Consider the following 144,179-nt stretch of genomic DNA (forward strand, 5'->3'; position numbering starts at 1 on the left):
TTGGGGGGTACACTTAATAATAAAACAATGCAACAGCATTGCCATTCCCACACCATCTACAAGAGACACCCCTAACCTCACCGTACTCCTAAAGAATGATCTGGATAAGAGCTGAAGTTCAAAGGTGAAGACTCTAAGGACCACATAGCTAGCCACACAGAAATTGAGTCCAGATGTGTACAGTTCCTTACCCTAGACCTTAGCCTTGTCCAGTCCAGAAATATCCATTCCACTCTATCACAAACAATCTGAGGTTAACTTGTATCTGTGTAAAGTTTAGACATAGAGCTTTAATCTGGAAGCTCAAATAAAATGTCAAATTGCTCCAGGATAGAGGACTTGCTGAAAACGAGGCCATGAGTTCTCTCCCTAGCTCAGAGTGGGAGGCAAAGGCTGGAGAAATGCACATAAGATAAAAAGACAATATAGAATCTCAGGTTAGCTAGCCAGCAGCAGCCTCCTCTCTCGCTGAACTCAAACTGCAGTTTGAAGATGGAGACTTCCAATTTCATGTGTTTGCCAGATTCCCTCGTCCATAACTTGTGAACACTAGAGTCAAGGGAAGAGCCCTCGGGCTTTTCTGAGACCTCTGGCACCCAGCACTCACACCTGATTGCTGATCTGCCCCATGTTTTTATAGGGAGCTTGCTAAGTGTGTAGTTTAGTTAAGGTAACTGGAGTGAAAAGACTAGACTTGGTGTTTGTAAGCTAGCAAAAACAAAGAGATGACCATAGCAGTATGGTGTTGTGGCTTTTAGACTAGTAACTCTCCATAATTAACGTGTATCATCAAACCCCTGTGTACAGTTGCAGAACTGCCCTGCCTGTCCTGTTAGGTCACCCCAGAGGAGATCTGGATACACTCAGACAGCAGCTCTGGAGACGTTTGTGATGGAGGCATGCGAGTCTCATTTCCAAACTTCAACACTGAATCTATTTTGCTTTTCCAGGGAGCAAAGAGTAATAACTTCAACAACTGATCTCGTGCTTTGGGTGCTTACAACATGAAGTGCTTGGTCCCTTTTCTTGCTGCTTTGCACGTTTTATGGAATCCTCCCAGCACCTTGCCGTACTACACCTAGATTACGGGATAGACGTGTACGAAGGAGCAGTCCTTCCTTGAACCTACAGAGGAAGAGCAGAGACATATGCCTGTTGCACCTTCACCAGCAACCTAGGGTTTACTGTGTCCTTGGCAGTGGGCTGGCCTGCCTCAGCGTACAGTCAGGATGCTAAGGACAACAGAGAATGCTGAAGCACCATGGGGAGGTGTTTGGAGAACAAGACACTGCGAGGAAGGCTTTCAACTTTAGGAGTTGCTCTTCTGAGATTTGTGCTTGGCTTTTTGTTTTTTTGTTTGTTTTGTTTTGTTTTGTTTTGTTTTGTTTTGTTTTGTTTTCTGGTGATCCAAACTTAAGGCCTTGAGACACTGGCCCTGAGCTACATCCCCACCCAAGTCCCTGAGGTAGAACATTTGAATTTAGAGCTACCTCATGGAGTATTTTTATATCTACCTGCTGCCTTACAAGGTACTTGGATCTCTCCCACCCCTCTCCCTTCCTTAAAGCAGACTACTAAAACTGGTCTCTGTCTTTCCCCCAGAGACACAAACCTCTTCTGCTTCCTCAGCAGAACACCCCACCCTAGGTTGTTAGCTTGTACCAATTCCCCTAAGGCCCCAAGGGGTTTAAGGTTGTCTTCCAGAGCCCACAACTACATTGGGATTAGAGGCAGTATATAATATTTTATTCTGTGAGCAGGAAGAACAGTTAGGTTGGGGGGGGGGGGTGCCGGGCAAGGAGGAATAGGCTCCTCCCCCACGGCCCCCATACCCTGCTTTTTATCATGGCTTGGAAAATGATTGTCTTCTATAAACTCACCATGCAGGAGCACACAAACTAGTTAATGGCTGCTGGCTGCCCGTTTTTGTCCTCTTCTGTCTCTCCCAGACTGCCAGGGCAGAGTAATTCTTTATCTGCGTCAAGTGCTCTGAGGACAGCCAGCTGGTTACTGACAAACTCTCTCTCTCTCTCTCTCTCTCTCTCTCTCTCTCTCTCTCTCTCTCTCTCTCTCGACTGCTACAGTGATCTTATCTGCACTTTTTCCCCCAATAGGCAATTTTTCTTTTTAGGGAGATGCCAGCTTTCAAGATGCTAGTTTGTGCTTTTAAACTATAATTGGGCAGAGAGATAGGCAGACAAACCCAAGGCTCAGATCAATGGCTGGGAGAGAATCCCTCCCCTACATCGTCTAAACAACAGGTGGTTCGGGGCACATTGTTAACTCTTTTGCACACACACACACACACACACACACACACACACACACACGATCCCCACCTCTGCCCACACAAAATCGTAGGCGGAGCTTTCATATGGAACGGCACCTGCTGCTCAAAGCCCAGAAGCCCATCTTGCAGGGTCCAGTAACGAGGGACTCCTGCCAGCTGGTCAATGGGATTGAGGTTGCCCAGGGTCTTAAGGCTTTGTAAACTACGGGCATCGGATTTTTTTCGTTCTTCCCTGTTCCCCTCATATATACCACCGCCCCCTCTCCACCCGCTTCCTGGACCTTTCATTCTCTGGGGAGGGGTTATCTCCAACCTGACCCTCTGGGAGTTCCCAGGAGGGCTATTTTTAGCAGCAGCCGCTCTGCTTCAACTTAGCCCAGGGAGGAGCTGCGGTGTAAGAGCGGATGGCGGGCTCACAGAAACCACCCGCTTTTTGGCATTGTTAGGGTTGCACACAGGAGGCAGAGGACCGATCTTCCCTGCTGTGCCAACCAGGTAGGCAGCTCTGAGCAGCGGAATCATCCAGCCGCGGAGAGGCTTGATTTCCCGGTGGGGAACCCGGGGCCCGCCCAGCGCGGGCCCGCCTGCCCTGGACGCCTGGTGGTCTCGGCAGAGGAGGAAGTTCCCGGGCATCGCTGCCTGCGTCACAGCGGGGCTGGCACCGCGGCGGCGGCTCGGCAGCCGACGGCGACCCCGGGGCTGGGCGCTGGGCGGCGCTGGCTGCCGCGGGCCAGGCGGCGCGCGGGGCGGCGCTGGAGGCGGCTCCGCTTGCAGGCGGGGAGGCACCGGGGAGGAGGAACAGGGCTGCGGAGCTGGGGCGTTAGCTGCGTCCCGGCTCAGAGCCCGCGAAGAAGACGAGGACCGAGGCGCCGCCGCGGCCGTGGCCGCAGCACTCTGAGCGCGACAAGCCATGAGCAGCGACGCCGCGGTCGCTTGCCGCCGCTGAGCCCAACCCGGACACAGCTCGCCGCGCCCTGGCATCCTTTTCTGCGGATACCCTCGCCCCCAGAGGTAAGTGCCGGGGACCCGCGGAGGGATGGAGAGGGACGGCCAGCACCCTGCCACTAGCCTCGGTTCTCTGGGCGCGCCCCAGCCTGGACCCGTCCACCCTCCCTCGTTCGTGACCCTGCTTCCCCAGGGCTCTGGGACAGGCACATTGTGGTCGCCTACTCAGCGTGCGGTTCGGGGATCCCGCTAACCCCAACCCCACCCAACCCACGCGGGCCCTGGCGTCCGCGCCAGGGACCCCCAGCCGGGAGCCCAGTACAGCCTGGCCGCTAGGTTCTGGGGACTGGGGGAGGGGCGTACTAGGAGAAAACGCGGTTGCTGCAGGGATGGCCATTCTCCTTCCCTACCTTCAAAACCCCCGGAGATGCTGGGGCCTGTTTTTTCTGCTCTTCTCCCCAACCCCCTCTCCTCCCTGGAAGATGCCTGAAGTTACACTTTTTGAGGAAGGAGGGGGAAATCGAAGGTCTACACAGAGATCCAGTGAGCACTAGTCCGCTCACCTGCAAGTCCAGAGGGGCCGGAGGGGGCTGCTCTGCATCCTAAGACCCTGGAGGCCAGGTGTCTAGGCCAGCAACTGCGGCCAGGATTTCTGCCTTCATCCCAAACTGACCCTAGCAGGCTAGCAGGCTCTCTCTCTCTCTCTCTCTCTCTCTCTCTCTCTCTCTCTCTCTCTCTCTCTTCTCCAGCGTAGAGGTGTTTGGGATGGAGTTAGCCCCTTGGGAGCCTCAGGGTGTGCTCTATAGACGCCAAAGCCTTTCTTTTTTTCCAGCAGCTAATGTTTCCCTCCCCCAACACTTGGCTGTGTACATCAGATTTCAGTTATTTTAAAATCCTTCAAGTTACCTTTCTTTGCAACGGCTCAGCCCACATCTAGTCCCCATGCTTAATGCGGATGTTTTATTAGAGGTTGAGGGCAGAGCTTTACTGAGTTTCCAACTCCTTAAGTATTTTTAAACTCGCAACAAATTAGTTAGGAAACATTTTTGGGCTCCCATCCTCCTTAAAGTGAAAAATAAGACTAATTGATCTTTGTGGGAGTGTCCAGGTTTGGCTCATAGAGCCTTATTACCCTTTAGAGGTGCTGTTTCACATCTACAGACTGCAGTAGCATATGAAGTGTGGCCTTAGCTAACGGTCACATTTCTGCCGAGTATGCAGTGCTTTGCTGAAGCTTGGACAAGGATGTAGAGTGGACTGACATTAAGATGCCACTTGGGCGACAGGGGAATACGAGTAATTTTAAACCACTTGGTTCACGCAGTTCTGCAACACTCCCAGCACCAAAGCTCTATACACGCTTCTCTTCATTTCCTGATAATTTGTAGAAAGCCACCAACCCTCGTTGTAATCTGAACTTGATAGACTTTTACTCAGATTTTGCACTCCCAATAGATATGTGGACCAAGCTATCAGATTAGATCTACACATCTCTAGTCTATAATACTTGAATTTCTTATGACTTAGACCAACTGAGAGATGGGGAGGGCAGTTTTTGCAAGTACAAACATTTCCCTCTTTTATATTCTAGACTGCTAGCAGCTAGGGGCCACCACCTCATTATGTGTAAAAGGTGGTAAGCATAATTAACCATTTCTCATAAGCAAAATGGCCTGAACTAGTGCTAGCAACACTCATCTATTGTTTCTCAGATTTTCAGGCACTTTGATGAAATATTGTGAGTTTTTGTTTTTGTTTTACTGGTCTTGTGTAACCCAGGCTGGCCTCAGACCTTGAACCTCTGATCTTCACAGTGCTGGGATTACTGGAGCACCACCACCCAGTTTATTCTGTGCTGGGGATTGAACCTGAGGCTTTGTTCATGCTAGACAGCCTATCAATTGAGTAACATCCTCAAGGAGTGTTTTTTATTTTAAAGAGGAAACTTTTTTAGCAAAGAAAAAGTTGTAAGAATTCTAACAGAAATGAACAACTTGAACTCTTATGTAAAGTTTATTTTTTAAAGAACAATTCAGAGTCAGAAATATTTTAATTTCCAAATACCCAGTTTTTATCAAATTATTATGTTTAATTGATCGATTGATTGATTGATTGATTGATTGATTGATTGAGACAGGGAACTGGCTGTCTTGGAACTTGCTCTGTAAGACCAGGCTAGCCTCAAACTCAGAGGTCTGTCTGCTTCTGCCTCCAAAGTGCTGAGATTAAAGGAGTGCACCACCACTGATTGCCAGTGACTTTTAAATCTTCTGTAGTACTTTAATCCATAGTCATTGGCACCATGGTAATAAAGCCCAAGTTTAAAGAGAAATGAAATAAAAGTTATACTTATTTAGCAAGACTTGTCTTAATGATTTGAAAACATTTCTGTTACGTTAACTGTCTGGCCTGGTGTCTCTCCCATCCTAAGAGGGATGGTTCCATACCCATTTTATAGAATGGGGCTCAGAGTTTATGACTTGGCAATGCCATGCAGATGGAATATCCTGAGTGGATGCAGTCGGGCACCATACTGCTTGCCCTTGTTTGTTTAGGCACAGTCTTGCTTTGCCACCCAGTCTTAACCTCACAGTCCTGACAATCTTCCTGCCTCAGCCTCTTGAGTGATAGAAGTACACATGTGAGTTCACCACATCTGGTTCTCTTTAGTTCTCAATGTTACCCCTTGTCCCATTATCCAAAGGCTCCCCCCACCACCTAAAACTAACCATAACACCTGCACAAGAAAACAGAAATTAAGAGCATAAAGTAACCTCTCCAGAGTTTGCCACGCCCTGGTTGATCTGCAACAGAGTTTGAATTTTGAGTAAGGACAGTCTGTTTCCAAAGCTGGTGTTCTTTTGACTGATTGCAACTAAATGAATAATTTGAAACGACCCAGAGGACCACTGTGTCCTCTCCCATCAGCTGCTCTTGGCAACTGTATCTCATGGACTATACATTCCCAGGATTTTCTCCCTCATCCCAGAAATGTTGGCTGTGTCTCTCATCTTGGTTCATCTGTGAACATATATTACACTAATGAGGTTGACGTTACTATGCAGGTGTCGTGGAGGTGTCTTTGACTCCATTTCTTTTCAATATAAATGGTAACCAGGCATGGTGAGACACACCTGAAATACCAGCACTCAGCAGGCAGAGGCAGGAGGATTGTTACCAGTGTAAGGTGAGCTTTGTCTGGGCATTGTGTGTTCCAAGGTGGTCTGGGCTACACAGTGAAGGCCTTTCACAAAAATAAACAAGTAAATAAGATATAAAAATATATCATAGAAGAATATATGGATTGGAGAGATGGTTCAGCGGCTAAGAACACTGACTACTCTTCCAGAGATCCTGAGTTTAAATCTCAGCAACCATATGGTGGTTCACAACAATCTGTAATGAGATCTGATGTCCACTTCTGGTGTGTCTGAAGACAGCTACAGTATACTTATAGTAAATAAATAAATAAATAAATAAATATTTTTAAGTATATATATACATTGTTTTAAATTGGCACAGCATACAGAGTGTAGCTTCAGGTTAGAGTAGTTGCTCTCAAGTTCTGGCTGCACTGAAAGATAGGTATTCAAAGGATGCCACATGATTGAGCCACATTGAGTCTGGTTTCCTTGTGTAACGGAGTTTTAGAGCCTAGCTCACTGCATGAATTAGATGAAGCTAGGCATGTAGAGACAGCTCCCTACTCCTCGCGGATGAGCAGTAAGGATTCCATTATCATAGCCTGTCTGGAGCTGCCTGAGATCTCTGCCTTCAGCTCTGGTGTCTTTTACTGGAGGGGCTGAGGACAGTGTTGCCATAGGCTCCGTCCTCCCCCATCTACCCTTGGGTTAAATTTTTTTTTTTTTTTTAGCATGTTTAACCTTTGAATCACATCCTTTCCTGAAGTCTTGAGTTAGAAACAAGCACTCACCTTTTTTAGTGTGTTTCTTTGTTCTGCACCACACATTTTAAAGAACTTACTGGAGCTGTTTCAGTGGCTTGGAATGTGTGTGCTTTGGCAGACAGACTTTCCTGTGTCTGCCACTCCAGGTCTCTCAGCCTTGCTTATCTCTCAAGGCCTGTGACAATGCCGGTATCTCCCCAGCACACACCCCACCCTCAACCGTAGGCAGAGCTAGGAGCTAAATGCCCCCTCCTCACTGGCCCCAAACCTCCCTCAAACCCTTCTGTCAGTCCAAATGTACTTCAGACAAGCACATTAATGCTTTATTTTTTTTTTTCATGTTTAGTGTTTTCATGTTCATAATATGTTTCCGGGTAATATACGATGGAAGGCAGTAAGTCGTTTGAGGTGGTAGACGTTTTTTCTATTTTGTTTTTCTTTGCTTAGTTAGGACAGCACCTTGATGGTTCTTATGCCCTAAATGAAAGGCAAGTCATGTATTTATAAGCGGTTGGTCCTACCGCAGCTAAGAAAAACACCACAGTACTCGCTTACCATATAGTTAATGTCACCTTTGTCTTAAGAGTTATCTCAAGCCCCTCACTTGTTTGTGTGTGTGTGTGTGTATGTGCATATGTGTATGTGTGTGTGTATGTATCTGTGTGAATGTGTGTATGTGCATGTGTCTGTATGTATGTGTGTGTATATGTGTGTGTATGTGTGTGTGGCATATATCTGTATATATGTGTGTGTGTGTTTATGTGTATGTGTGTGCATGTATGTGCATGTGTCTGTATTTGTGTGTATGTATATGTGCATGTGTCTGTATGTATTTGTGTGTATGTGTGTGTGTGTATATATATATGTATGCATGTGTTTGTATGTATGTGTGTTTATGTGTGAAAGGCTGCACACCCACATGTGTGCATCCCTGTGGAGCCCCATGCACACCCACATGTCTGTGTGTTCCTGTGGAGGCCCTTGGTTCATATTGGAAGCCTTCCTTGAACACTCTGCATTTTATTCACTGATGTGGAGTCTCTTACTTGAACCAGGATCTCTCAGTACAGCTGGCTAATGTGCTTCTGGGATGCCCTTTCTCTGCTTCTGAGCTCTGGAATGGCAGGCAGGCTGCAGAATCCACCTGACATCCACATAAGGTCTGAGGATCAGGGCAAACTCACCTACTGAGTGCCTTCCTTTACTCATTTAACTAGTCTCACACTTCCTTTACTCATTTAACTAGTCTTACATCTATGGAAGGTCACAGCTCTTAAATAAAGCCTGACCTTTCCATGCCAGGTAAGAAAAGTGCACTTCATTAATAAACTGCTCCCGGGGCAACATAATAAACATCATTGGATTATAAACCAGTAGAGCACCTTAGTATCAGATAGCTCAGGGGGCTGTTAGCATCAGATAGCCAAGAGGGCTGTCTTCAGTTAGGAATGCCTTTACCACAGAATAAAGTATGCCAACCTCAGGAGATGTTTGAAGTTGTGAGCAAGGAAGAGTTCAGACCTTCGGACATGCTGTGTGCCGGAGGCTGCCTGCCCACTGGTCATTCCTGGACTGTAAACATGGGGAAAGGAGGGTTAGGATCAAGTGGAAGAAGATGCGGAAAAACAGCTAACTCGGAAGTACCCCTCCTCGCCCCAGGGCCCCGTGGCTGGTGAGGAATGCAAGAGAAGTTCTTTATATAGTTTGTTGGGACTCTGTGGTGAGAACCCAAGGTCAAGAAGTGGAGAATGACTAAGCCCTGCTAGTTACCAGCCGTGGAAACTCGCTGGACCATTTCCTTAGAAGAGCTGCTTCTCACCACAAGCTTTTCGAGGAAATCGAGGAACATCCTCTGATGTTGGCGTATCGTTTGGGGGTGGGATGTACCTGCAAACCAGAACACCGGATTAAATTCATGGCCTTTTACAAGCTATGTACATCACGCGCTCCTACCGAGCCACACCCCCCACTAGTCAGCACTTGGATTAAAAAGATATGCATATGATTCTATAGCCTGTGATGTGTCTTACCAGAGAGCCATTGGTAGAAAAAGAATGTAGTGCGGCCTCAGAAAAGTTTAGCAAAACTCAGAAATCAGCTGTGAGAAAGATTGGAGAGTTTCTCTGGGGAGCCATGGCTGGCCTTGAATGCAGCCACCATGCTCACCTTTCTTATATTTTGTAGTTTAAGGAAGTCATTGAAAATGTTTCATATGCTGGAATTGTTTAAGTTAGAGCAATCCACGATTGCTATGTGTTTTTTTAAAGAATTTTTCCAAGGACCTAAGAAAAGAAAGCTCTCCCCAAACTGAGAAACCAATAAGGTAGAACATGTGGAGCGTCAACCTGGCTAGGCAGAAACTGCCTTAGACCATCGAACGTGAGAAAGCTTAATACTCCAGGTCCATTATGTTTCTGTGGATTGTGGCCCTTGGTCAAGTTGTTTGTCTTCCCACCCTACCCACTTCTTTCTATCCAAACAGTTGTTGCTGGGGCAAGATGACCCCTATCCTAGTTCTTTGTTATATTCAGAAGTCATAGAAAAGACATTTGAAACTAGAAGGCATACAGAATAGACAATATATGAGTATGTTTTTATAAATGTATATGATGTCTTAATTTAAAATCCTCTACAGTTATATTTTTATTTTGTAGTTATGAGAAGCATACTTAGCTAGGCATAGCTCCTTTATGAAGAATGACACATGCAGGCACCTCTGTTGCCACGCCCATTCCAGATTCATGTTAGCATCATTAACTGTCCCCTGTCCATTGTTCCACACATGCTTTTAAGCCCAACATTTAGGAGGCAGTGGCAGTTGGATCTCTGTGAGTTAGGTTTTGAGATAAGGTGTCTTACTGGGATCTGGTTCTCTGATACAGCGAGGTTGGCTCACCAGCCAGCCCCAGAAATCTGCCTGTCTCTGCCTCTCCGATGCTAAGAATACAAGCGTGTGACACAATGACTGGTTAAAAAAAAAAAAAAAAAAGCAAACAAACAAAAACCTTGGGTGCCAGTTATCTGAATAATAATTCAGATCCTGCTAGTGACTAATGGCTTTTTCTCCAGCCCATTGTCTTAAACTGGAATTCATTTGTAAAGAATTAAGATGATTACCTAAACTTGACACTGGCAAGATTAAATCCCCTAAATTCATCTCCCAAACCCTCCTCTACTGGACACCCTTTTGCTTTCTGATGGGAAGTCCCCCTTAGTTCTCACACAGTCAACACGATTCTTCCCCTTGCTACGGATGTTCTGATACCAGCCATTTCTTCTTGGGACCTGTCAGTTGTTTATCGAGTATAAGTTAAAGTTTGTCTGTATCAAAGAATCTACACTTCTTCATAATTACAGCACACTGTTCCTTATTTTAAAAGATTTTTGCGTGCAGATATTTGGGGAGGGTGGGACTTCCAGGGTTGCTCTTGGCTTCCTGGTTTCTTGTCCCCCAGGGAACAGACGCCTGGACTTCTGTTGCGTTCTCTGGAGCAGTGAGGACGCCGTGTTTTCCAGGCAGTTTCCCGAATCTGGTGGTTGGCATGCTCTGGCACACACCGTCTCCACAAACAACACCCCCCTCTCCCCCAGCTTTTCCACTGTAACCTCAAACATCCAAAAACATGTTTGGTGACAAGAAAACATCCAGGACGGCCAGAGCCTTGTCTGTTCTTTCTGGTCACTCAGAGTCTCTGGGACACGGCTGCTGAGGACTGTTGATGGCGTATCTGTTCATGGTGATATTTCTTACCTCCTAGCTGGGAGCTTATGCACCTCCTTCTGAGGTTTTTGTTTTGTTTTCAGACAGGTGTGTAGCCCTAGCTGACCTGGATCTTGCTGGTCTTGAACTCACAGAGTTCTGCTGGGATTAAAGGCATGCACCACCACACCCACTAACACCCTTCTAGTTCAGTTCTGGTCATGAAATTTAGTGTCATTAAGGAATCAGTCTTTCCTAATAGAGGCAAATATATGGATGGAAATATCTCTGAATGGAATAGAAAATTAGGAAGAAATCGTTGAACCTAACTGTAAACTAGCAGCGAGCATATGAACATGAGGCGAAGACATCAAAGGAATCCCAAGGTGAAAGCCGCTTCCTCAAACATCTGGAATCTTGTGAGCCCAAGAGTAGTGTGTGTGTGTATTTTCACGTGTACCGTGTGTGCATTTTCACGTGTTCACTAGCATGCTGATGTGTTTCTTTATGACATTTCCTACATGCATATAATACATTTAGATAGTGTTCACGCATCGCCCGCCCTCTTCTGTCCCCCCTCCCCCTCCCTTCTCCCTCTTTCCCTCCTCCTGTCCCTCTCTCTTCCCAACTACTCCATTCTTGTCTTCTTTTTCCCCCAAGTCTCTCATGCACTTGGTCAAAAATATCAATAAGAATTACTAGTAGTCATTTCAAAATATCTTAGAGGTTTATGAAAGTCAGAAACACGTTGAAATATCCGCATGCCTCGGTAAACGGGAAAGATACAGCTTGGCACCCAACTTCCGGAACAACGGGCTGGAGATTACTTAGTCAGTCATTTCTGTTTTGGAGCCTTGAAGAATGACTTCACTGGGAAAACATTGTAAAGATAAATGACTCTGCCTCCCTGAACGTTAGCAAGGCCAGTACAGTACAGTGTGCCTATCAGTTAGGAAACACTATCCAGATCACACTCGGCTTTCTGGCCAATGCCTAGCTACACAGATCATTCCTCCAACAGCCGGGGCTGGAGGAAGTGGCCGCAGTAGCAGTGGGTGTGCTTTGGACATGCTAGCGATTTCAGCATTTTATGAAGTCTCTGGACGGCATGCTAGAAAGCATCATCTGCCACTTGTGTGAGACCATGACGACAGAGCCTGGTGCTAACTCGAGGATCGGAAACGAGCTGGGTGGAGTAAGCTAAATAACACGGAGGTGAAAGAAAATAGTCAAAAGCAAGCAATGAGGTGATTAACTGGAGGAAAGCGCACGGTGGTATCATGAAGAGAATAAGCCGTGTAAGTCTACATGGTGTTTACATGGATGTGTGTGTTGTTAGTGCAGTGATCGACACATGCCTGAGAACAAATAAATGAAAGATACAATGCAAGGCAGAGAAAGGCAGTGCGCCAACAACATAAAAGCCAATGGTGCTGACCAGCTAGCAGACCTCTGGAAATGCTTGCTAGAAGAATAATTTAAGAAGCACACCCAGCCCCAACTCTCATGTATAAGGAGGTTAGGAGAGATCCATCTAAAAGTGTACTCTAGGGACACTTGATAGGAGAGGTGGATGGAAGACTTGGTTTTAAAATGTGGATTCAAGGTTATTACTAAACTTTTGGTTTGAGTCAGGGTCTCACTGTGTAGCCCTGATTTGCCTGGTCTATTATGTAGATCAGGATAGCCTCAAACTTCTGAAGATCCATTTACCTCTGTCCTGAGAGTGTTGGGAGTAAAGGCATTCTGTGTTGCTGACTAGACCGTTGACTGACAGCATTATATGGGTGGTCAGGAGACGGATTTGCAAGAACAATTCTGCTCTCCATGGAGAGCATTTGCATTTTTCTTATGCGTTTTTCAGGAGTCTTAATTTCTTCTCAGAGATTGTGAATAATACCTTGCAAATAGATGCTGTCCCAGATCAAGTTTGAAACTTTCTTGATCGGTTTTGTTACATCTTGAGTTGAATTTTTAAGTTGGAATATGAAATCATGGTTGCATTGCGGTGTGTATGTGTGTGTGTGTGTGTATGTATGTATTCAAGGACAAAGTATAATGGAGCTTATTGCTCCAGAAACTCTTTGCACATTGTATTGCTCAAAGATATTTCATCTATCTTATCCCATTTCTGTGTTAAGATGTTTGAACTTCTTACCCGCTCACTCACTTTTTAGATTTCTTCATTTATATTGAATCTTTAGAATTAGGGTGGCCAGCACTGATAATATACTTTTTTAAAATATCAGGAAATGGTTTCAAAGAATAATCTAAATGAACACTGTTTTGCTATTACTGTTTGATACGGTGTGTCTACCGACTCTGTGTTTTGTATGTCTTGTCATTGAGCATTCTTTCTTTTCAAAACATACAACAAGAAGTGCTTATTGAGCACTGGTTTCTTAAGGGGCCCCTAACATCAATATTCTTTCTTTTAAAAATGTAGTTTGAGCCTTTGAAAACAAAACAAACCTTTTTTTTGGGATCACCATGACTTCCTGGAACTCCCTTTGTAGACCTAGCTGGTCTTGAACACACAGCAATCCACCTGCCTTTGCCTCCCAGTGCTGGACTTAATGACATCTATCACGGAAACAATCAGAAATTATATTCTTTCCTAAAATTTTGAGATTCTGGGACTGGGAAAGATGAGTCAGTTGATAAATGCCTGCTGTTCGGGCATAAGAACCCAAATTCAGACCCACAATTCCCATGAAAAGGCCAGGCTGAGCAGTGCGCTTCCGTGACCCCTGTACTTGGAGATGCAGAGCAAAGCAGAGATCCCAGGAGCTTGCCCTGGTGCTCCTTGGCCAGCCAGCCTATCCAAGGTGATGCGCTCTCAGCTCAGTGAGAGACCCTGTCTCAGATAATAATGTGGAGAGAGACTGAAGAAGGCAGTGTTGATCTTTGGCCTCCAAACACATGTGCACCCACATAAACACATGGACATGCCCAACCAAACACAGGCACACACAGTTGGTATTCTGAAGATCGTGCAGTAGTGTTAGGGAGTTTATTGTAGGTCATGTCCCACTTATAAAAGTATAGCCCTAGAGCTTTTGTGGTGCTAAAGAGGGATTGTCATGCTAATGAAATTACCTTCCAAATGTGACATTTCATCACAGCATGTCACAAAGTAGCCTTGCTCAGTTACTATTAGGAAGCAGAGATGTGTAACAAACATTTGATATTGATATATTGCCAGGAGCAGCAAGGTGCGTCTCAGTGTACACAGTAATGAACTCCTACCTTTGTGAGTGACATAAACTTACATCTTATTTTCCGGGGAGACATCGATAGATCCGTAGTAGTGGACTTATCTACAAATAAGCTTTTATTTTATGACTTAGGATAAAGTTCGTGCAAGTGATCCATTACAAAAACTAGTTGTGCTTTTGTGAGTTTACTTTCAAACTGCTCAGCTATTCGGAGGATTCTTGCTGTGCTCCACTCAGCGTTCACGGGGGCGATGCTCACAGTTCTTCTTGTTGTTGTTTCTCACAGGATGTTGTCTTCCGTGGTGTTAGAATGCTGGAAGTTGTATGTGTTCCAGAATTCCAGAGTGTGCTTATGTTGAGTAGCTGTCTGAGGAATGTAGCCCTTCAACCCCTAAAGCTGGGCTTCTGACTTTTTTGGCATTATCTGGCAATGTACCAGTGAAGTAGAGATTGGGAGTATGATGTAAGCATCTGGCATAGCCAGCTATCATAGATGCTTATGGGAACTACTTCTGGCTTTTGTTTGATTTTGTTGTTTTGCTTATTAAAGGTACTCCACACTGAAATAACATGCTAAATTACGATTAGAAATCATTCTTTGAATGGGAGGGTGTGCTTTAGCAAATATCTTTCAGAAAATAAATTAGACAAGGAGGATCTGAGTGAAAAATGGGAAGGAAGAAGGGGTGGAGGGCTCCCTAAGAGAGGGAACTGCCCCGGCTTAGGTCAACGGAGGGCTATCCCCTGGAACCTCTGGGCACTTCCTGCCTTTGGAAGCTGCTAAGTCCTAAACCATATGCAGCAGTCCCAAGGTGGACTTGGAAAAGCAGAGGATCAAGTGGGAGACTTCCAGGGGCTGCACAGTGAAGGGAAAGACCCCACCCAGATCTGTGTACGAACTCCCTGCAAGTATTTGCCTGATCTCAGAAGTACTAAGGGACTTTGGTGGCTGAGCAGGTACCTGGCCCGAGTCCACACTTGAGCCACTGCCTCTGTGCGGTAGTACATCGAGTTCAAAGTTTGAATATGACCGCACCACTGAGCCGCTGCAACTAAAAGAACAGTAGTGATTGTCAGGATGTCCAGTGTCAGAATCAGTTATTGGGCGTGAAAATGCACAGGGAAATGTAAGGCATTGTAAGACAAGGAGTAAGCAGAAATTAACTTGAGATGAGCCAAATGTTGGAATTAGACAATAACAGGTTACAACTGCTGTTGCTAGCAGCCTGGAAGGGGTGGTGTAAAAGCTCCACACATGGGCACTCAGCAAAGAAATGGAAACTGTAAATAAACAACAAAATGTAAGTCTAGAATGAAATGCCCCACCGTGAACTTCAGAACTCACTGGAGAGAACACGTGGACACACACACAAACACACACACACAAACACACACATACATACACACACACCCACACACACCCTCATACACATACACACACACACAAAAACACACACACATACACACAAACACCCCCACACCCAACATACACATCCACATATACACCCACATACACAAACACATGCACACATCCTCATACTCACACATACACACAAAACATACACATACACACATACACACACACACAAACACCTACACACACCCACACATACATACCCACATATACACCCACATACACAAACACATACACACACAAACACACACATACACACACACACACATACTCACCCACATACACACACATCATACACACACCCACACACATACACACACCCTCATACACATACACACACACCCACAAAAACACACACCCACATGCACACAGACAGACACCCTCATACACACATTTTGTAAAGAGAAGCGAGGAAAAGGTCTGAAGAAACTGACACACAATGACACGTGTATCAATACTACAGCTCTCTTCCTCTGAGCAGCCTGGAGTAACTTATAAAAGCGGTTTGCTACTCTTAACCCAGAAAACTACACAAAATCATGCCAATCAAGAGGTCCAAGTTTTGTTTGTTTGGTTGGTTTGTTTTGTTTTTGAGACAGATTTTCTCTGTGTAACAGCTATGGCTGTCCTGGAACTCACTCTGTAAACCAGGCTGGCCTTGAACTCACAGAGATCCAACTGCCTCAGCCTTCCTCATGCTGGGATTAAAGGCATGCACCACCACTGTCTGGCAAGAGATCCAGATCTTTGTGTTTACTTTAATAGCCTTTGTGAAACTGCCCGGGCTGTCAAGGCATGCACATCCCCAGAGCCCAGAATCTGACACATGTTGCGTGAAAGGCGCAGCGTGCATCATTCTGGCGTGATGGTGGTGCAGTGGGAAGGGCGGGCAGAGGGTCTGTGGTGCTGAAATGCCGCTGCTGACTTGTCACTGATCACATCGCTGTGAGGAAAGCACCCAAGGTATGCCAGGGCAGGTTTTGAGCTTCTGGTCAGATGAGCCATCCATTCCTGAGCTCCCGGTGCACCAAGAAGATCCCCACAGCACATAGAGTCTACCACACAGAAGAAGGGCGCCCCAAAAAACTTACAGCATGGGAATAAATTCAGCACAAAATGAAAATAAAGTAATGAAAACAGAAAAGCAGTGTTCAAGAAGAATAGGAAAAAAGGAAAAACTGTCAGATGATGGCTATCAGACGCCCATACTAGATAAAAATAGAACATAAACGTACTGATCCCAAAGGCACATCACGCTGCAAGTGGGTCATGCACAGCAAAACCATCCCAAGATTGTCACCATGGTCTGGTGACTAGAGAGTAAATACAAAGAGAAACCGATAAAGGTGTGCAGAGAAAATGAAATACATCCAGCTGATGATGACAACAGTCAGAAGAAAGAGTATGTTTTCCCTCAGAAAAAGAAAAGTAGGCACTGGCAACAAGGCCCAGAGCTGAAGGTGCTTGATATGCAAGCCCAGTGACCTGAATGTCATACCTAGAACCCTCCACACTCCTGCCACTGCGGTTCACGAGAGCCCATACTCACAGGCACAACATGTAATTTTTTAAAGGATTGGCTTAGTGTGTGTGCATGTGCATGTGCACATGCGCATGCACATGTGTATGTTTTACCTACCTATGTGTCTGTGCACTGTGTACATGCAGTGATCATGAACATCAGAAGAGAGCATGGGATCCCCCGGCACTGGCATCATGGTTGTTAGCCATGTTGTGGATACAGGACCAGAACCTGGGTCCCTCAGAGGAACAGCCAGAGCCGTTAACTGCTGGGCCACCTCTCCAGTCCCAATAAAACATTTCAAACAAACAAACAAACAAACAAACAGGACAGGGAAACCTTGCTTGTTTGTTTGTTTGATCACAATAGAATTTAACCAAAAATTTAAGACTAGGATATTTAAAGGGGGCTGGGGAAATGGGCCAGGAGTTAACAGCACTTGAGGCTCTCCCAGAGAGCTCAAGTTTATTACCCAGTACCCACATCAGGGGCTGACAGCAATCATAACTCTAGCCCCTTCTGGCCTCTTTGAGTAGCAGCTACACACACACAAGCACACACACCACATACTACATACACACAGACAGACAGACACCACACATACACACAGACAGACAGACACACAGACACGCACACACAAATATTTAGAATTTTGGTTGCTGAGCCATCTCTCCAGTATGAACACTTAAATATTTGTAGAGACGTTTAGAAAAAGGCCAGTGTTTATGAGTCACATGAGTAACTTCTGTGTACCTTTAGAGTCAAAAACACATTCAAGAAAATGTTAAAATATCTCCAGCTGAACGCTTAAAACACATCAAAATTAATAGGAAAAGATGATTAAACATAGCTAAGATGAGGCATGGGTAGGCCAGTAGGTAAACGGTAAGAGAGAGGTAGATGGGTGGGTAAGGAAGCTTCACAGAGCTTGATGTGTTTATATTAGGAAAAATATACAGGGCTGGGGATGTATCTTAGTGGCAGAGGTCTTGCCTGTGATACACGAAGCTCTGGGTGTATTCTATCACTGCTAAAAAGCAACAACCAAAACCAAAATAAAATCAACAGCAGAAAACAACACAAAGAACTTCATGTCAGTCATCTCGTTTATATATTTATATATGAGAAAGTAAATTAAACCCCAGAACATAGAAGGAAATAACAAAAATGGTAACAAAGTCAGGGACTCGAAAAACAGATTGTAAATTAAGTTTAAAATTGAAAAATAAATGTATTTAATACTTTACTAAAAATGCTTTTAAGTTAAGTAGGTCAAATGTTTGCTCTTTGAATTAGTGCTGAGATACAAGTGGTCATGTTGATAGAACTGAACAAAAATAATTCTGATCAGTTCTTCCTTATCAGGAAAATTAAGTGAACTTCAAGGTTTTGTTAATGAAATTTGTTCTTTGGCAGGTTCATACATGGCCTAGTCCTTTCCCAGATTCATGACCACTTGTTCTGTTTTTGTGGCTTTTAGCTTAATCAGGGCCATCTGTGTGGCCATTGGGTTGGTTGGAGGCAGTCATGCCTTCTCTGTCCTTGGATCTAGCATATAGTTCAGCCTGACTGTTGATGGCCCCATTCTCATGCAGCTACAGTGGGTGAGCAGCTCTCTGCTGAGTTTCTGATTACAAATGGCTGTGTCTGGCCCAAAAGATGACACTGACAGCTGTCTTCTGGCTCTTGCAGTCTTCCTATGTCCTATTCCTTGGTGTCCCCTGTTTGAAGGGATGGTATGCACAACTTGTCTATCTCTGAGCATCCGTTCTCTCTGTTCTCTGCATTCGCCACTGTTTGGTGGGAAGAGTCCTCCCTGAAAATAAAAATGTGTCTTCGTTAGGGTTTCCATTGCTGTGAAGAGACACCGTAACTAGGGCAACTCTTATAAAGGACAACATTAAATGGAGCTGGCTTACAGGTTCAGAGGTTCAGTCCATTATCATGGTGGGAAGCACGGCAGCATCCAGGCAGGGATGGTGCTGGAGGAGCTGAGAAGTCTACATCTTGATCCAACTGCAGCCAGAAGAAACTGACTCTTCTGCACTGGGTGGAGCTTAAGAGGCCACCCCCATAGTGGTGCCCTTCCTCCAATAAGGCCACACCTCCTAATAGGGCCACTTCCCATGGCCCAAGCATATTCAAACCATCACAGTCCACTCCCTGACCCCCACGGGCTTGTTCAAACACATGAGCCTATAGAGGGACATACCCAAACATAGCATAATGAAAAATACATTTAGTCCAATTTCAAAGTCCCCACAGCCTATAACAATCTCAACAACGTTACAAGTCCAGACTTTGAAGTCTCTTCTGAGATTCATCCAATCACTTAACTGTAATTCCCCTATAAGATCAAAAAGCAGATCTCATACTTCCAATAACACAGGATATACATCACCATTCCAATGTGTCTCAGTGAGGAAATACTGGACCAAAGCAAGGCCAAAAATATCATCTAAGAAAACTCCAAACTCTGCATCTGCACGTCTAATGTCAAAGCGACCTTCAGATACCTAGCTCCTTTCATCTTTGTTGACTGTGGCACACTCCTTTCTCCTGGGCTGATTCCACGCCCTGTTAGTAGCTTTCCTCAGCAGGTATCCAACAGCACTGATATCTAGAACATTTTGGGGTCTCTAAGGCAACTTCAATGTTACAGCTTCTTGGTCCATACATGGGACCACACATGATCTTCTGGGCTCCTCCAAAGGGCATAGGTCAATTCTCCAGCTCTGCCCTCTGTAGCATTCTAGGCTCTGGTTGACTCCACTCCATTGCTGCTTCTGTTCTTGGTGATCATCCCATTGTACTGGCATCTCTAACACACCGGGGGTTTTCACAGCAACTAGGCTTCACCAATAGCCTTACATAGGCTCTCTTTATGGGACCAAGCCTTAAGTTCTTCTATGACCCTTCAGTCCTGGGCCATCAACTGCAACTAAGGCTGCACCTTCAGTGGAGATGCTGAGAGTTCTACATCTTGATCTGACTTCATCCAAGAGAAACTGACACTGGGCGGAGCTTCAAAGCCCACCTCCATAGTGATGCACTTACTCCAACAAGGCCACACCTACTCCAACAGGACCACACCTCCTGCCACTTCCCACCAGCCAAACCTATTCAAACCACCACAATGTACATTAGCATGTGTTTTGATGCTGTGTCAGAAGAGTTGGACTCTAGTATTCAGTTATCCCATGACTTCAGATCACACCAGCCACGGGGTTTTGGCCAGGTTTTTATAGTAGCAGATATGGATTCTTCCCTGTAGAGCAGGCTTCAGATCCAACCATGGCAGTAGTGTTATTACAAAAGTAGGCACATATTACTTGGAAGGTTGGTCTTGTAATTCAGAGTTCAAAACTGGATAAGCCACTTACTCTCCCGCAGAGCACCTTCTGGCACTATGAAAAGCCCAGCATGTAGCAAGTGCCAGCCTAAGAGCAAAAAAGCTTTCATATTTCAGTCACTGCTGCTTGCAAAGTTTTGCTAAAAATCTCTACATTTTAGGTGCAAGTTCTGACTAAAAATGGAGAAGGTAAAGGGATGGGGACTTGGAAGCCACCCTCATTGTACCTCGAGACACCCCAGTTGCATAGCAAGACCCTGTCTCACAAACCTGAGGCCAGAGGGTATAGAGCACTGGTCTCACATACACCCAGGGTTCCATCTCCAGCAACGTAGACGGAGAGGAGGGGTCTGAAAGATACCTGCAGATGTCTCGTTCCTCATCCTTAGCAAACGTGCACCCAACCACCAGTTCCTCCATCCAGTTTGCCTCTTACTGTAAATGGCACTGCTTTCCCTCAGTGTTGAGAAAGGGGAAGTTTTCAAATCCCATGCTCCAAATGTATAAAGTGCTTGTTGGCCACTGTCTGGGAAAGGTGATGTCAGGTTTCAGTTTCTCTCTGGAAGGAGGAGACAGCCAGTGAAAGGTGAAACCTCTCCTGAGCTGCTGTGCGTTTGGACCCTGAGGCTTCTGTTGTGAAATTCATCGGTCAGGGTCTGCTGGGAGGTACTGTTTCATTTCACGGTCAGCTGCACAAATTTTCTTTTACCCTTTGTCTTCTGGCCTGGTGAAATCACCTATCCCAAGTTTCCCAGTCTCTGCGAATGTCAATGTAGCTGATGTGTACAAAGTCGACGCTCTCCTTAAACATCAACTAGTACGGCCATGGAGCCTTCCCTTCTTGTGTTCCAGGCCAATGGGAAGATGTCGACCTAGTGAGTACCTCAGGAGTCCATTGTCAAAGTAGGCAGGACCCTGAATACAGCCTCTGGCTGACAGGCAGATGTCCCAGTGACCTCTGAGCAAGTTCCCAGCTGCAGCTTTAACTGTTCGACAGATGCAAATCCACACGGAAATGCACCGGGGCAAAACCCCAGCAGGCAAAACACCAAACTTTTCTGAATGTCATCAAAGGATAATTTTTCAAAAAATTGAATCATGACTTTTCTATAGAGTCAAACACACCAAAAATTTGCTAAGCTCATGAGTGTGAGGGAGCTAGCAGAATGGCCACGCTGTTTCTGGGAGTCTCAGGAGCTACTTTTTAAAGGAATGCTTAGGGTGGAGAGATGCCTCAGCTGTGACGAGCAATGGCTGCTCTTGAGAGGACCAGAGTTTGATTCCCAGCACCTACATGGTGGCTCCCAACCCTGTAACAGTTGCTCCAGGCGATCTGTCACTCTCAAGTCTCCCCTTTGAGGGTAGCTTACACATGTGACACACGTAAAATATAAACAAATCTTTTCTTTAAAAAATGTTACAATAACATTGCCCAGTTACATCTACAACTAAGGAAGGTGCAACTAGGGAAACAAATGCCATTATGTGTTTTCTTCTGGACACAAGTACAACTCTGGAGTTTAGCCAGAACTAATCTGAAAATCAAAATACTCCCTTAATCTCTGAGTGGGCCAGTTAAATCGCCCTTTGGTAGCTCAGACAAAGGACCTGTACTGTTAATTCTGGATCTCGGTGTTTTAGACAGTGCTTCCTCACCCGTCCGAAGCTTTATTTAGTTGTCTCTGTGATATAATAGACACGTAGGTAGTACTGGTCAAAATAAAAGACTGGTAATGGGTGTTCTCAAACCTAAAACGTGGGAGAGACATGTAAGGCTTGTCACCTCATTTCTAGACTTATATTACTCATGTAGCACAACCCTATTTGAATCTCACCCTGAGGAGAAGCCCCCCCAGCTCAGCCCAGTTCCCAAGCCTGCTCCCTGTTTAGATGGTAAGTCCTCTTAAGTCCCATATAGACAGGAGTCTTTCCAAATGGCCTTTACCCTTCCACAGTGCATGGCTCAAACTGTAGTGTCTCAGCCTCGGAGTCAATAACTGCAGCTGTGTTCCCCTTGGGGTGAGCCTGCCTGGGGCCCCTCAGAATCCAGAATAGGCCATGACAAAGCAGGGCTCATGTGGCCTGGATCCTCAGCCTGCTTATCCACTTCTGACATTGATCTTACATGTTTACATGTTTAAAAGGCAGTGTATAAAAACAGAGCATATAACCCGTCAAACCTGGCCACTGTACCAACCATCTCTGCCTTTATACGAAAAAGTTTCCATTCTCTGAAATTAAGAAAGTAAATGGACAACTTATTTTTTCAAAAATGTTGTAACTAATTTGCTATAAAGAGAAAGCTTTTTAGAATTCAAAGATTGGCTTGTTCATCTATACATACATACATACATACATACATCCACCCAAACACCTACCCACCCACTTAACCACCCTGCCATCCATCCATCCATCCATCCATCCATCTATCCATCTAATCATCTATCTATCTATCTATCTATCTATCTATCTATCTATCTATCTATCTATCTATCCATCCATCCATCCATCCATCCATCCATCTATCCATCTAATCATCTATCTATCTATCTATCTATCTATCTATCTATCTATCTATCTATCCATCCATCCATCCATCCATCCATCACTTTGGAGAACTGAACCACTGACTGAGCTATATCTCAACCCCAAAGACTTATTTTGGGCAAAAATATTTTATAGCAAAGACCATGGCAAAAGATCATTAGATTTGACATTGAAATAAAAGGAAAGATCACTAACTCGGTTGTCAGGGGACAGGTCTGGGTGGTAATTGCTTGCCCAGAATATGTCTTTTGTCTCTGATGCTCTCTAAGCATTTTTCCCAGGAAATATTTATTTCTTCTGGAAGGAGGTTGTAAGTAGCACCATGCACATAGGTTTGGGCAATGTAGTAGTATATTTATTTATTTATTATTATTATATGAGTCTTAAAGCAGAGCTTTATTCTGTAGCTCGATCACATTGACCTTGAACTTGCGTTGATCTTTGTATTAAACTTCTCCATTGCTGCGGTAAAAGTGACCAAAACCAATTTGGGAAGGAAAGGACTTAATGACAACTTAAAAGCATGGAGGGAAGCCAGGGCAGGCATTTAAGGCAGGAACCTGGAGTCAGAAACTGAAGCAGAGCCTGCAAGGTGTGCTGTATGCTGGCTTGCTTCCCTGGCTTGGTCAGCTACCCTTCTTATAGAACCCAGGACCATCTTCCCATGGCTGGCACCACCTATAGTGGTTGGGGCCCTCCCCCATCTATTATTAATCAAGAAAATGACCCACAGTCATGCCCGCAGTCCAGTCTGATGAAAGCAGTTCCTCAGTGGAAGTACCTTTTCCTTCAGGAAACTTTAGCTGTGTCAAGGTGACAGAAAATAAGACAGCCTTCTTGCCTCTGCCTCTGAGGTGCTGGGATCCCAGACATGTGCCACTGCCTTTAGTTTATGCAGTGCTGAAGATTGGACCTGCAGCCTAGTGCATGCTAAGCAGACATGCTCCCAACTGAGATACATCCCCAGCCCTGACTTCCTCTCCACTTTTGTTTCCCCAACATTTAATTTTTCTATGTATTTGTTTTCTAGTCATACTCAAATGCTTCATATTTCATTTTGTGCCATTGTAACAAAATACCAGAGTCTGGGAAACTTAGAGTGAACAAAAATTTCTTTGCTCACAGTGTGGATTGGGATGTCCAATATCAAGGGACCAGTATCTGGAGGCTTTCCTAGTACAAGTGTGTCTTAGTTTGGGTTTTACTACTGTGAACAGATACCATGACCAAGGCAAGTCTTTAAAGGACACCACTTAATTGGGGCTGGCTTACAGGTTCAGAAGTTCAGTCCAGGATCATCAAGGCGGGAACATGGCAGCATCCAGGCAGGCATGGTGCAGGAGAAGCTAAGAGTTCTACATCTTCATCTGAAGGCTGCTGGCAGAATACTGGCTTGTAGGCAGCTAGAATAAGGGTTTTAAAGCCACACCCACAGTGACACACCTCCTCCAAGTCCACACCTACTCCAACAGAGTCATACCCTCTAATAGTGCCACTCTCTGGGCCAAGCAAATACAAACCACTACAATGCATGTGTCACAACAGCCTCTCTCATGTATGACCCACAGTTTGGCATCATTGCTAGAGGGGGTAGGACTCCTCATATCTCATTACCTTCTGAGATTGCACCTAGGTCATCTTTATCCTGACACAGCTCAAAAGTGTGCGTGGGGAACGAGGAATCAAGAGTACTGACGAGGTATTTCCATGTGTAGTTCTGTTTATCGATGCAGTGGGTTTGGACCTTGGGCTTCTTGTCAAGTATTCTTCAAGTAACACCCTCATGCTTCCATCCAGTGATGCACCCCTCGTTAGATAAAAGATTCTCTATATTTCAGAAATCTGAGAGCAGAGCTAAAAGCATTCAGCTTATAGGACCAAATTTCATATACTATCTTATATTTTAACTCCTAGAAGCACTTAGACTCGTTCAGATGGCTCAGTGGGTAAAGGTGCTTGCTACCACGCCTCATGACTTGACTCTAAGCCTCAGAACCCACATGGTGGAAGTGGAAAATGGATGTTTGAAAATCGTACTCTGACCACAACATGTGCAGTGACATGAGACCGCCCTACCCCGTGTCAAGAAAACAAATGTAGTAAAAGCATGTGAACTTTATAGCCGTGTCTACATCCTTGATGTTTTCAATAGAATATTTCTTTTAAAGCCAAAAGTCACTGGGGGAAAAAATGACCATGAAAATCGGCCCTGTGGATCCACCCTTCATCCTTGGCCCCACAGCCACCACCACCCACACACACAGTTGTGGTGTAAACAACAAGGGCATTACTCTTCTTCCCTTATAATACTCTGGACACAGTCATAGGACATTTAGGGCTTGCCCTTGCCTATGCCGTGATGTTCTACCATAACTAACATGTATCCATAGCTTGACAAATTAAGAACAGTTATGCTTCAGTCCTTCTTAGATGGGGGAACAAAATACTCACATGAGGAAATTGGGAGACAAAGTGTGGAGCAGAGACTGTCCCATCTGGGGATCCTTCCCATGTACAGATACCAACCCAGACACTACTGTGGATGCCAAGAAGTGCTTGTTTACAGGATCCTGATATAGCTGTCTACTGAGAGGCTCTGCCAGAGCCTGACAAATATAAAGGCAGATGCTCGCAGCCTTTGGACTAAGCATGGGATCCCCAATGGTGGAGTTAGAGAAAGGACTGAAGGAGCTGAAGGGGTTTGCATCACATAGGAAGAACAACAATATCAACCAACTAGACGCCCTAGAGCTCCCAGGAACTAAACCACTAACCAAAGAGTACACACGGAGCATCCCTTGGATCCAGCTGCATATGTAGCAGAGGATGGCCTTGTTAGGCATTAATGGGAGGACAGGCCCTTGGTTTTGGGAATGCTTGGTGCCCCACTGTAGGGGAATGCCAGGGCAGGGAGGTGGTAGTGGGTGGGTGGGTAGGGGAACACCCTCATAGGAGCAGAGAGAGGGATGATGGGATAGGGGGTTTCTGAAGGGAAAACTGAGAAAGGGTATTATATAAACAAACAAATAAACAAAAGAACAGTTACTACAAGGTCTACAGTCCCAAGTAAGAAACAGGGAGGAGGATTTACAGAAGGCGAGTTCTTTCATTTTAAGCTGTTGAGCACGTCACTTCCATTGACATTTTATTAGCTGACATTGAGTCACATGACCATACCCACCTGCAGGGCACTGAATGCCAGCCTCCCTGAGCTGGAAGAAGGACAGCCAGAAGAAGGACAGCCAGACACCAAAACTTATCAGTGTAGTAAGAGAAGTGGCATCTACCATTCCCAAGGAAGCACTGGATTTAGCTCCTAGGACATGTGTCTTCAGGGGACATAGCAGCCATGTAAACCATAGTGGAATCCCTTAACTCAGTTTGATGACACCTGGTAGACCTCCGTAGGTGCGGCTGTGTTCTTAGAATGATTTAAATGTCACACCAGCGGGTCTAACCACCCGTATTCTATGGAGCGTGGCTTGGCCCTTGCTGCTGTTGTGCGCCTGACAGTTTCAGATGTGTATGCAGTGTGTTAGGATTATACTCACCTCACTACCCACTGCTAGCCCCCTTCCTTACCTGTGAGCACCTTCTTCTTACCTATCCCCTACTAGCCTCACTCCCACCTCCAGTAACCATTACCATAGCTCCTTGCAAAGGGATGGAGCATGGACACCTCCTCCATCCATGATGGGTTAAAAGGTATAGTCTTGTGCAGGTGTTCTTAGCTGCTCTGTGTGTGTATGTGTGTGTGTGTGTGTGTGTACAGGTAAATGCGCACAAGCATGTGTGCTTGCAATGGCAATGTGATATCTGGATGGCAGTATTTCATGACACTGCCACATCCTCCATCTTTTACATTCTTCCTGTCCCATCCTCTCTCATGTTCCTTGAGCCTTGAGGGACGATGGTGCAGATTTAGGCTCTATATCATTTAGGATTTAGGATAAAGCATTCATCAGTCACGTGTTCTCAGCATTAACTGCCACCCTGTAAAATGGAGCAAGAGAGCGACACACGTCTGAGAATACACATAAGTAGTTGCAAGGCAGTCTGGCAGTGTGGTGTCCTTTCAGGGAAACAGTGGTAATGTGTTCTCCACTCATGGACCCTTTGTTCCTAGAGATTTCCTCAGTTGGTATCATTGTTGGTTTGAGCTATGGAAGCCTCTTGAAAGTTTTGGATCATGCTCCACAGGTACCCAGTGCTGAGTAGGAACCAAGACACAGAGCCTGGAGAACCTAGATTGTTCATCTGGGGCCTCTGGGGTGAAGATGCTCATGTTTTTTTTTGTTTGTTTGTTTGTTTGTTTTTTGTTTTTTGATTTTTGTTTTTTGTTTTTTGAGACAGGGTTTCTCTGTATAGCCCTGGCTGTCCTGGAACTCCCTGTAGACCAGGCTGGCCTCAAACTCAGAAATCTGCCTGCCTCTGCCTCCCAAGTGCTGGCCTCGAAGTCAGAAATTCACTGCCTCTGCCTCCCAAGTGCTGGCCTCGAAGTCAGAAATTCACTGCCTCTGCCTCCCAAGTGCTTGGATTAAAGGCGTGTGCCACCACGCCCAGCTGCTCATAGGGTTTTGATGGGTACATATGGATTCGAGATGTATGATTTGAAGACACTCGACTCATCTTGAGACATAGGAGACATCACACAATGCAAATGTTCTAAAGAAGACACAACAGTTGGAGAGTTCTTACAGGCACTTTCCATGAACAGCAGGTAGAGTGTACCAAAAGATCCCGAGATAGAAGCTGAGCTTTTCTATCTATTTAGCTTTTTAAAATAATCAGAGTTGTTACATTTATTGCCAGTACTTTTTCCTAATTGTGCATAATTTAAAGAAGTTAAAAGCCATCCTGTAGAGTCCTATTGCAAGCCTAGATCTTCTTGGCAATAAAGCTTACACTGCAACTGCTACAGAACATACTGTGCAAAATGGAGTCAAGATGACTTATATTTATTTTTGTGTTTTAGATTAATGTGGCTGCTTATGACTAAGGATTCTGGGACCACAGATGTTCAGAGAAGTAACATATACATATAAGGTAATAACAGGATTATTTTTAATTAATTTCACTGTCGTTCTAAGGGCTTTTTACCAGTCTTCACTCACAAAGCAACTGTATCCCGCTCATAAAGAGCAGAATTTGCACAAATCATCTTTGAGTTCTGGATTAAATGCTATGATGTAATGTTGGTACTGTAAGCATGTCATGTCTTTGCTATAGTGTGTCTAACTGTGATAGTGACCTCAATAAGCAAGAACCACTATTGTTTGGAAGTTACTTACTTTGATCACAATTTGCTTCTGCAAAATTTGGTATGAACTACTTTTTAATACCAGAGAAAAAATTAGACCCAAATGGAACAATGCATAATGGCCTTTACTATATAAGAATATCCGTAAATTAGTATTAGCTCTTTGTTTGGTTTGGTTTGGGTTTTTGTTTGTTTTGTTTCATTGAGTCCTATGTATCCCAGGCTGGCTGAGAACACTGTAGTTAAGGACTGTTGCAGGAGATATTTAAAAAAAAAAATAGAACCATCATGTTCCTGAGATTGCCCCTGCTATCAGCCCTGGTGGTCTGGCCACACAGCTTGCTAAGTTCCCACTGGTGGGTCACTACCAAGCCAAAACCATCCTTCAAAATCCCCCACAACATTTGTGGTGCACATCTGACAAACCCATGCTTTGCCACTGTACCTTTCTCTCTTTAACCCAGAGGAGCCACAGCATGAAAGAAAACACAACACAAACTTACTTCTGAAACAATGGTAACTCAATCTCTGGAAGCAACAACTAAAACCTAATCTTGTAAGCCTTATTAAAATCCGATTCCTCTGGTGGCAAATCCTTGTGGATCTGCCATGATACTGGGAGACTCTAGCAACTACATCTTACCCCTCTGCTGTCCCCATTCCAAAAGGACCTAACTCTTTCCTGCTTCCTCTTTTCTACTGTCCAACACGGAAGTCCTGCCTACTTGCCCAGTGATTGGCTTCCTTATTCATTAGAGGATTGGTTTACCTGATTATGCGACTCCCTGGAAGGGCAGAATTAACATAAAAATACAAGCAGCACAGAGCCGTCCATAACAAAGGGTGACCTTGAACTTCTGATCTTCCTGTCTCCACCTTCCTAACACTGGGATTGTAGGTTTGGGGAGCCACAGCCAGTCTGTGCAGTGCTGGCATGGATGGACCCCAGGGCTTCATGAATGCTAGGTAAGCACTTGACCAACTGAGATTCACCCTGAAGAATATTTTAGAAGTCAAAGCAAAAAATATCTGGGGGGAGGCAATAAGGTGTGTCACTGGTACCCGGAGCAGGTAAGTCCCTAGAAGCCCCTTGGGAATAGGGTATACCTGTGGTGTCTTTACATTCCCTCGACTACATATTTTTTATTGATACAATGCTCTCCAAAAGCCCCCACTGGCAACATCCAGGTGGGAGCATCGTCATAGGGGGAAAGCATCAAGCCAGAGAACAGAGGCATTCCTTGATGGCCTCGGTCTCTCAGCTGTTTGGTTTAACCAGCATCTCGGGTAAGAGATTCATCTGAGCCTCCAGATCCGTTTGCGTTAAGGCTTTGAGTTTCCATCAGACCTCTTCCTGTTGACATTCTCACTGAATGAGAATAATTTGTGCGACATCGCACGCAATGTTAAGGATGGCATCTAGGGACAGTCGAAGACTCTGATAAATTAATTAATCTATTTGGGTGTGTTTGCTTGGAAACCTGGAAAGAAGCCTGTTTTGAGATACATTTTGTTTTTAGTGTGTAATCCGAAAGGACGAGAGAACTCTTCACCTCGTGAATGTTTTCAGATAGTCTTTCTGCTTATCTCAACATTTCCCTCTCTGTGGCATTTTACTTAGAAGCGGCGAGGGAGGCGGGATGAACACAATTTAAAAATCCATGTCCTTAGTCTAAGAAGGACTCTTCTAAGTGCTGTCTCTGTTTTAATATTAGGCTCATGTATGGGCAAGGCTGAACAAGTCCTCCTTTTACTTCCTAAAATGAAGCAATAGATTTAAAAACTGAACCTGTGTGTTGTTACTTCTTGTACTGAGTGATAATGACAAATATTTAATGTTAATATGCTATGGGCTGTCTGCTAACCAGACAAAAGACTCATCTGAGTCCTGAATGAAGCAGAGGCCGCTTTTAAGTCCTGTGATGTTATTAAGGACCTAAGGCTAGAGAGCTAAAAGACTGAAGCTCAGAGTTAGAAACCAGGTAGAATATAAGCAAAACATGTATGATGTTGTCGGCTCATAGGGAATGAGATTAGTTAGAGCCCCCAGCTTTTAACTAGCCCTGCAGTAGACAATGCCCAGGGTGCTGATAGAGGACCATACGGGTCAATAAGACCCAGTCATGCTCTGTGCTTATACAAAATGTCACAGTGAACTCATATCACACAATTACTATACGTTCATGTGAAGTTGGGCTGAATTAACAGTGGGAAGAGAGAGAGAGCTGCCTCCTTGCTCATGAATTCCACCGAGAATGACCAGGAAGAAGTGCAGTGTTGTCTATAGAATGTCACTTTCCCAGCACTGTAAAGTGGCTCACAGATGACATTCAGGACCCTGGACTTCCCCTGAAAAACCCCAGGCAGGATAGTTAACTGAAATCTCAACTTCTCCCATACACGTAGGCTTGTAGGACTTTGAGTCTTGGCATAGCAAGGAGTTAAATAATGCAGCTTTCGTGAGTGTCTACCTTCTTGGTACACTGAAAACCTTAGTTTGTATTCTAGGGTTCTCCTTTATACATAGCAGGGGACCTTGGTTAAATAAGATCAACAATATTATCTTCCATTAATCAAACAAACACAGACCCCATCATAACTTTTCTGTTCAAAGCATTATCCATGTTCAGAGAATATCTGATGGATCTAAACCATAGGCTCGCATGTACAGTTTCATGTCATATAAACCTTTACTGCCCAGACAATTAGGTCAGGAGCTGGGAGTACCCGAATAAGGCTCTTATTCTCTGCCCTTACAGTTTGCAGTGTGGGAGGAGAGATAGATGAGACTATATATAAATAGCCCAAGCAGTGAAGGAGTATCCACAGTAGGTAGGAAGTGTTGATCTTGGATTGTATATGAAAACAGTCAGCCACAGGCTCTCAAAATAGGGTACTGTAGCTATGGCCTGAGTACCCTTCAGTATTATTCCAGCAGAATGCTTTTCTCCAAAGCTGAGTTCATGGCGCGTCTATCAGTCCTGCTGTAATGTAAAGAAAAATAGAAGCTGAAGATGTGATATTAAAATAGGGGCCTGGCCAGGCATGGTGGCGTTTGCCTTTAATCCCAGCCCTTGGGAGGCCAAGTTAGGGATCTTTATGACTTCAAAGTCAATCCCATCTACATAGCAAAGTTCCAGGCCAACCAGACTACATAGTGACACCCTGTGTCAAAAATTAAATAAATAAATACAGGACTGAGGGTGTTGCTCAGTGGTACAGTATGTGCGTAACACATTCAAGGACCTGTTCAATGCTCAGCTGTATCGATCAACCAATCAGATACTCGATCGTGGCATACTGAAACCATTCTATGTAAGCAAATTCAACGTTTGTTAGAGCAGCACACAGCTCAGTTTTCCTGTAAGACCTTCAGATGTGTTATTTTACTTTTATTTAAGATGCTTCTAGGAAAATAGATCCAAACCCAGGGTCCTACTCCTGTGTTTGCTTGATACACAGAAGCTAAAACTATTGATCTTGCTTTAACAAAGCTTCCTCTATCTATAAAGGAAAACCCTGGAACACAAACTAAAATAAAATACCCCATGGTTAGGACCTATGCCAGACTCTAGTCTAACTCACTTAGAAGTGTGTGAGAGACCCCCACACCTGCATGGGATTTCCCCCCAGAATTTCCAGTAAATCCTGCAATTCTAGCTCATCCAGTGTTCTAAGCAATAGATTCCCCATGGGGCAGTTCCTAACTGCATACTTACACAGATGTACTCAAACATGAAGCACTGTTTATGTTTCAGAAGTGGCCCCCAAAGGTTCCCGAGGGCTCCTAGCAGGACCCCAGGGACCTTTCTATATAGTATACAGTACCCATTTTTCATTTTGTCATGGGATAACCAACCCACAGGCTTGTCCTAGATCCCACTGGGAGTTTTGTTTTATTTTTGTCTTGAGAAAAGTGTCTCACTATGTAGCACTGACCTACCAGTCCTCATACTCACAAAGCATTTTGTATTCGGTATTGGAATGTACACATGCTTGCCCTCAGCCTCTGAGTGCTGGGATTAAAGGCATGGAGTGCCACCCCTGGTTAATTTTCTTAATGACTGCCAGTCTAACCAGGGTAAGACAGACTCTCACTGCAGCATTAAAGTGTATTTCTCTGCTTCTGTGTAGAACTGAGCATCATGATTGTTATCTATGGTCCATCTCTGGGGAACTGTCCATTTCATTAGTCCGTGTATTGACCTGATTATTTGATTTCTTGTTTAGCGTATATATTGTATATTCTAGATATTAATCCCCTGTCAGATGTACAAGAAGATTGTTTTCTCGTTCTGTAGACTGCTTCTTTGCGGATTAGTTGTTTCTTTGGTCTGATGAGGTCCCGTTTGTCGATCGTTGGCCCTGTTTCACAGCACCTGGAGTCCTGTTGTTACTATGCCTGTAACTTGATATACTTTTCCCATCACAGTATTTCAATCTTGTTTATAATCTGTTATGCATTCATTTAGCCAGTCCTTTTTGAACTTTTCATTTGACAAAATAGAATCCTGATAACATACACTGCACTGAAGTGTCTTGCATTTGCACACACTGGAGTGTACACACACACTACCAAGCCTTTGACTCATCTATTAGCCTCCCATATTCCTTTGCTTACCTTCACTCCTGTGACACTTCGATATATAGTCTCTTTCTACTTCTTTATTCAGTTCTCCTTATTCAGAAGGAACACAGGCCATAGGCAGATGCTGTCCTAAATAGTTGGGACAAAAATACCTTCCAAATCAAGCAAAAGAAATTCCTGCTTTGGTGGGACTTAAAATGGGCAGAGACAGGAAAAGAAACACATATGCAGTTAAAATCTGTAGCATATTCAACTGGTGTGGAAGACAAAAGGAAGTGTGCACCGTGGGGTAAACGTTAAATCAGCTTTGAAGTGTCACTGTCCAGACAAGAGGTGCAGATGGGGTCAAAGGTGGTTGATATCTGAATCAGACTTAAAAAGCCCCAAAGAAGGTGAAAAGTGTACTGTTGCCAGGAAGAGGAGAATTCTGAGCAGAGGTGTTGAAGGTCCTGAGTTGGGGGTAGATGTGGAATGTTCTAGAGATGTCTAGAAGGGCCAGTGAGGCTACAGCAAATAGAATGAGCAGGACAGAGCTGATTAGCTAAAGGCAGGAGTGTAGAAGTTTTGTACAGGTTTTGGCCTTTTCCCTGGATGAGATGGAGAACTGTTGGAAGAGTTGGCTCCTAGGAGGAGGCCAGTATTTTAAGAGTTTCTTTCGAGCTGCACAGTGGAGACCATTCTATGGTAGAACCATGGAAATCAACTAAAGGTTCCTGTGGTCATCCAGTTGTGCTGTGGTCATGACGTGGATCACGGTAATGGTAGAGATTGGTCAGAAATAGAGGCTGGAGTTGTATACCAGCGGTAGAGGGCATATCTGGCGCTTACAGGGCCCTGGGATTTATTTCCAAAGGTGGAAATAGTGGGGAAGGGGTGGTAAATAAATGGCTGGAATGGATAGATAGATAGATAGATAGATAGATAGATAGATAGATAGATAGATAGATAGATAGATAGTTTCTTCTTCAAAATAAGAGCCCTCCACACTCTGGTGAAGAAGCCAACCATGGCTGCTTACAGCATTCGGTCCCTTTATGTCACCCAAGAAGGACTCGGGCAGTATCTCCTTGAAAGAGGATCAAAAAAAATGTGAACCTGCTCCCATGTCACCTACCACAACCCTGAAGTTGTGACACCCCTGTTCTGCTGTGCCTGTTCATTACTGGCCATGTACCTTTAGGGACTGTGACCTAAACTATTACTGAGAAAGAACCATTGCTCAGTGAAGTTCATTCCAGGGTGGGCTTTGGAAGGCCATGAGGTCAGCAGTGGAGCCATGAAGTGACCGTGCCACTGCTAGTCGCACTGTAAAGGAGCCCGTGCATCAGAAAGCCCAGCCCTGTTCCCTCTTCTCATCTCAAAACTAAGTCCACCTACTCTAAATTCCAAGAGTCAAGCAAATATTTCTTATATTCATCTTTCATAAATATTTACTTATTTCTATTTTATGTGTGAGTGTATGCATGTATGTCTGTGTACCACATTGATGTCCACAAAGGCAAGAAGAGGGTATCAGAGACTCTGGAACTGGAGCTACATACAGTAAGACTATCTGTGGGACTGGGAACCAAACTTGGTCCTTTACAAGTAAAGCAGTGCTCGCAATGGCTGAGCTGTCTCTGCAGCCCTTCTGCTGTGCATTTCTGACAGCCACAACTAAGGGGATTTCCAGACGTGTATACACTTATTTTCACTCATTCATGCACCAGTTATCTAGTGAGTGCATGTACATGCCAGAAACTGTTCTGGGAAGTGAGGAAGGAGTGAAGGCTAGGCCATGGTTCCTAAGGAGTTTACCTTGCATCGAGGATGCAGACCAAACACAAGTGAAAAACACAGATGCACAACACAAGGAGTGAAGATAACACCATGAAGAGAGTATGACAGTGAAAGGACTCAGAGTGTTGGTATAGTGTAGGCTTGTGCAAGAGTTAATCTGTGTGTGTGTGTGTGTGTGTGTGAGAGAGAGAGAGAGAGAGAGAGAGAGAGAGAGTGAGAGAGAGAGAGAGAAGTCCTGTGCAAGTGTGTGATAGTGTAGTGTTGTGTAAGAATTAGTGTGTGTGTGTGATAGTGTAGTGCTGTGCAAGAATTAGTGTGTGTGTGTGAGAGAGAGAAAGAGACATAGTGTAGTGCTGTGCAAGAATTAGTGTGTATGTATGTGTGAGAGAGAGACATAGTAAACTGCTGTGCAAGAGTTAGTGTGTGTGTGTTTGATAGTGTAGTGATGTGCAAGAGTTAGTGTGTTTGTGCATCATGAGAGAGAAAGAGAGAGAGAGAAAGAGACATATGTAGTGCTGTGCAAGAGTTACTCTGTGTGTGTGTGTTTGATAGTATACTTCTGTGCATGAGTCACTGTGTGTGTGGGATAGTACTGCTGTGCAAGACTTAGTGATTGTGGGTGCACTGGATAGTTTACTGCTGTGCAAGAGTTAGTATGTGTGTGGGGGGTGTGCGTGTTGTAGTACACTACTGTGCAAGAGTTAGTTGTGTGTGTGATAGTGTACGTATGTGCAAAATTTAGTGTATGGGTGTATGGGATAGTGTACTGCAAGTGTTTGTGTCGGGATGTATGCGCATGCATATATATGGCATATGTACATTTTCTTGTGGTTTGTGCATGCGTATGCATGTGAGACCCAGATGCTGATGCCGCCTCTCTCCCATGATTGCTCTTTATTCTTTGATACAGGTCTCTCACTGAGCATGGAACTCACTGATTCAGCTCCACTGGCTGGCCAACAAGCCCCAGAGAGTCCATCTATTTTCAACTCCCCCATGTATACCATGCCTGGCTCATATATGGATGCTGAGAGTTGAAACTCAGGTCCAAGAACTTTACCCAATGGGCCATCCCCCCAGCTCCTGGTATTAATATTCTCAAAGGGCAACCCAAGAAAACATCTCCAAATGTGGAATTCGTGCAAAGGAAGGAAGCTCCATATCTGGAGCAAAATGTTCTTTGTTTCAGGAAGTCCTTAGACAGCTTTCCTGTCTGCATGTGCTCTAAGTGGTTTGCTTTATCCTGTCCCCTGGTAACACCTCATATGCCCCCAACACTCCTGAGTTTGTTCCTCTAGCTGAGAGTTTCCACCTCCAGTCTGCCATATCCAGCTGCTTATGAAAGTCATCTTCTTGGACACCTAGCACGATTTTCTGTAGCTCTGCAAACACACTTTCCCTACAGTCTAAGGCCTCTGTTCGTCAGGGATGACGCCACTCCTTCCGGTTTTAAAGAAATGAGTAAGAATCTTGGACTTGTCTTGATGTCTCTAAACTCCATAACAAACCCATCAGCTAGATCGTGAGTTATGAATGTTGGTAAATTTTAAAGAGGGAACTGTGGAGCACATAGAGGGGCCTGCATGGAAATATTTGGTAGAATAATGAAAGCCAGAGCTAAGGGTGTGTGAGCATCCTGGTGATGCGACCTCTCCTAAAGGAGCTATGGCTCTGGAGAGCTCCTCTCTGTGTCTGTATTGGCCAGGGTTCTCTAGAGTCACAGAACATATGAAATGTCCTTCTATATTGAGGGAATTTATTATAATGACTTCCAGTCTGCAGTCCAACTCCCCAACAATGGGCAGCTGTGAATTGGAAGTCCAAGAATCTACGACTTGCTCAGTTCCACAAGGCTAGTTGTTAAAGCTGGTCTTCTATAGAAATAGATTCCAACAGAGGCGCTGGCAAGTAAGTGCAAGCAGGTGAAGAAGAGCCATTCTTCCTTCTTCCAATGTCCTCATGCAGTTCTTCAGCAGAAGGTGTGGCCAAGATTAAAGATGTGTACCACCAGGCCTGGGATCTGGGACTTGTTTGTACCAGGCTGACCTTGAACTAGTCTCCTGGGGTTAAAGGTGTGTACTACCTTGCCTGGGCCTAAGCTTTTCATGGCCACTATGCTTCAAGATCTCCATGCCAAGATCCAGGTCAGAAACTTTTGTCTTCCAGTCTCAAGATCTGGATCACAGGTGAGCCCACCAATTCTGGATTGTAGTTCATTTCAGATGTAGTCAAGTTGACAACCAGGAATAGCTACTACAGTGTCTGAGGGTCTTTCCACCACACTCATTGTAGGATGAAAGCTGCCACTCATGCTTTAGGAAGAGCTTTCCATACTCATGGAATAGTATACATAAAATATACCTCAAAGGCTTTCAACCCGGGAAATATTTTGAGATGAGCAGGGGAACCAGAAATAGTCATTGTATTTTATTTTTAAATTGGACATTGAAACTAGTCATAGAAAGCCAACGCTTTTTGTGACTGTATCTGCAATTAGAGGAAATACACCTTTTCAGGAGTTAAAACTATCACTGTCATAGTTATAAAAAGGTTTGCCATATATATTAGCCCATTCAGAAATCCATCTTGTGCGTTTGTTTGGTATTTGTATTTATTTGTTCTGTAATTAAACAGAACATTTGACTGACAGAGGAGGGAAGGGAGATCCTGGTAATCTTCTTGGGGCAAGAGATGGTTAATGAGTAGCCTAACTTAATTGATTTGAACAAGAACAATGAGGGGGAAGTAAGTAGTCAGTGTCCTTGTATTTTAATTCGGTGTAAGTTTCCCAGTATTCAATTCTCGGTACAGAAGGTACTTGCTGTTTTGCCATGCTGAGTTCCTGGAATCACATCCAGATACCCCTAAATTAGGAGATTGGAACAGGGCAGGGTTTGGGAACTGTGTTCTCCGCCCAAGGGTTTAGCCTCAAACAGAAGCAAGTATAACCAAGAGTGTAATGAGTTGATAGAAGTGATTCCGGGGCTCTGTAAAACTCTGTTTTTCTAGCTTTTCATGAGTGATGGGTAGGTTCCACATTAGTGGCTGCATGGAAAAAGCAGTGTCCCTTGAGCCTCCTCAAAGCTCTCTTTCCTTAGTCTGTATCTTCCTTTGCCAGAGCCATGGACTATGTGTTCAACTCACAAACACAATTACCATGAATACAATCCAGAGATATCTAGCTTCCCGAATGGATGCCTTTGTCAGTGGGTACCAAGGCTGGATGTCCCATGGAGATTGTGATGTGGGATGAGCCCAGATGTTGGAGTCTGACAGATTGGAGTTGGAGCTTTTGCTCTGTCTTTCACAGACTTTGTAACATTGGGGATGCCATTTAACTTGGATGTAGGTTTCATCTTCTATAAAGCCTACCTGATAGACTTACTGCAGAGCAAAAGATAATACTGTGCTGGGAACAGCATACAATGACAGGGACTGCCTGCAGTAGGCCAGGATGGAGACATTTCAGAAACCCACAGCAGCTCTTTGTAAAAAATGATCATTCCCATTTTTTCCTAACCTTAGCCCTGGACAACAGCTGTATAGATTTCATTTGTGCATGACTGCTTTCAGTTGGCCTTGGTGTGCATAATTATTCTATTATATCTGTCTTTCTTACTTCTTTCTCCTTCTGCTCTGGCAAATTCTGTGAAACTAGATGTTCCTTGATGTAATGATTCTTAAACAATTTAAGATTGAGGCATGGGGCACAGCACAGCACAGCACAGTCCTAATGGTCCACGTGCATGCTGTGTGTTCTCATCTTGGAAACAGTGTAATAACTGCACAATAGGAGTTCCAGATTAATGCTTGACTTGCAAGGAAAATTTGAAGAAATTATTAGAAAATGAAATAAAGCCAACATTGGGACCCCAAGAAAGAAAGAAAAACTATTGAAGTTATGAAATAAGTTTTGCACAGCATTTGAGAGTAGTTCTTGGATAACAAGTATAAAATATGAAAAATTTTATATTGGTAAAACTAAGTCAAAACACTGGGACGCTTAGGAGAGTCATAGTGTGCAATGTGCAGAAGCAGAAAGCTAGCGGAACTATTGAGTTAAGGGTTAACTTGATTCTTTCTGGCCACTGCCTGGCACCTTTGCCCATGCCATTTATCATTAGAGCTTCACAAGAAAATGCGTTAGCTGGCCTTGGGGCTCTGAGCTCTGAAGTATAGTAAGTCAAAGTTAAAGTTTGAATAATAAGTTTGTAATTACTATTATTTTGGCTATAGGCCTGGGAATAGGGAAGCTTGAAACTTTGGGGAACAATTTTAATTCTTGAATCTTTGTGGGATGTTGGTTATTCTTTTGAATTTGATTTGGCAATGATTGTGCAATGTCTTTTTTTCTACCTGATTTTGGATTGTCAATAAAAGACTGGGGGCAAGAAAAAAGTGAGCGAGCATGAGAAGAGAATGTGAAGAGTGAGTGAGGAGAGAATGTGAGGTGTGTATGGAGAGTGTGTGTGTGAGTGAAAGAAGAGTGCATGTGGTGTGTGTGTGAGGTATGTGTGAAAAGTGTGTGTGAGAGTGAAAGGGGAACTCACTGAGGTGTGTATGAGTGTGGGAGTACACACTCATACACACCTCAGTGAAAAGAAAAGTACACAGGAGAATGCAGAGCGTGAGCAGCTTCAGGCTTCGAGCGAATGAGTGAGAAAGAGAGTAGAGAATGAGAGAGAAGAGAGAGCAACTTTAAGCCTTGAAAAGTTGCCTGTCAGCTTGTACCCCCCAAAAGTAGTCTGTGTATATTTATTATGCACCTTCCACATATCCCTGCTTCCAGTCGAGAACTCCGATCCTGTGTTGAGGCTGGACCCCGACAATACTGTGCTTAATGCCTGCCACCTAGCAGGCACAAGAGAATTGTCTGTTGTTAGACCTGAGATTCTCACTTAGCAAAATGAGAGATCTGATTCAAAGTTTTTGTTTTGTTTTGTTATTATTAACTTTCTTACGGTAGCCACAATAACTCACCAACAGATGAATATATCAATTTTTTAACTAGTTTAATTGGGGGTGCTGACGAGGCTCAGATAAGAGGAACCTACAGGAGCAGGGACAATTTAGCAGTGGCCACACCACTGAAGAAAATGTCTCTCTCCTCTAGAAACAATCCTGCCCATAGCTCCTCAGGGAGGGGTGGGCCCTGGCGACCCCCTCAAATGTGTCACTTTTAAAATACCTGTCATGGAATACTTTTTGGCTTTCAAAATGAAGTGAAATCTTCATTATGTGATGGCACCAATTAACCCTGGAAACATTATGTGAAGAGAAGCGGGCGAGTCACACAGTGATAAATACTTCATGACTCCAGTTGCATGGCACATCTACAGCAGCCAGATTCCCCGCATTAGAGAGCGTGTTGGTGGTTTTGAGAAGGAAAGGGGACAAATGGGAGTTACTGGCCTTGGTGTCTTAGTTATTGCTGTGAGAAGACATTGTGACCGACCAAGGCAACTTACAAAAGACAGTGTCTATTTGGGGCTTGTGGTTTCAGAGTGTGAGTCTGTGGCAGGGAGCATGGCAGCAGGCAGTAAACAGGGTGCTGGAACCACAGTTGAGAACTCACATCCGGATCCATGAACACGAAGAAGCAAGGAGAGTGTGGGAGTGAATGAGTCTTTTAAAATCTTAAATCCCACCCCCAGTGACACACCTCTTCCCACAAAGCCACACCCCCTAACCCTTTCCAAACAGTCTCACCAACTGAGGACCCAGTGTGCAAACACAAGAGCCTCCGGGGGCTGTTCTCAATCAAACCACAAATGGGTAGAACGTTTCAGGTAGCAAGATAAATGCATTCTCGGAACCTGGTCATAGAACTTTGCAGCTGCGGTCAGCAAAATCACACTGCGCAGCTAAACACTTGCTGAGAAGGGAGCTCTTATATGAAGTTTTCTTACCACAATGACAATTTTTTTTTCAAATTGTGAACTCCCTAGCATACTTACCAAATCTAATTGTCTTCTCTACTGCCAAATATTAAGTCCCTTCTGCTCACTGCACTTAGCACATACCGTAATTCTCTCTCACACGCTTCCTAACACTTACAGAGGAAAAGAACTATTCTCTTCCACCTTTTAAGGATAAAGAAGCAAGTGGATTAACTAGCCCACTCACCTGGCTTACAAGGGTCAGAGGCAGGATTCTGACCCCAGTACTTCCACTTGAGGGTCTTCCTGCCACCCAGTTTGATTCTAGGGTCTTACCTGACTAACTCTGGAGCTGAGAGTGTTCATTCTATTATAGAGTAAATTTTCAGCATGTCCATGGGTTTGTTTGCCAGAACTAATAACAACAACAACAACAACAATAATAATAATAATAGCAATAATAATAATGTGGAACTATAGCAGCGTGATTATTATCAAGGTCTGCATACTGCCTTACTAACGGGGGGGGGGGGGCGGGGGGGCATTATTGCCCCTACAAAGGCATAAAATCCGACCTGGTACATATAACCTCAAATGGTGTTTGCCTTGGTTGCTTTTCTGTTGCTGGGATTAAACACCATAGCCAGGGCAACTTAGGGAAAAGAGAGTTCACTTGGGCTCCCTGTTCCAGAGGAATGAGTCCATTATGGCAGCAATGTAGCAGCATGCTAGAAGCACAAACCAGAGAGAGCAAACTGCAAGCCAGGTGATACTTGCAAAGCACAGCCCTAGGGACAGCTAGGCCACGCCTCCCGAGCCTTCCCAAACAGTGCCACTAACGGGAGACCAAATGTTCCAATACCCAAGACTGTGGAAAACATTTCTTCAACAACAAGGTTTCTGGCCTTCAGGTTTGTTTTCTTTTTCTTTTTTTTTCCTTAATTAAACCAATGCTTTAGAATAAGTGGATATCTGGGGAGATGTGAGTTGTGAGTAGAGTTAATACTTGACTCTTCGTTTTGAAAACTGGCCAAGATTTTAAAGGACATCTCACTCGATCCCAGCAAGCCTTTGTGAGGTACTGAGTTGGCAGTGCGTCAGTACGGTCTTCACTGCCAGGCTTCCAGCCCTTGGGTATTCTCTGTTTGATCAGTGTATATGGGTTTTTTGCATGTTGCCATGGTAAAGCTCACTCCGTGATGTGAGAGACCTTCCTGCTGAGGAAGGGTTTGTGAATGTTAGAGCCTGCACTCTCATTTCCACATTTTTTTCTTGGTGTTACCAGGGCAACCCAAATAATTTCATTTTCTCTTTGAAGTTGGTGCCTGTAAGGCTGGTCCACTTTGTACTGACTCATTTATTCTCTTACAAGATTTTTCTCCAGTTTAATCAGATGCTTCCCCTATGCAGATGTCCTCTGCTCTCCTGCAGTCATCAGGCTGGTCACTGTTGGTATAGTTGCTTAAATGTTGGAGGAGGTTACACATCTCATTGCTGGTTACAAAACAGCTACAGGCCTTCTCACCAGGTTAAGCCATGGTGGAGAAAAGTAGTGAATCTATAGAAGCGTATTGAGGCATCGCCCACCCAGATCTATTTGGTTCTTGGGACTTGGATTGCAAGTTGCAAGAGTTTCATCAGAGATGGGCTGTAGCTTGGTGGATGCTGTGCAGCCTAGTGTGCACTGAGTGCTGGGATCACAGCTCGACATAAAACTGGACATACTGGTACATACCTGTAATATTGGTACTCCACACAGGCAGACACAGGAAGGTCAGAGGCTCAGGTCATCCTCAGCTACGTAGCTAGAGGCCAGCCTGTGCTATGTGAAACCCTGCCTCAAAAACAAAATCACTTAAGTTTATATGGCAAGAAACTTTTAGAAATAGATCTGAATCTGAGTCTATTCCAATTCTAAGCCTCAACTGTGAAATCCCCCCAGTTGTGAAACCCCTCAGTTGTGCAAACCCCCAGCTGTGAGAACCCCCCCCCCAGCTGTAAAAACCCCCAGTTGTGAAACCCTGACACAAGCTTGTTTCTACCTCATTTCCTCATTCCCTGGCGATCACATATTTGGTTTTATTTTTTTCAATTCTTGGATTTTCATTTTCGTTTTGAGACAATTTCATATATCCCAAGCTGCGCTCAAACACTCTACAGAGTTGAGTCTCTACTTGAACTGCCAACCCAGCTCCTTCAACCCCTGCTCTTCTAGTACTGGGATCCCAGGTATCCATCACACCTACTTCACGTGGATGTAGATCTCCTCCTTTCTGAAGAAAGACTCATCTCCCAAGAGCTGGTCTGGCTCAGGTAAATATGTGGGTTTGAATTGGTGTGAAGAGCTGAGACGCAAAATAAAGGGCCATATTTCTGCCCTGACTTCTTGTTTAGCTTTGATTCTCGGTGATGGGTAGTGTCAGGCATTTGGTGGTTTTAAAATGCTGCAAAGGGAGAGTGAGGAAGGAAAAGAGAAGAAGAGAAGTGACCGGCAACATGGATAAACCTGCAGAGCTTCCTAATAAAGAGAAACAAGCCAAGCACATAAAGAAAAACGTTGCCCATCCTCCCACATGAGAACCTTAAAAGCTTGGTCTATGGAGGAAGGGAGTTATCACAGTCCCTGGAAATTAGCAACAGTAGGGAGGATGGGAGATCTGGAGAAGCTAGGAAGCAGAACCAAGAAGTCTGGTAGAAGAATTTGGTCTTCTCTTTTGTAGCATGTCAAGATAACTAGTCTACAACAATTTACATGTCTCAATAACTATAGGAAGAAAGCTAAGAGGTTTGCTATGCCATAAAATTTGTTTATGCTATGCCAGCAATGTATCACAGTGGTAAAGCACTTGCCTAACATGCCCAAGGTCTTGGGTTCAAGCCCAAGTACCACCAAAAGTTCAAAAGTCTGAGGACCCGGAGCCCATGAGTATATACATGTCAGTTAAAGTTGTCTCTAAACAGATCTAAGGGATCATTGTCCTCAGACCAGAGAATAGATGTCCATGCAGTCCAGAAGTGAGTTCCTAGGTAGACATGGGCAGGCAGAGTGAGGAGATTAGGACAGATGAGTGCATCTGGACAGATGCAGGAGGCAGGGGTGGCCTTTGGCCTCCATCATTGTCACTTCTGCTGACTGACTCCTAAGACACCAAGGCATGTTTGCTGGTTGGGATGAGACTGTCGTGAACGCAATACCTAGCATGAGCAGCAGAGGTGCTGGGTGGAAGATGACCCAGTATAAAGTCAGTGTCGCTGGCACATCTGTAGGTTAGTGTCGGCACATCTGGAGGGCAAGTTGAACTCATTTAACAGACATTTGGAAGATGAAGCTGCTTGGTTTCTGCTGGGTCGCTGACTTTTAGTGATTGGGTCTTAGTGATTGTGTGTGTGTGTGTGTGTGTGTGTGTCTTAGTCTAAAATCTGTCATTTATTGTCCTCCTCTGGGACATCTCAGCCAGCTCAGTCCTGTCCTTGTTTCTGGAATAGACAATGCTAAATTTATCTTTTTTTCTTTTTTTTTTTTTTTTTTTTTTTTTGGTTTTTTTTTCAAGACAGGGTTTCTCTCTGTATAGCCGTGGCTGTCCTGGAACTCACTCTGTAGACCAGGCTGACCTCGAACTCAAAAATCCACCTGCCTCTGCCTCCCGAGTGTTGGGATTAAAGGCGTGTGTCACCACTGCCCGGCCACTAAATTTATCTTATTCAACAGAAACAGAAACAAAAATTCATACTGGCTCATAGAGAGCAACGTGAACCACCCAGAAAAGGCAGCTCTTCAACCCCAGTGGCTCAGGCACCTGTGTGCATATGAAGCATCATGGATGTGTCTCTCGCCTGTTGTATCTCCCACAACTCTAGTTAGATGTGGATGATTGTCCAGTTCGACTTTGCATCCCAGTGCAAGCTGCACAAGGACAGAGGTTGTCTTTCTCGCTCACTGCCTCCTCCACATAATGGGTTCAGTGTGTGACTGCCGGAAGTTAGGCTAGTACCTGTGTGAAACTGCCAGGTCTGTGGTCAGGGTCATTGTTGAGAATGGCGATGTCATCGATCTGCCCTTGAGGACCTTCTCATTCCAATATTCTCCATTGATAAATTGAGCCCCTGAGCCTCCAGGAAGGAAAGATGAAGTCAGTGAGACCCTGGGCTTTCTTCTCTCCCACTCAGTCTCCCTTCTTACCATAAGAATCATAGGCTACACATGCTTGCATCCAATGCCTATGCTATGAATGAACTGAACTGTCTTTCCACAGATTGCCATTTCTCCATCATTATTTACTTTGCTGTGACTTTTATACCCGTGTAATCATTTTTGGGCCCGTGAAGCAGTCATCTCTGTTAACTTTTGGGGATGGGTCATCTGAACAGAGGGAATAGAACAAATAAAAACAAACATGTCCACATGTTCCATCTACTGCCCTTTCTCTTGGCACTGGGCCTGTTTTCCACCACCCAGATCACCCGTTAAATTCCCCAGTTCCTCCTCAGAGCTCCAAAAGGTCTCTCATCTTTGAAGTAATCTTTTAATTTTAGAAGTAATCTTTTTTTCTTATGTCCTTTTTTTTTCTATGAAATTTTAGATTTTAACTGAATTACTCTATGCTCTTTTTTATTTTATGGAATTGAGGTTGGTTGGTTGGTCGGTTGGTTGGTTGTTGGTCGGTTGGTTGGTTGGTTGGTTGGTTGGTTGGTTGGTTGGTTAGTTGGTTGGTTGGTTGGTTGGTTGGTTGGTTGGCTTATTCATTCATTCATTCATTCATTCATTCATTCATTCATTCATTCATTTATTGAGACAGGGCCTCACTGTAGCCCTGATTACAAACTCACTATATAGACAAGGCTGGCTTTGAGCTCACAGATCTGCCTGCCTTTCTCCTGAATACCGGAATTGAAGGTGAATAAATACCACATGCCTAGGATTAATATTTTATTAACTCTTTGTTATTGTTTAGAGACAAAGTCTTGTGGAGCCCGGGCTGACTACTTCAAAGTAGCCACCCCAGGATAACCATGAACCCCCATACTCTTGCCCCTGCCTCAGGAGTTGCTGGATTCATAGACACACCTCATATGCTAGTCCAGGGTAATGAGCCCTGAGCTAGTCTTGTTTCTTCCCAACACACTTCCCACCCAGCTGATGACATTTTCTGTAGAAAATCATATCTGAAGCTACCTTTAGATAGTCAAGCTGATATATCAGCAGGCTTGGATATCTTGTTTTCTAGATCTTTCAGCTACTTTTAAAAATATATCTGGCAAGGCAGTTCTGAATTGGATTTTCTAAGGAAAGCCTCTTAGTTCCAACCCAAGATTTTTTACTAATAATAGCACCTGGCAAGCAACTCCTTTGAAAATAGTATGAAGATTTTTCTATGAAGATGGCAGGATGCCAGGCATGGTCAGAGAGGCCTGAAGTCCCAGGAACTTGGTAGGCTAGGCAGGATAATTATAAGGCCAAGCTCTGACTGAGCTACAGAGTGCATTCAAGGCCAGCCTGGGCAACATGCAGATGGCCTAAAACATTTAGAAATTAAAGAGAGTCTGTAGCTATGGATGAAGCTTTGTTATAGAGTATCATAATAGTGTATGTGTGTGTGTGTGTGTGTGTGTGTGTGTGTGTTGTGTGTGTGTGTGTGTGACAGAGAGGAGGGGGCATATTCAATGTCCAACACAACAAAAATAAAAAGCAGAAGGTCTCTGTGTTAGCCACTGTTTTAATGCTGTGAGCAGAAGGTCTCTGTGTTAGTCACTGTTCTAGTGCTGTGAGCAGAGGCCTGTGGGTCAGCTACTGTTCTAATGCTGTGAGCAAATACTGTGATCAAGGCAACTTTTAGAAAAGCATTTAATTGGAGGCTTGCTGACGGTTGCAGAAGGTGAGTCCATGCTCATTCATGGCTGGAGACAGACAAGCATCGTGTAGCAGCAGGAGCTGGAGTGTTCATCCTGATCTATAGGTGAGAAGGAAGGAAGGACTGAGAGAGACTGGGCCTGCTTTGGGTTTTTTAACCTCAAAGCCTCCCTCCAGTTTCACACCTCCTCCAGGGCCAGTAAGCAGGAGTGGGTGGGTTGGTGAGCAGGGAGAGGAGGGAGAGGATAGGGGGGTTTCGGAGGGGAAGACAGGGAAAGGGGTAACACCTGATATTAGCTGTCTCTTGTGAGGCTATGCCAGTGCCTGGCAAATACAGAAGTGGATGCTCACAGTCAGCTATTTGATGAAACACAGGGCCCCCAATGGAGGAGCTAGAGAAAGTACCCAAGGAGCTAAAGGGGTCTGCAACCCTATAGGAGAAACAGCAATATGAAATAACCAGTACCCCTAGAGCTTCTGTCTCTAGCTGCATATGTAGCAGAAGATGGCCTAATCTTCCATCACTGGGATGAGAGGCCCTTGGTCTTGCAAAGATTATATGCCCCAATACAGGGGAATACCAGGGCCAAGAAGTGGGAATGGGTAGGTTGGAGAGCAGGGTGGGGAGGGAGGGTAAAGGGGACTTTCGGGATAGCATTTGAATTGTAAATGAAGAAAATATCTAATAAAAATTGTTTTAAAAAAAGAAATGTAAATAAAGAAAATATCTAATAAAAAAAAAGACCACACCTCCTAATCCTACTTATACAGTTTACCAGCTAAGGATGAAGTATTCAAATATGTGAGCCTATAGGGCCATTCTCATTCAAACCACTACCCCCGAGGAGAAAAGGGGGGCACCCATCCCCTGGGTGTTTAATTCTTTTCCTTCTGATTTATTTTCATTGACAAACTATTCAAGTTTTTTAAAAAAATACCCCCGCCCCCCCCCCCACCCACCCACCCCCGTTGTGCTTGTCCTGACTGTGGTTGTTTGAATGAGACTGGCCTTCATAGGCTCACGTATTTGAACGCTTAGTCACCCCAGGAGCTGGAACCATTTGAGAAGGAGTAGGAGGTGTGGCCTTGTTGGATTACTTCTGAGAGGACGTGTGTTGCTTTCTTTCGTTTTTTTTTTTCCTTAGAATTTTTTTAATTAGATATTTTCTTTATTTACATTTCAAAAACCCCCTATTCCCTCCCTGCTCACCAACCCACCCATTCCTGCTTCCTGGCCCTGGCATTCCTCTACACTGGGGCATAGAGCCTTCACAGGACCAAGGGCCTCTCCTCCCATTGATGACCAACTAGGCTATCTTCTGCTACATATGCGGCTGGAGCCATGAGTCCTCCTTGTGTACTCTCTGCTTAGTGGTTTAGTCTCAATTTAGTAATCCAATTTGTACTGTCCATACATTTTTGGATGTGAGGGCCCACAGTACAGTGTAGTCAACCTATCAGAACCAGACCCTTGAAGAAACCTCACTCTCCCTCCCCTAGGAGCCATCAGATGCCCTTAGTTCATCAGTCAGGGGCAGGCTCCTGAGCCTCTTCCCACTCTGTGCCAGAATATAGACTGGTTCGATCATGTGTGGGTCTGATGAATGCGGCCTCTGAGCCCATGAGCACAGAGTCCTGTCCTGTCCAGAGAGCTACGTTTCACTCTGACCCTCCCCTACTTCTGGGTACATCTTTCCACCTCCTCTTCTGTGACAGGCCCTGAGCCTTGGAGATAGCCTGTGATATGCATGTGCCATTTATGGTTGAGCGCAGGATCTGTTAGCATCTTGCACTTTCTCTAGTTGGGAATTTCTGCGCTAACCTCTGTCCACTGCAAGAAGGAACTTCTCTGAGGTCTGAGAGCCACACTGATCCTAGTTCGGGAATGACTGGTTGTTATCCTTTTTTTTTAATTGAAAAATGCATTCACCTACAGAACCAGGAATGTTTTAATTAGATGACATTGTTCCTTATAGATCTTTGATACAATCTGGCTATGGGAGACCAGAGGCCTTTGGCCACAGCCTGGACCTTTCATGGAAACTGTCTTTGATGGTCTCTCCCAGTCTTTGGAGTGGATAACCCTAAGAGTGGTGAATGTCTTCACATTTGATTGCATTTACCTTCACTGTGTGGAAAGAAAACTTGGGAGCAGGAACTCTTGTGGTGTTAAATTCAGAAGGGATGTTCCACCTTAACCTGACCATTATTTATCCTGTACCACAAAGTTTTATGTATATGTGTATGTGTGTATACATATATAGCTATATATGGCCAGATACTCAGCATTCTCCTTTTCTGTCCCATTCACACTTGAGTATCCTGGTGAGTTCCAGACTTGGTCTCCTGAGCTGTGCCTTTCTGCTAGAGGTTAGGGAACCTGGGCCCCTCCCTTCGCACATGGACTTGACTGAGCATGTCCAACAGGAGAAAACTCATCAAGAGCTGGCGTGAGATAAAAGCAGGCTCACTGCCCTGCACTCAGGAGGCAGCGATTCCCAGGAACCCTGGGCAGAGAAGAGAATTTTCAAATAGGAGATTCTTGTTACGATTCATATATTAAGGGTCTAGAGAGATGGCTCAGCAGTTAAGAGCACTAGCTGATCTTCTCAAAGACTCGGGTTCAATTCCCTACAGCTCTCTGTAACTCCGTTGCTTTCTTCCTGTCTCAGTGAGCACCAGGCATGCACATGGTGCACAGACATGCATGCCAATAAAACGCCCATGCACATAAAATAAATATTTTAAAATAATTGCTTAAAGGGATCTTACTGTGACTCTACTGCCCTGTCAATCTCCTGTTTCCCTCCCCCAGGCTCTTGTGCCCTGAGTAATGTTACTTTGTTTGGAAAGTTTACATTTTATTTGATTTTTTTGAGGCTCTTGCTTGGATGGACAAGGCCTTCCATTGGATTCCCTGCCAAATAAGTAAATGAAGGACTGAGGGAAAGGAAATCGCCTTACGTTCCCTGGCCCACCTGGGTTGACTGGTCCTCACCATTCTCCATGAACACTCGTGAGAAAGTGTCTGGCAAACAAGGTGACGTTACCCTTGGAAAGGCAATGACATCTGTCCCCATAGAATCGTTCCGTTTATCTCAGCCTCATTTCTTGTGCCCATTTAGCACTCGGGTTGAGGTATGTGAAATAGGAGGAGAGCCTAGCCTTCCTGGGCTTCTCTAACCTACCGAAGTTAAGAAACACGTAAGCTGGAAATTTGAGTTTTAATACTCTGGAGGACAGGGGCTCTGGGCTTCTCTAGTTTCCTCTGCCTTGGAAGATTGTGGCCTTCCAGATGGACTGCCTGGCCCAGCCTGGTTTGGCCTGGACTTTCTGGCCTGCCCTGTGTGGTCCTGTGTGACTGCTTAGAACTGATAATGAGCACGAGGCACCAGTCAGCCTTGAAGGAAAACTTGTGTCTGTTGAGGGAGATAAGTCTTCAGGATAAGCAGCCGTGTCTTACACATCTGAATTGTACACTTGGTTTTTATATGTTGAGGTGGATAAGGTACCCTAAACATCATCAAAACCACATAAGGAGTGTTTGAAACACAGCGCACTTACAGGGTGGGATTCCTATTGGTCAGGTCATGTGTGCACACTGACCTCCTGAATCGTGGTTCTAGTTTGAGTGACAGGATTTAAAAAAGGAGGGAGAAGGCCGGTGTTGGGAGTAGAATGTAGCTGGGTTTGTTGGGTGCTTGTATGCCATGAACACAGTCCTAGATTTGGCCCCCAGCACTGCATAAACAGGGGATGGTGAAGCATGCCAGTCGTCACAGCACGAGGGAGGTGAAGCAGGAAGGCCAAAAGCTCAAGGTTAACCCGTTGCTACTTAGTGGGTTCAAAGCTACAGAAGACCCTCTCTCAAACAAGTGGCATAGAGCCCGGTAGCCATGGTGCAGACAGCCTGTAGGTGAGTCAGACCCAAAGACCAGGAGAAGAATGCCAAACCCTTGTGCTGATCTGTGTTTTCAATGTTCAAATAGTCATGCAGAATCAACATGTGTCTGGGTAGCGCCACAGATGGGCAGATGGTCCCTCTGTGCAGGGCCAATGGAGGTCTGTATGAAGGAGACACACGAGAAGGCACACACTATTTTACACTCACGGGCTCTTCCCATGTGTCCCAAAGACTACATGTGTCAGAGGAGGCCATCAGTGTACACTCAAAGTATCAGCCATAAACAAGCTGCTTTTCTTCAGCAGCGTGAAGAGGATGAAGAAGGCCCATTTTCTTAATTGCACAAATGGTATGTCTTTCTTCCTTGGGAGGGCATGACCCCGGATAGAGTTTATTATGTAAAATGCATGACAACATATTCCAGAAAAATCCACCAAAGGAAGTTAGGATGATGCAATGCTATAGAAACAAACTTAATTAGAAGGGCATTAGCCCTCCACTTAGCCCCACTCTGCTAGGGTTTTCTGAATACAAGTGCACTTGAAATGTGCAGAGTGAGCTTGTGTGGCTGGTGCCATGGTGACGTCCCTAAAGCTATTTAACAAAATCCCCGGGCAATGGGAATTTCTCAAACCCCAGCAGGATGTAGAAATGTCGAAATCCAGATTCAGGGCCGGTTCTGTCCTGCCTTTATAAAGTTCAGACAGGCAGGGCACAGTGGCCCTTTCCTTGGCCCCGAGCAGAGATGTAAGAAAGCATTCCGTCAACATCAGTGACAGGCACTACACAGGCTTCCCTGCTCCTTGGCTTGTGTTTTATACCTGCTGCCTGACTCCTTTGCTCTTCTCAGGCACTCTCTTAATACAGATGGCTTTTTGATTAATCACTCTTTACAGTATGTGTCTATGTATTAATGCTTTCCCTTTTCTTTATTGCAATTTCAATTGTTTTAAAAGAGTAACATAATGGAAGGATTTGGCCTTTACTACAATTGCTTAACTAGATGTGTATAATATCTGTGATTTCAACGTAACAAGTATGCATTGATAACGTCCAAGCCCTCTGCTGTTTTCTAGGAGATTCTGAGATAAGCAAGCTATAAATTTTGTCTCTGTTGAAATAAAATGAATCTCCGCAGCATCAGCTCAGACACACAAATAAATCAACACTGATTAGAAAGAAGAGAGTTGCAGCGCCAGCCTTTGTGGGCACCCCCACTTGTAGACCCCCTCTCTTGAGATGGGCAGTAACTGGTACCTGGTCTGCTGTGTTCTCCTCTGAACCCCTCACACAATGCCAAACATAATTCATTCTCTCAATTAATTTATAGCAAGCTGGTTAGTAATGAAAGTGAATCAAGCTTTTGACAAGGAGTCACTCCGAACAGCTCCAGACCAAGTATGTGACATGTTCTCAGTAGCCTCGGGCTGTGACTACCATAGAGATCCCAGAAACATCATGTAAAGCCAAGGCCTTGCTGCAAGGCCTGCTATACACATTCACAAAAGGATTATAATTAAATATTTGAAGGTGCTGGCCAGAAAAAAAGAAGGAGGGGGAGGAGGAGGAGGAAGAAGAGGAGGAGGAGGAAGAGGAGGAGGAGGAAGAAGAGGAGGAAGAAGAGGAGGAGGAGGAGGGGGAGAAGGAAGAAGAAGAAGTAGAAGTAGAAGTAGTGATCCTTTCCTGGTAAGACAAAACCAAAACTGCTGACTCAGTCACTGCCCTTAGAGGTCGAAGACTTTTCAAATGGTATAATTAAGTCATTGACTGAACGTAGGAAAGCCTGAGGAGAGGAGGCCGAAGGAGACTAGTACAGAGGTACCATTTGGGTCACAAGGTCAACTTTGCCTTTAAGCTTCCTCTGAGTCAAGTGCTTTCATTTTAGGCTGGCTTAAGGGTGCAGTGTGTCTGGAAGAATCATTGGAACTTTAATAGTACCTTATGATTTTTATTGCTTACAGTCAAACAAAGGAGATGATGACAGACCGAGCCCAAGAGAAATTCCTCTTCAACTCTTTGTTTAGAGCACTCTAGGTTCTTTGAACCCTAGTTAACATCAGGTGACTTCATCAAAGAGCTCTAGAGCCAAGAGAAAACCTGACCTGGAAGTTCTGGTCTCCACCAGCTACTTCAAGCATCTGGTCTCTCTTGGCTCAGGTTTCTCAGCCCTAAAATGACGGCATGAACAGGATGATCAACCTCCTGGCCCACCTCCGTTCTAAATTTAGTAATGCACTTACAACTTTTCTCTTCTAATTAAGTTTCTTTCTACACCATTGCATCATCCTAACTTCCTTTGGTGGATTTTTCTGGAATATGTTGTCATGCATTTTACATAATAAACTCTATCCGGGGTCATGCCCTCCCAAGGAAGAAAGACATACCATTTGTGCAATTAAGAAAATGGGCCTTCTTCATCCTCTTCACGCTGCTGAAGAAAAGCAGCTTGTTTATGGCTGATACTTTGAGTGTACACTGATGGCCTCCTCTGACACGTGTAGTCTTTGGGACACATGGGAAGAGCCTGTGAGTGTAAAATAGTGTGTGCCTTCTCGTGTGCCTCCTTCATACAGACCTCCATTGGCCCTGCACAGAGGGACCATCTGCCCATCTGTGGCGCTACCCAGACACATGTTGATTCTGCATGACTATTTGAACATTGAAAATACCTCAACCTTCCTCCTTACTAAAATTACAAATTATACAGTATTTTATGTGTATATATGGGATATTTGTGCAGTGTACACACACATGTGTTGGTGAATGCATGTACATGTGTGTGTAGAGTCAAGAAGAGAATGTCAGGTACCCTGTCCTGTGACTCTACCCCATTTCCCTTGAGATAGTCTCTCACTAAACCCAGTACTAGGCAAACTTGGGCCCTCCCTTGTTCATGCAAAGCAGAAAGCACTCAAACCCACAGTTACCTCCCCGACTTCAGATTTGTGAATTTCATCAAGTTCTGTCTCATATTTACTAAGCACCATTTTCTACATTTTTGTAATACATCTATGAACAAGATAAAGGGGGTGGGGGAGGGGCAGCCGCATGCTATGGCAACTTGTCATGAAAGACTTGTCTGCTGGTGCAGTCGGGGCATGCTTGTTCTAGGGGTAACCGAGTGTGTTCTGACTAGATCTGGGCTGCTTAGATTTTCATGGAAGGAAAGCAGCTGCACAGTAAAAAAACAGTGTTGAGTTTTCTTTTGAGAGATTAGCCATGGATAGGAGAGAAAAACAGAAGCAAGTGTGACTCAGATTTGGGTCCCTGGTAACTGGAAGGATGGTCATTGTGGACCTAGGAGAGTTACAGATGAAGCAGGGCTTTGCCGGAAGGGGCAGGAGTCAGGGCTGGAGACGGATGGATTTTGAAAAACCAAGTTTGGCGTATCCTGTGGGGAGTAACTGACTAAAATGTCATCGGGTACTCCAGCTGAATCCTGTTGGGGGTGCAGTGTTGTGGTAGATTTAATGTGGGTGGGACTGAAAGCTGTGATGTAGCCATTCATCCACGGAGTAAGGAGTTAGTGGAGGAATTCACCAAAGACTTTGCAGCGGCCACTCAAAAATAAAATAAGGACAGAGAGAAGATGAAAGGAGTGGGAGAGGGCTGGAGAGATGGCTCAGCAGTTAAGAGCACTGACTGCTCTTCCAGAGGTCCTGAGTTCAATTCCCAGCAACCACATGGTGGCTCAGAACCATCTGCAATGGTGTCTGATACCCTCTTCTGGTGTGCCTGAAGAGGGCAAAGGTAAATACATAAAATAAATAAATAAATCTTAAAAAAAAAAAAAAGAAAAGGAATGAGAGAGACAATCAGGGAAGTCAGAAGCAAACTGAAGCCAAAAGAACAAATGGTCCCACGGTGTCAGAAGTCACCGATATATAAGAAGAATTGCTAACCCCAAGCCACTGCAACACAAGCAAACAAGTAACAACATCAACAACAGAAACTCTGACCAAGGTTGAGAGCGGAACATAAATAATTAGAAGGCAGTTTGGCAGCATGACCATTTAGCAAAAGTACTACACTAGGTTACCATGGGGTCAGAACTCCATGGATCTCCCTATCCATGAGATTTTGATAGGTTTACAGTACGAGGCATAAATTCCCGCCTGTGCAGCAGATCTCAAATCCAGTCAGAAAATACTCGGTTACCCCTGGAACCGTCATGCTGAGATTGCACCAGCAGACAAGTCTTTCATAGCAGGTTGACATAGCGAGCAAGGCCTGTACTGGGTAGGACTGTGGATGGCTTTTCTCACCCAGCAGCCAGCATAGCACCTTCCTGCAGTTTGGAAGCTAGCTAGCTGGGAGGACTTCCTGAACATTTGAAGCTGGCTGCTCTATGTCCTGAAACCAAAGTGCATGGTGTCTTCAGTAACGAGGTCTTATAATAATGAGCAATGAAAAGCAGTAACAATAGCTCATGTAGTTTTCAGTGTCTCTAGAGTGTCAGTGACTGGTAGCTAGGAGGGAGAGATAGCCCAAACCTGGCACTAAGATTTTCAGTTAATAATTCATGGGGCTGGAAGGATGGCTTTGTACATCTGGAGCCTCGTCACTTCAGCTCCAGAGGGTCTGATGGCATCACCAACATCTGTAGGCACCTGCACTTGTAAGTGCACATGCGCGCGTGCACACACACGCACACTTTTTTTTTTTTAAAAAAAAGAACAACTCATCTTCTGAGAGCAATTGTTTCTACACATTCAGTTTATTTCTGTTCACACTTCTTTGTGGGAGGGCATAAAATAAGCTTACAAACTAGTAGCTTTTTTTTTTTATAAAACCTCTTCATACATTCTTAGTTTTGATTAGTTACTTACACATATACATAATCCATTTTCCCCATCCTCCTGCTCTCACAGAGACTCACAACTAGTCAAAGCCCTGAGAATAGTGACTGTGAGTACTCAGCCAAAGCTGAGGCACCTGTATCACCACACGGCACACACACAGGCACACACACATAAGTGCACACACACACAGGCACACATATACACAAATAAGCACACACACAGTTGAGCATATACACGCACACAGATGCACACACAGGTACATACACACACAGGAGCACACACATAGGTGCAGACACACACACACACACACACACGGGTGTGCACACAGGTGCACAGACAGGTACATACACAGGCACACATACACACATGCAGGCACACAAATGCACACACCTGAAAATTTTTCTGGGAAAAATCATTGAAGAGAGTGCAGAAAGAATATAAGAGCTGGGGATGAAGGAGATGCTGTGAAATTCTGTCTTTTAGACACGACACAGCACATATAGCCTCCCAAGCAGTTGTCACTTGTACAGAACACTCACAAGATCAAGCCAGTTATAATCCGACCATGGATGGGGTTGAGGGAGCAGCTCGGGGGGTGCTCCCCCTTAGCTAGAAAGCTATCAGAAGTTCTGGTGACTGGGAGAGGGAGGCCCACTTTTCTTTGAGGATGTTGGCACGGGTGGGTTGTCTATGCCCCAGGGGATGACCCATACCTTCCACATGTAGGCATCAACAAAAGTTCCGTGGGTTACACTGAGAGAGAGAACCAACATATTTTGTATCCATGAATGAAGTTTTCAAAGGATACTTTTTGAAAACTGAAAACGATTTAAGAGACAAGCAGCAGGAGTTTGTTTCTCGCCTGCTGTGTTTGTGTATCCTGGACTCGAGAATGTTTAGCTGTTTTTCACTAGGTTAACACTAGGTTACAGAGCCCCTGACCATTTGTTGTCCAGAATCTACCCGTGTTCCCCTGAACAGTGTATGTCTGTGCTCGCTCAGGTACACACTTCATTACCATGATCGTTTCATACTGGGGAAAAAAAACATGAAACAAATGTGAGGCTCACCCACCTAACTGGCAGTGTTAGCAGTCAGGTTGGAATCCAAATACTAGACTAAGTTTGGTATTCTTTGAGCCATGGTTAATAAATAGAGAAAATGTGTTCTGCTTAATTAACTCTAGATAAGGAAGTATTAACATTCTCCTGGAGGCAGCTCTGTGCTGCTGAGGATGAACTGTGTCAGGAAAAGCCACAGAAGAGACTTAGTTACCAGTGCCCATATGTGTGTGTGTGTGTGTGTGTGTGTGTGTGTGTATGTGTGTGTGTGTGTGAGTATTGTACACGTTCACAAGTGTGCAGGTGTGCATATGCACATGAGGAGTCCAGAGGACAAACTATGATTTCATTTATTTTTTAAAGATTCATCTATTTATTTCATGTATGTGGGTACACTGTCACTGTCTTCAGACAGACCAGAAAACGGCACCAAGTGCCCATTACAGGTAGTTGTCAGCCACCATGTGGTTGCTGGGAATTGAACTCAGGACCTCTGGAACAGCAGTAGGTGCTCTTAACCACTGAGCCATCTCTCCAGCCCCGATTTTACTTTTGAGGCTATGTCCACCTTGATCTTTAAATTAGATCTCACTGGTCTGGAGCTCTTTGAGGAGGCTGGGTTAACAGTTAGCCCCAGGGTTCTGTCTGTTTCCAGTTGCCTAAAACTGGGCGTTAACTGTGCAGCCCAGCCCAGGCTTCCCACGGAATGCTTAAGCTTGCAAAGCAAACACCACACAGACTGTGTCATCACCCCATCCCCACTTAGCAAAGGATTGAATGATATCCTCAAGAGGCGAACACCGAGTGTAATATGAGCAAAGTGGCATTTAAAACTCCAAGCAGGCTAAGCATATCCTCTGGCACTCCACAGCACCTCCACTGCACCACATCCTCAAAGAAAACACACGCGGGCATCTGTGAAAGATAGGCAGGCATAGACTGTAAAAGTTTGTATGTGTAAAATTAGCGTATCTGACTCTTTTGAATCATTTAAAATGTCTTCCTTGGAGGGATAAGGAGATGGCCCAGCAGGGAAAGCACTTGCCTCGTGGTAAGTTTTATTCCCCATAGTAAAGCACGATGCTCAGGAGACAGCTCAGCCTGGGGCTCAGGGAATCCCACCTGCCTTTTAAAGGCAAACCATTGATAAGGACCATGGTGCCTCTGCTTTGCTGGTCCATGGAACTCCACTAGCACAGACTTTGTAAGTGATCCAACAAGGTCAACATTTTATAATGCCAACGCGTCTTTTGCCTTTGTTGCTGATGGTGCAAAGGTACCTTTGTATGTAAAATACCTTTCATAAATCAAGATCAAGGCCCCGTACTGGAGGGAGAAGGGGGTGTGCAATCTTCAAAAGTAAACACTGACAAACTTAGTGTTTTATTTTGTTTTTGTAAGCAGTTTCATACACTCCTTTTGACTGGTAGAGGTTACTGTCCATCTTTGGCTGCTGTACTGATGACCATATGATGACACGAAAGGCTGCAGGACTCTGGGGTGTTCAACTTGGCTTAGTGACTGTAGTCTCACAGTTTCCACCCCTCTGATCCATGACAGTTCCTGAGCCTTGGAGGGGATGACACAGACATGACTATTCTCCAACTCCCGTTGGGTACCCAACCACCCTGCCCTGTGTCTCCCAGCTCCAGATTGAGGCTGGTAGTGAGTCTCAAAGGAAGTCCTTCTCCTACAGAACATAGGAAAACAGGGAAATGAGAAATGGGAAGACACTGGAATGGAAGCTGACACTGGAAATAACCCACAAGCATAAATACAAATGTTTGCAAATCCCCTTGGGCAGTACATCATATTCTTCTAACAAAACAACCATGACTTCCTCAACACCAGCACTCTGTCAAAGCTCATTATTACCAGGTGTGAAATCTACCCCTGTAGATGGTGATTAAATATTAAATCCAATGTTGACTGCATCCATAACACTTGAAACCACTATTGCAGGCTGGAGAGATGGCTCAGCGGGTAAGAGCACTGACTGCTCTTCCGAAGGTCCTGAGTTCAAATCCCAGCATCGACTTGGTGGCTCACAACCATCCGCAATGAGATCTAATGCCCTCTTCTGGTGTATCTGAAGACAGCTACAGTGTACTTATGTATAATAATAAATGGATCTTTAGATCCGAGCGAGCAGGACCGACCAGAATGAGCAGAGATCCTGAATTCAAATTCCCAGCAACCACATGATGGCTCACAACCATCAGTACAGCTATAGTGTACTCATATACATAAAATAAATAAATAAATAAATAAATCTTTTAAAGAAAGAAAGAGGGAGGGAGGGAGGGAGGGAGGGAGGGAGGGAGGGAGGAAAGAAGGAAGGAAGGAAGGAAGGAAGGAAGGAAGGAAGGAAGGAAGGAAGGAAGGAAGGAAGGAAGGAACCAGTGTTGCACTAACCAGCACTGGGCCCTGTGTCCTCTTGCTGTCTGAGGTGGCTTCCCAACCTTGCTCCTTTGGGTGGGTATGTTTGTGTGCCTCTCTGATAGCCTTCAATGCCTATAAGTACCCAGCTGACTAGTGCTTTGAGCCATTATTTCCCCAGACACCTCAGGAGCACATCCTGGTACGATAAAAGTTAACCTCAAGGGAGGGTTCAGTCCAGCTGGATTTCTCCAAGCTTGCACCCGAAGCATGACACGTCTATCTATAGCAATAAGGTCCAGTTATGGCATGTGACCAACGGCACTGTTGGCAGTGTGGGTGGCCTTTATCCCTTGGGAGCCTCTGGGGTCTCATTGGCCAACAACTCTTAGGAAAATAACTCAGTCCGAGCACTGGATCCTCAGTCAACAACCCTGTGGCTTAAGGGAGAATCCTTTCCCACCCACACAAAAAGTGTTTGCTCACTCTTTAATATTGGCTGCCACAGAATTTTTCAATCACCTTGGTGGGTTTCCTCTGGGCCTTACCAACCATAAGGTTCCCATGAACTTCACAGTTGCATCTAGCCCTGTTCCCTTCTCAACTTTGCTCCTTTAGGTACACATGCATATCCCTCAAGGAGCTTTCTAGACCTCGAAAACACTCAAAAATTAGCATTGTGCCCTCTGTATAATGGCAGATTCTTGCTTATTGTGTGGTACGGGTCTTTTATCTGCCTGCAAGTATGTATGTGCTCCACATGTGTGCAGTCCCCCGGGAGGCCAGAAGGCAGCATCAGATCCCTGGGAATCGAAGTCACAGTTGGAAGCTTCCCTGTGGGTGCTGGGAATCGTCCTCTGGAAGATCAGCTCTGCTCTCGACTGCTGAGCCATTTTCTCCAGCCTCACAAGGGAAACCTTTCACAGAAGATTGGCAGAATAGCAAAGCAAGGTCCCAGGTCACCATCCTATGAAACACAGTGTGGTTGTAAAGCTAACTTCGATAGAATTCTCAACAGTCCATCGCTGTTTATGCCAGTCAAGCGTCAGTTGATCTCAGAAGTCTGTAACTAAGAAGATACTAAAGTAAAACATTACCTAGGTTTAGTGAACATGAAAACATTCCATATGTTCCTATTAATAGCTGGCTTCCTCATCCCGGACACCCCATGGAGACTCTGCATCTCCCCACCGATGATGAACTCAGTGGAGCTGGCTTGGCTTAAAGCGAGAGAAGAATGCTGTCTGCCTTCTTGGCTCCACCAGCTTGTCACTCAAGGCTGCTCCCTACCTGACCATCTGCCTGGTGATCTGGGCGGCTGCCTGCCTGCAAGCAGGTCAGCTGATGCCTCTCTATCGGCCACATCTGGCTGCTGAAAGGGCCTGCAGCTGGGTGAACTCCAGGAGAGATAGCAGTTCACCCTTAATCAAGCTTGAGTCTCTCTGTCTGCTCTGTTCTAGCCCCCATCCACCCGCTGATACCCATTGCCTTGGGAGCCCCAGAGAAGCACTCACAGTGAGGCTCATTGCTACCTCCCTATTGTCCATGCTGTAACTAGTCGAGGCCTCAGAAATAAATATTCACTTGACACGAAAGCCCACCCGTTCACATAGTCTTTGCACTTCTGACCTCATACCTTTGTGAGTCTGTCTTCAGTCTCATGGGATCTAATCCAAACAGCATGTCACAGCACTAATTTAGAACCAGACCTGAGAATCCAGACATTGGATCTATGTGGATTTTGGAGAGATCTGCAGAAGTGTAAAATAATGCCCTCTTTTCATGTTTTAGACATGTGATTTTTCATAATCTGTGTTAAAGTGTAATCAGTCTTTTCATTTTTTGAGTTTATGGTCTTTTGATTTTCATGAGAAGCGTTTCATTTATGTGCAACCAACATTTGTATATTGTATGTTTACTCATTTTCACAAATGAATAGGTGCTTTTTAAATTCTCATTTTTCATTTCTAAGGTCAGATATTTAAGAGCGTAACACACACTTTGGGACTCCCATTGTTTTGAGCATGAGGGAGAACATGAACACTGAGAGAGATCCCACTGCTCCATGGTGCCATTTTCTCTTCCTGAAATTGTCTGCTGCTGAGCGAGCCCAGTTCGTTTGGAGGTTAGCGGAACTTGGGAGACAACCAAACCCATGAAAGCACAGTGGTCGAGGGCAGTTGAGACTGACAGGCTTCATTGAGACAAAGGCCGAAAGGTGTTCTAGAATGACTGACGCGATCAGGAGAGCTTGAGTGACTTGCCTGAAACATAGACGCCCTGGTTAGTTCACGGGATGCAAGCTAGAGTCATCCAAGAGGAGAGAATATCAGCTGAGGGGTTGCCTCCGTCAGCTTGCGCAGTAGGCAGGTTTGTGGTGTGTTTTGATTAATGATTTAGGCAGCACACTAGGCTTGGCAGCACCCTTGGGCTGGTGGTCATGGGTTGTATAAAGGAGCAAGCTAGGCAAGCCGTGGGAGCAAACCTGCAGCCCGGGTTCCTCCATGGGCTTTATTTTAGTCGTTGCCGCCGGGGTCCTTCCCTGCTTGAGTTTCTGCCTTGGCTTCCTTCAAAGATGGGCTGTGATCAGGACCTGCCAGAGGAATAAACCCTTTCTCCTCCCCAAGTCGCCTTTGCTCCTGGTGTTTATCAGAGCTGTAGAAGGCAAACTAGAACAGACAGACAGACAGACAGACAGACATGATGCAATAGGCTCAGCTCTCAAGAAGCTGCTGGTAGGAGCGCCTGGGGGAGTTAGCATGGATTTGTGTTTTGGTAAGAGGGAAAAAACGGCTTCAAATGCTGCCCACATGTAAGGAGACAGGAGGTTGTAAGAGCAGCGGGCTGAAATTTCCAACACTATTAAAGAATATAGTGAAGTTCAAATTATGAAGAAACAGATGTAGCTGGGTGTGGTGGTATACACCACAGGACTGAGGAGGCCAAGGCAGGCAACTCTCTGTGAGTATAGGGCCAGCCTGGTCTCGATAGTAATTTCCAGGCTGTGTAAAGAGACCCTGTCTCAAAAAAATAAAAAATAAAATAAAAACAAAAACAAAACAAAAAACAAAAGAACACCTATATAAAAGAAAGAGTTGTAAAGCAGCAAGACAGAACAAGCAAGCAAGCAAGAACATTATGACACTTCCTAAAGCTACGGCACCAACACATTCGCCGGAGTCCGGGGTCCCACTGAAGGCTATGAGAGCATCTCTCTTCCCCAGCTGCACCCTGCACATGCAGCTGCTCTTGTCTACATAGCAGCAGCTTTTACAATGTTTGAGAGTCACTGGAGAGGTGTCTTGGCGCTTAGAGCACTTGCTTTTCCTACAGAGGACCTTGGTTTTGCGTCCCTCTTCAGCAACTTCTAACTCCTAAAGCTCCCCAGGCAGACATGGGACTCAAAAGCCCTGCCCCAGTTCACCGTGGAATGTCCTAGGGCCCAGTCTTGTTCAGGTCATGTCTGGGTATCCATGTGTTCATGGTTGTAAACTCCAAGTCCTATCAAGAAAACAGCGCTTAACAGCGCTCCTCCCATCTTTGCCCCTCTTCTCCCCTATTCTCATGAGTAGGTTGCAGTAAAGCAGTCCCTGGGCCTGGGGAGGGGCGGAATAATGTCCCATTTAGTGCTAGGTGCTCAGCTGTGACCTTTATAGAGATAGGGCCTTCATGTTCATTTTGTGTCACTGTAACCGACACTCGGGATAAACCAACATTAAAATCCAAAGGTTTCTTCTGGCTCATGGTCTTCAACACTTGGACCCATCATGTGGTTGCCTGCTTGCTGCTTTGGGGTCTTTGCAGGAATACATGGCGGGCAATGCCTACTCGTCGTGTGGCGGCTGAAAGGCTGAGAGAGAAGCAAGCACTGATCTCCAGGTGTTTCCTTCAAGGGACACTCCCAGTGACCTGATTTCCTTCTACTGGGCCTGACCTCTCAAAGGTCTTCCTTCTCTCAGAAGCACCACAGCCTGGCGGCTGTACCTGTATTAATGCTTGGCCTCAGGGGAACGCGTATCCAAACTGTTGCAAGTCTGCAGGGCAAACCGATTTCTCAGAAGGGAAAATCGGGATATGTTTGAGATCCACAGTGATACGTGACATGTAAGAAACAAAGGAACTGAAGCATGCATTTAGGCCAAAAAAAAGGATAAAATCTCTCTCTCTCTCTCTCTCTCTCTCTCTCTCTCTCTCTCTCTCTCTCTCTCTTTCTCTCTGTCACACACACACACACACACACACACACACACAATCTACTAAAAAGAAGTGGCCATGTAGCACATGCTTTTTTTTCTCCGAGGAGTAAGCGAAGAACTCACGAATAGGTGGCAGTAAAGCAGTAACAAAGTATACAGAAATAGCATGTACGCCAAAGCCCAGCCTGGGATGGCAAGACATAACAAAGACATTTCAAAAGATGGACCCTGCCTCTGTAGCATCTTTGAGGGAACTGAGGATCCAGAAAATACCTGGGTGTGACTAAATCCAAGGAGCACAGAGGGAGCTTGCGTGCCAGTCACCCAGCTGTGTGTGACTCTCTTCACTTCCTCCACTGTTGGTCCATCACCTGTGGGGAACATCATCTTGGCAGCCCTGTGGCTTCAGAAGACCCTGCTCTTAAGGGTCCACAAAAGCATCTCGAGTGTTGCTTAAAAAAAAAAAAAAAAAAAAAGGAAGAAAAAAAAAAAAGCCCTATGTGATGGCCAAAGAAAAGTTAATTCACAGCATTCTCTCCTTTCTCAGAAACATGATTCCGGTGACCGAGTTCCGGCAGTTCTCCGAGCAGCAGCCCGCCTTCCGGGTGCTGAAGCCGTGGTGGGATGTGTTCACGGATTACCTCTCGGTGGCCATGCTGATGATCGGAGTGTTTGGATGTACTTTACAGGTAAGTGCCAGACCTGTGGAGGACTGAAATCCGAGCGGTGAGGCTTAAGAACGGCCTCTTCTGGGCTGAGGATGCATCTTGCTGGTGGGACAGGCCGAGAACACGTGAGGCCCTGGGTTCAATCTCCAGCGTTGTACAGGATGGGGGTGGGCGGTGCAGGGAGGAGAGAGGAGAGCTGGCAGTATGGCAGGGGGCATTGCATTAAGCAGTCTTCTCCATCTGTGTGTGGCACTGGTAGTCATGACATGGAGCCTGGCAACTCATTTGCTAAACTTCGCTGTTAAGATGGTGCTGTGCTTAGAGGAATTCAGAGAGGCCACTTGCCCAAGAGATGGTTGATGCCATTATCATCAAAACCGGCTCCTTGTCTGTCGTTGCCTTCACATTGAAGTATGCCACCTCCAATATAGCTCTTAGCCTTTCTTTACCCCTCACGCCTGAGCCCAAGTTTTTCTGGGAGAATTAATATTTGGTGAGATGCCAAGATGTGCTCAGTATTTAGTACTGAATTAAAATGTAACTCGATCACAAGCACATCCTGTATGGAAGCCATGAATGCACATATCAAATCCAGATAGACCTTCATACCTGTGACTCTGCCAGGCACCACACTTGAAGGACCTAGGCACTGTCTGTAGTTAATGGCTAAGGGACCAGGCAAGCGGACAAGACTTAGCGTGATGCCAGCTCCACAGAAGTACGGAGGAACTCAGCTTAGCCTAGAAACGAGAAGAAGGTAAAAGTCCCATTGAAAACCGAAGAATGGACTAAGTGGAGGGTGGGGGCTGGAGTGGAGAGAGAAGGTACTGGGAGAGGAGAGGAATCTAAATACGAGAAAGAACACGGCATTGCTGGGAAACTCTCAGATTGGATGTCATCAGGGTGGACATCAGCGCAGTGCCTGTGAGTGCAGTCACCCAGGGAGAAGGCACTGAGGGAAAAGATGTCAAGAGCAGCACCTAAGAGCCCTTGGAGGAGAGATGGGCTGTAAGGCCAGGAGAACAGGAGGGGCCCATGCTCAGGGAAGCTGTGGGTAGCAACTCAGCAAGGAGAGAAAGGAACATCTGGACTCTTAGACATTTTAGTTTCAGGGCTGGATTGATAGCTCAGCAGTTAAGAGGTCCTGAGTTCAATTCCCAGCAACCTCGTAGTGACTCACAACCATCCATGTAACACAGGATCCGTTGCTTTCTTCTGGCATTCAGGTGTCCATGCAAGTAGAGCACTCATATACATAAGATGAATACATCTTTAAAGAAAGAAAAAGAAAGCTCGGTTTCAGTGGTTGGATAAGTGGACGGAAGTTAGAGGCTGGGGTGGGTGGAACCTTCAGGGAGAACACCTGGAGGAAGTGGGAAGCAAGACAAATCTCCAACAGCACAGTGTGGAAATGAAGGCCTTCTGAGGGCTGGAATCATTAATCACTAAAGTGTATCCTAACGTTGCCTGTGTGCCGGTCAGCCTTCTGAACGCTTCACCCCTGTGATGAGCTCGTTCCTCCTTCCTGCCAACGATAAGATGGGAGCTGTTCTTATCCTAAACACACAGAGGTTAAAGAAAGGTTGTCCAGTGGATATCAAAGCCCTTGTTTTAACCGAAGCCGTTTGGATCCAGAATCCTTGCTCCAGGTCCCTAATACCACACTCGCTGTGCTTCGTTGAAGCGATAAACACATTTTGCTACATGGCCTGGTGGAATTCAGCACTTGAAAACTGGAACCAGGCAGAACAGAATCAATGTCCACCTCAGCAACAAAATGGGTTCCAGGCTAGCCTGAGCTACATGAAACCGTGTTTTTTTTTTTTTAAAAAAAAAAAAAAAAAAAAAAAAAAAAGCTTCCCTTTCCACACCCACTCAGAAAAGAATACCATAAAGAAGCTAACATCTAAACTAGAGGGGAAAATATAGATTTATTCATATATAGAATAACTGTTGATTAACATGCCACTATGTACCGGGCTATGTTCTACTAAGAATTATCAAGGAAGGAAGTAAAAATAAAAGATAAAAAGCCCTAGGCTGGCAAGGTGGCTCAGTGCACAAAGGCAACTTGCTATCAAGCCAGACCACCGGACTTGGATCCTAAGAATCCTCGTGGTGGAGGAAGAGTAGTGATTCCAGAAGGCTGCCTGTGACTGCAGGGCATGCCAGAGCACACACACTAAAAAAATAAAATAAATGTTACAAACAGTGTGGAGTCTCCTAAACTCTACAGGGAAAGGAAGACAATAAGTAAAATCAGTGAGTAAATTGTGCACAGTGGGACAGAGCCACTCCAAGACCTCCAGTGTTCGGAAAGGCTGCTACCAATGTGGATGCATCTCTGTTTGTTCTTACATTACACAGATCTTTGCAGCCACCAGGGATCTCTTCTTTCCCGGTTAAATCGGGGCTTCTATTGGGGCTGTCAATCTGTCCAAATCCCTACTCCTGATGCTCAGGGGCCACAGGTTACGGGACGGCAAGTGCCGAGATGCCCCCACGGCCAACCTAAAAGCCAAGACAATTACTAAGTGACTAATATCACACTACTCAGCACAGAGAGCAATTTAAAAATGTATGAATCAATTATTTCTAGAAACTTCCATTTAATATTTTAGGACCATAATTGACTGTGGGCAGCCAAAACCGCAGGCATTGAAATGATGGATAAAAGGGAACTCATGGAAAAATTAGCAAGAAAGGCAATTTTAAAAAGAAAACTAAAGTACTCGGGTGGGAGGAGACATCAGGGCAAGTCGGGAAGTGTGGCTTTGGGCCAAGGGGTTGTAGATGGGCAGGAACAGGCTACATGGCTGGAGCACTACGCTAAAAGCTAAAATATGGGTGTAGGGACATGGGGTGCTAGGCCCTTCACTTCCAGCAGTTTTGCGACTTCTATTCATCCTTCCATTCTCCTGGAGACCGGGTACAGGGAGGGTTTTAACTCTGTTACCAGGCACCATTGCTTATGATTTAAGTCAGCACTGATTGGCCGGCTTTGTCTGGTCACGAGCCGTATAGATGGACTTCTGTAATTTGAGGAAGCGTCTGTGTGTAAGCATGCCCCTTGTGTCTGCTGACTGCCAAGAGGTACAGCTTCTGTTTTGTCCTATATGTCTGACAAGATGGCGGCGAGAAGTGCACAGAAAGCAGAGTGGACCACTCCACCTATGGTCACGGTCACAAAGATTCCCCCCAAAGGGCAAAGCTCTGCAGCAGCCACTCTAGCACTGTCAGGGATCCTGGTGTCGTGTGGAGTTTATGTCTTATAAGTTAGGATACGAGGTAAACTGAGGACGACCCCTGATGGTGACCCAAGCAAACAAGGGTTTCCCTGGCATGTTAAAGGTTAAGCTGGCTCCTGAGTGGCAGCAGCAGTCAGGCCATGTAGAGCTTTGTCAACGTCTGGAAGGTGACTTTGCTCAAATGAGACAGGACCCATATGAGACCATTCTGAACAGAGGGATTTCACGAAGTGATTTATCTATCTATCTATCTATCTATCTATCTATCTATCTATCTATCTATCTATCTATCTATTTGAGTCCTTTCAAGACAGGGCTTCACTATATAACTCTAGCTTCCCTGGAACTTGCTCTGTAGACCAGGCCGGCTTTGAACTCATGGAGCTCCACCTGCTTCTGCCACCTGAGTGCTAGGATTAAAGGCATGCACTACCACACCACATGCGGTGGTATTTTAACTAGCTGTGGGAAATCAGAGTGAAGCCAGGCAGTCACAATCTCAGCATCCAGGAGGCAGAAGGACCATGAGCCCAAGTAGCAAGTTCTAGTCCAGTCTGAGCTACATACTGAGAGTCTGTCTCGTAAATTAGGTACTGGCTGTACAGGTTCCATTTGTCTAGCTATAACTCCAGGGAGGGGGGGAGAGAGGGGGGGGAGAGAATGAAAGGAGAGAGAGAGAGAGAGAGAGAGAGAGAGAGAGAGAGAGAGAGAGAATATGAGACATTTTCCTTTCACATGGGAGACAGAGGGAATGTATAGTAAAAATGCAAAGGACTGGAACATCTATGGCTTGATTGTTGGGAAAGCCAGTAATCTTGAGATTAATCTGGTGCCTTGGACCGGGTTGGAAACAGCAGCTCTGGATGTACTTAGGGAAGAATACCAAGAGCCTCTGGCTGATTGAATGCTAAAACTGAGAGAAAAAGCAACGGCATTGCCCCTTAGGTTTTTAGACCTAGCGTGTGCGGCTTAACCACCCAGATATTGTGATATTGAGTGCTTAGGTAGCAGGGAACACTGACACCAGAAGGAAGGACATAATGGGTCTAGTAAAGGACACACCCTTGAATGACTGGGGCAGGACCCCTCTTAGCTGGAAGCATCTCCTACCAGAAAAGAGCAATGAAGTTTTTGTTTGGAAGGGGCATTAAAAGATGAGTCTTTGTAGCTTAGTTTCCCCATGGTATAGAAGGAGATGTGTCTGCAGAGAGACATGTTTGTGGACAACAGGATATGGTACCAAAGGAAGTAGTGTCATTCGGGCTTTAAGAAAGAGGACAGATTTAACAATGGCCAGTAGATGAAGGTGCTTGGGTCAGCAGGAAGACTGCATGTCTCCTCTTGAGTATGTAGAGCTCTGACACAGGGCAGGAAGTCCCCAACAATTCCATATTCCAGGGCTGGGCAGACTGCAGAAAAGAGGGCAAGGGAGGCCTGGGAAATCAGGGAGAAGTAGATTTAACTTATTTCCACCCCAGTGTCTGCAATGCAGCTGCAGATTAGCTCATTGGGCAGAATGCTGGTCTAGCCTGCACAAAGCTGTGGGTTCCATCCCCAGCACCCCTAAACCAGGCATACAGGTACACAATTCTCACCCGAGTGCTTGAGGAGTAGAAGCAGAAGGATCAGAAATTCAAGGTCAATCAAAGTTATGTAACAAGTACAAGGGCAGCTTGGGCTGAAGGAGAACCTTTCTCAATAAAAAAAAATAAAATTATCCTGTCTAATGGGCGTGACTCGGGAGAGGTGTCTGAAGTGATGGAGGAGGGGGACAGAATGCCAAGCACACATTAAGCCTCCTTGTTGTTACATCATTAGAGTCACTGTGTCTGCAGTACACCCTGTCTCTGTGGTATAGAAGCTTCTGGAGGACCCTCAGGACCACCCACCCTGCTTTCATGATTCACTGATATCAGATAGTCTGACCACCCTCAACCTCTCCTACATGCTGTTCCACCTTTACAGCCCTTGAGAAGGAATCCGATGCCAGCGGTCTAGACACAGAAAGTGTAGTCCAAGATGCTACAATTCCGAGAAGTGAGAACATTGTATCAAGTCACCAAGCCTGCAGGGCTCTGAACACATACTGGACAGTGGGTCCAGTTCACAGGCATCTGCATGACAACAATGGTCAGGCACCGTGTGGGGCGCTAGACATGGAATGGAACGTGCATCACAGCCCCAAACCCCAGTGTCGGGAGTCTGGAGAGCTTGAGAAGCAAATGCTGTTTTGGGGTGGCGCCTTACTGTCTCATGAGAATATTCACAGCGGTGCTGGCATCTCAGTCACTGGAAGTTAGGAACCTGAAGAGAAGATGAGCAAGGGAATTCGCAAACAATGGGGATGGAAATAAATACCAACATAAGCAGAAGACAGTCTGAACATTTGACAAGCCCTCCCAGGACCCACAGTGACAGGCTTGGAGGCCATTTGAGGGCAGAGTCAGGAAGAGTCTGAATCCTGTTTGGGGCACCCAGTAGAAGAGTTCCCTTAGTTAGAATGCTAAGTTCACTGCCGTAGAGTATCATGTAAGGAGACAACATGTGCTAGAATCCACATGGACTTTCATTACTTCCCAGAATGAGCCTGAAGCAAGACAAATCCTGTTTTTCAGATACGGATTTAGAAGGATAGACGTTGGGACAGCTTGTCCTAAAGCTAAGGGGTGCGTACAGGCAGCAACAGACCAGCTAACCCCCCTTCTCTAGCCTAGTGGTCCTTAACCTCCCTAATGCTGCGACCCAGTTCCTGATGTTGTGGGAACCTATGCAATTCCCAACCATGAAATTATCTCCTTGCTACTTAATAACTGTAATTTGCAACTGTTATGAATCATAATGTAAATATGTGATATGTGACTCTTCAAAGGGACCACAGCCAACAGGTTGAGAACCGTTGCTGTAGCCTCTGCCTCTCACCCCACACACTGCTGTAGACTATAGGGGCAAAGGGTGCACATACACAGACTTTAGTGTATAAAACTATATTAAAAACAAGTGCAGAGAGATAATGGGGGATATAAGGGTAGTGGGGGGATATGAAGCCACAGAGTGTCAACCATACAGATTCAGTTTATCTAAAGCTGCTCACTGTTGCCTGCTACAAGATAATAGCGTCTCCATTAAAGAAACAAGGGAGGAAAAAACTGCTATAAATGATTAAAGGACAATTTAAACACACTGCAGTGGACATACTGTTCCTTGAGAAAGGAGTTTAAGCTCCTGCTTGGGCTCTGCTGTGGAAACCCTCTGAAGCTGGCCTAGTGACTGACAGCTCCTGAGATACAAAGAACCCTCTGTGAAGCTCACATTCCTTTCCCATCACCGCAGCAATATTAAAACTACTAAAGTATGCTTTATGCCTTGATATTCCTCTTTGTAAAGGAGAGTGCAGTCATGCTTAGGCCTTAGTTACCAAGCAAGTTCATTCCTAGGTTTGAAAACCCTAGCAGAAAAAAACTACAGTAACCGGGCCACTGATCGGTGATAGATCGCTAACCCAGCAGCCTAAGTACCTTGAAAACCACCTTCTCTGTGGCCAGTCACGCTTGCTTGTCTATCACTACAATGTACCGTTCATAAGGTACAACACAGTGCAGCTTTGAAATCACTGGGGGGAAGTCATTATCTATAAAAGGGGGATTGGTTAGGCTCTTACCCCAAAATGCAAAAGTTAGAACCAACTTTCTGGTCTTACTCATCCGACAAATATTTATTCATCTCTAAGCAAGTGGCTACTTCAAAACTACCATGGCAGGAAAGAAAAAAAAAAAAACCTATGTGTAAAGAGCATTCCTTACGTGACACAGGCCACAGAAGAAACAAGAATCAATTCTTCATAAGCCAAGAGAGCCTCGGAGTGTGCATATCCTATTCCCGGACAGCTACTCACCCTCAAGGACCCACAGAGTAAACACCCAGCCTTGTGCTATAAACAGCGCTATTCAAAAACTCAGCATACTCTATAAAACAGACCGAATCCTGAAAGGTCAACACGCCACTTCCTGGAAAAATCAGATTGTTTTAGATTTCTGCTCAGTGACTCCAGGTTATCTTATTATAACCAAATCCACAACAGCCTACAGGCAGCCTGCTACAAATATAGAGTGAGCAGTTAAGAACCAGAAACAGGAACTTGGGAGGGGGGGGGATGCAAGGTCCCTGGAAGCCCTGGGGACCTGCCCTGTGATTGTTACAAAGGAAAAATATTTCCTGCTTTCTGAGTGGGGTGGGAGCCACAAGAGAATTATTTCAATGATTTATAAAAAATGTCTTGGTGGGTTTAGTCCAAGCACTGAGGTAAACTGGCCAACAAGTTCACTTATTAACTTACATAGCTGAAGACATCTTGGTTTCTGGTGCCCATGGAAAATTGTCTCTACTTCCCTGTGGAGCCATGGCAAATGGCTTTGGGTGAGAATGCTCACAGGCAGCACACCGAGAGTCCAGGCAGAAAAAAATCATAAATTCTGGAGTGATTTCAGAGGCTTCATTGGCATGGACGACTCTAGATTTCGCTTATACTATAGGAGGAGCCCAGAAGTCCTTACAGGGCCTTAGTTTAAAGTGAAATTCAATATTCTGGGGAAATAGTGGAGGTACCAGTGAACAGGTTGAAAATAAGACCTCGTTGGACGTGGCTCGGTGGTGGCTCAGGCTAGAATCACACTTTAGGAGCTAAGGCAGGTAGTACCATTAACTCGATACTAGCCTAGACTACATCCATAGCAGCCTGGGTTGCTGAGACCCTCTCACCAAGAAAAAACAAACAAAGGCTTCGTCTAACATATAAAGTTCCTCTGTACCTGCTGCATCTGTGTTACCATGGTAACCTGGGGACTTGAGGAGTGTCAAGTAAAAATCATTTCAGCTGTGAAATTAGTACTGCAAGCTGGTCTCTCATCTGCAGCGGCAGTGGGGAACTCTGAGGGTAACATGACTTCAGAGTCCCACTGCACCTTGATAGAGAGAGCTTTCTGAGGTTGGACCCTTGTGTCATCGGGCTTTATTCAAGTGTCCTCTTGCCTAGGACTTTGCTTCTCTTGTTCTGTCACGGTGACGATTTAAAGCGCAGTGCGTTCCTGACACCAAAAATAATGTGTGAGTCACCTTCTGCCCCTCTCTCCTGAGTTTGGGCAGGAATTGGGGGCTATCCCGACCCTCTGATGCATCCACTGCTGATCAGTGAGAGGAGACACCACCCTTTCACTCACTGTTATGGATCGATACGCTTTGTCGTGTTTCTACTCAACTTCTTTCCCCTCACATCACAAAGTACTGACAGAACACTGTGCTTTATCTCCACGTGAGAGCAAGGAGATCCATCACATGTTTAGTCTCTACTGCTGTGGACGTGTGTGTAAATCCTTCCAAACTTATATTTAAAGGTCTGGATCAGCTGGGTGTGGCGGTGCACGCGTGTCAGTCCAGCACTCGGGAGACAGAGATGGGAGGACTGGTAAAACCTGCAAGCTAGCCTGGGCTACCTAGTGAGGGATGGATAGCAAAATAAAAGGAGGATTGGAGGCGAGGGGGTTGTTTGCTACAGTGCAGGAGGAGAGGGGGTTGTTTGCTATAGCACGGGAGGAGGTGCCCTTTTTATTTCTTTCTCCTCAAGGTGGTGACTGAGATCTCTGTCTTCTCACATCAGATCCGTTCTTCCTCATCACCGTGACCGTGTTCCTCCATGTTTTCTATCTCCCAACTCTCCCACCCCAAAACTCTAGTGACTCTTGTATCCATTCCTCTCAGGAGTCAGAGGTCCTGCAGTGCCGAGGCTAAAGCTAAACAGCACCTTAGTTGACAGCTTGGAATTGTCTTGCTTGTGTCTGAAGTGTTTCGTGTCCTACAATGCATGAGGCTGCTGCTACTTCCTCCTTAACATTCTTAGCTGAAACCATATATTTTATTATATGCATTTTATAATTCCCATCCTTTTGGAATACCTAGCATTCATATGTGATGTGATACATGGCATTGCATGGTCCCAGACGGACTAAGAATAACACTCAGGCTCCTGTTCTCTGTCAAACACTGGAGAGTGGTGTAAAGACAATTCATCCATCATCCTTAGGGCCAGGGTCTCACTGCACATAATCAAGCATAGGAGTCAGGCGTGGCTGTGCAGGTCTGTAATCCCAGCGCTGAGAAAACTGAGACAAGGGATGAGAAGTTCAAGAGCAGCCTTGGCCACCGAGACTGCCAGGGCCAACCTGGACTAGATGAGAACTTGTCTCAAACTAGATAAATGAATGTATTGCTTAATTGCTTAATTTTAATTAATTACGCACTACCAGCTGGAAAGAGACATACCAACTAAAAAGCTTAAAGAGAAAAAGGTGCTATTGAAAAGAACAGGAGAAGGTGGCTCCTAGGAATAAGCCAACCAGCAACAGGAAATAAGCCAACCAGCAACAGGATATAAGCTAACCAGCAACAGACACAGTCCTTACAGGAAACACTCAACTAAAATGTAAATAATATGACAGGTAATTTGAAAAAAATGGAAAGATATTACACATTTTCGGTAACCCAGAAGTGTTGAGGTTTGGTCTGTTGCTATGAATTTGTAATGCTAAATTCTGAACCGGAAGGGCTAGGCCTATGAGTGACTTCTCCCTTTTACCAGCTTTTGCTGTACAAACCTTGATTCTTAATTTAAAACTATTGGTTTAAAAAACTGGCTACAGCCGGTTACTGGAGGGATTAAAGGTAGGCAGGTTTTGTGTTACCTGGTTGAGGGTTGAGAAGGAGGAGAAGAAGGAGAGCAGAGAAGGCACCATGAGAAGAGAAGAACCATGAGCACGTGGCCAGGAGAAACAGCAAGTACTGGGAACACCGCTGGGGAGGCAGCCAGGCTGGCAGTTAGAACAGTAGATTAGGGGTGACCCCAGGAATTGTCAAAGCCAAATAAAATAACCACTGTCTGAGTCTCATTCATTTGCAAGCTAGTCTGGGATAAGCTTACACTGGTTGGACTCCACAGGAGTGACACCAGAAACATGTCCCGTCCCCAAACATTATTTTATAGAGATCCAAAGCAATGTTAATGAAATTCTATTTAGATTTTTGTTTTGAGAAACTTTATAAATGTCCCCCAAAATTTAAATGAAGAACGCATATTTATTTTGATCATGGGAAACAACGATGGAAGGAATGAAAAGACCGAGAGGCCGTGGGAGAGAGGACGGGGCATGTGATGTCATGATGTGCACACATCTATCCGGGAACCTGTACTATTAGCCCCTTCCCCTAAGTTTTTTGATACATGTCACCCACGCACAAATGTGTGTGTGTGCATACACACACTCAAGATTATCGCCTTTAGAGAGGATTCTCTGACTTTCCTTAAACTGCATCACTCGTTCTTCCAAAACTTATCTGTCTCTTCAAACGTGGACTTGGAAATGACCTTGTAAGCATTTTTATTGTTCTTCACAAATAGAGAATTCATTAGCACAGTTTCACAAGAGAGAACATTATCAGCTCTGAAGATGAACCATCACTTAATAGAAATGGGAGTCCAGTTGTAAGAATTTGTATCCAGTGTATAAGACTATGAACTTGATAAACCAGGTCTCATCTGTGGGATTCACCCCTGTACACTCAAAATGGAAAGCAGCAGCAAGCCCCTGTAACTGCTCAAAGGAGTGGGAAGCCAAGAGTTACAAATAGCACGTTAACCATCTACTGACAGCAAGCATATGAGAGCAGGGAAAGGGGCTGAATGCTGAGTTACACTCATGCCCTTGTGAGCTCCACTTGCTCTGACAGACTCACTCACTCAAGTTTCCTGTACCCTCAATAGCCTGTTAGTCCAGTACTTGTTAAAATATTGATGAGCTTCAGAGCCCTAATGACCCAGTTCCTCTCAAACACCCTGCCTCTGAACCCTGCTGCATTAGGGACCAAGCCCTCCATACATGGGGTCAGGGGCAGGGGTATTAAAGGCCCAAACTATAAGAGACTTCCATAAGGAAAGTCTCTCCCATGCATTCTAGAATGGGAATTTTATGGAGGAATGTTGTGGCTTGAGTCAAGACCCTTCTGAAATGCTGTTAGGTTACGAGTGTATGTCTGTTATTGGTGATTCCCCTTCAGAAGGGTGGGGGAGAGGCATGGGAGAAAGAGCTATAAGAAGAATCCATGTGTTGGAGAACTCTGTTCGTGGCACATATTCCTTATAGTTATAAGTGGAGTTCACTAGTGATGAACATGTCCAAACCCAGGCTGGGAAAATAGGGGGATTTCTCAGTGGTTAGAACACTTACTGTGCATGTGTGAAGACCCGAGACTAAAGAACCCAAGCAAAGCCTGGCACAGCCACATGTGTCTCAAGTCCTGTGGTCCCACAGTGACATAGGTTGTGGCGACATGGCAGGATCTGGGAGCCCAAGGGCCACCCAACCTGGCATCAGGGACAGGAAAGAAAGATCCTGTCTCAATATAAAATGTGAGGACTGACACCAGAGATGGTTCTCTGACCTCAGCATGAACACCATGGCAACCATGTATGCCGTGCACAAACACTCATGTATATACATTCACATGCACACATAAACACACACCACACATTCACACACCATACATATACACGCATACATACATGCACACTCACGTATACACATACACATTCACACATAAGCTCACATACAGGCACACAACACATATACATAACATACACACACATACAAACATACACACATACATGCAACACACACAACACACATACATATAATACAACACACATACATACAATACACATATGCCTATTTACATATATATATATACATATATATATATACAAACACAACACATACACACACCATACACAAACACATCTACTCACATATATACATATAACACATATACACACCATATATGCACACAAAATATATACACACAAACATGCCTACTCTCATATATACATACAACACATACACACAACATACATGCACACAATACATACACACAATATATACATACACAAACATGCATACTCACATATATACATACACATAAAAATACACACACCACACATACATGTAACATATATACATACCACACATACACACACTCACATATACACACCACACATGTACACACTTATATGCACACACATATACACATACACACATGCAACACATACACACACCACCCATACACACTCACACACATACACTCACAGACACATACATTCACATATACACACACACTCATAAACGCACATACACTCACACATTCATATATACATGCGTTTACACACTCATGCACACACACATTCACAATACACACATACACATAGTTTTGGGGTTTTTTAAAAATATCCAGTTCATCTCGTGAAAACCACAGATTCATTTGAAATACAACTTCTGACATAAGTCCCTTGAAACAAATGAAGCCATGAAAGGGGAGAGTGCAGGCCATGCAGAATGGTCATGCAGCTCAGAACAGAGGACATGAGGAGCTTTTTGGTATCCGCAAAGGAACACTCCACACAGAGATCCAAAGAGGGATGGCAGGGAGCGGGAGCAAGCAGCAGGGCGGCCCATGTCTGTGTCTCAAGAGTGAGTCACTTCAGAGAGACTGAGACAAGCACTGTCCCACATAGACATGCACTGTCTAGTGTCCCCAAGTGCTAGGGTCCCGATGAATGCCAGCTTTACATCTGACTTCTCAGAATCAAGACAAAGCACTGAGGCCCACAGTCAGAAGCTGGGACCACACAGAGTACCAAGAGCCGTTATCAGCCTTCTCTGTAACACTTGGCCAACCGCCTTTTGGAGCAAACAATGCCAAGAGCAATGTTACATTGTTTCTAGAGGAGCCATGTTGCCTACAGGCAAGACGCAGACATCAGTAGACTCTTTCTTTAAAGATTTTATTTTATTGGGAATTTCATATGCATGTGTAGTGACTTCCCAATCCTCCCCAGTTCTCCCACCACCAGCCCCCTCCTAACTTCATCTTCCTTTTTAAATCCACTGAGTCTATTTAGTGCGGCCAGTATGTGCACGGGTGTAGGGCTGTCAACCTGAGCAGCTATCAGTTAACAGTAGCTCCTGAGGTAGAGGTGAGATCTGGTGAGCCTTTTCCCAGTCCATGTAAGGATTTTGCTGGGTTGATCACACACTCGCACACACGTGTAATTACAACCTGATGGATCCATTTAGTGTTGTTCATGTGTATTTGCTCTCTAATTGTGGATCCAGCTCTGAATCTGAGTATGTGAGTCAATAACCTGGAGTAACCATAGCAACCAGGAAAGTAAAACAGGACCTAGAGAGGGGATACCAGGACACTGTTTGGCCCGATGTTATCATTACCCAGATGCTATGTGGCTAGACATTATCAGTGATGCTTAGGTCTATAACAGTCTGCTTACTTGGCCTTGTTTCCTTGGGCTGGATGTTATGAGCTGCCCTGAGTCTTAAAACCTTCATGGGAAAACATTCCAGTTTTTTAAAGAATTTTATTTTTATTTATGTGTTTGTATGAGTGTATGCCACATATGTGCATGTCCCCTAGGAGGCCACAAGAGGGGATCAGATTCTCTGGGGCTGTAGTTATGGTGGTTGTGAGCTGCCTGACACGGGTGCTGAGAACCAAGCTCAGGTCCTCTGGAAGAGCAGCCAGCACTCTTCACTCCTGAGCATCCTCCAGCCCTAATTCAAACTCAGGTCTTAATAAATGGATGTCCAGGGCTTTCTTCTGTTCGCTTTTGACTATACTTTGTCTAGCATGGCTTTCTATCATTTATGTAACGGTCAGCTGTTCTTCAATAATGCTGGTGTCTTCACGACACTATTTTAAGCTTATATGTGAAGGCTGTAGTCAAGCACCAGCTACATTTCTTTCTACGGAGTAACTTTAATTTAAAAGATGTTTAGTGAAAGTCCAACAGAGATCATTTATCCTTGACACACAAGTACTTTTCCTTGAGACTGTCTGGGGATAGGAGAGCCCTGTGCTGTGAAACTTGCACTCTGAAAGGACGGATAAATCAGTGCACGTTTATGGAATGTTGGCTGACTGGGTTCCCAGGACTGTGTTAGGAATTATGGGGAATGCAGAATAATTTAAGACTCCGTCTCTGCCCCAAAAGTCTGTATGTAATAGTTACAGACACGGAACGGCGCACTATTTATTCATAATGTCAGTTCAGTCTGTAGCTACAGGCACCGAGCTAAGTTCTGACTACCACAAACTTGGTTTGGATCCTAAAGATATTTAAACTGCTTCAAAGTAGGAATTCATGTGTGCACTCTTAAAACTATAAAGTTTCTACAGTGGGTATCTATAAATAAATTTCAGTGAGCACAACAAAGACAGAAGAGTAGTTCTACCTTGGAAAATCAGTGCCCTTAATATTTCATACAAGAATATGGGAATAAATTCTATTTATGACATAAAGTTACACGGTATTATAAAAGGTGGGATTTGTAGGAATGTATATGTTCATGTGGGGGATTCTCGTAAATAAGGACTTTGGAGGGAAGGAGTAGATGGATGGGTGGATGGATGGAGACAGGCATGCAGACAGACAGACAGACACTTTGATTGAAAGAATAAGGTATGAAGATTTAAGAGATCCTTCTTTCCATGTGACACAAGCAGAGGGCATTTGCTCTCTAGGGAGTATGGAATGCTGGCACTATGAAGGTATGCTATTTTAAACCAGAAGTGGTATCTTCCTGCCCAGGTCTCCTCAAAAGCTGGAGAGGTTATGAAGTGACAGCCAAACCTGGAGCCATGGAAGTTGCAGTCAGATATGGTGGTGTTCAGGGCTGTGATGTAGGGATTACATGCTGTTCTCAGAACATATTGCCTACCACAGTATGAGGCTGAGGGGTGGTTTCTTTTCTGAAACTCATTGGACACTAAGCTAGACACTTCCATATTTTTAAGAGTTCCTGTAACCCCAACCCCAAATCCTTCGCCTAGCTAAGCAGATCATCAGACACGTCAGCATTTTATTTGGTGAGAAACCGCAAGTGTTCGCTAGAAATACAAAACGTGAGCATTTTTATGGCTTCAGTTAGAACAGGTCAGTTTTAAAGGTGGGGGGGGTGTCTTTCCTTAAAAACTTTCAACAGAAAATGTGGGCTGGGTGAGCTTTTGACAGGATTTTAGGTACACTCACCCATGTCTGCATGTGTGGAGGTCAGAGGCTGATGTCAGGTATCTTCCTCTATCACTTCTTCACATTAGTCTTTTGAGACAAGGTCTATGTAACCCTGGTTGTGCTAGAGCTCACTGTTTATGCCAGGCTGGCCTTGAACTCCAGAGGTCCGCCTGCCTCTGTCTCCTAGTGTTGGGTTGCAGACATATGGCACTATGCCTGCTTCTGTACGGGTTCTAGAGATCCAAACTTAAGGCCCTCATGCTTGCACGGCAAGCACTTTACCCATGTGGCATCTCCCCGACCCTTACTTCAGTTTTATTCAGTTTTATCACTGGTGGCATAATAGAAATAGATTTCATTTGGCCTTTTTAACCATAAACTTCAAAGTACCTCCACTTCCTTTGGGTTGTTTCCATTTGACTGAATTGAAGCAGGAGCAGTTGGGTAAGGCACACAGAGATTAAGGGAGACCCAAGACCCAAGGCTAAGTGCCTATCTGCTTATCAAAGCAGGTTCCTGCTCCCTGGACTTCTCATGCAGGAATTATTGCAGAAGATGTGCAGGCATAGAGGGAAGGCCAGGTGAGAAAAACATTTAACTAAAACCAACAACGGCAGCAGTAATCATGAACGTAGGGTCAGGAAAGAGCTGGGTGAATTAGGGAAATGGAAAGGGAAGTGGGAGAGAGAGCAGAGAAAGACTGGTATCCCCATCTGAGTTCACTGACACCCTAAGATAGAAACAATTCTGGACTTGTCCTGTTACATCAGCTCCAAGAAAGGAGAAATATCAAAGAAAAGACTCCCTGCATGGAGGGTGCAGTTCAGTGCTAGTGTGCTGTCTCCAACACTGTAGTAGTGCACAGCCTTACTCACAGAAAAAGACTCCAGAGAGAAGCCTTAAAGAGAGCATCACATGAGCTGACCTCAAGGAACAGTCCCACATCTGGGCCTCAGACCTGATCCTACCAGTCCCCTTAAGGTCTTCACCTTAAAGATGACCATCTCTATGACCCTGGTCCTCCCAAGACAGAATAAAGTGGAGTCTTGGCTCTGCTCATCCACAGATGCCCAACAGCCCCCATTTAAGGGTGGGCCTTGTGATGTCACAATGGATGGCAGCTAAACTCTTTAAGAATAATGTGGTCTGTACTTCCAACAGATTGGACCCTGGCAGTTAGCATCCTCATATTCCCTAAGAGGTATAGAGTACTGTTTTTGGATTATTGTGGCAAATTTCTAGAATAATCTGCAGTTTTTAAAAAAAATCCTCTTAAAATGGTTTTCTTTTCTTTCTTTCTTTCTTTCTTTCTTTCTTTCTTTCTTTCTTCCTTCCTTCCTTCCTTCCTTCCTTTCTTTCTTTCTTTCTTTATTTATTTATTTATTTACTTGGATGTTTCTTGCATTGAGTTCTTGGTGCTGTTGATACATTGTGGCTAAGCCAGGATATTTATAATTGGGTTTTTCTTTAAACATTTCCAGTTTCTCTGATTGTATGCCTACTCATTGACGTATCAGCAACCTGTAGGTGCTGAATAAGAGGTCAGTCCGCGCTTGCTCTGGCACATTGCGTCAGAAATAGCCTTTGCTGTATAAATTCAAGGGCATAGTTGTAAGTAAATATTTCAAATTCATCAAGGACATAAACCAAATAAACTGTTAAATGGTATATATCCCTAATGTTTATCCAGAGGTTTTTATATCCACTGCATTTTCCATGTTTCTTTAACTTTGAAATAGATGCTTCCCACTAAAATCTTACTTTTTCATGGATTCACTGATCTGCTTGGCAAATGCCTTCTGTCCCTCTGATTCCTGTACTCACCCTCAGTTTTCACTCCCTCGAATTCCTTGCTTGCTGTGGAGCTGTGTTCTTCAGCAGATGGAAAGGGACAATATTATTGTAACCAAAATATAGGAAACAAACCATCCCGGGTGCCTGGGAAGTGGCAGGTCAACCAGGAGTTAACAGCATCAGATGATAATGGTAGACATCATCATCCTGTCGCATCTCTCAGAAGCATTGCTGTCGGCGCCTGTGGTGGTGGGAGAGTTGTGCTTATGGATCCAGATCTCAGAACAGAGGAGCTTCATGTAAATGTGATGGCCTCCCTACTCTGGCAGCCCTGGATCTTCAACAGTCAGCACTTAGCTCTGGCAACTTGGAGATTGTACATAAGAAATTGTTTCTTCTCAGAAGGTAGCTAGCAGCCAGATGCTTCCAGATGTTAATGGCATCTGATTATAGGCATGCATACACTTCTGGGACTTGTTATCCTTGGGGAAAGACAGTGTCTATCTGATGTTCACTGTTGCTAATGTGTGCCATGGTGCCTGTCTCTGAGGACTTACAGTGTTTAGGCATTTACTTGGTCTATATAATAATGACACCAGTGGTATCTTTGCATTCCTCAAGCCAAAAAAAAAAAACCTTCTGTTGATTTGTATTCACAAGATATGCCTGATGTCTGTTTTCTGTGAATCATATAGAATATATGCTAGTATATATACTAATTGTAGTTTCCTTCTACCATTGAGGAAGTTCACACGTTTACAATATATATGTTATCTTCTTCACTGAGAAAGATGCTGGTTTCTGTATAGTCCTTCTGGAAGCTCTTATTTCCATCCTCAAGGACACAAACTCCTTGACCTGATCAGTGTGGGCTGTGGGTCCATCACTTGGAACCAGTCTGTGATGCACCAGTCTGTGATGCTGATAACTGGGAGGCTGGGGGGGGGGTAATGCATGATGCTATATTGGTAACTCTGCATCATTGATTTTTCTTTCTTTTGACTCGCTACATATAAAACTTCATCTCTGTACTCATTATTTACTGACCATCTTGTAAGTTTGAGCACCCTCACTAAAAAGACACAGTCCAGACAACAGAGTATTTATTGTCCAGTACCAGAGGGGGTGTATTTTGCCTTGTTTCTTCTTACAATTAATAAAGACAAACTTTTTGCTCAGTTCTTGTGGGTGTGTGCATGCATGTTCCAAAATACCACAGCCATGAACTCGTGCGTGCTGATAAATAGGGGCTCTGACGGTGTGCTTCAGCCCGAGCTTGTACTTAGTTTCTTAAACCAACCCATGGACTTTATGATGTTGCCTAACCATTCCATAAGTTTTAAACACTATCATTAAGAGGGAATCCAGACAGTTGGCTATTATGGAGTACAGTTAGGGAGAAACTGAGCGGGCTGCCAAAACATGCAAAGGCTCCTGAGGAAACTCAGTAGTACAGAGTGCCAGGAGCCAACCCAAAAGACTACATGGTATCTGATTCTGGTGATCTGGTTGTCTTAATTAGAGTTTTACTGCTATGAACAGACACCATGACCAAGACAAGTCTTATAATAAGGACAACATTTAATTGGGGCTGGCTTACAGGTTCAAAGGTTCAGTCCATTATCATCAAGGTGGCAGTATGGCAGCATCTACGCGGTCATGGTGCAGGCAGAGCTGAGAGTTCTACATCTTCAACTGAAGGCTGCTAGTGGAAGACTGGCTTCTAGGCTGTTAGAATAAGGGTCGTAAAGCCCACAGTGACACACCTACTCCAACAAGGCCACACCTCCCAATAGTGCCACTCCCTGGGCCAAACAAATTCAAACCATGGCAGGGATTGAGGGCAGAATTCTGGAAAGGCTGGGAATGGATAGACTGAACACAGAAGGCTTGTAGGGCAGTGAGACTGCTCTACAGGATAACATAGTGATGAAGAAGTCACAGCGTTGGCCAGACCAGTAGATACTCAAGACCAAGTGAGACCTCTAAAGTGACTGTGGACTTTGGGTAATAATGGCATATCAATATAGATTCATCTTATACATTGTTATAGTGTGCTACCATTAGGGGTGCTGGTAAAGGAGTCTGCATAGCTATGAAGGAGAGAGTTATGGGATATCTCTACCTTCCTCTCTATTCTGTCGATCTAAAACTTTTCTTTTAAAAAAAAAGTCATTTAAGTAACTGAGGGGGATACACGTGCACACAGGCAGGAAGCGATGGCACCATACAGTTTTGCTTTCCCATTTCCCCTGGAAACAAAGACCTTGTTTGTCCTAGTGACTGTGATGAAACGTGCGGTTCTCACGGATGTCTATTTTTGCTCTCTGGGGTAATTGTCCCCAGATACACAGGGCGGGGCGTGGAGGATAGCAGGCTCATGAATAAGACCTTTGCTAAGCCCCAAAGGGTTGGTTCCTTCAGCCCTATCTGCCCTGACCTTTTAGTTTCTTCTCATTCCCTGAAAGGTTTTATGATACTTAAAAATTCCCAGTAACCTCGAAACAAAGTCTGTACTCTCTGAATTAATCCTTCTGCTGCCAAAGCAAGGCAGGTGCCTGTTGGCCATGGTTCTTTTTCCTCTGGGATCTGGCTTCAGGGAAACTGAACTCGTTTGATTATTCACGAATACCTCAGTGGCTTGAGAGTTACTTCCCTCCTGGTTTATCCCTCCACCCAGAAGAAGTGAGTAAAGGCAGTCTGCCTCCCTGCTGTGTGGGTTCCCAGCGTCCATTCCCCAATGCCCTATCCAAGTCTAGAGACTTCAAGACCCAATCAGTCTAGTTGTACCTCCTCCCTGGCGCCTCCCCTGCTTCCTCCATGCCCAAGATCTTACTACACTCCCTATGCTGTCACCATAGAGGGCATACTACCACTTGTATTTTCTCTTTTTGTTTTTGCTTTTTTCTTTTATTTTTTATTGGATATTTTCTTTATTTACATTTTAAATGTTATCCCCTTTCCTGGTTTCCCTCCCTCCTAGAAACACCCTATCCCATCCTCCTCGCCCTGCTTCTATGAGGGTGTTCCTCCACTACCACCCCCACTCCCACCTCCCCACCCTCTATTCCCCTACACTGAGGCATCTATCGATATCGATAGGACCAAGGACCTCTCCTCCCATTGATTCATGACAAGGCCATCGTCTGCTACATATGCAGCTGGAGCCATGTGTACTCCTTTGTTGATGGCTTAGTCCCTGGGAGTTCTGGGAGTGTCTGGTTGGTTGATATTACTGTTCTTCCTATGGGGTTGCAAACCCCTTCAATTCCTTCAGTCCCTTCTCAGAGACTGCTAGCATCCACCTCTGTATGTGTAAGGCTCTGGCAGGCCCTCTCAGGAGACAGCCATATCACTTCCTTTGGTTTTTTACATCTCCAGCAAGGCTGCAGAGCAACCATCTCTCCGGCCTCTTTGCTTTTGCTACACTGTATCATATAGCAGATACTTGGTAGGCTTTAGATGATAAAGGCACTTCCTTGGTGTCTCTGAAAAACCTGCGGAGAATACAACTTGGGGAAATAGTTCTTACTGCATCTTAAGACAGCAGAAATAACTTGATTTGCTCTGTCTGACTTAGGATACTTCTGGTTATCAGTGCTTTAGGGTATAGTGTTTATTAGTATCAGCTAGTGCATCTCTGTGAAGTAAGTGGAGGATGCAAGAGTTAAAACGTGGATGTATATTTAATATCAAGATTTGTCAAGACATTAACATTATAATGAATCTGTGTTGCTTGGCTCATGCCAAAATTGAACTTACACTCTTTCCAGTAAAAAGTCACCTCTTTCCATCAAAGGCTGAGTATCTTCAATATATTTGGCTTGCTTTTTTATTGGTCTAGTCTACCAGTTTGGATCAAGTCTGTCATAGCTGCACTGGAATTGTAGAATCCTTGCCTAGTGTGTACAAAGCTCTAGGTGCAGCTTTGGCCAAACCAAGTACATGCCTCAGCACTTGGAAGGAAGAGACAAGAAGATCATGAGTTCAAGGTCACCATCAGCTACTTAACAAATCCAAGGTCATGCATCTGAGACCCTTTCTCAAAAGAAATATCTTACCCAGTGGCAATAGTCAGTAACTTGTCTCATAACTGGAGACTCATAACTTGCCCGAGTGCTGAGGGTGAGTGACTGAATGTTCAGTCCTAAATGGGCCCCCTAACCAGCAGCTTGTAGATTACAAAATAAGAAGGGCAGAAAGAATGTAAGTGCCAGAGGATAGGAAGGGGGCATGAGATGCTGTCTAAGGACCATGACATGGCCGTGGCATTCATAGGTGCATAGCAGCTGCATGAGAAGAGCTCCAGTGTGAAAGGCAGGCAGACTAATGCAGACCCTTCCCTTGCGGTGAAGCTGTTGGTAGTTGGCTCACAACCACCTGTAATGAGAACTGACGCCCTCTTCTGGCGCAGTGTATTTATGTATATAAATAAATAAATAAATAAATAAATCTTTGGGCCTGAGTCAGCAAGTTGACCTGAGCAAGCAGAGGTCCTAAAAATTCATTCAAAAAAAAAAAAAGGAGGAAAAGGAGAAGGAAAAATGCTCTTGCCTTCTTGCTCCCTCTCTCTCCTCCCGCCACTCCCCCCCTCCTGACTGGCCTCTATTCCTCCTCTCTCTCTCTCTCTCTCTCTCTCTCTCTCTCTGTCTCTCTCTCTCTCTCTCTCTCTGTCTCTCTCTCTTCTACTATCCTCATGTCCTAAATAAACTCTATTCTATACTATAAAGGAAAAAAAAAAAAGAATGGGAGTCATTTTTCTTCAGGAATGTGCTCAATGGTCAGTTGTCATGTTCCAGTGAGTATCCCACACCTAAGGGCACTCAGGCATCACTAATTGGACACAGAGTGTTATTTAAAATATAAAGAGACATAATAGTGGGACGGGAGAATTGGGAGGTGAGAGAGAAGATTCGTGTTGGACATGGTAAAGACACATTGCGTATGTATACGAAATTACCAACGAAAAATATTCTTTTTTAAAAATCTGCCTTAGCAGCATACACAGGCTGGTCCGAGGCCCAAGCTTGTATATACCAGAGGACTGCCTGGTCTGGTCTTGGTGGAAAAAGATTTGCCTAACCCTCAAGAGACTTGATGCCCCAGGGAAAGGGAATATGGGGTGTAGCACCCTCTCAGAGGCAAGGGGGAAGGGTAAGGAACTGGGAGGGATTGAGAAGGGGGCAACAGCTGGAATGTAAAATAAAATAATTAATTAAAAAATAAAGACTATTAACATCACACACACTCAAAGATCTGCATTTGGGTGATGGTGGCACAGAACTTGGAAGGCAAAAGTAGGTGAATCTCTGAGTTTCAGTCTAGCTTGGTCTGCAGAAGGAGTACCAGGACAGCCAGTGCTATTATACAGAGAAACTTTGTCTTGGGTTAAAAAAGAGAGAGAGAGCCAGGCCATGGTGGCTCACGCCTTCAATCCCAGCACTTGGGAGGCAGAGGCAGGCAGATTTCTGGGTTCAAGGCCAGCCTGGTCTGCAGAGTGAGTTCCAGGACAGCCAGGGCTATACGAGAAACCCTGTCTCAGAAAAAAAAAAAAAAAAAAAAAACAGAGAGAGAGAGAGAGAAGAGAGAGAGAGAGGGGAGAGAGAGAGAGAATCTGCCGTAACCAAACTGAGCAGCAACATTGTTACCAATGTAAAGCCCTGTCAAAAGACAGGCTATAAGCCACAGACTAAGGAATTCATCAGAATTGAGAGTGAATGCTGTATCTTGTCTAACTTTGTTAGTAATATATGCACATGGTTGTGGAAAACCTTGTAAAATGCTGGCCTTCAAAACCTTTACCCAGTTTACATGCAGTCGTGATGGGTAAGATAGCGAAGCACACAGGTGGGCTGCAAACCCAGACAAGCGTGTCCTTGGAGCAGGATCAGAACACTGAGTGGGCTAAATCAACTACCAGGCTTTCTTCCAAAACCGAATGCACCAGACAGGACCTTGGCTCCTGCCAGGAAAGGGAACTAGAAAAGGCTCCAAGCGAGATAAGAGCCTGGAGTCTGGTCACTCTTTGAAGCCAAAGCCCCCATTCCCAGAAGGATCTGAAAAGAACGGTAACTGGCCAGATGCTGGTGCCTCGAGGGACCGCCCTAGGGTTCCTCCCAGCCGGCCGAGCTCCACTCTGCCTGCTCTTCATGGGCCTGTCTCCAGCATGGGCCTAGCAGCTGACAAGGTTCCAGTAAACCACCAGCACTCTGTGAGAAGGCCCAGGGATGGCCCCAGGGCCAGGTGGATGCAGAAATCACAAGAGCACAGCCAGGCAACGGAAACCCACCTAACAATGCAAATGCCCCTTCCCCAGAATAAAATGCTGAGATCAAGCTGGGTTGGACACATGCATGATCCCAGGTGGCCAAGGCAGAAAGATTACCATGAGTTTGAGGTCAGCTTACGTTGAATAGTGTGACTCCTTGCCTCGAAAGGGAATGGGAATTTTTTTTCTTTTAAGAAAAACTAACATTAAAATTAACAGAAGACTGATTTCATCAAGGTCAGATCATGTTCTGAAACAATGGACCATAGATTTTAAATGATTCTATTTAGAATGACTAAAAAGACAGCGTTTTAACTGCAACAGCAATGAAAGCTATCAGGTAGCTGTGACATGAGTGGATAAATAGGAGACATGTGAAACCTTCAACCACAGCCCCCAAACCAACACCTACAAAAGTGAACTTTAAAACATTAGCTGAAGGCCGAAGGCATGGCTCAGTAGTTATAAGAGCACATCCAAAGGATCAGGGTTTAATGCCAGGCACCCACATAGCAGGTCACAACTGTTTATTCCAGCCAATTCAATGCCACCTTCTGGCTTCCTTAGACACCAGGCACAAATATGGTACACAGACATGCAGGCAGGCAAAGCATCCATACACATAAAATACACATTAATTTAAAAAAAAAAAAACAACTGATAAAAACCTGTATCCTGTGCCCAGCTGCCCAAATAAGTGGTTCATTAGAAATGAGGTCTGTGTTCACCCAGATCTGGCAAGGGAGACGGGAGGACTGCAGAGTGCAGCCTTGCCGGGGAGAGGGACTAAAAGACGGAAACAGGTCCCCGGGAAGAAGAAAATGGAGCTGTGTGGTGTAGCTTTGGAAGATATTTTCTAAAAAGTCCTTTGAGCCAAGTTTGGAGCAAGGATAATCTGCGTGTATCCAAAATTTAAAAGACATGAGAAAATCTGGGATTCATGGTAAAGTCTTAACAGCTATGGGGGTTAGGGGGGAGGAGAGGGAGAGGGAGAGAGAGATTGCTCACTAAACAACTCAACTCAAATTAATTAATTGGCAGGAGACAACTTGCCAGCAAATAAGCAGGAGAAAATGAAATCGTGTTTTCAAATTTGGAGGGGAAATGACTTTCTACACAGAATTGTGGAACTCACCAATGTATTCTGCTATTCCTCAAGAAAGAGAGCACCATGTTCCAGCTACCACACACAAAAGACTTTAAATTGGGGTCAGCGTTTGTTAGGGAAAAAAAAGTTTTCCGCAGGACCGGGCTGGAGGTGGGGTCAGTGCGGGTGGCATGAGGTGAAAAATGTATAACATTCACTGGGAAAAAATAAAAATAAAATTTTAGTTTAAAAAAAAAACAAACAAAAAAGGTTGTTGAATAGATGGCTCTGCAGCTAAGAGCACTTGTTCTTCCAGAGGACACAGATTTGTCGCCCAGCACCCACGTTGGGCAGCTCACCACCCGCCCGTAACTCTAGCTCTAGGGATGTGATGTCTCCTTCTCCTGGCCTCTGTTGCATCTAGACATATGTAGCATACACACACACAGAGAGACATACAGACACACCACAAACACACACAGACATACAGACACACAGACACACAGGCAGACAGACACATAAAAATTTAAAAAGATGTTTTAAAAAGATGTTTTTTAAAAAAGAAAGCAATAAAGACCTACCTATTCAGATGTACCAGTTATATAAAATAAGAAGAGGACTCTAGGCCTTGGGCTATATGATGTGAGTTTAGCTGCTTGGTTTAATGTCTTGGTCTCTAGCACTATGAAATGGGAATCATAAGCATGTTGCTTTATCAGATTAAGGTAGCAATTAAACCAGGCATGTCAACAGGGGCTGGTAATGCCAGCCCTTTTGGGGTAGAATCAAGAGGAACAGGAGTTCAGGGTCATTCTTGGCTACATGGGGTGTCTGAGGCCGGCCTGAGCGACACAGTATCCTGTCTAATAAAATAAAATTTAAAGGTGACAATTGAGAATTAATACTGATTCTAAAATATGGACAGATGGGTGTTGAGCACATCATATGTGTACTGCTGTAGTCTTTACCATCGTCATCCTCACCCCTAGAAAGGTGGAAGAGGTGTTATCACGCCCACTCTAATAGAACCAGACGTAGGAGGACTGGCGGTGGCCCTGGGTGTCTCTCAGCAAGTATATATCTGGGAGGCGTGTGCTTGGTTGCTTGAGCTGGAATTCAGAGTTGAGGGCCTGTCTGGTGGGCTACCCGTGCCCAGTCACCTGCTCATAGTCACACACTGTGTATGCTGCAGGGGCCACTTTGCAACAATGTGTTCAGTTTCTGCCTCTGTAATCAGTGCAAAGATTTTGGCTGCCAGGAAGCCCTACTCTTGCTTAATCGCCAAAAACTGGGCTTCTAGAGATACAAACTGATTTGCTCTGTTTTCTCTGTTTCACATTTATTCATTTGTGTGCACACATGGAGATCAGTTCTCTCCTTCCACCATGTGGGTCTCTGGGCTGGAGATCCAGAGAGCAGGCTTATCAGCAAGTGCCTGTATCCCCCATCACACAGCCCCAAACCGACTCTGCCTCATTATTAGTTTCATTCATCAAAGCTTATCATTAATTTCATTCATCAAAACTTTTCCTTCCATTCACTAGTGCTCATTAATTTCATTCATAATGCTCTGAATTCTTTGGCTGCTCTTCATCTTCTGGGTTGTTGCTCGTTGTTCATATTGTCCCAGGTTCCTGATTCTTTTGGTGAAGGTGACTTCTCTAATTTGATTCGAGCAGCATCTTGCCTCATCCCAGACAGGTCGTACCCTGTCTCTTCTGTATTGCACTCCTCGGAGCTGCTTGATGCTCTTACTTGATAGTCTTCTCAGCAGAGCTTGGCAGGGTAGCTGAAGGTTGTTCTCCAAGGCAGCAAATTAATGCAAGAATGCATTGCTATTGGGCCTTGTTTGTGTTCTCTCATCTCGAAAGAACGTGGGGATGCTTCCGTGAGAGCCCTGTTACATCAAAGCCAGTTATGTTAATCATGCGTGTAGTGTACAACGTGGGTGGAGGAGAGGGGTAAACAGGAGGACCAGGAATTACTTCCACATTTCTTCTTTCCATCGTTTACACATTTCTCACAAGTGAAGACAACATCCAGAGCCGGCAGCTTCCCGTAAGGGCATGTACTGATTCTCAATGCAGTGAAGAAATACAGAGATCAAAAATACTGAATATTCCCTAAATACTCACGTTGCTAAGACATGTTCCGTGTCCTGACAATGCTGCTGCTTTGTGTCAATTCTTGATGTGGTAAACAAAATCAGATATTTCATTTTTCCATAACATGAGCTAAGAATAAGGTCTTGCTACTGGAGTCGAATGTTATGTTCTCCAGGCAGAGGAAATGGACATTTATTGGATGTTATTGCTACTTTCTTGGCACTAATGACATTACAAGAGCTCTTTGGGTAATAGAATTTGAAACTATTATTTCTGTGTTTCAGGTCATGCAAGACAAGATCATCTGCCTTCCGAAAAGAGTGCAGCCTGCTCAGAACCACTCTTCCGTTCCCAATGTCTCCCAGGCAGTTATCAGTACCACTCCGCTGCCCCCACCTAAACCCTCACCGACCAACCCCGCGACCGTGGAGATGAAGGGACTGAAGACAGACCTGGACCTTCAGCAGTACAGTTTCATCAACCAGATGTGCTACGAGCGAGCCCTCCACTGGTATGCCAAGTACTTCCCATACCTGGTGCTCATCCACACCCTGGTCTTCATGCTCTGTAGCAACTTCTGGTTCAAATTCCCCGGATCCAGTTCCAAAATAGAACATTTCATCTCCATCCTGGGGAAGTGCTTTGACTCCCCGTGGACCACACGGGCTCTCTCCGAAGTGTCCGGAGAGGACTCCGAAGAGAAGGACAACAGAAAAAACAACATGAACAGGTCCGGCACCATCCAGTCTGGTCCCGAGGGCAACCTGGTGAGGTCCCAGTCTCTCAAGTCAATTCCTGAAAAGTTCGTGGTTGACAAATCTGCTGCGGGGGCTCTGGACAAGAAGGAAGGTGAGCAGGCCAAGGCCTTGTTTGAGAAGGTGAAGAAGTTCAGACTGCATGTGGAAGAAGGTGATATCCTGTACGCCATGTACGTGCGACAGACTGTGCTGAAGGTCATCAAATTCCTAATCATCATTGCCTACAACAGTGCCCTGGTTTCCAAAGTCCAGTTCACAGTGGACTGTAATGTGGACATCCAGGACATGACGGGCTATAAGAACTTTTCTTGCAATCACACCATGGCTCATTTGTTCTCTAAGCTCTCCTTTTGCTACCTGTGCTTTGTAAGCATCTATGGCCTGACGTGCCTTTACACCTTATACTGGCTGTTCTACCGTTCTCTGAGGGAATATTCCTTCGAGTATGTCCGGCAGGAGACGGGAATCGATGACATTCCGGATGTGAAAAATGACTTTGCTTTCATGCTCCATATGATAGACCAGTATGACCCTCTCTATTCCAAGCGGTTTGCAGTGTTCCTGTCTGAAGTCAGCGAGAACAAGTTAAAACAACTCAATTTAAATAACGAGTGGACCCCGGACAAACTGCGGCAGAAGCTGCAGACAAATGCCCACAACCGCCTGGAGCTGCCGCTGATCATGCTGTCTGGCCTCCCGGACACCGTGTTTGAAATCACAGAGTTGCAGTCTCTGAAGCTGGAGATCATTAAGAATGTCATGATCCCCGCCACCATCGCCCAGCTAGACAACCTGCAGGAGCTCTGTCTGCACCAGTGCTCCGTCAAGATCCACAGCGCCGCGCTCTCCTTCCTGAAGGAGAATCTCAAGGTCCTGAGTGTCAAGTTTGATGACATGAGGGAGCTGCCCCCCTGGATGTACGGCCTCCGGAACCTGGAAGAGCTCTATCTGGTTGGCTCTCTGAGTCACGACATCTCCAAAAATGTCACCCTGGAGTCTCTGAGGGACCTCAAAAGCCTTAAAATCCTTTCCATCAAGAGCAACGTCTCCAAGATCCCTCAGGCCGTGGTGGATGTGTCCAGCCACCTCCAGAAGATGTGCGTCCACAATGATGGCACCAAACTGGTGATGCTCAACAACCTGAAGAAGATGACCAACCTGACGGAGCTGGAGCTGGTCCACTGCGACCTGGAACGCATCCCCCACGCCGTGTTCAGCCTGCTCAGTCTCCAGGAGCTGGACCTGAAGGAGAACAACCTCAAGTCCATAGAGGAGATCGTGAGCTTCCAGCACTTGAGAAAGCTGACCGTGCTCAAACTGTGGTATAACAGCATCGCTTACATTCCAGAGCACATCAAGAAACTGACCAGCCTGGAGAGACTGTTTTTCAGCCACAATAAGGTAGAGGTGCTTCCCTCCCACCTCTTCCTGTGCAACAAAATCAGATACCTGGACTTGTCCTATAACGACATCCGCTTCATCCCGCCCGAAATCGGAGTTCTGCAAAGTTTACAGTATTTTTCCATCACTTGTAACAAAGTGGAGAGCCTCCCAGATGAACTCTACTTCTGCAAGAAACTTAAAACTTTGAAGATTGGGAAAAACAGCCTCTCCGTACTTTCACCAAAAATTGGAAATCTACTATTTCTTTCCTACTTAGACATCAAAGGCAATCACTTTGAAGTCCTCCCTCCCGAGCTGGGAGACTGCCGGGCTCTGAAGCGAGCCGGGCTAGTTGTGGAAGATGCTCTGTTTGAGACTCTGCCCTCAGATGTCCGGGAGCAGATGAAAGCAGACTAACTTATTTTTCATCAGAGTATGACTGAAACATGCTTCTACCAAATACAATATAAAGAATTAGGTAGTCCTAATGCCTTTCCTATATTATTTTTTTTTCCTTTTCCACACAAGACAACATGTACACAAAGATTGAGTAAGGAGTATGTATTTTTTAATAAAAATTTAATTGTATTTTTTCAATATTAATATTTTAAAGTTTTATTTGTCCCGGAAGCTGACGTATCTGTTATTGATTCTGCCCGCAGGAATGGGTAGTTCCACCTGGCTTTGGGTTTTGCTTTCTCACTTGAGTTCATTCTTGTAAAAGGAAAGGAATCGTAGGTCTCATGAATTTTGGCATCTTCTAAATGGGTGAAGATACTTTGCCAACACCATCTTTACTTTCTTTCTACCTGTCCGAGCTCTTGGTGAGTCTCATCATATGTACCAAGAAGTTGTGCCAGTGGTTTTACTGTCAGCCGCCACCTTGGCTGGTCAGGAGGTGCCACTCTATAGGAAACTCCAGACTCTGAGCTCACACAAGTACACTGTCACAGAGTATTACCCTGAAAAGCCCCCTGCTTCTGACACTGTTAATCGTATCATTTCCTAAACAACAGTTTCAGTTAGCCTAGGACAGGCTTTTGAAGTGGGTGAAGAAAGCAACCCCCTGTGGTTGCGCTCCTTGTGTGCATGTATCATTTGGCGTCTCACTGATCTGTATTTTTTTTTAACCAACATCCTAAAATATGTCGTCAAAAATTAAACACAACCACTACCCCCATCCACCTCACTATTGCCATGTGGTACTGTTGAACAACCTTAGGAAAATTAGATTTTATTTCAATATTCTAGCAGATAATTAAATTTTAAATCATAGAATTAGAAGCCTGTTTTGAGTAATTTAATCACTTTTGATGCCTTGATATGTGGATGCATCCGATGGAAAACAATCTTGCTACTAAGGCACTCTGTTAGAAAGCTGATGTATTCTATGCAGGCCCCGCCCCTTCCTTTGTTAGAAGGCTGATGTATTCCACGCAGGCCCTGCCCCTTCCTCTGTTAAAAAGCTGATGTATTCCACGCAGGCCCCGCCCCTTCCTCAGACCCTGTGCAGAGATATCAATTCACTTTCTGCCTGGTGAATAAAACAACCCACTGTGTACATAAGCGTAGTCATCAGCTTCCCGCAAGCCTGCCCTCAGTGCGGGCGGATGTCAGTGCAGCAAGCACGGGAACTCTCAGCTCTCTGCTAAAGATCGCACCTCACTTAGCCAAGTGCTGTGACTAACCTCTGAGTGTTCTCACTTCGCAATAGTTCCCACCTGGTGGCTGGCAAAGCTTTTATTGATCTTCCTTTTCCTAAAATCCAGCCTAGTGTGGAGACTTGAGTTACATAGTCCACCAACTGGCCTAAGGAAAAATTTAACACTGAAGGTAGGAAGATGATTTGACTTCTGAAACCCTGTTTTGAAGAACGTTTTCTTGGCCCCCATGACCTTGCCCAGACCTGGGTTTTGTTGTTGTTTTTTGTTTGTTTGTTTTTTGGTTGTTTTTTTTTTTTTTTTGTGGCATGTAAACATAGACAAGACATACCTGGGAAGCACATGGTCCTCATGTGAGTTAAGATGGGGGTTGGGGGGTGCGGGATAGCTCAGTGACAAAGCACTTGCCCAGAGCTGAGCCCCGTGCCTGAGTTTAGCGACCTGACACTACAAAACAGACAAGGGAACAGGACTCATCACTCTGTGTGAAGGGCCAGCCCCGTGCAAGTGCTTCTATTTCAGTCATGATTTCTTTAAACCTGGAATTAAAATGATAATAATAATAATAATTTGAAGTACTATTATGACTATACTTATAGGAAGAAATATTCAATTTTAGAATATTGAATGGTATGAATCATGTGTCATGTTCAGAAAAGCTCTGCCTTAAAGAACTTAAAGGCAGATTGTCTGTTATTGAGCAAGAGTAACTTGTTGTTGGAATGTAAATTGAACCATTGAATGCACCGTTTTGATTGTTAAAACTTATGGTTATTTCTAATATCACCCTTCAGAAGGGATCTATTCAAGTTAAACACCATAGTTATAATGAAGTCTTTCTCTGGCATTAACTGAAAATCCTGTATAGGTTCATAACTGAAGCAAATCGCCAATAATTCAATTTTATCAAGCTTCCAAATAATTTGTTTTATCTTCATAATGATTTCACAGGCCGACTCCCAACCTAAGTTGTAAATAACATTCAATAAAGCAGTATAGTTTTTAGACTTTCTTTTAACTAAGAGTAAAATACTCATAGATCTTTCTATTAGATTTTATAAAACTTCCAAAGCCTCAATCTCTGAAGAGTTTGAACTTTCTGATTCTCGTCCTTTTTAATACAGTAAGTTTTTGTTCTCGTTCTTGAGTAAAATGCTTTCAGCTACTGTCCAGCCTTCCAACGGGAAACTCGGGTGCCTGAACCACTGGCTTTTCTAATGTTCTCTGATCTAACTTAGTGCAGAGAGGCTGTCTGCCTCCTCTCTCTCTCTCTCTCTCTCTCTCTCTCTCTCTCTCTCTCTCTCTCTCTCTCTCTCTCTGTTTTCCAAGTGCTCTTGCTGGGAGGATCAGCTCTCTGTCCAACCTCCAACTCACAACAAACTGCTGTATAAATCACAAATGTGCCATCTGAACTCTTAACTCCGAGGTTGGCTTCAAGCTCAAGGTATACAGAACAGCCATCTGGTGGTGCTCTGGTTGAAAGGTCCTAATAGAACGCCACCTAAGGGACCAGCAAGGTGGCCCTGAGGGTGAATGGCACTTGCCATCCACCTGAGGTCCTGAGCTTGCTCTTCAGGATCCACACAGTGGAAGGAGAGAACCAACTCCCGTCAGTTGTCCTCTGAAGGGTGCCACAGAGTGAGCACCTACATCAGACGCGCACAAAGTAATTAATGTAGATTTTAAATCATAGAAAAAATAACCACACACACACACACCCAAGAATGTAACACCTCAGAACACAATTGTGTTCTCTCATTACACAATTTGATCTGGTTTTGAATATCAGAATTCTCAATGAGATAAACTGTGGTGTACATGAGATTCCTCGAATTGCCCACCCAGCCCTTCCTTGCTGCTACAATGAGCTCTGACAGTCTCCGTGGTGTCCTAAGCAGCAAGCAGACTTTTTCAGGCTCTTTTGGAAATGTCCCTGCCTCAGGGAGGTTGTTCATTTTGATCACAGGCCCCACTCTGAAGGGTCTGAAACATGGACTCTTCCTTGGGTTTCATAAACAAAAGAAGTCCAGTTTCTTTCAGTACGCTGGTTTATGGCTTTAATTTATCTCACTCTCTAATCCAGTTTTCATACCAAATACTGATCAACGGTATTGGCATTTCAGCAGTAACACTTATGGATCATCAATACAAAAGTCCATTAACACTTCTCATGCAAACCTTGTTGATGTCACTTCAGTTTTTCATAAAGTAAATTAAGTCTACCTTAAAGAGTTTACACTGGGGCAGAATCTTCAAGAATGTCATACTCAAGTGAACAAAATGGCTACCACTGAGGAAACTTCTAGAAGAGTCGATGGGATGTTTGCACCTTTTCTGTTTAGAGACATGGTAAGAAGTCCCAGTCTTACCTAGAGCTGCCATGAGTTTTCAGATTTAGCTCTCAGTCTTCTGATATCAGCCTCCCACACAAGTATCTGCTCCCATCCAGTCCCCTTCCCAAAGTCGCCCACTAATAAAGATGGCATTCTTAGGATTATCTGAGGGAGAGAGAAGAGAGTCTCCCTCTGCCCACAAGGAATTATTTTTTAATCAGAAGGGTATATAACATTGGACAGCTTTTATTGACCAGATAGCAGCCACTATGTATTTAGGGTTTGGTTTGGTTTTTGAGCCAAACCTAGGCTGACCTTAAACTTGAGAGCCTCTTGCCCCGGCTTCCTGGACACTGGATTACAGGTGTTTACTGCACACCTGGCCTGCGTGGTTTATAGTTAGATTCGTTTGTGTCTTCGGTCCCCTGCCACACTGCTCTTTGGGGTTGACACCCCATGCCTTATGTGCTTGCTGGTGTTTGGTTTGCATTTGTTTACTATGTTCATGTGCATTCAGATTGTCAAGTGCTGGCAAACTTCTTGGACTGCCGAGAAAAAGGACTGATCGTTGATTTGTCAGAATACATGTTCATGAAAGGAAACGTCTTAGTGTTATCTCGCTGTGTGGTGTATAGGAACAAAAATAAATAAAGTCATTTTTGTAACATATCTTTGGGACCCATCCTTTCTTACTTTTAGAAATCTTGCGTATCTTTTGTTCTTAGGCCGTTACTAAGGTTCTCTGGGCTGCAGGAAATAGGCTCGTTTGCTCTTTACCATGGGAGCTAGTTTTTATCATTGTAACGAATTGTTTCCTTCCTGAATCCACTGTCCTGCGTCTACACAAGGTGTCCCAGGAGTTTCATTTGTGTAATTACTGAGTTAATGTATAATCTGGAGTACGGTTTTTGTACGTTTGCCAAATCAGATTGTACAATGGCTATCCAGCTCAACCTTCATTAAATACCCTTATGATAATAACGGTAGTTACTTAAAGGAGTAAGAACAATCCTGGGCATCCAGAGAGGCATCCTCTAATTCAGCGGTTCTCAGCCTGTGGGCCATTCTGATGGTTCAGAGATTCCAGAAACAAGCAAAACATGAACTCTCTCTTTTTTATTCATTGTAGAATTAATTTTATTTTAAATCAACTTACATCCAGACATACACTATTACTGTGTTTGAAACCAGGCATTATGGCTTACTTATATGTACTTATGTGATCTGACTGGAAAATTAAGACAGGAGGTTATGAGTTCAAGGCCACGTCCAGCTTCAGAGCAAGACCCTGTCTCAAAATTAAATAAGCAAATAAATTTTAAAGTAAGTGTTTGGATCTTATTACAAGTTTCAGGAATATAGATCTTGAGGGAAAAAGATTCACATGTACATTTTGCATTCTATATTTAAACCACAGTTACAACCTAAAAAATGAGCTTCCAAGAAGTGAGTCTGATAGAATAGAAGCTCGACTTTCCTTCCCTGAATTGTGAGGGGTTGGGAGTTCTGTTATAATTTCACACAGACAGCATGGGTGATTTTGTTAATATTATATTCTCAGTGACATTTGGGTGGCTTTAGGCATCTTTCTTAGGCTGAGTTAACCCAAGGATTAACTTTGAGATTAATTAGTACATTGAGACATAAATGATAAAATGTATGCGAGAGAGTTGGCAACTCGTATTTGTACCACTGAGTTGTCTGCCTAGGTTGTGATTCTACAATACTCCTGATGTCTATCTGCCTGGGTTTAGAATCACCATGGAAACAAAGCCTTGTGCCTGACTGGGAGGGGCTTTCCAGATGAGGTTAATTGGGGCAGGAAGATTTACCCTAAAGCCATACAGAACCAATGTCAGGGCTGGAGGGTCAGACTGAACAAAGGGATAAGCCGAGCTGAGGGCCAGCACACATCTCCCTCTGCTCTCTGACTGGATGCACAGCCACCCGCACCCCATGCTCTGGTGGCTGTGACTTCCCTGCTGTGGCAAACTGCACCCCCTGGAACTGTAAAGCCAAACCAAACCTTTTCTCCTTCCCCGGGAGTTGTTTTCACTGGGTGTTTTATCTCAGCAATGAGAGAAGTAATCGGCACAATTCCTTAGTGATTTAAACTTCCTGATGAAAAATCCTTCACGGGGTAGTCAGTCTCAACAAATATGTAAGAAGCCATGTAGGAAAAAAAAAAAAAAAAAAAGCAAAAAGCTGGGCGTGGTGCCGCACGCCTTTAATCCCAGCGCGTGGGAGGCAGAGGCAGGAGGATTTCTGAGTTCGAGGCCAGCCTGGTCTACAAAGTGAGTTTCAGGACAGCCAGGGCTACACAGAGAAACCCTGTCTCGAAAACACCAAAAAAAAAAAAAAAAAAAAAAAAAGAAGCCGCCATGTAGAGCAGTCTTAAAATGTTTATGTCATGGGGCTTTTCTGTGAACGTTTTAGCAGAGAACCAATTTGTTTTTATCAGCCCACTCCAGGACCCCTACTCTGTGGTGTGACTCCGAACCTTTCCTGGAAGTAGCACTGTGAGCCTCAACAATAGAGTCAGCCTGGCAATGGACCTCATCGTTTACACATCAAGAAATAACAGGATGTTGGTGGCCCTTAGGTCTGTGCATCCACACTAAAAATGAAAGCTAGATTCTATTTTTAGAGTGGATACACAGACACAACTCCATCTGAACCCTTACCTGCATGAAACTTTCAGTCTAAGTAACCAGTCAAAGAAACAATAGTATCAGATAACATGGTAAATACTACCAGAGGAGTTAAATACCTAATTTAACCAAACAAGCTTTGGTGTGGGTCAGGGAAACTACTACTGCCACTTGCTAATAGATGATCTCCTATTCTGCCAGTCTCTAAGGAATAAAAACAAGTCTCCAGCACACTGAAACAGCTAAATGTCACATGATCTAACTCAGAACCGTCTACTCACCACTTCGGTTTTAGAAATGACCAAGATCCTGTATAAAAAAACAAAAGTCAAATAAACAAATAGGATAAAGTTATAAAGTTAAAAGGCTGGTCGTGATGGTTCACACCTCTAAACTCAGCATTCAGAAAAGAGAGGCAGGAGGATCCCACGTTTGAAACTGGCCTGAGCTATTTAATAGCAAAACCTTGTCCCCAAACCAAAATCATCTAAAAGTAACTCTGAAAGCTCTACCAGGTCAGTTTTGGTAGCGATGGCCACACTGCTGTGTTCTCGCCTAAAAGTGGTTTTAAACTCTTTGGCGTCCTGAGTATTTCCAGTGTGCACAGGGAGAAGGAAAAAACATACCAAAAAAAGTTAATGAACTGGCCAGAGCCTATGGAACAAACTGGGATATATTTTTTAAGGGTTTAAGACTTATTTTAATTTCTTTTTAACAGTTTAAATATGCATTGTGACTAGGACCACTCTTAGCTTTATTGGGGTGATTTCAGGACCCGTTCTATTTCCGAGATCGGAGGTCCAGGGGGTGCAGAAACCAAACCTAAAGCTACCTAAAGCTACCTGTGGCAGCCGGCGCTCACCATTACAGCTCCTACCAGGTGGGCTCCATCAGTTCTGCTCCCTCAATCAGAGGCCGGGATGAGGTCCTCTATCCTGCTCTGCTCAAGCTCCCTCTCCAGTGAGGTTCTTAAAGTTGCCACAATGAAGGAACACAAACTAAGAGGCAGAAATAGAAATTTAACCCCACGGAGAGAGAACCTAAATTGGGGGGTCTCCATCAGGTCCCTTCACAGATTGGGGAACCCCACAGAAGAGGGGGTGGAAAGGTTGTAGGAGTCAGAGAGGATGGAGACACCAGGAGAACTCAGCCCACTGAATCAACTAAGCAGGGCCCCTGTGGGTTCACAGAGACTGCAGGGGCAAGCACGGGAGGGGGGAGGGGGGGCATCAGGGCTCTGCACCAAGACTGTGCCTGTGTTTGTAACGCCCCTAACACCTGTGTGTGTAGAAGTCGGTGTCTGTGACTCTTCTATCTGCTCTCTTTCTCCTATTGGGTTGCCTTGTTTAGTTTCACTATGAAGGATTTAGCTTCCTCCGATTATATCCTGTTTTGTCCTATTTGTCCTCTCTCTTAGAGGCCTGATCTTTCTTGAAGAAGAGACAGCGAGGGAGTGGAGGTGCGGCGGAGGGGGCCAGGAGGAGTGGAGGTCAGGATGTATTCTATGACAGAAGAACCAATTTCCAATTAAAAAAAAAGAAAGAAAGAAAGAAAGAAAGAAAGAAAGAAAGAAAGAAAGAAAGAAAGAAAGAAAGAAAGAAAAATTAACATCGCAGTCTCTTGGTCCTACTTTTGGTTTTGGGTTGAGAAAGTCTCTTGTTGTGTAGCCCCCTACCCCACCCCCGCTGGCTTTGAGCTCAGCTTTAAGCTCCTGCTTCAGGGACTGTGGAGATGCACACTACTGCTACCAGACTTTCAGTTCTGCTCAGGAGCATCAGCAACCCGGATGTGTTCCTGAGGGCTGGTGAGGACGTCGTGCTTTGCAAGAAGCCCTTGGTGACCCTTGACCTATAAATGAGTCCCCCCCCCCAACCTTCCTCTTTCCTACTGTTTCTGTATGCATCAACATCCATGTCCAAAGTTTCCCTTTTTGCAAGGATCTATTGTATTAATGTGAATATGAAAAATATACCCTGACAAAAAAACATCTGAAGAGCCAGACATGCTGGTAATCCTAGCACTCCAGAAGCAGAGGTGGGCAGATCTTTATATAGTCTGCATAGAGAGTTCCAGACCAGCCAAGGTTACATAATGAGACACTGTATTTAAAAAATTAAATGTTGCCGGGCAGTGGTGGCACACGCCTTTAATCCCAGCACTTGGGAGGCAGAGACAGGCAGATTTCTGATTTCAAGGCCAGCCTGGTCTACAGAGTGAGTTCCAGGACAGCCAGGGCTATACAGAGAAACCCTGTCTCAAAAAACAAAAATTAAATTTTAAAAAGAGTCTAAGAGGAAAAGTATTTATTTTAGCTCATGACTCCAGATAGGCAGTAGGAACCTAAAACAGTCACATCGTATCTGTGCTCAAGAGTTGAGAATAGTTGTTCCTCAGATGATGCTCAACAGCTTGCTTTTTCTCCTCTCTTACACAGTTCATAGCCCCCTACCTAGGGAATTGTGCTTCTCACAGTGAACTGAGTCTCCTCACATTAACTAAGGTAATCAAGACAATCTCCTACAGGCATGCCCACAAGCCAACCTGATATAAGCCATCCCTCACTTAGAATTACTTCACAAGTGACCCTCTATGAAGTCTGCTTGACAATTAAACTAAACGTTACACATTATTAGGTTTCTGCAAACACTGTTTTCATATAGGATCTTACACTAGATCTAAGGAGAGCCATTTAGGTAAGGAGAGCCTGGACTCCAACACCTGGGAGGGGTACAGACAAATTTGAATCTATGAAGCAGCATTAGATAGTTTTCTATATAGGCAAATCTATCCTGATCTGGGCTTATTAGAAATAGGAGTTAGGTCCTTGAAGACTGGCTAGTCCAAAAGTTTTCAAGTAGTGTTATGGCTCTGCAGGTAAAAGTGTGTTCATCAGACTCAGCAACTCACGGCTGCCTGTAACACCAGTTCAAAGGGATCTGACTCACTCTTCTGGCCTTCTTAGCCAACAGTACTCATGTGCACATATTCCTACACAGTTATACATAGTTAAAAGATAAAAATAGGGGGTAGAAAGATAGCACAGTGATTAGGAGTACTGGCTGCTCTTTTAGAGGACCGAGGTTCAATTCCCAGTACCACGTGGTGGCTCACAACTATCTATAAGTCTAGTTCCAGAGGATCTGGCACCCTCACACAGCATACATGTGGGCAAAACACCAATGCATATAAAATAAAAATATATAAATAAGTAAAAATAAATAATATGCCTTATTTTAAATATAGACCTCTAGATCTCCACAGAAGTATTTTAAGGAGACTCAGGAACACATGTGGCTCCTGGTTTTATATCTGTCATAATTAACAGATATTAATGTGTATCTGTATCCCTACAGTAAACCAGTCCAAAACTTCACAGCATAAAGAAACTATTTTATGACTCTCGTTCTCTGTAAGTAAGAACTTTGAGCAAAATTTATAGCTCTCAGTGATAGCTCCTTGTCTGGCAGGACTTGATGGCTGGCACTAGAATCCCATGGTGTCGAGGTATCTTTACCCTGGTTCTGCCATTTGCCTCTATTTACAGACTGAAACCTTGGCTAGGACAGTCAGCCAGGACAAGTCTCTTCACACAGCCTGGGTATTTTCCCAGCAAGGCAGCTTCAGTGTGTGAGACATCTTATGATACTGTAGGGCTCCAAAGTGGATGTCTGAACACAGGAGGGAAGCTGGCCTGCCTTTTATGGACAGTCTTGAAAATTACTCACATCACTCCTGCTATGCTGTGTAGGTGGAATCACCATAGACCTTGTTTAGCTTTGGATGGCTGCACAGAAAACATAGATTCCCCCACCTTTCTGTTAAGTTTCAGAGAGGGAGAGGGAGAGAGAACTGAAAATAGATATGACTGTATGACTGTAAGTACATTGCCCTAGTTTCATCTCCCAGTGTCATAATAAAATACTCTAATGAAAAGAAATTCAGGGGAGGAAATGAATTTATTTCTAGCTCACAATTTCTGGTTACAGACTATCAGTGGACAATTCTTGGGGGAGTTAATTGCAAAAGGAGAGAGAGAGAGAGAGAGAGAGAGAGAGAGAGAGAGAGAGAGAGAGAGAGAGAATGCATGCCCGCTTGTGTATAGTCTGGTCTTCACACAGATATAATGGAGTATCCTCCTAGCCCCTGGAATGGTGCCACCCACAATGGGTTGGTCTTCCCACTCTAGTTTCTGAAATTAATGCAGTATCTCACAGACATGCCCACAGGCCAGCCTGAAAGAGAGTCCCTCACTGGGACTTTCTTCCCAGGTAATTCTAGATTATGTTAAATTGACAATCGATACTAACCATCACAAACATATACATACAGAAGACATTGTGGCCGACCATGAAATACAGATTATGTCATTGTCACAGTCTCACCCCAACCTTTCCTATCACAGATTGGGCAACACTTCTACAATGTTCCATGTGTGAAGCCCCTACATTAATATTACTATCATTTACAGATGAGCGGTATGGTACAATGTTCCATGTGTGAGGTCTCTACCTTAATGTTACTATCATTTATACATAAGAGGTATGATACAATGTTTCGTGTGTGAGACCCCTACCTTAAATGTTACTATCATTTACAGATGAGAGGTATGAGGTTCATAGAGAATGAGTTCCATTCATTACACTGATTATTGGAGAAAACAAGAAAACTAAGAAAGCCATCTTTTTTCTTTACCCCTTTCCTTTTTTCGAAGTAGGATACCTGGAAAAGTGTACATAGTAGAAAACTTATTCATTTTTATTAAATTTCATTTTTAAGGATTTTATTTTTAAATATTGTGTATGTATGTATGTATGTATGTATGTATGTATATGTGTGTGTATTTCACATGAGTGTAGTGCCCTGAGTGACCAGCAGGGGAAGTTGAAACCCCCTGAAGCTGCAGCTATAGGATTTTGTAGGGTACTTGATTTGAGTGCTGGGAACGGAATTCAGGCCTTCTTACAAGAGCACCAGTATGTTCTTTTGACCACTGAGTCATCTCTCCTCCTCCCACATTTTTTTCTTTTTGGTTTTTTGAGACAGGATTTCTCTGTGTAATTCTGGCTTCCTGGAACTCGATCTGTACACCAGGCTGACCTCAGAGATCCATCTGCCTCTGCCTCCTGAATGCTGGAACTAAAGGTGTGTATCACCACCACCACCCAGCTCAGCCCCTCACATTTTAAAAATCATTTTTTTGAAGGGTTTCAGCTAGCATTTTCACAAATTTCCTGTAAGCCCCAAATGTCCAGTATCATTCAGAAACATACATTGTGCATACATGCACATATCCCTGGTGACTTACACAAATTACTAAGAGAAAATGTCACATTGGTTTTGATGGTTAGAAAAAGAGGAAAGACTGGGTAGCATTAACAAAGCCTTTTAGCTTCTTTCTATCCTAAAGCAACTCAAGAGGCTGTGCAGAGAGCCCTAGCCATCTGCCCCCTCCCTGGCCTGACTTCAGTGAAGGTGACAGTCCTCCACAGTGACCAAGACAGTCAGAGTATGTCTTGAAGGCACAGATCCTGTTCACTAGCCTTTCCAGAGGGCCCACACCCTTCCAGCTCAGTAGGAACATTTGAGGCTTGTAAACGTTTTCTAGGAAACAATTACTCATGAGCAAAGGGACCAGAAAAAGTCCCAGAGATGATCTCCAGCATGCAATTTAAAGATGACTCGCAGTGGGCAGCCTGCCGAATTACAGCTGATACAAACTATGATTATGCAATACCACAGTAAGAGCTGCCTAATGCCTCCAGCCTACTAAATCTTCAAAGCAGCTCTCTCAGGGCTTCCCTCAGTCATGTTCACGCTTCTAAAAATCCACCAACATATTCGGCTCAATAGCATGTCATCTAGAGTAAGGTTGCATGGACCATGTCAGCTGGTCTACAATTCCCTTAAGATTCAGAGGAAATTAATTTCTTCCTGCCCTCAGCCACACCCTGCAATCCCCTCCCCTTCCTCAGGATGCACAAATTCCCAGTATGGTCATATTTTCAGGCCACTGACTCTGCCCGTTTCCACAGAGATCTCTCACTTGTCAGCTCATTGTTCCACAGTCTCCAGCCCTGGTCTAGCATTTGGATCTCTTTCTAGCTCTACTAAGGCAAGTGTTTGCACCTCAGGCTATTGTACATTTCAGGGACTGGTGACCATTTGGATGGGTGTCAGGATGTGCACAGGAGCAATGCAAACCCTTTAGAATCACATGGTGGAAAGCCCTGTCCCTCCCACCTTCTTGTCTCTCTCTCCCTCAGATCCACATCTCCTGCTCTTCACTTCCACCAGCAGAGTTAACGCTCTCCCTTCCTGACCTCTCACTATTCAGGTCCCATTCTCTCTTACTCTTGTCACACGCTAGCTGCTTCTCAAACGTTTGTTTGTTTGTTTGCTTGTTTGCTTGAGTCTTGCTATGTTACTCAAGCTGGTCTTGAACCTGTGGGTGTGGCAGAGCAACCACAAGAAAAGACTGCTCAGACATGGGTTTAAGCCAATAGAAAGTCTTTATTAGCCAGCTGGCTGCTACACTGGGTGCTCAGGATCCCAGTGTAACACCAAACCTTCTTTGGGATGAGCTTTTAAGCACAAAAACCATGTTCTGGGTTGATATATTTCTGTTAACAAGAATAGTTAGCCAGAAGCAGAACTACAAAAGCCAAAACAACAAGGATAGTTCATTTAAAGACTTTCTCAGACCTATGGATTTTGATTGATTGGGTCTTTGGGGTTTTTTTGTTGTTGTTTGGGGTTTGTTGTTGTTGGGTGTTTAGGGGATATTGTTTTTCTGTTTTTGTTTTTTGTTTTGTTAGACAGTGCTGACTGTGTGCTGAATTTGAGTGTGAGAGCCTGGATGGTACTCCTATCATGGAGTCAGTTGTGCTAAGATCTGGCACCCTGTTACTTGGGCTCTTGAGATCTTGCCTCGTGGGAGCTGAACTTCAAATGCTTACCATTATGACCACCTTCATAGTTTTTCTCAACATACTTGCACTTCCCATGGGGATCTGGTGTCTGCTTTGTCACTGGCCCTTCAGATCCCTGCCTGAGCTGCTCCTCTTCCTTCTCTCCCGTCTTCTCAGAGCTCCCCTTCTTTTCCTGTCCTCCAAAGGTCAAGCACTAAGGTTTCCTGCTCCATCTTCAGTGCCCATGTGTCCTTATGCCAGTCCTCAGTGCCCTGACTAACCTGCATGGCTGTTAGCTTGCAGGCCTTCCAAGGGTGACTTGTAGGTTTCTGCCTCTGGCTGCCACCTCTTTTCTCCCTCCTAGCCCACCTGTCCTTCTGGGCATTTCTAGGTATCCTGTCATCTCAAGCTTAAGGAGCAGAAAACAAATATCATAAACTCCCTACCTGCCCTGTTGCTCTCATCTCCGCCTCCAGATTAAGGGTCACAGACCTATCACTGCTCTTCCTTCTCTGATCCAAACACTTGCCTTGTCTGTCTCAGTAAGCCAGCTTCCTGGCTTTCCAGGTCCTCCATGAATTGAGCCTGATCTGTGTTTCCTGGGATCCAAATGAATTCAGTGCTCACTATACCATTCCCTGACTCTGACTTTGAACAGATGAATCTCTCTATCCTTTGTTTATAGAAAGGATATCCATATTTCAGCCTTTGCTGGCTAGTTTTATGTCAATTTGACAAGAGCTAGAGTCATCTGAATGAGGGACAGGGTAGGGAGGAGCCTCAATTTAGAAAATATCTCCATAAGATCAGGCTTCAGGCAAGCCTGTAGGGCATTTTCCTAATTAGTAATTGATGGGGGAGGGCCCAGTCCATTGCAGATGATGCTACCCCTGGGCAGATGGTCCTGGGTTCTAAAGTGAAACAGGCTAAGCAAGCCATGAGGAGCAAGCTTGTAAGCGGTACCTCTATGTGGCTTCTGTATCAGCTCCTGCCTCCAGCTTCCTGCCAAGTTTGAGTCCTGTCCTGACTTTCTTCAGCAATAGGCTAAGATGTGAAAGTGGAAGCCAAATAAACCCTTTCCTCCCCAACTTGCTTCTGGTCATAGCGTTTCATCACGTCATCACAGCAAAAGTAACCCTAAGTGACCCTTAGTAAACTTCCCCAGCAACACTAAGATACTTTGTATCCTAGTGCTGAGAACACTCCAATTCTGTCCTAAGTTGTAAATTTGTCCTCACTGTTTATTGCCAGTCCTGTTTCCAATCCAAATGAAAACTCTGTGCCCATGGCCATCTTCCTGCTTCTTCTCAGTGATGTAACTAAGTTTTGAAAGCAGGAATGTAAGAAGAAGTGGCTGATGTAACAGTATATGTAAATTAGCCAGGTGGAAGTCGGTTGTGTCAAGATGCAGTTAGAGTGTGGAACTGAGCACGCTAGAAATGGGAAAAGGGCTCATCCTCTTCTTACAGCTCAAGGGTATTGGGCTGCTGCATTGCTGGAGATACTGATTAGGTAAGGGTTAAGGCCAAAATGTCTAGCCTAGCCATCTAAGCCAGGAGTCCACATGACGTAATGTGTATTGTCCTACACTCTGGCCAGTTTACATCCTGTCTCTGCTGCTTTTTGGATGCATGTGCTGAGAAAAGCCCCTGGTTTCCTGTGCACAGCCTCTTCATCTGTAAACCAGAGACATATCTTAAAAGCTGCTGTGATGGCCAGCATCAGGTGTATGGCTTACATACTTATATGGCCCAATACTTCAGTGCTTACTCTCGAGAAGTATGAGGGTTGGGAAAATAAACTTAGCCAATAACTTGATTACAGAGCAAGCGCCAGGACCTGAACTCAATTCCCAGAACAAACATAAAAGCACACTTTAGCATGGGGGAAATGAGACAGGAAGAGCCTTGGGACTCACTGGCCAGCCAGGCTAACTTAATCAGCAAGGCTCAGCTCCCAGTGAAAGACCTTGTCTCAAAACACAAGGTGAGTGGTTCCTGAGGGCTCCTGTTTGACCCCTGGCCTCTGCATGAACTTGTACACACACACACACACACACACACCTCACACATACCCATGAAATTTGCTAGTTTTATGATGATATAAAACTGAAAAAGATTAACAAGAAAGGATGAAAATCATTCTCAAAAAAATAAGTTGTTCTCGAATCCTCCATAAACAGAAAAAGACAATTGCATAGTCAAATAGCTACAGTGTGTCTTAAAAGCCAACCCAAAAGCCTGTTCACACAGGGTCACAAGGAAGGTGGGACCCACTCCATCCCCCAGACTCTTAACCAGAGGAAAGATTCCAGTAGGGAACATTGGCTGAACCTCTATGCAGGGGATACCCCCTACAGACATGAGAAGTTATTAGGGTCTGGGATCTCTGGATGGGGACAGAGGCCTGAATTGTGATGTCACTGGACAGCATGGGGCAGGGAAAAGAAGGTTCCTGAGTCACTAGAATGGAGAACAGAAAGAGAAAAGTTAGGGTCAACTGGAGGGCATCCTGTAAGTGATATGCTCAAGTGATGCTCTTTATCTTAGTTTTCCAGCATCAGGAAGTGGGGAAGGTACAGTCTTTATTAGTAGTCAAAGCCAGGAGAAAGCCCAGGGTTGCAGCTGAGCTGGGCTGCAGCTGAGCTGGGCTGCACTGCTGGTACAGTGCCTGCCTAGCATCCCCAGGCCCGCATAAAAGCGGACATCGTGGAGCACCATGTCTGTGGTCCCAGCACTTGGGAGGTAGAAGCAGAAGGATCACAAGTTCAAGGCCATCTATTGGCTACACAGCAAATTAGAGGCCAACCCCGGGCTACCTTGAGCCCTTTCTCAAAAATAAATAAAAATAAAAAAGGAGGGGGCTCAGTGGAGAGATGGCTCAGTGATAAAGAACTTGCCTTGAGTTCAGGTTTGGGACTCAGATCCCCAACACTCATATAAATGCTGGGTGGGCACAGTGGCCTACCTGTAATTACAGAGCTCAAGAGGCAGAATCAGGGCACTCCCAAGCCGTCTAGCTACACTACCCTAGCTGACCTGGGGAGCTGTGGGTCCAGCAAGAAATCCTGCTTCCATAAATAGAGAATTATCCAGAAAGACATACAACATCAACCTCTGTCCCCCACTACATATGCACACACATGGGTACATGTGCACCCATACGCATGTAAACGTGCATACATGCATGCACATTACACAAAAACACATTTAAAAAAAAAAAAAAAAGAACCCATTACATTGAGATAAAACCAAAGCCAGAAGTAGTTTTGCCAGAACTTAACTCTTTGTTTTCCAGTCCTAGTAAGAAGAAAGAGCTTCTATCTGGTTTCACTCAGAACCAAAGGCCACAGAGAGTAGCTGAGAGTCAGCTAACAATGCCCAGAGCAAATTTCTCTGTACAGAGCAAGACTGACAAACAATAATGTGTGGCATCAACTTGCCAGTGACATTGCCACTAGACCCCATGGAAAGCGCCCAGCAGATCCACCTTCTGCGTCCCTCCTGCCCCCTTTCATACTCTGCTTTCATCTCTTCCCTTGCTTGGTTGCCATTGTTTCCACCGTCCTGCTGATCTTTCAGGTGCAGGGGAGATGTGCCAGTGAGTAGGGTGCTCGCTGTGAGAGCAAAAGAATCTGGGCTTGGATCCCCAACACTCACATAAAAAGCCAGATGTGATATAGAGCTATAATCCAACTGCAGGGAGGGAGTGGTGCAGAGCCAGGATGAGCCCAGGGGCCGGCTGGCCTGCCACACTCAGGTGCCTCTGTTCTTAGAACACAGGTGGTGTCTGCCCACCGGGTCCTAGGCTGCCTGCTTTTCAGGAGGTGGGCTGAAGTAGTACAAGGACAAGTAGTCCAGGAAGGTCGCACTCTACTGAGCTACATGTTCCCAGCTGACCTTCTGGTCTTTATTTATTTATTTACTTGCTTACTTACTTATTTTTCTGTCCTCAAAGGAAAGGTGGAGTCTTCCTGCTCAAGAACTTAATTTCTTTTCCTGTTCTTCCCAATGCTGCATTCCTGTCCTATTCCTGGAGAATGAACCAGGCTTCCTCAGGGTCAGCACTGCAGAGTCTCTGGGTCAACTCAGAAGAACACGAGAGGCAAAGCTAGAGATGCTTTGTCTTCTCAGCTGGTATCATTTCCGAGTGTGTTTTGTAGCCTCTGCCTCAGCCTCTGCAAGACCTCAGAGAGCTCGAGGCAGGAAGGAGCCTGGCTGTCCTTGACTCGTTCCATCATTTTCAGACATAGAGGAAGCACCGGGTTTCATAGCATGAGCTCGGACTCCACAGTGGCTGTCCAGAGGTAACAGATACCTACCTAGAACAGGCAGTCTTGGGGCACATGAGCCAATAGAGAACAAAATCTAAACCAACTCTCCCTCCTAGAGCTCATTCGTAGGCTCAGTGTTTTGGTTTCTTCCTCCAGAGATTCCCCACACCACTAAGAAGTGGCTGTGTTTTCCTATGAGACTGAGACCAATTTAGTTTCGACTATTCATTTATCGTGCCCAAACTTCCCTTTCCTCTCATGTAGCAACCCTGTCACTGTGTGAGCTTTGCCTCTGTCTATCTCCAGGGAATCCTCTAACCTTGGCCTTCTGATCCTAGGATGCCACTCGGGCCTAATTTTGACTAATTTGTTCCAGGGTTGGGCTAGGCTGGTGTACAATTACCCTTAATGCCTCAGAAAAGGGCCATTCCTTCTGTCTGCCATGGGAAAGAATTGTCTCTGCTCTGGGTATTATGTCAGGAGAGCTTTACAGCAAGGTTGGGGGGCAGGGGCACAGGCAGCCTGCACAAAAAGGAAAGTAACATTTTTTTTAATGTTACATTTCTTGAATTCCTAAGTGTACATGAAAAATAACAATGTGTCAGGTTTTATTTTTTAAAGGAAACTTAATAACTAGTCGGGCTCTTTTTCTTCAAGATACAAAAACACACATGTTACATATATTAAAAAAAACATGGGAAAAGACAAATATCTAAATGTAATCAGAAGTTGTCATTTTTAATAGTAAGATTATGAGATTGTGTGTGTGTGTGTGTGTGTGTGTGTGTGTGTGTGTGTGTGTATTTGACTCGTTAAAAGGGTTGTCCAGTTAGATGCATAATCTTCATCCTGATAAGGCAGAGGCAAGAAGTTTATAAATCTGAACACCGGGTGGGGTACACAGTGAGACCCAAACTCGAAACAATAAAATTTCTTGCAAATAATACATCTAGTGGTGTTGTTTTATTTTTTTTACTAAAAAGAAAAAAGCGCCCTGTCCTTTGCATTCAGAAGTCTAAGTTCTCCCATTCTGAGCATGTTTGTCTTTACACAGGGTGGTGGGGGGTGTGGTGCCTGTAGAGTCACCCACTCACTCTGTTACTTCTCAGAAGCTAAGGGGAAGTAGGGAGCCCAAATGGAAGCACGCATGCTCTTCCTGCCTGGCTGGGACAGGCACTACTGAATGGCTGTCCTCAGTGGTGTCTAATAAGTATTGTGTGGCTAAGGCTCTGACAGACCCCAGTCTGTGCAATCCGGGAGTAGGGGACACAGGAATAGTCCAGAGAAGCTTCTGTGGCGGTGATAATATATGAGCTCTATGCTGAAGGACAAACGGAAATCAGCCAAAGAAATGTTCAAGTACATTCTAAGGAGGGTCTGAGAGGTAGAAAACAGAGGTACAGTTAACATCTGCTGCCCAGTGCTGACCAGAAACACCCATGATGCTTACGAAGTTTCCAATCTGGGCTGTCCTGAAGAGTAATCACTAGGTGCATGTGGTCATTAGGCTAGCAAAGGATGGGGGGGGGGGGTTGAATTTGATTTCTTTTCTTTCTCATTTTTTTTAACATGTAGTCCAAACTGGACTTGAAGTTGCTATGTAATTGTGGAACTTGGATCCATGGTCCTTCCACCTCAACCTCAAAGATCCTGGGGTTATGGCTTTATGCCTGCACACTTGGTTTATGTGATGCTGGGGAGCCAAGACATTTTAGGCAAGCATTCTACCTACTCGGCCCTGATTTCGTTGTTGTTGTTTAATTTAACTGTATTAGCAGCAGGGGCTGGAAAAGTGCATCAGTGGTTAAGAGCACTGGTTGCTCTTGGAGATGGCCTGGGTTTTGTTTCCAGCACCCTTATGATGGCTCACAGTTATCTGTAATTCTAGTTCCAGGGATCCAATGCCCTCACCTGGCCTCTGGCCACTAGACATGCAGGTGATGCAAATGTACATGCAAGCAAAACCCTTATATACATGAAATAAATAAATCTTAAATTTAACCAGCAGCTTAGACCCAGGAGCTGCTGTGTCAGACAGCGTAGCTCTGAGCTGCCATCTGGTTTGCTGTAGTAAGGAGTTTTTCTGGTTAGTTTTGTTTCCATTCCAAGGGTGAAAAGGAGTCACTACAAAGTTGCAAAACAGAGTAATTACATGGGTAGATTGAAAAGATTAGTTACAGATTTAGGAGCAAGATAGATTGGCTAGTTTTGAACCTGTATTTGCTTTCCATGAACAACTCGGAGAAGGTGACAAATAGCCCATAAAACAAACATTGCCATAAAAGTTATCTTCTGAATGGATCTGACCATGAAAACTGCCAGACATTTAGGCCGCCCACAGCCCAAGGAGCACAGATGATCATCCCACAGGAGACAGAATAGACAGCATCAGGCACCATTGGGGGGGGGGGCTGCATACAAATGGCCAATTGAAGTCACATAGTATAGTGCCTCTCTAGCAGTCTAAGAAATTTTAAAAAAAGTGAGATTCTTGGGTTTTTTTCCCTGCCGTATTAGTAAAATTTTACTTTGAAGGGCAGTTATTTAATGGATGGACAGCTGCCCTCTTAACCTGCTCTCGGAGGATGTGGGCACCTCCCTCTTGGGGTTGGTTCTGGGAGAGCTGGTTCACATGCAGCCTCTAGCATCCTGTTTTTGAGAAACCGCCTTAAGATATAGTAGGGCTCTTTGGGAAGACTTTGTATAGGACGGCTCAGGTCTGTCTTACTCGGGACAAAGATAAAATGCCTATAACTTAATTGTGCTTCCCAGTCAGATTTCCTAACAGATGCATTTCTATGATGAAACACTGAACTTCATTACTGTTTATGATCATGCTGTACTTCATGGAGAAAATGCCCAGAATACACATTTTACTGGAAAAAATAAGATACCTGTCATCATGTGAGAGGTTAGTAGTAGAAATTAAACTGCATGAGTAGAAAAAGAACACAAGGAATATTCACCAAAATGTTAATGTTGTTTGAACGTACAGAAGGAAGGTTTACTAGGCTCATAGTTCTGAGGACACAGTATATAGCAGCAGAGGAAAGATGGCCGCTGTAGCGTGAGACAGCTGGTCACATGACATCCATAGTCGGGGAGAGAGGTGAACACTGGTACTCAGCTCATTTTCTATTTTCTGTTCAGTCCAGGACACCCTACCCCTCATGGAATGGTGCCACCTACATTTAAGGTGGGTTTCAATGAATCTAATTTAGAAAATCTAGAAGCTTGTCTGGCAACTCTGAATCATGTGGAATCGGTAATACTAACTATCAAAGAGTTGTTCGTCTGCACTGTGATTGCACGTGACATTTTCCTTTCTGTTTCAACTTTGAAAATCTGTGATATTGAAAAAAATGAAGGGACTGGAGAGATGTCTCAGTGGTTAGGAGCACTGGCTGCTTTTCCCGAGGTCCTGAGTTCAAATCCCAGCAACCACATGGTGTGTGGCTCACAACCATCTGTAACAGGGTCCGATGCATTCTTCTCGTGTATGTTTGAAGACAGCTACAGTGCACTCATACAAATAAAAATTTTTTTTAAATCTTTAAAAAAGAAAAACAGAGGGACTGGTGAGATGGCTCAGCGGTTAACAGATACATTTCTTTATCTGTTAAATAGATAAAGAAACTGCTCTTCCAAAGGTCATGAGTTCAAATCCCAGCAACCACATGGTGGCTCACAACCATCCATAATGAAATCTGATGCCCTCTTCTGGAGTATCTGAAGACAGCTACAGTGTACTTACATATAATGAATGAATGAATGAATAAATAAATAAATAAATAAATAAATAAATAAATACAGAAAGCATATCTAATTAAGGTTGTTGACTATGTAGGCAGTGTTAAACTGTAACAAAGAAGTAATTGAAAGCCAGTGGTTGCCACACTTCTACCTTTCAAAGTGAAGGGGTCAGCAGACATTGGTGAGACATTACAGTCTGGATTGTAGTGCTCTCTCAGGGGCTTAGTGGTTTTGGCATCCTTTCCAAAAACTCTTCCTGTGTTAGTAATTGCACAAGTGTTTTAATTAATCAAGATAAAATGTTGACAGCCAGCAGCGGTCATGAGTGAAGATGATCTTGAAGCCAAATGTGTCTAGAGTTTGCAACCTTAGAGAGACTGTCTCTGTTGGGATCATGTGAGAAGCTTTCCAGACTCTGGATAAGCAGGAAGAAGACTGCCCAGATGTTCTCATTGGAGAACAGAGGAGAACACGAAGGAGAGAGACCGCCCAGACGTTCTCATTGGAGAACAGATGACCAGAAACTCAAGCTGGTCCCACACTCTTCTGCTCTGACTGTTAGAAGTAAATGAGAGAGAAAACACTGAAGAAAACAACTTTAAACAGAGATTTATTCCTCCCTAAATTCATGCAGACTAGAATCCAGGCTTCTGTGTTGGCATTTGCCCTTCTATCCAGTGAAAATTATTCTAACAGGAAGGCTATTTCTTGAAGGATTTTTCAGAACCAACAAAACAGTTTAACTTAAACACATGTACTCAAGCTGAAGAGATAGCTCATTTTTTTAGAAACTCAACCATCCAAAAAATATTATTACTAATCTGGGGTGGTAGTGATGGTAGTGTATGCCTTTAATCCCAACTCCAGGAGGCAGAGGCAGGTGGATCTCTGTGAGTTGGAGGCTAACCTGGTCTGAAAACCAAATTCCAAGATCACCAGGGCTGTTACACAGGAAAACCCTGTCTCAAAACAAAAACAACAACAAACTGAACCATGAAGACCTGAGTGTGGATCATGGTGCTCACCTAACAAGGAAGGTGTAGCTGGCACTTGCCCATAACTCCAGTGCTAGAGGAGTTGGAGACAGGAAGAACTCTGGTGCTGGCTGGCTGCCAGTTCAACCAAAAACAAAAGAAGAGCTCCAGGCCCAGGGATAGACCCTGCCTCAAAGGAATAAGATGGAGAGTGACAGATGGGGACACTCAATACCCTCCTCTGACTTCTGCATGCACACTCATAGGCTTGTGTACACACACACACACACACACACACACACACACACTTATACTCTACTTCCTATACAGAAAAAAAGAAACAGAGGGTAGAAGGTAAGATGGGAGGGGTGGCCAGGTGTGGTAATGCACGCCTTTAATCCCAGCACTCAGGAGGCAGAGGCAGAGGCAGGCGGATTTCTGAGTTCAAGGCCAGCCTGGTCTACAGAGTGAGTTCCAGGATAGCCAACAGCCAAGGCTACATAGAGAAACCCTGTCTGGAAAAAACAAAACATAAATAAATAAATAAATAAATAAATAAATAAATAAATAAATAAGATGGGAGGGGTGACTCTGTAGCTAAGACTGATGCCAACCAAAGGCCCACGAGTCTCTGTGAGTGTGGTTAAAGGCCCAGCATTGTACTCTGACTGGTTTCTTTAGAGTGAGAGATCCGCTATCTCATGGCTCTCCTTCCCTTGCCTGATTGAACCTTCTGCAATCCCGTAACAACCCCACTCCATCCTCCCAGCCATCAGTCATTTCACCCACTGTACTGGCTGGTTTTGTGTGTCAGCTTGACAAGCTGGAGTTATCACAGAGAAAGGAGCCTCCCTTGAAGAAATGCCTCCATGAGATCCAGCTGTAAGGCATTTTCTCAATCAATGATCAAGGGTAGAAGGTCCTATTGTAGGTGGTGCCATCCCTGGGCTATAGCCTTGGGTTCTATAAGAAAGCAAGCTGAGCAAGTCAGAGGAAGCAAGCCAGTAAGAAACATCCCTCTATGGCCTCTGCATCATCTCCTGCTTCCTGACCTGCTTGAGTTCCAGTCCTGACTTCCTTTGGTGATTAACAGCAATGTGGAAGTATAAGCTGAATAAACCCTTTCCTCCCCAACTTGCTTCTTGGCCATGATGTTTTGTGCAGAAATAGAAACCCTGACTAAGACACCCACCTTAATGTTCCAGCCTCCAGATCTACCAAAATTTCCTCGCTTCACCAGGGTGAGCTGAGAAAGATCTGCTCAGAAATGTCACTCCGCATTGAGTTCGGTCATTGGAACTTTATGTCTCAGCATTCGGAGCTTCAGTTAACAGCTTCCTTTCTCCTTCCGATTCTGACAGCTATTTAGGGCAGGGAGGGAATTAAAAGGAGGTCTTTGGCTGATAAAGCCACTTGATGACTGACAGGTCTGAGTCAGAAACAGAGAAACGCAATGGCAGCTAAGAGCCTCCGCAGACCATGGATGCCGAAATTAGCAAGCCTCCGTGGGACTGTCTGTGGGTCTCAGGGAACACGGGGAGCTGAGACAGCAGAAAGAGAAGCTGGAGGGACGTACGTGCTTGCATGACTCTCAGGTAGATTTTATATTATTGATTGTGAGCCTGGCCTTTCACAGCTGAACCCTCTCCAGCCCTCTCAAGTGGATTTTAAAGTTTGCATTCTGTGGATGCTGTGGCATAGGTGCTCTGGAATTCGTGACGTCACCTTTAGAGAGGTCACCACTGAAAACTCACCCATGTATGCCCATGTACTCATAAGCACAAGTCCTAACAATTGTCCAAAACAAGTCAGCACTAACCAGCCTCTGTCTAGAACTGACACCAATTCCTGCTGCATCCGAGCCTCTGAGCAGTGTCCCTGACTTGGCGTTTGACATCCCTGATGCATCCAGGCCTCTATGCAATGTATCTCACATGGCATCTTACATGCCTGCTGCATCCAGACCTCCATGCTGTGTAACGTGATTCAGGGCATCTGACATGCCTGCTGCATCCAGGCCTCTGTGCAGTGTATCTGACTCTCAGGTGTCCGAACCACAAAGGCTCACATCCATAATGCCTGCCTGGAGGAGATTCTGACAACTCTGATTCCATCCCAGACATTCAGGATTTCCTTCTTTCTTCCTTCCTTCCTTCCTTCCTTCCTTTCTTTCTTTCTTTCTTTCTTTCTTTCTTTCTTCCTTTCTTTCTTAATCCTGATTGGATTTTCCCACTGAAACTTGGCTTCTGTTTGCAGTCCATGCTTGCTGGATACAATGTTTCTCTCAACCACATCCCAAGACCTTCAGTGGACATCTGGAAGCACAGAGAAGACAATCCTGTGCACCCTGCGAAGCAATTTTACTTTCAATCCAGCACTCACAGGACTGGCCACAAGAGTCTTAGGCAACAGCATAGATGTAAATGCATCAGTTTGGCATGGGGACATATTCTGAGAAATGCACCCTTGGGAGATTTCATCATGATGCAAAGATTAAAGTTACACAAACTAGAACACCTATAATGCCACCGGGCCTTATGAACATGTATGACCACTGTCATATAAATGGTCTAGAGGACAGGACAATATCTAACAGACGCATTCCACACACTATATAAAAACCTGTATCTCTCCAAAGCTCAGTCTCTCCACCTGGCCCCCTTGGTGGTCTTCCCCAGACTTCAGAGACCCTGAGTTCTCCTTCGTTTCTCTCTAGCCCAAAAGGACCAAGAAGGTCTTGTCCCAGCAACAGTCCCAATCTCTTCCCATCCCTTCATAGCTTCTTTCTCAGGTAATTTGCCTCACCATTGCTAAAAGAGACTGTGTCCAACTTGCACCGTAAGCACACTCTGAGAAATCTATGAGAAAACTAAATTTCCCTCTAAAATAAATTATTATATAGCATCGTATACGAGACCAGTAAGATGGCTGAGCAGGTAAAGCTGATGAGTTGGATCCTCAAGAGCATGTGGTAGAAGGAGATAGCCCACTCCCATAAGCTACCCTCCCACCCCACATGCATGGAGCTCTCACCAACTGAGGAGCCTAGGCTGACTCCATGACAGGCTTCAAATTGGCTGTTCAGGAGACAAGGCCTGAGTCTCTGGTTCCGAGAACTGGGCAAACCCAGGCCTCAGAAGCTGCCGTGCCACCTGGCCTGAGGCACGGACAATGGGTTAGCAGCAGTTTCCAGACTTCCTCAGCAACAGTTTCCAGCCCCCTCACCCTAGTAATGGAATGTCCATAGAGATGGAACAAGATAAAGGTCACCCACCCCCAGAATTCCCCTAATGTGCTTTAAATCAGGCATGTGAGCTCACTTGGTTGTGAGCTCTCTATCTTGGTAATGGGAGACCCCAGCATGATGGACTTATGCAGAATAAAACATTCTTTGTGTTTACATACTACGTGAGTTCTGGGTATCATTCCTCGGAGAATCATGAACCCTTACACAACCACAATGATAAGAATGAAAATTTTAAAAACATAGACTAACATCAACCAGTAAGGCAGAATGGCCAGGGGAAACCTTCCACCACTTCAGAATGAGGGTGAGCCACTTCCCATGTGAGTCACATGATTGGGAACCCACCTTGAACCTCCGTGTGCCCAAAAGTCACAGGCACCTCGCAGCACTGTTAACTATCATGGTGTTTAATCACAGGCTGTACTTAACCTTCTTCTCTATCATTCTTGTATTCTATGTCTTTACAATGGAAATGTGTGGTATTTTAACAAGAAAAGCATTTCAGAATTAAAGTTGTTATTTGTGTAGGCTGTGTTAATTCATAGCAGAGAAGGACCTTTAAGAGGGCACATGAAGGATCAACTGATGCTATGGCCATGGGCTGCTGCAGGTCACATGACGGGTTCCCAATAGCCCAATTTTGCCCTCCTCTTCTCCTTTTCTTAACTTCTCAGTGGTGATAAACAGATACCTTAGGAAGTCAAATGCCCAACAGGTAGAGAAAACCCAGCCTGAATGTGGGCAGCGCTATTCCCTAGGCTGTGGTCCCAGCCTGAATAAAAAGGAGTAAGCTTGGAGTCTGGAGAGCTGGCTTAGAGGTTATCAGCACTTGTTGCTCTTGCATTGGGCCAGGATTCAGTTCCCAGGACCCGTGGTGGCTCACAACCGTCTTCTGGCTTCCTCAGGCCCCGTCATGCACATGATACGCAAACATATATGCAGGCAAATTGCTCATACACTTACTAAAACTTAAAGAAAAAGGAGAAAGCTACCTGAGAGCAGCAGCCAACTCTGTCTCTGCTTTCTGACTACAGAAGCAGAGATATTTCTGACACTGTAACTGCCCTGCAGTGATGGACTGCACCCTTAGCCTGTGCTTTCTGTACTGTCCATGTTAGTATTCTGTTACAGCAACAGGGAATGTAGCTAATACAGAGTGAATGGAGGCAGACAGCTCCCCTCTCTTCCACCTTAGGCTGCTTCCCCAGCATCCATCTCCTCTGACACTGAATTTTCTAAATCTGCCTTGCATTCTGCCTGTGCCTGAACACAGGACCAGGGACTTGCTTGGTGAACTCCCTAGCCCCAAACCTTTGACCTGAGCCTCCTCTGCAAGCATGCCACTCGGTAGGCCTCCTGTCTACCGAGTTTTAGCACAAGGTGTCTTAGCACAAGGAAGCACGCTGGAAGGCCTGAGGCCAGTCTCTCATAGAACATTCAGATAAAGCAAGGGCAGGGGCCTGGTGTATCTGCTACTGTTCTGCAAGTGACGGGAACCGAATCATAAGTGGACCTCAAGTCAACTCAGTCGCTAAGTGGGCAGGTGCAGAAGGCCTCCCCAGAATGCTTCAGGGGACCATAAAAAAGTTTCTCTCCCGACTCAGTGGTGTTGGCATCAAACAAAATTTTGTTCTTTGTTTTCAAAAGCAACTTTGAAAAGGGCAGGGGGGAGGGGCAACCAAAGTCAATCACTTGACACAGACATTGCTTAGTGTGCACACAGCCTGGGTGTGAGCCCCAGTGCTACATAAACCGTAGCAGCACACCAGGAATTCCAGTACTGTGGAGGTATCGAGAAGCAGAACAATCAGGAGTTCAAGGTCATTCTTGACTGTGTAATATACACCATATATAAGGAGTTCAAGGTCAGACCTCACTACATAAAACACCAGCAAGGAGGTTGGAGCGTGTTCAGGCACTCAGAGTGCTTGCTGACTAGAGTGTGTATCCCTACACCCATGTAACAAGCCAGGCCTGTCTCAAATACCTGGAGCCCCAGCTCCATGGGTGGCAGAGTCTAGAGGCTCGCTGGGACCTGCTGGGTTCCAGCCTAGGGAAGAAAACACAAGGCCCAGGCTCAGGGAGAGAACCTGTCTCAAAGGAATAGGAGAAGAGTGACAGACACTCTACTCTCTCTTCTGACTTCCATGTGGCACACATGTGCGCACATCTGCGCACACATACATTCATAAACACAAACAAAAAATAGGTTTTTTTAAGACCCTCAACTCAAAACAAGAAAAAAGATTATTATTATTTACATAATGAATCCACCCTGATTTATGTCCATCTTATAACAACATAGTTGTAAAATCAGATTTTTATTTTCTTTATTGGAGGAAAGAGCTTATAAAGATGAAAACATTTAGGTTCATGAAAACAAGAGAGTGGTCCTGAGCAGCTGAGCCAAACAGCAAAACCAGCGGAGCACCGTGCTGTTGGAGAGCACCTTGCCACTGGGGAGCACTATGCTGCTGGGGAGGATCTGCTCGCTCACTCTCAAGGCAGAGAACAGAACGCCAGCTGGGGATTTCCCCACCTCCCTAGCTGGGGGCTGGGATGTTGCTCACCTGAGAGAACCTTGCCTGGCACACTAATCTTGGTGTTCCCCGTCCCATTGTTTCTCGAACAAAAATATGGGAAACAAAACAGTCTCATTCCTCTCCCAAATAACACAAAGGCTGATGATATGAGGTCATCCCCTGCCAATGAGTGATCTCACCTCCTGTCACTAAGGTGCAAGCCAGACATGACCTCCCTACAATGAGGTGAGAACCCGCCCGGGTCCCACTGTATCTTCCCTGGGAGCCTTTCCTCCCTCTTTAGTTGCTCCAAACTCCAGGCTGATGACCCACCCTCCATCCCACTGCCTCTGAGAATGTAGCTCCGCCTTAAGGTGGGAGTGTCTGGCTGGGGCTACTTCCTGCCAACCACAGGGCCAGGCTGCGGGTCTAAAATCTCATGAGCCACCAAGGCTCATCATGCCTGTGACTCAGCGGGGTGGCAGATGAATTAATTCTAGACTCAACATTAAATGGGAGTTTTTAGACAAGTCTGTGGGGCAGGCTGAGTCAACCCCAGTGAAAAAGGAAAGAGTCACTGGTGAAGTCCAGGACTGGGAAAATCCTAGAAAAACATTCATGGCCTGGGGGCTGGGATGTTGCTCACCTGGGAGAGCCTTGCCTAGCATGCAGGGGTCCTCAGTCCCCAGCATCTCAAGCCTATGACCCCAGCACTCAGGAGGCAGAGGCGGGCGGGGTTACGGTCAAGTTCATCTTGGCCTACACAGTCTGAGGCCATTGTGGGCTGGAGAGACCTTCTCAAGAAAATAAGCAGGGACTGGAGAGATGGCTCAGCGGTTAAGAGCACTGACTGCTCTTGCAGAGATCCTGAGTTCAATTCCCAGCAACCACTTGGTGGCTCACAAAAATCTGTAATGGGATTTAATGCCCCCCTCCGGTGTGTCTGAAGACAGCTACAGTGTACTCACATACATAAAATAAATAAATCTTAAAATTAAAAAAAGAAAAGAATTTATAGTCTGGTCTGGGAGACCGTTCTCTGAGCTCTGCCCTGGCTTCCATCTCTCTGCCCACATCTCCTACTGTCCAGCTGACATCCTTTGTCAAGGAGAAATGGTAGATTCATGACTTCCTGGAATATTAGGTGGCTGGGGGTGGGGAGCCTGATTCAGGATCCAGTGCTCAAAGATACTGCACCCACAGCCCAGATTCGTGAGAAAGGAGTGGGCTGTGGGAAAAGCTAGCCCTGTAAACACAAGGCTGTTGCAAGTCGTCAATGGTGGGGAGGTTGTGAGTATGGGAGACCAGGTGTGTCAGGAACCTCTACTTTCTGTTCAGTGTTAGTGAGAAATACATTCTACTTAACATCAAAGTCGATGAGCCTCATGATGATGTTACACACCTTTAACCCCAGCACTTAGGAGACAGAAATAGGCAGACATCTTTGAGTTTGAGGCTAGCCTGATTTACAGAGCAAGTTCTAGGAGAGCCAGGACTACAAAGAGGAATCTTGTCTCAAAAACCAATAATAATAATAACAATAAATAATAATAATAATAATAATAAAGATAGATAGATAGATAGATAGATAGATAGATAGATAGATAGATAGATAGATGGATGTTGCCTGGGGCAAGTAAGGGCACTTGCCTCCAGGCCTGAACTTAATCCCCAGGATCCACTTGGTGGAAGGAGAAAACAGACTCCTCCAGGAAGTTGCCCTCTGAGTGTGTGAGCACGCACAGTTTCCAGCAACCACATGGTGGCTTACAACCATTTGTAATGGAATCCGATGCCCTCTTCTGGTATGTTTGAAGACAGTAACAGTATACTCATAAATAAGTTATTTAAGAGAGAGAGAAGAAGAAGAAGAAGAAGGAGAAGGAGAAGGAGAAGGAGAAGGAGAAGGAGAAGGAGAAGGAGAAGGAGAAGGAGAAGGAGAAGAAGAAGAAGAAGAAGAAGAAGAAGAAGAAGAAGAAGAAGAAGAAGAAGAAGAAGAAGAAGAATTGGCTGAGATAAAAACCATAGAATACATCTCTTGGGTAGAGAGACAGCTCAGTTGTCGAGAGCTCACTGGCTGCTCTTCTAGGTCTGGTTAGATTCCCAGCACTCGCAGCCATTGGGGTCTCCAGTTGCACATCCATGAAATAAAGTAACACTGTCAGCTGCTTTGTGATGAAACGAGTTCTCACTGAGTAGCTTAGGCTGACCTCAAACTTGCCCCTCCTGCCTCAGCCTCCCAAGTGTCCGGATTACAGCCACCAGGCACCACGGCAGGAGCACTGTTTTATGGAAATGCTGCATGGATGCATTCCTGGCGAGGTTGTCCCCCATTGCCCTGCCAGAACTCTTGCCACCACCTTCCCCCCCTTTTTTTTTTTGGTCTGTGACATCTGTCATCATCTCCATCAGGGCTGGGACTTTTCTGTTTTATCGTGTAGCCTCAGCACCGGAAACATTTTCTGTTGTCTGACATGGGGATAGCTAATGAGATAATAAAGTCTATTACAAGCCAAACATCTAACACAGGCTCATTATCCTTCCTTCCTTCCTTCCTTCCTTCCTTCCTTCCTTCCTTTCTTTCTTTCTTTCTTTCTTTCTTTCTTTCTTTCTTTCTTTCTTTCTTTCGTTTGACAGAATTTCTCTGTGTAGCCCTGGATGTCCCTGGAACTACTCTGTAGACCAGGCTGGCCTTGAGCTCAGAGATCCACCTGCCTCTGCCTCCCAAGTTCTGGGACTAAAATAGCACCTTTTGTCAAAGGTTGAAAACATACTGGTATGGCAATGTGATGGCTTCCACGCTGGGCCCTGAATAGCTCAGGGTGCTGCTTGCAATATGGCGGCTCTTTGTGCCCATTCTTCAGAGGCCTCAGGATCTGAGTCAACGGCTCAGCTTCCGGTTTGCCTCCCACGGTGAGATCTGATACTAGCGGGTTACACTTCCACCAGGGCAGGGCTCTGAGCATGAGCATTATGTTCTTTCAGAATTTCACGCATCCAGAGCCATCTCTGACCAATAACGCACGGACACTGCGTCAGTTACAAGTAGCAAACAAGGCTTGGAGGGACAGCAAAGCAGAAGACGGAGGCGGCATCAGGGCTGAGGGCCTCAAAAGGGCAGCACTTGGTGAAGAAAAACAGAAAAGACACCTGGTTTCAAGCACGCTCCTGAATGAACGGGCTCTGCACAGCCAAAAGTGGTGGGCTTTTTTTGTGTTTTGCTGGAAGCTGAATTTCTTACTTTATATCTCAGTCTTACTTTCTCTCTCTCCCTCTCCCCGCCCACCACCTTGATGTCAAATTCAATACCTCCTCAGAGTCTCAAAAATAAATAAGACTCCACCTCAAAAATAAAACCAAAGTGGGGAGGGTGTGTGTGGCAGAGACACATCACATCCCCCTTCCACTCTTTACGTTATCCCCTTCACCCATCTCTGTCATTGCCCTGACTTCCAACTGCATTGTCAAAAACTGGGCAAATAGCATGAGCCACCCTAGAACAGCGTGGCACAGATATGTCTTTGCAGAAATCCCAGGATATCATATTGAACTTGTTGGGAGTGTAGAACGGACCACTAGCTCCTCCAATGTCAGCCTCCATGGAAAACAGTTGATTCTTTACCACCTGGGGATGAAAAGAAGGAAGGAATTCAATGGGCTTTTCTCGTGTTCATAGGTGTTGATCCAGGCACCCCTGCTGACAAAGCCTGGGCTTTGACAAAGCCTGCTGCCAGCTGGGATGGTTGGTGATTTCAAAAGGAGAAGCCAAACTTTGGCAAAATGAAACAGCACATCAGGTCTGTTCCATCCTTAAACACAATGGCTGCCAACAAAGGATCGCTCTAAAACAGCCTACCTGCCCAGGTCTGCTGCTACCCTTGTAATGCTGGCTCAGTAAAGCTCCACAGTCCACTCCTGCCAGAAAACGCTTCTAAAACAAAATATATTAAGCTCACTTATTTCCATATCACAAAACCAAACCATTTTGTCAGTTACCAACTTCATTTTTCAAACATTCTCTTCTTACCCAATAACCTAGGCTAGGTCCAGCTTGTGGAATTCCATCTTGACTGCCAGAGTCTTGCAAGGAGTTGACGACATGTTGTTATTCCTCCATTCCTCCGTCTTCCTCTTATCCATCCAACAAGTGTGCTTCATCCCCAGAGAATGAGAGGGCAGGAAGGGAGGGACTTCAGAAGAGTGCTGTGCTGAATGAAGAAGGAAGTGCAGAGTTTTTAGCCCAGGAACTTAGCAATGGTCTTCTGTAGTACAACCAACATAAACTTATTTTCCACTAGCCTACAAATAAATGAGACTCAGGCTATGGTTATTTTATTTGGCTTTGACAATTACTGGGGGGTCACCCCTAATCTACTATTCTAACTGCTGGCCTGGCTGCCTCCCCAGTGGTGTACCCCAAATACTTGCTGCTTCTCCTGGCCATGTGCTCATGGTCCATCTAACCTCAGGACAGCTTCTGCCTCTTGTTCTGCCTCTTGTTCTAGCTCCTTCTCCTGGTCTCTCCACACTCCTCTCTCTTCTCTGCCCTCAACCAGATTACTCGAAACCCATCTACCTCTGATCCCCCCCAGCAATTGGCTGTTGCCAATTTTATTTAACCAATAGCTTTAAATAAAGGAACAAGGATTGCACAACAAAAGCTCGTAGCCCAGACCTTCAGGTACAGAATTTAGCATTACAGTACATGGCAATGATCCAAGTCTAGCTTCATTCACTTAATAAATATCAAGTTTTATTTTTGCTGGAATATGTAGCATGTAAGTGTATGTAGTGTGTACTGCATATGTACATGTGTGTGCACGTATGTGAGGAGGACAGAGGTTGATATCAAATATCTTCCTCATTCCCTCTCAACCTTACTAACAGAGCCAAGTTTCTTCTTTCCCTTGAATCTAGAGCCCACTCGCCTATTCAGCTAGCTAATTTCCCCGTTAGAATCCCATCTCTACCTTCCAAATGCTGGGATAAAAGGCAGGCTGCCAGGGCCACCCAGCATCTACAGATTTATTCTGGTGCTGGGGACCCAAGCCCCAGTCACCACACTCACCTCCTAATCCTATCAATGGGATGGGTTCTAAGTGCTGTTTGCAACAACACAGCATGCAGCAGGAGATAAGTTTTCTTCACCTAAAGAATGAAAGGCTTCTGGGCAGTGGTGGCGCACACCTTGAATCCCAGCACTTCGGAGACAGAGGCAGGCAGATCTTAGTGAGTTCAAGGTCAGGCTGCTCCACGTACTGAGTTCCAGGACAGTCTAAGCTAAGTGAGATCCTGTCTCTCTCTTTCTCTGTATCTCTGTCTCTCTGTCTCCATCTCTCTCTCTCTCTCTCTCTCTCTCTCTCTCTCTCTCACACACACACACACACACACACACACAAAGGAAAGGCAGAAGTCAGACTATCTTCACTGCTATGGACTTCAGATATAAATACAGTGTAAAGAACAAGTGGAGTACTATGTTAAATAAAATTAAGGTTTTCTTAAAAGATTTATTTTCACTTTAATTTACACGTATGTGTGAGTATGTACACAAGAGCCCATGTGTCTTCAGAGGCTGGAAGAGGATTTCAAGTCCCCTATGGTGGAGTTACAGATGGTTGTGAGATAGATGCCCAGTTCGGGTGCTGGGAACCACATTTGAATCTCTTGCAAAGCAAGCCACCTCTCCAGCCTGTTTTGCTCGGACTTTTGTTTTGTTTGTAGATGAAACAATCTTGGCAGGAAAGCTCTATCGTGAGACTATCGGAGAGCGGGCTCTTTACCTTCCTCTGAGTTCCAGTGGATCCTGTCTGGTTGCAGGAGTCCAAAGGACCAAGGTGTCAAAAGCCAAGGTTAAAAAGCTCACAAGCTATCAACCTAACACTGTCCAGTGACCCACGTTGCTCCCCTAAGTCCATTCAACTATATTTCTGTCTGGTCACGCGGGACACCAAGCAAGAGAAGAGAAGTTAAGGAGGCTTTTGCACATCTCATGAGCTCCTGCAGAATCTGCCTGTGGTTAGATGAAGAAGCAGAAGTTGCTCATGACTTACAAACAGGTGTCGTTCTGGGAGGGGCATCGCCCTGACAAAGAACCACTGATATCCTGTTTCCTGCCACTTTGTCAGCAATGGCAAATATAAATGGCAGAGTGAGAATGTGAGGGTTCAGGGTGGGGCAGGCAGAAGAAAGCAAGATTCCCCACCTAGTGTAGGCCTCCTCTGTACAGCCCTCAGAGGGGGTCCTCCTGCATTCTCCTCCTCCACAGATGGGGTCAGGTGGAATCCAGTGAATGCAATTTTACTGTGCATTGCTCTCTTGGCTAGGAGGGTTGTTGACTGTGGCTCTTATTGCCCAACATTGTGCTGTAAAAAGCGTGGACAGAGAAAGTCGTATCTTCAAGAGGAGCCAAGTCCCAGGCTCTAAAGTTCCCTCTATACAAACATAAAGACCTGAGCTCCAACACAGGTGTCTATGGACACAGACGTGGTGGTTCCTACATGTAATGAATTCTTATGTTATTCCCTTTCCCAAAGAATCGAGCCTCAATTCTTTCAAAGAAACCTCCACAGTAACCTCCGAAACTAGGCGTTCTTTGCTGCTCAGCGTTTTTAATTCATTGGCAACTACTTTTTACAAGATTTCTTTCTCCTTTGAAACTAATAATCCCTTGAGAGTGAGGGAGTCTGGGTCTTTTCTATTTAGCACTGAAAACCTCAAACAGCGCTAAGACATCGTTCAAAAGCATTTGTGGCACAGGCTGCTTTAGCCATTTGCTCAGAAATCTGGGCTGTAGTTTCCGGGTTTTTTTTGTTTTTTTGTTTTTTTGTTTTTCATTCTTCCCCGTAACTCCTCCTCCATCTACCACTCACCTCATGCTCCACATCCCCAACTGCAACATTGTATCCTCTCCTTTTGTGACGTCCTCCTGCTCACAGGCTCCTTGGGGGCAGCCCGCAGGGACTGTACATGGATGGCATCGGCAGCATTTTACCCCCCTGGGTTCATATTGCGCTGGTGCAGAGAGCTGCAGTTCAGAACAGCAGATCACTGCCCAGTTCATGCCTGACTAGCTGCCCGCTGTGGTAAATAAAGTTTTATTGAAATATAGCCATGACTATTCACTATTTCACAAGTACCAAGGGCTGCTTCTCACGGCAACAGTGAGTTGAGTAGTTTCAGCTGGGGCTGTCAGGTCCGGAAAACCTAAGACAGAATTTTTACAAGAAAAAAAAAACAGAATTCTGTTTGAATGTTCAGATTCTTTTAAGAGTGTCCCCAGAGGGCTTCCCTGTGGTTTCTTTCTATCGCTTCATCCATGTTTGGCTCCTTTTTTCTCTTTGCTCAACCTTGGATCTGCCGTCAGAATATGAAAACTACTCTAGCCATCCACTGAGAGCAATGAGTTGTGGCCCTCTGCTGAGGTCCTTCCATCCCAGGTTCATTTGTTCTCTCCTTCTTGCTCCACATTTTTCTTTCTCTGTTTTAAGACAGGGCCTTACATTGCCGAGTCTGGCCTCAAACTTGAATTTGTAGATTACGTTAAACTTCTCACTCTTCTGACAACAACACTGGAGTCCTGGGATCAAAAATGCACACTGGGGCTGGAGAGATGGCTCAGTGAGTAAAAGTACTGACTGCTCTTCCGGAGGTCCCGAGTTCAAGTCCCAGCAACCACATGGTGGCTCACAACCACTCGTAATGAGGTCTGACGCCCTCTGCTGGTGCATCTGAAGTCAGCTACAGTGCACTTATGTATAATAATAAAGAACTCTTTGGGCCGGAGCAAGCAGGGACTGAGGGGGCAGAGTTGACCAGAGTGAGCAGAGGTCCTAAAAATTCAATTCCCAACAACCATATGAAGGCTCACAACCATCTGTACAGCTACAGTGTACTCTAAATCTTTAAAAAGAACTGCACGCCAATGAGCCATTGGAACCTAGGGCTTAATGAGAGTTAAGCAAGAACTCTGCCCAGCTAAGCTGTCTGTGTTCTAAGTCTAAAATTGTTACCCTTGGAATTTTGGGAGGAACTCACTTCATGCTTAGCTTCTCGGCGCAGTCTATGTTCTGGATGCCGTGCTTCTCCGGGTGAGCACTCACCAGTGTGGTTTCCTCCCAGACACACTACTCCATTCTTCAGGCTCACCCTAACATGAGCCACCAGAGGCTTATTTTTGAAAATAACCCACCTCTCCTGATTAGATGATAACTCTGAGTTTTTCTTTTTCATTTCCTGAAATTTGGAAGATACTATCTGTTCTGGCTGTCTCATATCAACTTGATATAAAAACTAGAATCGTCTGAAAGGAGGGACCAGCCCTCCCTAAGATCCAGCTGTAAGGCATTTTCTTAATTAGGGATGGATGGGGAAGGCCCAGCTTACTGTGGGTGGTGCCGTCACTGCTCTTGGGTTCTATAAGAAAGCAAGCTGAGCAAGCCATGAAGAGAAAGCCAGTAAGCAGCACCCTCCATGGCTTCTGCATCAGCACCTGCCTCAGGGTTCTCGCCCTGTGTGAGTTTCTGTCCTGACACCCTATGATGAACAGTGATATGGGAGTGTAAGCCAAGCAAACCCTTTCCTCCCCGACTTGCTTTTGGTCATGGTGTTTGGTCACAGCAATAGAAACCCTAAGTAGGACACTATCTTATGACTATTGAGGGTACAGAGGAAACCCTGACACTTAGCAGTAGTGAGCTCTTGGAGTGGTGAACCACTTCATTTCCCCTCCCCTCCTCTCCAACCAATTCTGCTTGGTTTGCATCAGGGGGTGGATGGTACATCCCTCAATATGTCTTGATGCTTCAGACCCTCACACTTTAGAACGTGACAGTAGTGGAAACAGTCTGTACAGCTACAGCCAAGTTCATCAGAGGTCATAAAAGTGAATCTTTATGAGGACAGGGGACAAGGAGCACAGAGAGAGAGCACCCAGCTCAGGATTGAAAGGGCAGAAAAGAACCACAGGGAAACCTTCTGGGGACACTCTTAATAGATGCACACACTCACGCATGCACACACACATGCATGCACACACACACTCACACAAGCTCATACACATGAACAGGCTCACATGGATGCATGCACACATGCACACGCACATGCATGCACACACACATGCATACACACATGCACAGGCACACACACATACACTCACACAGGCACACACACATACACTCACACATGCACACACACATAAACTGACACACATGCATGCACACATACACATGCACATAAACATGAACAGGCACACATGCATGCACACACATACATATACACACACTCACACATGCACATACACATGAACAGGCACACACACATATACTCACACATGTACACACACATGAACAGGCATACATGCATGCACACACAGGCACACACACACACATGCAAAAATAAACAGACCTTAGTAAAGGCTCAGCTGGGATGCACCAAGGGAATTATCCCCCGTAGAATCTGTCCTATCCCAATTCCAACAATGTTAATATCAAAGCTAACATGTATCCAGTATTTGCTGTGTGCCAAGCACACTTCCAGCATTAAAAATCCCTAACTCATAGCAATCATCAATGCTGATCCTAATATCATTATCCCTAGTTCCGATATGAAAAGACAGCTCAGAACCATGTACAGGATTTCTCAACTTGACTTTCAAATGAGCCTTAACCAGCCTCCAGCCCAGCTCTCCATATAGACCTAACTTCTCCTTCATCGGCTGTGTCTTCAAGTAAGTTAGCAAGAGAAAAACAAAATGAGTTAATTCCATTCCACAATATTGACATGGGGCCTTCAAACTGAGACCCAAGGACTCGAGGTGAATCCTCCATTTTCATAAGTAGGTGAAGCTCGGACAGACATGTAGACGTGTAGCTCTGTGGTTGTGGTTGGACAACAAAGGAGTGAATGTAACAGATTGACTGGGGAACCTAGCAAGTGAGATCCAGATCATCAAGGCCTCTGTGCAGTGCCTTCCCCCTAGGTTCAAAGCAAGATCCCTTCTGAAATAGAGGTCTTCTAGTTCCCCCTAGGTTCAAAGCAAGATCCCTTCTGAAATAGAGGTCTTCTGGTCTTATGTCTGCTGCACTTCAACAGACACAGGAGGGCAGGGATCGTGTCTATGGTCAGTTCCAAGACAAAGAGGCAGGAACTGGCACGTTAGGGCATTGTTTCTCAGCCTGGTGTTGACTTTTATGGGAAGGGGTCTCAGGTCTACTTATATAATTCACCTTTTTCTATTTCAGTTTTTGAGAAAATGTCACTGAGGCTTCCCTCTGACAACGTAGCTGAAGATGGTCTTGACCTCTTGATCATCCTTGCTCCCACCTGCAGAGTGATGTGAATCCCACAGTGAATTCAGGGTTTGCCCTTACTAGGCGAGCAGTGTCTCAGTGGAGGCATCTCCGACCCCCTTGCAGAAGAGGAGTTCTAGTTTCTGAGGTTTACCTTGAGGGAGAGAGGGAGCAGGAGACAGTGCTACTGGGGTTGTGAGGTCCTGGAGTCCCTGGGTCCTGGCAGCACTCATCACACTGGGCCTCCCATTCTCCATAGGACAATCAGATTGGTGATAGAGGAAAGCAGACCGGGTGTGGGGATTCACTCAGTGTAGCCACACTGGGAAGAGATCCAGCCACTCCCCATCCATCTTTGGAGTTCTGGCTTGAGGTTTTAAATAGAGGACAAGAGGTGTGGGTAACTTGGCAGTCCCGGGAAGACACGCTCTCACTCGGCATCGTTGTCTGTGCTCCAGGATCTCCCACAAGGCGGTCCACATGTTGCCACAACTGCGTGAAATCCCTTTCTCAGGAATAAGCTCCACCTCTGGCCACAACAACAGCTCTGTTCTCTTGTTCCCACGATGAGATACTTAGACAAATTCCACTTCTCGGGAAACATTGTTTCAATAGTCCATTAGCCAGAGGGAGGGGAACAAGTATCTCTTCAGATCATTATCCTGCCAGGTTGGTTACGGGAGGGCCAGAGGTAAGGTACATACATGGAAGACCTCACATTAGAGCATCACCTTCCAGTCCCCCACACCAACCTGCTTAGTTTGAGGTCAGAGGGTCAGAGCCTGGCTATGCCTTACCAGCCTTCAGCATCCCAGCCATTTAGGGTGGCTCTCGTAGACACCCAGGGCTAACTGAGCTCCAGGCTGGAAGTAAAGAGAAACCTCTTGATTTATTTTTGTTTGTTTTAAAAGAATTATTTATTTTATGTATGTGAGTGCACTGTAGCTGTCTTTAGACACACCAGAAAGAGACATCTGATCCCATTACAGATGGCAGTCCCAGATGTGAGCCACCATGTGGTTGCTGGGAATTGAACTCAGGACCTCTGGAAGAGCAGCCATTGTGCTTAACCACTAAGCCACCTCTCCCTCCCCTCTAGAACCCTCTTGAAATCGCGATTTAAGGGGAATGTAATGGTGCCCACTGGGGTGTGCCATCCCAACATTCGGGAGATGGATGCAGGAGTGTCTGAAGTTTAAGGTTATCCTCTGCTAATAGTGATGTCAAGGCCAATTTGGCTAGAAGAGACTTCGTTGAACAAGAAAAATGAAAGGGGACAGTAGAAAGGAAGAAAAGGAAGGAGAGAAGGAGGATGGGGCAGAAGAAAAAATAAATCTGGATTCGACACTACCAACTGAAGATCCGAGAGAGTGGACATACGATTGATTGGTGCAAATGACTCTACCAAGTCTAGGCATTTATTCTTTGCAGCTTTGAGATTCTAACCCAGGGCCTCAGCAATCTACCACTGAGGTGCGTTTCTAGGCCAGAAAATGCACTTTTGAACCAAAGCTTTGTATTTAAGGACGACTGATCAGCCCAACTTGGCAGCCGATCCTTACCCTGAGAATTAGAGATGCAAGCAATAACTTGCTTGCTAAATGAAAGCGGAGCTTGATTCCGAGGAAGAGAACCTGTCACGGAAAGCAAATCACAAGCTGATTAAACACCAGTAAACACGGGGCCAGATGCCTCAGCAAGCCACAGGGTTCCTAAGGAAGAAAGCGATCAGAGAGGGTGCAGGAGCCTCTGAGCACAGACAGGTCTACCAAGGGCAACCTTTGCAGCCCAGCTCTGCCACCACTCGGAAGCAGGAAGAGATTTGCTCTCCTGGTGAACAGGAAGCTCCCCACAGCCACAGCAGCACAGCCCCTCCCACTCCCACCCCGTGAGCCTGGAGGGGTTCAACAGCCAAGCCCAGATGGCAGCAGCTAAAGGGGCACTTGTTATTGCAACACAGGAAGTACTGGCAACTGCTGTTTACACGGCTTTTGGTTGTATTCAATGTGGAAGTTCTACAGTCCCTCTCAAAAGGGCAAGGACTTGAGAACCAGGCCTCTCGTCCCTGCAGCTGCAGAAAGAATCTATGCAAATCCCCATAGGAGCTGCCACCCCCAAGTGGCGGCTGGGACCAGTGTCTACAGGGAGAAGCCCTGACACATACCAACTCGCAATGGTCTAGAGCTTGTAGCTCTGCAGTTAGTCTGTGAAGCCTGGGAGAAGGGCTGAGTGGTGGAGTTGGGAAAACTGGGGCCTCTCTGTGCTTACCAAGCAGGAGTCCCTCAGGCTGGTGGTGAGCTAGGATGGTAGAGAGTCCTCACCACTGCAGGGATGGACTGTGGCAGCACATCCGCAACTCTAGCTCCTGAGATGGACACAAAGGGATCGGCAGTTCAGCATCATCTTAAACCACAGATGGAAGCCAGTCTGGGGTGTGCAGTGAGACCCCCATCTCAAAAAGAAAAGGGGGGAGGACTTGTAGGGAGGAAACATGGCCGACTTTAGCATTGGCTTGGGGAATGACTTCAGCAAAGAATAGACAATAGACACTGTTCATGGGTGTGATCATTTCTATAGCCCTGAGCCCCACCCCCAGGCTTCTGTGATCCTCAAGTTGAGCAGCTGTGGGCTCTCTCACTCTAAGCACAGGATGTACATTGGAGGCTGCCAGCTGCTGGGTTAGCTCTGCAGTCCTTCACCGCGTCACCTCTGGCTTCCAGCCCTCAGGCCCTAAGTGATCGCTTCACCAAGTGTGAACTGTTGGTAGGGACAGAGCAGACCACAAGCCCCTCTTTGCATTTACATGGGGGCGTCCTAGTGTAGGTGGCTAGGGATGGTGGACAGGAGAGGAGGGAAGACAGTATCACATAAGAACAATAGTGGAGGGCAGGGGAGGAAGCCTTCTCTGGGCTGGGGTGAAGTCACTTCCTTAGCCAGAGCTGACTGAGAATATCACTGCTTTCCTAGTAAGGAAACACCGGAAGTCGGAAGATGATAAACGCGAAACTCGCTACGTCATAGACACCATTCTGTCTTCGTCAACAGAGAAATTTATAACAAGCAGAAATGTATTGGTTCACGGTTCTGATGGCCCAGAAATCCAAATTGAAAAGGGTCAGTACCCGTGAGGGGCATTTCACTGCAGGACAGCATGGCCGCAAAGCACCATGGCACAGAAGGCCAAGATCTGAGGAAGTCAGCCTCAGTGGGAGGAACTCACTGCTATAGTAACTTGGGTGCTGGAAGTCAGGCACCATAGCATATGCAATCGAAGCTCACAGGAGACTAGGAAGAAAGATAAAGGTCAGCCCTAGGCTGCATAGCAAATAGGATCTAATAAATAAATAAGTAAATAAATAAATAAATAAATAAATAAATAAATAAATAAAGCAAACCTCTTTTAAAGACATAAAGGGAAACCTTTATCTACTAGCCTGCCTTAAGTCTTCCCAACACTCTTGTGTAGAAGATTAAGTGTCCAGAACACACTTTTTGGAGACCAATCTATGTATACAAACACACTGTCACTCTCTTCAGGCACATCAGAGAGCATCAGATCCCATTACAGATAGTTGTGAGTCACCATGTGGTTGCTAGGAATTGAACTCAGGACCTCTGGAAGAGCAGTCAGTACTCTTAACTACTGGGCCATCTCTCCAGCCCTTGGAGAACATATACCACAGCATATTCTTTTTTTTGGGGGGGGGTGGTTTTTCGAGACAGGGTTTCTCTGTGTAGTCCTGGCTGTCCTGGAACTCACTCTGTAGACCAGGCTGGCCTCTAACTCAGAAATCTGCCTGCCTCTGCCTCCCAACTGCTGGGATTAAAGGCGTGCACCACCATGCCTGGCTACCACAGCATATTCTTAACTAACCACTGCAACTGACTGTAAGGTGGATACAATTCTCCTTCCACAAGCTGGGTCTTGTGATTGCCCCAGCGGTAAAGAACTCTTAGAGACTGTACAGAATTGAGCAGTGTGCAGAGGCACATCTCTAGTGCTTAGGAAGTGGAGGCAGGAGGGTCAAGAGTGCACAGTCATCTTCAGCCACATATGGAGAACAAAAGCTAGTAGAGCCTTCGTGAGATCTTGACCCTGTCTCAAAAAAAAAAAAAAAAGAAAGAAAGAAAGAAAGAAAGAAAGAAAGAAAGGAAGGAAGAAAGAAAGAAATGAAAGAAAAGAAAAGAAAAAAGAAAGAAGAAAAAGAAAAAAAGCTTGGGTGCATTTTGGATGAGGAACTGAAATGAAGGTTAATGCCTGATATCTTGATCACTAACTAAAATAAGACAGATCAGGAGTACAGGGCGTGGCCAGGAGGAAGTGGCTGTGGTATAGAAAAGGCCACAGGAAGAGGAGGCTCTGGTGCCTAGGGAGTGGTTCCGGACTCTGGAGAAGAGGGCATGGTATCTAGAGAGCAGAAAGGTAAGTCCGAAGTCTTTTGACAAAACCGGCTTTCATCATGTCTCCTCCTCACAAAATTCCTCACAGCGCTTTGTCCAGCCTCCTATCCAATAGATGTCCCTTTCTCCAGCAAAGCAGAGACAACGATCAATTTTACTGAACGGAATCTCTGGGTTTCACGGCATTGTTCTGAGCCGTCAGTGTCCTTTCCCTTAAGACACCTTCTGAGTCCCAGGAAGCTTCCACCAGCCCTTTAGAAGCCGATGTGGGCTTGAATCTCCTCGGATTGCAGGGCTGTAAGCAGAACAGAGCTCACAGGCTGGTCTACACTGCCAAAGCTGGTCCACGTGGAGTCTCTCCTGCACCAGAAAGGTGTTTGTGTTGGCTGGACGGGACCGTGTATCCTAGGGTCAGGCTCCGGGGCTGGGCGAAAACAAACAGTCCTTTCTTAAAACTGACCCGGACTGAAGCAACTCCTGTCAAAATCTCAACAGGTTTCTGTGCGGGGTTAGACAGATTTATGTGGAAAGGAAGCAGCCGTAGAAACAGCCAATTTGGAGTGGGGGCAGGGAGAAAACTAGAATCACACTTCTCAATGTTGACATTTATATGTAGCCACAGCATCAAGACAGTGTGCGCGGAGTGGAGAGCAGGCAAGATGACTAGAACAGAGCCCAGAACCTAGAAATATGTAGGGAGTGCACACGTCAGTGATCCTAGCACTCGGGAAGGGAGGTACAGCCAGCCCAAGTTACATAGTGGATGACCCATTGGATACGCTGGGAATGACCACGTATTCTGATGTAGACCCACGAAGTCCCTCTGAGTGTTGACTAAAGAGTGAATGTGAGCCAATGGGTGAAAGGCTGCCTTTCAACAGCTTGGAGCCGCTCACTCTGAGCCTCCCACCTTACACACCAGAGTCAGAATGGATCCTGGACTGAAACAGAATTCTGGGACTGTGAAACTGCTAAAAAGGAACAAGTCGCCAGAAAAAAAAAAAAAAAAAAAAAAAAAAGAATGAGGGTCTAGGAGAAGAATTCTGAAACTCAAGACAAAAAGCACAACCCATAAATGGAAAAATTTATACACTGGGCCTCATCAAAATTAGAAATATTTGCTTTGTGGGGAAAAAAATCCTGTAAAAGGGATCAAAAAGACAAATTACAGAGTGGTAGAAACATTTACAAATGATGTCTGACAGAGGCCTTATGTCTGGAATACACAGAGAACTCTTAAAACTCAACATTTTAGAGAGAGAAAAAAATTTATTTGTTCCCTCGAAATTGTACATTGGAACCCTAAACCCAGAAGCAATGATATGACCAGGATCCGCCCATAGAACATGGAGCGAGAATCACTAAGGACTGGGAGATGGACTCCAGAGAGCTCAGTGAGAATGCATTGTAGAATCCCAGGCAGTGGGCCCTCATCACACACCAAACCTGCTGGCACCCAGTCTTAGAGTTCCCAGCCTCTGGAACACTGAGAACTCTATGTCAGCCATTTGTAAGCCCACTTGTGGAACCCCATCACAGCCAGTAGATTAAGTCAAGAACCCAAGGCCACCCCAGCACCCTACCTTCCTTGATGCTCTAGGGACCACTTGGCTTGGGATCATGAGCAAGGGTGGGATACAAGAACTCCTGTGTCCTGCCCAGGAATTCTAACGTAATGTGCCTGGATGGGACCAGAGCAAACTGCTTGAACTGAGCTTGCTGACCTAGGCCTGTAACCCTAGCACCCAAGAGGCTGAAGCAGGAGGATTACAGAGAGCTCAAGACCAGTCTAGGCAACACAGTGAGTTCAAAACTTTGCAGACTATGTAGGGAGAACTTGGACAAGGGAGGGAAGGAGAGAGAGAGAGAGAGAGAGAGAGAGAGAGAGAGAGAGAGAGAGAGAGAGATCCAGCCTTAGATCACAAGTGTCACGAGATGGCAAAAGAAGGTGGAAACGAAGACCAGGAACCAGCCTGATGTACTATGAACAGTTGTGTCTAAGGAACAGCTGCCATCTTGTATACTAGGTGTACACGCAGTGAAATGCCTCCAACTTAAATGAGTACCTAAGTCCTTGAGAACTGCTCTTACAGAAACATCTCAATTAAAAAGGAAAATGAAAACATATATTCTAAAGAGTTTGCATATTTGTGCTCCAATAAGAGTGTGTGTTCAATGGACGTGCTCATAGCAACTGGTATAAGCCCATGACAAGCCCTGTGCTTTTAGGGTGGGCATAGATTTGGCATCTGGGACATTCATTCTTCAGTTTAACCAATGTCTTTGAGTATATGTGAGTTGAGCCCTCAGAGAAGCAGGACACACACTCCCCCCACCCCACCCCACCCCCGCCCAGCCAACATATATAAATGCACACACAAATCTCCTTCCTGCCGATCCCTAAATCATTCATGTAGCCACTGGAACCACCATCCGACTTCCAGTATGAGCAGCAGACAGAAACAGGGCCAAACTGGATACAGCCGAATAAGAGAGCATGATCTAACCTCTGAGAGATATGGACAACATCCAGACAGAGATAGAAAGAGAAATTGCCCGGGGACAGGTGAAGCAGGCAGCAGGCAGCTCTCTACTGTGGAAGGTCTGTCCACTAAGATCAAGGCTGGGCCAAAAGAGATGCTGGAGGATTGGGTCAGAGAGGGAACAGAGAGATGGCTCCAATGTTAAGAAGTAATACTTGCTGCTACTTCAGGGTTAAGTTCCCAGCATCCACATCAGGCAGCTCACAGTTCTATATCTCCAGTTCCAGAGGATCTGATACCTCCACAGGCACTCCACACACATGCACATATTAACACATATAAATAAAAATAAATCTTTTTAAGGAGACAAAGGTGCTGGAGAACATGAGACAAAGGCCATACCCTACATCTTTAGGGGGAATGACAACTTCATACCTAGACTTTTATGGTGAACTTCTCTGCCCAAGGAAATGGCTGAGAGATGACCCTCTCACCCCACAGCCTGGGTCTTAGAATTTTTGTGTCTGTAGCATGCCCCCCCAAGCACACCACACACATTGCACAAACAGCCCCAGAGATCATTGCTCAATGGGCTGTGGTCTGCTGTCCCGGGCCGTTCAGCCCAGCTCCTCCATGCTAGCAAACCGGAGAAAGAAAGGGTTTCTTATGATCAACGACCAGAGAGGTCGAACAGCCCACCTCGCAGGGAAAGGATTCCAGCGATTTCTAGAACCTCTGCCTCCCTCAAGCCTTGCTTACTGGCCCCTGCTGGTATTTGGAAGGCAGCTACCTTTCCCTTTATCCTGCTGCCCCAGGCCACTGTGGACCCTGCCACATATTCTGTCACCCCTGCATCTGACTCCTGGTTCCCAGCCTCGTTGTCACTCCAGTGAGAGGCACCCCAAATTTCATTGGTTCAGAATCCCAGCTTGGGTTAAGCAAGGGGCCCACGGGCCAGCCTGGCTTAGATTTGGAACGCAGCACGGTTGGGAAACCTTAGCTGAGGTGTGGATTCCAGATGAGGCGGGGAAGCCCTCTAGTGGCCACGAGCGATATGGCAACAGCAAGGAAACAATAACCATCTTTTCTAGGCCTGACTGATCTCTCTCCATCTGTCTGGACTTTTTTGGCACCAAGTCACTCCCAGATCTGCACAGCCCCCTTGTCACCCCATGCTCTGCCTTGCCACACAACGCTGCAATCTCTACCTCCTAGGTTTTCTCCTCCAGCGTTTCTGGATAACGAACCCTACACCTCGGGCCGGATTTGTCTTCCTTCAAAGTCTGATTTTTGGTGGCCTCTAGTTAAGAATGTCCTCCCAATCTCCCAAGTTGTGTAGAGCCATGATCTACAAAAATTGGAGCGCTTGGAGGGTGGCCTACTGAAAGCCACGTCACTGACCCTGGGCAGACTGAGCAGTACAGCTCACACAAGGCTATGCCAGCTGGACCACTGACGCTAAGGTGTAGACGCTCAGGTATTCTAGCACTCGCGCACACAGTGAAAGACAGGAAACTTCCGGTCCACCCAGCTTCCAAGCCCTGTGCAAACCCTCCTAGAACTTCCTTTCCAGTGCTAGAGTTGGGCTGTGTGGGTTAGAATCCCACCCACAATCTAATAGACATGCAACTAGAAAAGGTTTTGAATTCTTAGCTTGCTCCCAACGTTGTCATGGAGACTGAGGACCGCCAGGTGTCTGATTTAGCAGGGCTTGCCAGTTCCCTCTGACTCTGACTGACAGCTGTGGCTTCCAGCACTCTGGCTGGTTTGTTCACAGGTCTGCCCTAGACCTTGCATCTTCTATCTGTGCCTTTTGGCGATTGACACTGAATTGGCCTGAAGTGACCTCTCCCTGCTCTCTGACATCTTTTTCTTATTATTTCCTCTTCTGCTTAGGGACTGACTTAGAAGGGCTGGGGCATCTATGCCAGGCTAACCTTTATAACTTTAAAACCATAAACCTTATAAAGCCATAACCTTAAAAACACATATGTGTTGTTTTCTTGTGCATGCAATCTTTTTAAAAATTAAACTAACATATTTATGTATTACTGGAATAGCTCCTTATATTATTTGGCCTTTTTTTCCTCTGCACAGCTAGACTGTATACTCAAAAGACATCAGAACTGTGTTTATTATCTTTATCTAATAAAATCTATCAAATTGGGGGGGAGGGAGGATTAGAGAGATGGCTGAACAGTTACGAACACTGGTTGCTCTTCCAGAAGTCCCGAGATCAATTCCAAGCACCCACATGGTGACTCATGACTATAATATAGCACTACCTTAATATAATTTATAAATGACTGAGACTTTTCATTATATTAATACATTTCATTATATGAGTTCTCAACCCTTGAAACAGGTCTCCAGGAACCATCTAAGGATCTTTGATTGTCCGATTTTTACATCATCACTGAAAGAAAAGAAAGCCTTGTGGTTATCATAGGAACTGTCTCATATACCACAAAAATCTACCAGCAATATAGGTAATCCATCCTTAAATTATATCACCACATCTGAGAGTCTCCAATTGGAATGGTATCTGGGTGCAAGGTCAAGGGGTGCATTTTTAAGAATGTGATTATGCTACATTGTTCACAAAGTCTTTAAAACTTAAGCTATAAGTTAAATGTAAACGCACTTTCAATATTGTGAAGTTGATCAACTTTTCCCTCTGCAATACACCAAATATCTTTTAAAATTACATGCATACACATGCAGATGCACATACAAGCACATGCGCACACAGATATGCACTGGCAGACACTGTCTCACAAATTGCTGATTGAATTTATAACTTTGTACCATTGCTTAGGAAATCTTTAAGAGTTCATCTTCTGATGCCAAATGTGGCCCACTCCAGTTCTACAAGCAAATCTGACAGAAGAGAGCACCTGTGTCCACCAGCTCACACATACAAGAGTATGAGGTTTTGGCTGGTTTTGCTTTTGAGGCAGGGTCTTGCTCTGCAGCTCAGGATGTCCTTAAATTTGCAATCCTCCTGCCTCAGCCTGGAATTATAGGCATATGCTTCTATACCAAACTTATAACAATGTTAAGAGAGGTTTTATTCGTATCTCCAAAGTGGAAACACCCTAAATACCAATCTATTATAAAACATAATAAATCGGAGTACTTTATCGAAATAACAACTGGAGACTCTCCAGCAATAAAGAATGAATAATTCCTATTACTGATGAATGGATTGAGGGCCTAATAGTCAGTGAGGGAAGTCAGTATGTATGATTTAATTTATTTAAAATTCAAGAAAAGTAAGACTTTAATGACAGAAATCAGAATAGACCTCCCCACCATTCCCTAATGGGAAATAACCTAAATCTCTCTGAACATAATGATTCTGGCAGCCATCTTGCCAGACTGTAAGAGAAGCACAGATAACATATATCTAACACCCAACAGTAGTTCCCAGCACAGCGCATTAGCTGAATAAAGAGTACTTTGTACTATATATAGTCTCGATTTAGGTCAGTCTAAGAGTTGCGAGGCAAAAGGATAGTTTTGCTGATAGTCAACCCTAAAGTTCTAATTGCTTTTGCTTTTGGAAATCTCCCAATAGTTCTTCTTTCTTTCTCCTGTACTAACTTCATATATATTATATGTATTTGTACATATATGTGTAAATGTGAATATATGAATATATATGTATGTATGTGTGTATAGAAGTGTGTGTGTGTGTGTGTGTGTGTGTGTGTGTGTGTGTGTAGCCAGCTCAACTGAAGTCAGTAAAGGTACTCTCCCACTCTCCTGCCCCTTTGTTCACTTTCCAGTTCCTCCTGGTGGCTAAGGCTGTTTGTGTCCCTGGTTTGGGGCCAGTGAGACTTGACAAGGAACACTGATGGGAAACAGTTGGCGGGAGGATTCTTCACTTCTGAGCCGTAGCCCAAATGGAGGTTTCAGGCTCCTGACGTCTCGTGTTCTTCCTCTCAGGTGACTTGCTTTCTACATGCCTTAACTGTGCCCTCTGTTGTATCTACTATGATAAACCAGTAGCAAGGACATTACTGTCGTGAGAAATGGAGAACATAACAGACTAAGGTGATGGAAGGAAAGAGTCTTGTCAACATCTTGGCCTTGCAGTCTCCAGCTTCCACACTGTCAAGAAATGAGTATCTATTGTTTAATCAAAAAAGTGTTTTCTGCTCTTAAGCAAAAGGACAATGCTGTACTTACCTTCCAGCTGTCCCCTTCTCTGCCCTCAGACTGTGACAATCATGTTTTGACCACAAGAACAAGATGTAAGACCCAAGGAGAGAGGGGGAGAGGGAGGATGGCTCATGGACACCAAAATACGGACAGAAGTAATAAATTGTTCTGTTCTACAAAACAATAGAATAGGTGTCCCCACAGTAACTGCTGCCATAGTCCATAAAAGTCACTAGAAGGGAGATGTTTGTTGGCTTCGAACACAAAGCAACAATGACAGAAAGAGGAACAGCTCTGATTTGATTAGTGCCTGTGGTACAGACACATGTATTGAAATGTCACTTGACCTGCTGGTCCAGCTCAGTGAGAGCCCAGTGCTTTTTACTTGAAGTCTGGAAAGCTGGCCGATTTGTATTGTTGACAATGTTGGGGACAAAGAGTAGATGATGAAGAATTAAAGACGTGGTTGCATCAGAATTGTAGTACTTGGAGACTTGTTATTCCCTCTGAGTGTCCTACTTCCCTGCGGGGGTCTCGGTCCACCATGGCCCACAAAGTGATGTGGGAGGCAAGAAGGTAGTAAGATCAACACAACTCAGTAGCTGGAGTTCATTCAAACTTCAGGAGTCTCCCCCTGAGTAGCTTATTTCAGGCACACTTAAGCAGGGCACAATTTGGTGAAAATCTTCCTCACAGTAACTAATTCTGTATGCACAATAAAGTTTGAGATGTGACTACATTGAAGCTCTTTATGAAGTAGATATGACGTCTTCCATAAAGACGGCTTCTATAGATTGACAGGCGCATGATAGGGGTCTGGGGGAGGCTCCAGTGTGGTCTTGACACACGAATACTGCAAAGGTGGCCGGGCTGTCAACCATCTCTGCTCCCAGCCTTCTGTGCAGATAAAGAGGTTATGCATCCCTGCCTTAGAAAGAACCTCCGTGTGTGTTTAACATTCTTGTTTCCTTTGGTGCTTAACTGTGAGCACGAGGACTCCATGCTCCTACACCTCCCTTTCAGTAACCCAGTTTCATCGACGCCCTAAGAGCCACTGTGATTTATCAAGAGACTCAGCTTGCTCTCAGCAGATCCCATACCCTTTGTCCTCCTAAGTTGCTTAGATAAAAAGGAAATAGAATTATACTTCATTTGGACTCCACTTACATTTTCCTTGTCTTTTTTTATTAAGCCTGGACTATGACCTTTGTTGGCAGGAGCTGAGCATAATCAGGTTAGCTCAGATCTTTCTGAATGTGGCACCCTGGGGCAAGAAAGCTTGGGGGCTCTGAGGAGTGGCCCTGTACAGTGGCAGTTGAGTTATCCCCAAGGGTTCTTTAGTCCCTGGTGTTTTGCATCTGGCCTGCCGGAGGGCTTGGAGTAAGGGGAGCTTACTCAAGAAAAGGCAGCCGTCAAAATCTCACCCATATCAAATTTACATAGGCTGCTCCAAGATGATACCTCTCCATCCCTGGTCCAGGGAAAGAAGATGTGGAATGCAGCTCAATCACTAAAGAACTAACCATGTAAGCATAAGGACTTAGTTTGTGCCCCAGGACATACACACACACACACACACACACACACACACACACACAAACACCAAAGCTAGGTGTGGTGATATACAATTACAATACTAACATTGGACAAACTGAGAGCAGAGCCCCTAGCCTAGTCTACCAGGCCGAGTTAAAGGTCCATTAAAATTTTCCTCCTCTTCCAAGTCCCAAGCCTGGGATTTTCCAAAAGCGCACCTTTGTCCTTCCCAGCTATTGGCTGTTGACATTTTAATTTACAAATCAGAACCAACTGGGATAGGTTCCTAGAAGCTACCTGCAGACACTTGAGTAAGCAGCTTTGGGAGGACATAATTGGAGGATACAAGCATAATGAGAATACAAGCAGCTACAAGTAAGTCTTTCAATAAAGTGCTTGCTATGCAAGTGTGAGGAGTTTGAAGCTCCAGGATGCATGTAAAAGCCTAGCTCAGCAGACGGCCAGCAGACAGCAGTTGTATCCCTGCATCCATCAAGGTAGATGGCAGGGAATAGGACACTGGTAGGTGGGAGATAAGAGATAGGTAGATAGGAGATAGCTAGATGGGAGATAGGTAGCTAGGAGACCAGAGAGGCTCCAGAAGTTTGTAGCTCAGCTGGCCTGGTGTTCCCAGCTGCAAACAACATGACCTTGTCTCAAACAAGAAGGAAAACAAGGACACGGAGGGTGTCCTCTGATCTCCATACACGGGCGTGGCGCACACTCACTTGTCCTCATACATGAACGTGTGCAAACACACACATATACACACATCACAGACACACATGGGTAATATACACATCACACTGAATATATAAATATTATCCTATTATAACTTGTTGTATAGTATTTGGGAAATGTTCAATATAGCCAATTATGAGAAACATTCAAAGTACATGTATTGGAAGGTAAGATCAATACGCACAGACTCCTTTTTCTTTTTCTTTAATTATAT

General features: G+C 45.0%; 1 protein-coding gene and 2 long non-coding RNA genes across 8 annotated transcripts in view; 2 read left to right on the top strand and 1 right to left on the bottom strand.

The window, feature by feature from the left end:
- The first annotated feature begins 3,015 nt into the window (after positions 1-3,015).
- Lrrc8c (leucine rich repeat containing 8 family, member C) lies at positions 3,016-96,689 on the top strand. 4 transcript variants are annotated; one of them, XM_017320573.1, is made up of 5 exons: positions 3,016-3,301; positions 6,301-6,422; positions 27,871-27,941; positions 63,139-63,280; positions 90,170-96,689. In XM_017320573.1, the coding sequence occupies exons 4-5, from the start codon at positions 63,143-63,145 to the stop codon at positions 92,441-92,443; spliced, it is 2,412 nt and encodes an 803-aa protein (XP_017176062.1). In that variant the 5' UTR covers positions 3,016-3,301; positions 6,301-6,422; positions 27,871-27,941; positions 63,139-63,142; the 3' UTR covers positions 92,444-96,689. The 4 variants fall into 4 exon arrangements, with proteins under 4 accessions (XP_017176062.1, XP_006534748.1, NP_598658.1 ...); NM_133897.2 differs by lacking the exon at positions 6,301-6,422 and having other exon boundaries at positions 3,142-3,301; positions 90,170-92,625; XM_006534685.3 differs by lacking the exons at positions 6,301-6,422; positions 27,871-27,941.
- Positions 96,690-123,888: 27,199 nt separating this feature from the next.
- Gm32230 lies at positions 123,889-127,470 on the bottom strand. The gene is made up of 4 exons (XR_389456.3): positions 127,221-127,470; positions 124,376-124,556; positions 124,205-124,279; positions 123,889-123,973 (listed from the first exon to the last, which is right to left on the bottom strand). It is a non-coding gene; the product is annotated as a predicted gene, 32230 (long non-coding RNA).
- Positions 127,471-134,976: 7,506 nt separating this feature from the next.
- Gm32276 overlaps positions 134,977-144,179 on the top strand; it is an 11,126-nt gene continuing 1,923 nt past the window's right edge. Inside the window, exons 1-4 of one of the 3 annotated variants that reach the window (XR_389458.3) lie at positions 134,977-135,060; positions 139,887-140,010; positions 140,340-140,446; positions 141,313-141,472. This is a non-coding gene — a long non-coding RNA (predicted gene, 32276). Of the gene's footprint in view, positions 135,061-139,886; positions 140,011-140,339; positions 140,447-141,312; positions 143,435-144,179 lie in introns of those variants that run through there. The other 2 variants (XR_389457.3, XR_389459.3) reach the window with 2 other exon arrangements.

This window comes from Mus musculus, chromosome 5 (assembly GCF_000001635.26).
Source record: "Mus musculus strain C57BL/6J chromosome 5, GRCm38.p6 C57BL/6J".
Classification (NCBI taxonomy): Eukaryota; Metazoa; Chordata; class Mammalia; order Rodentia; family Muridae; genus Mus; species Mus musculus.

Excerpts from the sequence above, each read along its gene's own strand:
- Lrrc8c (XM_017320573.1), top strand. The coding sequence starts at position 63,143 with ATGATTCCGGTGACCGAGTTCCGGCAGTTCTCCGAGCAGCAGCCCGCC. Across the intron at positions 63,281-90,169 it reads TGTTTGGATGTACTTTACAG|GTCATGCAAGACAAGATCAT; the intron begins GTAAGTGCCAGA and ends TCTGTGTTTCAG.